This window comes from Maylandia zebra, linkage group LG17 (genome assembly GCF_041146795.1).
Source record: "Maylandia zebra isolate NMK-2024a linkage group LG17, Mzebra_GT3a, whole genome shotgun sequence".
Taxonomy (NCBI): Eukaryota; Metazoa; Chordata; class Actinopteri; order Cichliformes; family Cichlidae; genus Maylandia; species Maylandia zebra.
Genome location: NC_135183.1, coordinates 37,317,333 through 37,438,885, shown reverse-complemented (window position 1 = coordinate 37,438,885; position 121,553 = coordinate 37,317,333). Strand labels below are relative to the sequence as shown.

Sequence of the window (121,553 nt, the reverse complement as noted above, 5' to 3'; positions counted from 1 at the left end):
GCGTGTTGTGGGTTCCCCACATTTGTGTTATTGTTTTCAGCTTTAAAAATACCATTTTAAATGATCACCCATTCTTTGTGACGTTTACGTCAATAGCGGTAATCCGATTACTGTAACGCTACCAGCAGAGGTAGCGGATGCGCGCCGTGCGCTCTGGAGTCTCCATAAAAGTTAGTGCGCACGGAGCGGAGCTGTCAGACTGCGAGGAGACGCGGCTGAGCAAAGACTGTGGGCTGAAGTGACTAATGGGATCCACCTCACTCCATCTGAAGAGTGCGAGCTGATATCACGGGTGATTATCACCCGTCTAATGCGCACAACAGGACCCATTTGAACCTAATAAGACAGCTGTGCAGGCTTTCGTCGGGTTTGTGGACTATCGGGATTAAAACAAAGGGTTTGGATTCAGGAGACTCACCTCTGTGGTGGATGAGGTGCCATCACCGCTCTTTTAAAAAGACGAATAATCGAAAGCAATAAGCCTGTTCGAGTTCATCCGGAGGGGCAAGACAAGCCACCACTCCCGTCTTTTTTCTTTTTTTTTTTTTTGGTTTGTTTTTTTTCCCCCAGGACGCAAATGTCTCCAGAGCACAGGGACGTCACTGGATTGTAACACCAGCAGCCTCGCCGATGGTTTAATAGGGCGTTAAAGTGCGGGAAGGGAGTGGGACAACTACAGGTAAGAGCCATGCAAGCCGTCATTCACGGCCCTGGGTGGGTGGCGGGAAGACTCGCCGATCAGCGCGTAAAAACCACTCAAGTGTCGCATTTGTCCAATCGAGCCTCTCCCCATTAAAAATAGTCATATTTGCATTGCCCCCCTAATAACCAGAAAATACATTTGGATCTATTTTTTGCTCTAATTGCAGTAACTCCTGAAAAAGAAAGTAGAAGAGTCGGGCTTTAGGAGGTGCAGTTTTCTCATTGCGAGTTTAGCGGCAGTGACTGACAATCAATTCAGTTAATTTCACTACCTCAAATCGATGCCGCCTCACTGGGAGTCCTGGATATACAGCAGTGTAGAGCAGGCAGAGGTGACAGTCTAGCTTCACTCAGTCAATAAACGGTAGTCTGCACTGGAGTCTGGAGCAGAGGATCCTGGACCTGGGGTCATGCTTGTGTGCTCTGATTTTAGTGCAAGTAAGAAACTTCGTATGTATATAAGACTACAGATGTGAGTGGACTCATTTTATCAGCTTGACCTCCTGTTCTGAGGCTAACGTGGTTTCACCAGAAGCAAATAAACCCTGTGATGATGAAATGGTGTGACACAGTGGCTGGAGGTTCACATGGGCTCCCCGTCTGCTGCTGCCACTAGACGTGAGGTTTTCATTTCCAAAGTGAAACAGGAAGCAGCTAGAGGAATAAAACCTGATGAGATGGAGTCTAAGCACACACTGGCCTGATGTAAAAACAACTTTTAGGAGCACGTTCTTAAAAAATAATTATCAGACAGCTTCCTTAAACAGCAGAATTTCACCTGTTTTTGTAACTGTATTTCCAAAATCATGTGCCACAATCCAACTCACTTTTTTTTTTATTGAAATGGTTTTAAAATGCTTCTAAAGGTTAAATAACTCCTCATGATGATCCAAGCTACCTTTAAATTAGTGTGGAGCCCTCTTTCAGTTGCTGTCTTCCTCGTCTTACCCTCCCCATCCCCTCGACCTTTATTTCGACATCACGTGTCCGGGTAACTTGCCACTCCACCTCTCTCTCGACCTTTATCCAATTACAACGTTTAGCTTTAAAAACGCTACATGAAACAACGCTAAAGCTCCAGTTACTGTCAGCAGCTTCATGTTTCCATATCTAATACCAGCCACTCTTCACAATCCCTGCTGGATAGGATTAATAGATTAAAAAATAAGCTACAGATCCACATAAAAGTACACCCTCCCTATCTGGAGGAGCGCTGCACCTAAGTTGGGAACCACTGATCTGAGCAAACACACAGTGTATGAAGTAGTTCAGTCTAAGTGGAACACGTAGAATAAATCTTCTGTCTCGTTTCCTTCCACTCGGAGCATTTGCTTGGAATATTTTTATGTGAGTGTACTGAATAAAGGGTCAGACTCCCTCTTCCACCACTGCTGTGTCTCAGCACAGGGCTGGAGCAAACCACACTATGACATCATCTGGCAACTAATAGCGACTTCTTTTTTTTTTTTTTTAGCAGCCAAACTCTTCTTCCCCTCAGAAAAAGAACTGGCAGCCCCAGCAGTCCGCAATTAGCTGGAAGCATTAGCAGCAGCTCCTCCGGCGTGAACGATGAGCTTTAATGGCTCTGAGCTCGCCTGGCTCAGGTCAAACCGGGCCCCCTCCCTCGGTCCAGCTGGGCGAACTGGTGCCGGATGCCTGGCCAGCACCGGCGGATCGGCCAATGTCACCTTTTAGGGGCAGGTCACACAACCTCGTCCTGGCTCTGCCTGGCCATTGATCCGAAGCAGTGACACTGAGGCTTCATGGTCCGCTGCTCCTCGCCAACCAGGCCGACCCAGCACTGCCGCCGAACAGCTGTGACGGGCAACACACAAGCATCAGCGGGAGGTGGGGGCTGTCTCTGAATTAGCCTGGAAACTTCTTTTTCTTTGGGGGTTTTAGTTAGAGAGTAAACAGGAACTGCACAAATCAAGTGCACCATGATGGAAGATGTCTTGATTTGAAGTCATACCAAAGTAATAAAATCCAAGCAGCACAAGATCCCTCGGGCCTCTTTCAGAGTGATGTGCTCCTGATTCATTCATTAAAATCATTTTTTTGACCCCATGCCTGCGAGGCACGCTATTGACCACCCTGTTAGACTCTTTCCAATGACTAGTTCTATAAAATAAAGACTTTCTCTTGTACAGAGACTCTTTTGAATGTCTTGGATGACACCTGTATACAAACTGCTCTGGGATTTATTTTTTTTAAATCCACCTCATCTCTCAAATGAAAGACCTCAGAGGAGGTCAGGTGCTCTGCTGCGGCTCCTTGATACGCGACTTTGCGCTCTCCTCAACAGAAATGATTGGAATTTGTGTAAAATATCGGCAGCTGATTGGCACCTGCTGTGCGGTTGTTTGATGTAAGTAGGAAGCGAGAGGCTTTTTCTCTCCCCCCTCCTCACTCCCTTTCTCATTCTATTTGATGTGCAGCTCTCTCTCCTCTCTCTCTGTTTCATCTGAACTAAAACAAATTCACCAGCCGCTGAATAAACAGGAGCTCTGCAGAAATGATACGAAAGCAGCTAAAGGTTCCGATATATTTCCTGCTCTGACCTCGGTCTTCTCCTTCTGATTAGATTCTTTTCTCACTTTGCTTCTTCCACATGCCTTTATTTCCCACATTTCCTTTCACAAGTTTGAAGATTCAGTGCTGGTTCAAAGCCTTCAGCGTAAATGTTAATTACACAGATTTGTCAGTGTTTTTTTTTTTTTTTCCTTTGTGTTTCTGAACAACAAGCATTCATTGGATGTTCACTGTGTTATAGAGTAGCAAGCTGGCCCAGTGTATGGTGACGAAGATCCATCTTGATCAGGTAGTAGCGTATAAGAAAAGTGATTCATTACCAGGAGCCGATCCCAGCTGAAATCCACCCTGAACAGGCTGCCTGTCAATCACGGGGCTGATTGATAGGCAGCCTAACCCGGATGCCTGACTGTAAGAGGAAAATCCACACATGTGCACTCCAAAAAAAATTGCCACAACTGGTTTAAACTGTTTAAAACCTCACTCTCGTGCTGCCATGTTTTACAGTGAAAATAAGGCAAAAAAGTTCAGCTTCTTGTGGGAAAGCATAAAGTAGAAAATGATAAATTGACAACATTTATTGTAATGAAGGCAGTGACTGAATTTAACCATTTAAAGAAACGCCTATACTCTTCTGTAACAACAACGGGCAATGTACTGTCACATTTTCCTCTTTTGTTATTTTATTTATTACAGTGTTGTCCATCCTTACTCTACTGCTGTGAGCATATTAACTGAATGAGCTTATTAATTACTATGCATTTTAAAAATGGCTCTATTTGTGTTCATCACACCTGTATTGTTTCCTATATCTATGTCATATATTTTGAAATGTCCTACTGGAATGAATCATTTTTTTCTTTTTCATGTAATAACATTAACCTGCTGCCAACTGGGCTGTTTTCCCCATCTGGGCTTCAAGTATCCGCCTAAAGGCTTCTGCAGCTGTAAACATTACAACCATTACAGGAACATAAAAAATGATTTTGGGTCTGGTATGTGATTCACTGCAAAGCATTACAATGTAGTGATAAGCAGTGGGGAAACTACACACCAGTGGAGCAATTTCTGTTAAAAACTATGGAAAGTTGTAAGAAAAGATGGATAAAATTTATGATAGGAGACTTTCTTACAATTAAAATCACAGAGGCACATATAAATATACAACTGGAGGTCATAAATGGTGACTTGAAGGTCAGTGATAAATAGATTCCTTATTCGACCACCTGTCATAAAAGCAAGAAAACACAAATATTTTAGAAATCTGTCAAAAACCTGTTTAAAACTAAAATAGATAATGTTATTTATTTAAATAGCAAACTCATTTCATGTTTTATACTCATATTGGAGCGAACTGGACTTCAATGTTAATGGTAAATGTAAAATTTCATGGATAAAAATAATAATAATGATATATTTACAATTTAAAATATCACAACTATTAAAGACTTGTGTATACTGGTGGATTCACCATTACAGATGCATAAAAAATATTTTGGAAATTACCTATTACATAAAAAAAAATTAAACTGTGATCAAAGCAAATAGAACCATTACAAAAAAGTATAACTACAGTTATAAATAAGCAAACTCAGTTATTATACTTAAAATAGCCGAGTGAGGATGTGCAAAACTATAAGAAAATGTCATGTAGATCCGTCTTTTTACTGATGTTTATCTGTAATCAGTGTAATTCAATACCTGGTTAAAAAAATACTGTAAATTTGGGGCAGCTGTGGCGAGGTCCTCACACTGGGTGGTGATCTAATAAGTTGTAAAGCACTGTGCTCTTTTTCAAAGTGTTGTGTGATATAAGGGAACGCTATCACCTCTTACTCTGCCATTAAGCAGTACTGTATTCCTCTTTTATTACTTTATTGTGAAAAAAATCTTTTTATTTAAGCAATGGATTTCTTATGATTTGACCTCACAAATATTTATTGAAATGAATGCGTTTTATGTTTAATGGAAAGCTTAACAGCAATGACAGAGGTATTTTTAATTTTTGGCAGTTTTACCAATAAGGTAAAACATGCAAATCAAGACCAGGAGAATCAGCAATGTTATAAATACTATTTTAATTTTTTAAATTTTCTAATCTTGTTAGGAATTTAAAACCTACCAGCAACTCTATTCCACATCATGTCTAAGTAATGGATTACCTCATCCCAGTCCCAGTTATTTCCTTCCACTCAAAGATACTTGGACAAAAAAAAAGGAAAAAAAAAGAGGGGAACATGTTTTTGTGATCATGTAATTTCCACATTTTCCTTAAATTTCCAGAACTTACAGCTCTCAAATGGTCATTAATTTTCAGTCCATCCTCCCTGAGCCGGTATTCGTTACTTTCCTCATCGCTCATAAATGCTGTGGGTACATGTAAACGATCTTAGTTCTTTATTTTTTGCTTCCTTGGTTTGACGCCGTCACAGTAGTTCTGACACAGTCCTTCCCCCAGTATTCCCTTAAAGGTATTCTATTCATTTTCATGCTTTTTCTGTGGATATGTGCACAGGAACCTGATTGTGGTGACACTAAATGAAGACATGTAACAGATTATTTAACTGACTGATAACTTTACTGTCGATTTCAGACAAGCCAAACAGAATAGCTACACTTTTAAGACAATCTTTACAACCTTTGCATGGCAAGGTTATATACACCACCTGCTCTCACTTTGAATGTTGGTCCTGGATTTATAAATTACAAAATGTGATATTCTCTGGTATGTCTGGAATTCCCTGAAGTGTAGGAAAAATAACCACAAGTCCAGGGTTCAAAAATACTTTCAATGTCCTAAAAAAACATTCCAAAATTGGGAATATGATGGAAAGTAACAGATCTGTTACAGCTGCTGACATTTAGTTTTTCCTGTACTTCCTCTGCATCATACGCTCTGAATATTTTTTTTCCCTCTCAATCCATCCCTGAGTGTCCCTTTGCTGGAAGAGCCATGTTTTCTTCGTTGCACGCTGTCCTCCTCCTCCTCCATATGAAAGAGTCCTCCAGTTAAATGTGATCCTATTTCATGCAGAGGAAGAAAAAAAGACGGAGAGACACAAGAAGGGTGAGAGCGACCGAAAAAGATGTTGAGGAAACGGGTATCCACTGGTCTGTGTCCAGGATTCCCCCCATGTGGCTGTTTTATCCCTTCAGCAGCGTCCTAGTGTTGCTTTCTGTGTGGCCCAGTGGCTTCTAAACACGCGCCCGTCACGCAGGATAACTCCAGCCTCCGAAAGCCTCCAAACAAACACACCAACTCGTATTTTGGACAGCAGAAAAACTTCTTGCCTCGCCCTTCTTCTCACATCTCCTCCACTCATCCCCTTCCCTCAGTTTCATTTCGATGGCTGATGGCGTGTGCAGAGCTGTGGGCCTCCAGTACTTTCATGATGTGAGCCAAAGCCCATCTGGGACTCAATATCCTGTTTGCCAGCTCTCAGCACTCTGAAAACCACAACAATACTGAGCTGAGGCAGAAAGTTCAGAACTCATTACAGTTTGTTCAGGTCGAGACCAAGGTCGAAGTCTTCTCCTCCTGCGTCAATCTGCTGCGTCGTCTACAGAGTGAAATCTGCTGCTTTCGCTTTTTCTCTTTGTCCAATCTATCCATGTTCTTATGTCTCACGCCTGTTTTTGAAGCCGATACGGGAATCCACAAGAGACCGCCGGCTTGAGAAACGTTGAGCTGCTGGTATTTGTTACAGCTTGTAGATGGATTTGAAACTTTATTGTAAAAATTAAATAAACCTGATGTGATGGGTATACTTCAAAAAGTTTGTTTGCTGTGAGCCTGCTGTCTTTAAAGTCTACCTCAGTTATTGATTTCTTATATTTACCTGAATGTGTTCCAACAGCAGGCTGCTCTGCGATTGTCTGTGAGGATTGTCTGATGATCTATACAACCAGTTAATTTAGATAATGGTTTGACTTTTTAAGGCTTTGCCAAACTGTACCAAATATAAGATTTCAAGCCCTTGAATTTCTTTTTAAATGAAACCAACAAGGTCACCTAGTAAATACATTGTTAAACAATACATGTACAGATATAATAGATTTAAGTGCTTGGCTTAAGTTAACGTCCCTCGCTAAAGGCTAAACAGATAGTAGTTAGTACAACTCTGCTAAGCTAGGCTAGTTAAATATTTAGCTGTAGCTTTTAGCATAATTGTTAATATTTGTATTATAATAAGATTTTAACTTTAGTTATGCTATGTTATCATTACCAGTGTTGGTCAAGTTACTTGAAAAAAGTAATCAGTAACTAATTACCGATTACTTCCCCAAAAAAGTAATCCTGTTACTTTACTGATTACTTATTTTCAAAAGTAATTAATTACTTAGTTACTTTTTAAAAACACGATTTACAACCTGAAGAGGTGATAAAGCGATAGATCTCTCAGCCCAATTATACTTTTTCTGCATAATCCATCATACAAAATGTAATCAGATGGAAAAGTCTCTTTTTAAAACTTGTTTTATTAGTTTTAATCTTTTAACTTTATGCATCAAGCAAAAATTAAATTATATGCAACATTCTCTGACTGGAATAAATTAGTTTAACATTTAAACCTATTTTCTGCACATTCCAGCACATAAAAAATATATTTTTTTTTTGTGTTACCACTCACTCTCTCAAATAGATGCAAGTAAAACACAGCAGAAAATAAATAACATCAACGACTCAGCGGTCCTGTTGCTCTATTTTCACCTGTAAAGCAGGAGCAGGGTAGGCGGAGGGTTACCCTGGTGCAGGTGTGCCGCGGTCAGTGGAAGAATCCGCGAGTTTCTCTGTGAGTTTCCCATTACGTCGTAGCTACTCGGTGCTTGCTCGGAAGTTTAGGGGTTTTTTCGCTGTAAAAAAAAGTTTTCTTCCCACGCACAGCAGACACTAATGTTTTTGTCACTTTTTATGGAATCAAACTCAAAGTAAGGTCAGTACTTCCACGCTGTAAACACTGCACGCTCATACTCTCTCTGCACTCGACATATGATCCATTGTTGATCTGCACACAGCTGTTGTCACGAACGGCGCACTCGCTTACGTCACTGTCATGAGACATTCTCGCAAAAAAATCACGGTTTTAGTAACGCAGTAACGCAGCGTTCCTACGGGAAAGTAACGTAATCTCATTACCGTTTTTGCAATAGTAATCCCTTACTTTACTCGTTACCTGAAAAAAGTACGCGTTACTGCCCATCTCTGATCATTACACATTAAAATGCAGCTACACTAGATTTAGCTGAAGTTTCACACATTTTAACAAATCTGTTTTTCAGTCTTTGTGCTAACTCTACAGTCGACGGTGAACATGTCCAGGCTTCACAGATGGATCATCACTCATGAACAAAAAACATCTTATTCTTTCTCTGCAATTACAAGTTATTACACTGTTAAGAACTACTGAACAACAGCAGCAGATTATTTTCATATATCTGTTTAAAAAAAAGAAAAAAAAAAGAATAATTATTCCTTCTAAAAATAAAGCAGCCAGACAATAATGAAAGAAAATGTAAACTGATCTATTTTTCAAAGTTTTTGGATATCAGTGTAACCGTGTTAAATGGCAAAACATTGTATGAACATTACAACACTGTGACGGCAGCAGTTTGTGTTCCAGTGTGTCATGTTTTGAAGGTATAGATACATTTTAGTACGCAGACACAATAATAAATAGAACAGACAGGAAAGGTTGAACTTCACAGCTGCCAGCTCATCCGTGACATTTATAGCTGAAGACATCTAACACGACCAGAGACCAGACTTTGTTTTATAATGTTAAATCAGTTTTGAATCCTTAAAGTGAGAATCTTTAGGTTTTATCGAGTTGTGGATTAAAAAAAAAAAAAGTACACAGCAATTCTCACACAATGACGAGAAAGCACTCAGAAACCACAAGCCCCATCTGTAAAAGATGTTTAAAGGCTCCACATATCAACAGAGAAACATAACCAATTTGCTAACAGACATGCCAATCTGTACAAAGAATTCAGAGACTGGAAGGTTAACTTAAATGACAGATAACATGTTACATCACAGAAGTGCTGTCAAAAATACTGTAAAAGACCGCAATTTATCTTGTTGCGAGCAGTTTTTAACTGTCAGATTTTGATGAAGCAGTCAGTTAAGAGCAACGATAACAGTATAATTTGGTTTGTCAGATATCTGTATATGCAAATGCTAATGTGTACCATTACTGGAAAAGTATTGGTAAGGCTAATTATGCAATGGAACATTGTATTACAATGCAGACCTACGACAAAGAGATGTAATGAGTCACTTTTAATAAGTGACAATTTGTGGGTGCAAATACAAAGTTAACTATTAAAAAATGACAAACTCAAATATACATGAAATGATACGATTATCAACTGCGTGCATGTACGAACTCGTCAAATAAAATCCAAGGGCCCAAAACAGTTAAGCAAATGAAAAAATGTAACATATTCTTCTTTCTTTTGCAGTATAAAATGAAAAAAACTTAAATTGAGCAGTGCCTGCGAGCTAGTTCAGGCTAGCAACTTCAACTGCCCATGCAGCACAACTTCCTTCCCTTACACCCTGTACCAAACACACCCTCGCAATTTGGTGGTCCATTTCAGCTGCAAGATTTCCCATTACTTCTCATGCATTCCTGCCTGCCAAAGCCTACACCACCCTGGCATCCACCTGTAGGACCTCTCTCCAAAATACAGAATATAGAAAAGGATTAATTCAAGTTATTGTTGCTAAAGGTGTTTCTACAAACTGTTGGCTTATGGGGTGCACTTAGTTTTGAAAAACTTTAATTTTCACATTTTTTGTGTGTTCCCTGTGGCAGAATTTCATGCCCTCTATACACACACACACACACACACACACACACACACACACACACACACACACACACACACACACAGAGAGAGAGAGAGAGAGCTCTACGCCTCATTTGGTTCACTCCGTGCCCTCGGGCTATTTAACCCGGGGGTTGTAACTTAAAGACGTGATACTGGCAGCCTGTGGCTTTCATATCTGACCGCTGTCCCCCACTTATCTGGCAAATAAGCCGTTTTAATTGCTTACACACAGAGTCCTATCAGGCCTTGTAGCGAGCATGGAGATAAGGGTTACACAGAGTCAGGCATTAGAAACAGGATGAGAAGACCGCAGAAAAACAGAGCTGCAGGGTCCCAAGAGGATGAAGAGTCAGGAAATAGCTATGGCCATCCTATTAATTTCAACCTCACAGAGCTGTTTCTGCACCTCACTGTAGGGCTCAGGAGAAGTATGCTGTTCACTGAAATCAAAGCAAATCTAAAATTAAGACTGCGTAATGACTTTATCACTGGATCGACCGTGAGGTCATTGTAGAAAACAACCTTTACAAGTTCAGCTTTTTGTGCATTTGTAGTATAATAAAACAGAAATCTGAATATATTTGCTGTCATTGCAGAATCTGCATTAATCTAGATGCCCACGGTAAGCCTTGTTTATTGGCATTTTTGTACTTTTTGTCAACATTCAATTATGTCACAGGCTCCAGGAACCTTACTTTCCAAAGGGGTTGAGATTGTTAAAGTTTCCTTGTGTATTGTTTTGACCCATGTGCCCCGCATGAAGAGCTAGTCAACACAGTAGCCGGGTAAATGTCAGCTGCACTAGGCTTCTAATGAGACCAGAGACTAAGGAGAGGGCTGACACCATCATAGGCTCTGTGCTGAGAGGCTCATTTACATTATACCAGGCGACAGCTGGAGATATGAGGGGAGAGAGGAGGAGATGGAAGCAGAGAGGCAGGGAAAGAGAGAGAGCTGGAGAAATGAGGCAGCAAGAAGAAAATGTTGGTTTTAGTTCTGCAGACACTTTTCAGAGGCAAAAGCCTACATGTATCAAGGTGGGATGAGACATGGAGGCTGTCTAATTAAAGCTGCGTTAGTCAACAGTTCAGCCCAATGCACCCAAAAAGTCCTCCTAGTGTTTTTGTGTCATTCAGCTAATTGTTTTGGACATAAGTTTGCAACATTGTTTCCAATAGCAACATGCGGTTGCTTTCTGCGCCAAACACTCCATAAATCAAATCTCCAGTGAGCACAGCTAAAAGAAAAGTAGATAATTCCGTCGTAGGTTGGTGGAGAACAAAACAGAGCTAAAATAAGGGAGAATATTGAATTTACATGCATTAAGTGGTGGAAGTATGATTTCAAATTAACACCAATGATTGGCCCTGCCTTCTGGATCTGTAAGAATGCATCTATTTGGTGATACATTCAACACTCCTGGATTTCTGTTGCATTATGTGTGTGTGTGTGTGTGTGTGTGTATATATATATATATATATATATATATATATATATATATATATATATATATATATATATATATATATATATACTGACCCAGCAGAAAAAGCAAGATTGTAGTCTAGCCTTAGATCAAGATCAAAGCCTTACTTTAAGAGGCAACTTTGGGCAATTTGCATTTTCATAACATCAAATTATTAGTTCCAAAGATTGCTGATCGCCTCATTAATAACTGTTCAGTATGTGAGAAAGTCTGCACTGAGGTAGGTACCTGCTGTAAATTAGAGATGTTATATAATATTATAATACACAGTAATTTCAGGGCTTCTGAGATGTAAGGCTGGGAAAAATCAGACCCAGAGTGGGGACGAACACTGCGTTCACACGTCTCACAGACTGCTGGATAGAGCTGAAATGCTGCTGACACTGATGTGCAAGTAAAGCTGTTGTGAGCAGGCGTATGGAAAATGAAGATACGGGCGTCTGCTAGGGTGCACAGTGCGCCTGTCAGAACTATCAGATGGAAAATGGGTTCACGTGTCTGTTGGTTTAAATTAAAAAACAGATTCAGTCCATCTGATTAACAGTTACTCATGTTATTATTATTATTGTCCATTATCCTCCAGTGACATTATGGTACTACCACTGTCTACCATTATGTTTTTCGAATTGACTTCCAATGACATTCTTGTTCATTATTATTGGAGGTTAAAAGAAATCATTCTTGTTTCCAAACATTAACTGGATCATTAAGTGAAACAAGCCTAGGAGGAAGTTAGAGAGCTAGCAAGAGGAAGCAATGTGTGATCAATTATACTGACTGTCTAACTGGTACATTTCCTTACACATTTATCATACTCGTCAGCAGTGTTGGTCAAGTTACTTGAAAAAAGTAATCAGTAACTAATTACTGATTACTCCCCCCAAAAAGTAATCCCGTTACTTTACTGATTACTTATTTTCAAAAGTAATTAATTACTTAGTTACTTAGTTACTTAGTTACTTTTTAAAAACACGATTTACAACCTGAAGAGGTGATAAAGTGATAGATCTTTCAGCCCAATTCTACTTTTTCTACATAATCCATCATACAAAATGTAATCAAATGGAAAAGTCTCTTTTTTTAACTTGTTTTATCAGTTTTAATCTTTTAACTTTATGCATCAAGCAAAACATTTAATTATATGCAACATTCTCTGACTTGAATAAATTAGTTTAACATTTAAACCTATTTTCTACACATTCCAGCACATAAAATAAAATATTTTTTGTGTTTTCACTCACTCTTTCAAACAGATGCAAGTAAAACACAGCAGAAAATAAATAAAGTCAAAGACTCAGCGGTCCTTTTGCTCTATTTTCACCTGTAAAGCAGGAGCAGGGTAGGCGGAGGGTTACCCTGGTGTAGGTGTGCTGCGGTCAGTTGAAGAATCCGCGCGAGTGTCTCTGTGAGTTTCCCATCACGTCGTAGCTACTCGGTGCTTGCTCGGAAGTTTAGGGGTTTTTTTCGCTGTAAAAAGAAGTTTTCTTCCCACGCACGATGGACGCTAATGTTTTTGTCACTTTGTATGGAATCAAACTCAAAGTAAGGTCAGTACTTCCACACTTTAAACACTGTACGCTCATACTCTCTCCCGCACTCGATATATTATCCATTGTTGATCTGCACACAGCTGTTGTCACCAACGTCGCACTTGCTTACGTCACTGTCATGAGACATTCTCGCAAAAAAAATCACGGTTTTAGTAACGCAGTAACGCAGCGTTCCTACGGGAAAGTAACGGTAATCTAATTACCGATTTTGCAATAGTAATCCCTTACTTTACTCGTTACTTGAAAAAAGTAACGCGTTACAAGTAACGCGTTACTGCCCATCTCTGCTCGTCAGTTGATTTGCTAAACATTAGAGTCACACTTTGACAAATGTAATGTTTGGGTGTATATATGGCTGTGCCAAATATTGAACTTCCTTTGTCCTAATGCTAAATATGAAGCTACGCTCCAGCAGCAGTAAAATCTGTCTACCAGCAGCTCCAAGGCTCAATAACTCAAGTCATGTCAGTCCTCATAAAATAAAACAGCCAACTGACAAATCGTCCAATAAATCAGCTGCTTTTTCTTGACTTTTTTCTTTATTTTTATCCTCGTGTGTTCAGTATATACATATATTTAATTGCAAATATTTTATAATTGTCTGTTACTGCCCATGTGGCAACCTCCGTGTAATAGGAAACACTGGTGGTTTCCTGGCGATTGCTCTGAACATTTTTACATTCGTTGCCGAATTGCGGCGATCACTTTTGATCACACGGCGATTGCACGGGTCGCCTGGTGGGAGGCAACCCATCTGTAAACAACTGAACAGTTGGACTGATTGATGAAAGCTTGCAGATAATTGCCAACATATTGCAATAAATTGGAGTCAATCTCACCGAGTCTCTTTGCGGTAGTGGACTTGACTTAACTGGTTGCTGCGCATGAAGACAGTTTTGCGATGTTTGCCAGATGATCGCAGTTAATCACAAACAGATTGCGAGGAATGGCCAAATTGACACAAACTTATAGGACTGATAGGAGACTGACTCCCTCTTATTGCACATTATTGCAGAGTCATTACCATGGTGATGCAACAAAATTGCTTTGAAGATGACTGGGAGTTGTGGCAGACCTGGTCTCCATGTTTGAAGAAACCATTTCATAGGCAATGAGACTGCAAGTTCATTTTACACAGTCGTAACGACTTTGTGCTGCGGTCTCCAGTCCCTGTTTTCACTGGTGTGACTGTAGCACTAGTGAAGTCCTATCATGAAACACTGAAACACATTTTGTTGTCACTAAATTGTTTGAGAGAGGTGTGGATCTGACTGTGAAACTGAGGTGTTCATGTTAACCAATAGGCATATCCTGGAAATTCTTCCTTTCTGACTCTAATAATGACTATAAACTTTATTTCTTTTTCATTAAGACTTGAAATGTTTGAACCCAAATCTCTGCAACGTGTCACAGAGAAAGGGAGCAGAGGATTTTTTTACAGAATTCTATAGATCTGGAAATCTTGTGGCCACAAGAGTCGCCCCCTGCTGGCCATTAAAAAGAATGTAGTTTTAAGGCACTTTCACATGACTTCGCTTTCTAGCTACATGCGTCTTTTATATTGTCTGGGTTTGCTACGCTAATGCTGAAAAAAAAAGACTTTTTGTTTTCACTTGCGTGTGGTTTATTTTGCGCTCCTACTTCATGATGGGAATATGTTTCTTTACTTTTTTCAATCCTGCTTCAGAGAAATCAGTGACAAATTATACCTAGTCTGCACCAGGCCAAATGTGCCCCTCTGAAGGCCTGTAGCGTTAAATTAAATGTCACATAGAATGTCTCCTCTATCTAAATGGGATCCTGTGGTCTTACATCAGCTGCCTTTTCTTTCATTCTGAAAGAGAAAAACCCTGAATTTCTGATGGTGCATAAGCAGCAGTAGAGGAGCTGATGAATAAACTCACGTCCTTGCCTCTGTACTTCCCCATCCACTCCGACTGAATGTCACTATACACTTGTGGGAGAGAGAGGAGAAGAAAGAGGGATGGAGCTGCACTGGCTTGGAAGTACAGTAACATGCCAAAGATGAGTAACGACAAGTCTCCAGACTGCAGAGGCCACTGAGCTCTGTCTCGGTGCTCGGGGATCTGTTGATTTGTTGATGTAGAAGCCAGATGTTCCAGGGGCCACATGGGATGGCTGCCAGTTTGTTATAGTTGTTGGGCAGATTTATGTCCAAATTATTTTATTAGCAATTTGTTTTGGGCTATAGATAGAACCAAATATAATGCAGGACGAGCAGGTGGCTTATTAATAGTTTACTGAAGTGAAATAAACAGTGAAAAACAAGCAACAGAGTCAGCTTTGAGACTCGAGAGCAGATCTCTATATGCACTGGCCTAAGGTCAAGGTGTTATATTGGTTATTTGGTTTAGACAAGAACCTTGTTTAACCCACAGAGTCACTTAAAATCACATTTAGTGAAATATATTTTGTATTAACAACAGTTTAGATATAAAAGTGAAAATAACTGAACAAAGTGCTGTTGAACTCTTCAGGTTTTAGAGTTTTTCAGCTCATTGTTCTTTTGTTTTATTATCTTTGAAACTTTTTCTTTAACAACACAAATTCAATTTTTTTGCAGCCACAGCTACAATGTTCAGTGTGTTTAGTTTTTTATATGGTGCTTTTCTACTTTACTTTCTCTCTATCTCACACATCTACTTCAGGATGGATCTGGAGGGAAATGTTCTGGAAAGAGAGGATAATGGAGAAAGAAGTCTTCTTCATTGGAGACACTGGAGACAATACAGTGTCTTCTTCTTCTTTATTCGCTGTCTCCTTTTAGGGGTTGTCATAGTCGATGATCTCCCTCAATCTCACCCTATCCCTAGCATCCTCTGTCACACCAACCCTCTGCATCTGTAAACGTTCTCTGAAGCCTTCCTCTTTTCCTCCTGCCTGGAAGCTCCATCTTCAACATCATTTCTCCAATATATCCACTATCCCTCTTCTGCACATATCCAAATCATCTCAGCCTACCATCTCGACCTTTGTCTCTCAACCTCATTTCGGCTTTTGTTCATCCCAGTCTAGCAGTTCGTAACAAAATGTGGAAATTTGGAAAATCTCAGCATCTTCAGTTCTTCTACCTCCAGCTTACCGTCCTGTCTTTTTGTCATTGCCACTGTCACCTAACCATACATCATAGCAGGTATCTTCCAGGAACCCATGATTTTGCTGGGACATTTCCTAACAGCATCAACAGTTTCCAAAGGGTTTTTAATATTCATTATCACTTTCTAATAATTCACTTGGCACAATATATGTCATCTATGGACATGCCTTGGCAATGCACTGTCACATTTCTCAGAAACAAATGAAAAGGAGTCCTGTATCTGACTCTATAGAAGGCTGGACAGGTGAAAGCTTCAGTTGTCTCTTCTTAGCCTGATGTTCTAATCGGTGGAGTACTGGTTGTGCTCCTCATGGCTCAAACATTGCGATGTACTGAATGTTTCAGTCACTCTGAAGGACACCGCGCACATCAACTTCACAAACAGACATCGTTAATTAATCCAATGCAGCATAGGAACCAATTACATTGTTAAGCTCCAGGTGCTGACAGCTAATTACAAAACCCGGAGTGAGGAAACACTTGGAATGAGAAGTCCATTTTACTCAGACAGCTGAGAGTCATTTATGGAAATAGAGCCGACTTATTAGGATAATATGTAACAGAGAAGACTACAGAGGCTCTGTAGAGCCATTAGATGATTTCTTTGTAAATACCAGTAACCACCAGATGCCACTGCCAAATAGCTTCTTGACATAAATGACAAAACTGTGGTGTAAATGTCTGACAAAATCAGGTGTTAGAAAGTGTAAGAAAATGGGAAGATCCAACCATGTTCTTCCATTTATTCAATTCAGGGTCAGTTATCGTCTTGCATCATCAGATGTACTCTGTTTATCACAGACCATCTATCCATGTGTATAATGTAACACCTACATTGAGTGTTAGTTAATTACACAGTCCAACAATCATGATGTTTGACTACACGAGCATACCAGGTTTAGATTACTAAAATGAGAAAGGAAGAAAAGACTAAAAGCTTTAATAAAATGAACATTTTCCCTGAGCCCCCACTTCATAAAAGCACACGCCAGCAATTTGCAGTTGCTTCCCGAGGTGTTGGTTTTCCTCACCAGGCTTTATTCAAATGTGTAAGATCTGATACATACTGAGAAGCATCTGCTCAGCATAGTGTCTCAAGACGGAAGGATACACACTAGTATACACATGAAGGTATTCGTTTCTATAATAAGAACACACTGGAAACCAAAAAGACATCATCAAACTATTGCAAACTACAGATACCTTTTGCTTTGTTTTTATTCTTTTCATCCTGGCTTGAATTTAAGACAATTTTCAACCCCACCCTCAAAAAACGAAACAGTTTATTTTTCTGGCATGTAAGTGATACTGTTTGCACTTTTAAAGCTACTAAGAGGATGTGATTGCAGAAAAGGTTTTTGAAAATATATATTGATACCTAATGAGCTCTCCATTTACTACAAGAAACACATTTAGTGAATATCACACATAAGAGGATGCTGTTATGGTGAATGGCTGTGATTTGGTTTTAGGCACACGTCCACAGTTTCAGAAGAGCCACAACAGACTATTATTTGTTTGCTTAGTTAATCACTCATTTGCCTTTGCCAACACAACTCAGATTGGACTGTTGCCAAGCAACACATTAAATGTTTTTCCTGCACACTAACCTCTTTGTGTAGGTCAACAGGTTACTGCTGTCCAGCAACTATATTATACACATTTATCTGTATGTTTTCATAATCTTTTCCAACAGTCTATTAGAAACGTGCTGGCGTATTGAGTTTAATGATAAAGTACAGATCTAACTATTTATTTGTCTATATTTCTCAATCTATATCTAAAATATATTTACAACCACACAAAACACAATGTTTAAAGGCTGTCTGGGGCTGCTGTCAAATTCAAATTCAATTCAAATTTTATTTGTCACGTACACAGTCATACACAGTACGATATGTAGTGAAATGCTTGGACAACTGCTCGTGACCTAAAGAAAACAAAAAAGGAAAAGGCTATGAATAAGATAGGAAATAAATATGAAAAATTAAAAAGGGTAAATTTAACTAGGAAGGAATAAAATATAAATTAAGGTTAAAAATGAAATAACTGTACAACACAAATTAGAATGAAGGGTAAATTTAACTGGGAAGAATAAGATAAAATATATAAATTAAAGTTGAAAATAAAATAACTGTACAACAAAATACACAATATAGAACTATATAAGAATGTATGAAGAAATCTAAATATAAATAAATATATACACAATAACAGCAGCTGTACAAGTATTAACCGGAAATGAAGAATATAGTGACCAGTGTTGTGCAAAACCAAAGTCCAGAAAGTCCAGTGTGTGTGTAAGAACCATATGTGTGGGTCAGTACTGTGTGGTGGTGTGATTGAGAGACCGTATCGCCTGCGGGAAGAAGCTCCTGCTCAGTCTCTCTGTGTTGGTCTTCAGGGAGCGGAATCGCTTTCCTGACCTCAACAGAGAGAACAGTCTGTTGTTGGGATGGCTGAGGTCCTTCACGATCTTCCTGGCCTTGGTCCAGCACCGCCTGCTGTAGATTGAGTGCAGGTCAGGGAGCACGGAGCGGATGGTGCGCTCAGCTGACCGCACAACCCTCTGTAGAGCTCGTCTGTCCTGCATGGTGCTGTTCCCGAACCAGGTTAAGATGTTTCCCGTCAGGATGCTCTCTATGGTGCACGAGTAAAAGTTCCTGAGCACCTTGGAGGGCAGTTGGAAGTCTCTCAAGCGTCTGAGGTGGTAGAGACGCTGTCGGGCCTTTTTCACCACGGTGTTGATGTGACAGGACCATGACAGGTCCTGCGTGATGTGAACTCCGAGGTATTTGAAGCTGTCCACTCTCTCCACTGGGCACTCGTTGATGACGGGGGTCTGGTAGTTCCTCTCCTGCTTAGTGCTGAAGTCCACTATCAGCTCCTTTGTCTTACTGACGTTTAGAGGGAGGTTGTTCCTCTGGCACCAGTTCTCCAGATTCCTAATCTCCTTCAGGTAGGCCGTCTCGTTGTTATCAGAGATCAGGCCCACCACGACGGTGTCGTCAGCAAACTTGATGATGGTGGTGGAGCTGGTAGTGGCCACACAGTCATATGTGTACAAAGAGTACAGCAGGGGGCTCAGAACACACCCCTGGGGGGCTCCAGTGCTGAGAGTGGTGGAGGCTGAGACATGTCCGCCCATCCTTACTGCCTGTGGTCTGCCAGTTAGGAAGTTGGAGATCCACAGACACATAGATGAGCTGAGTCCCAGATGCTCCAGCTTGGTGGTGAGTGTGGAGGGAATTATGGTGTTAAATGCAGAGCTGTAGTCTATGAAGAGCATTTTAACATAATTCCCCCTTCTAGTGTCCAAGTGAGTGAGTGATGTGTGGAGGAGATGAGAGATGGCATCGTCTGTGGAACGATTTGGACAGTAAGCGAACTGTAGTGGGTCCAGTGTGTCTGGTAGTGAAGAAATGATGAAGTCTCTGACCAGGCGTTCAAAGCACTTCATCACTACTGAGGTGAGGGCTACAGGGCGATAGTCATTGAGAGAAGCAGGGTGGGGTTTCTTCGGGACAGGAACAATGATGGACTCTTTGAAGCATGTGGGGATCACCGACTGAGATAAAGAGATGTTGAATATCTCAGTGAACACAGGAGCTAGCTGGTATGCGCAGTCTCTTAGGATACGACCTGGGATGCCGTCTGGTCCTGCTGCTTTCCTGGTGTTCACTCTCTTGAAGGCTCTCCTTACTTCATGCTCGGAGATGACGAGCACGTTTCCGGTGCTGGCAGTATCTTCCTGTCTGCAGCCGTTAGCGCCGCTAACACTAGCATTGTTGGAGACCTTAGCTGCAGCCTCGAAGCGAGCATAGAAAGTGTTCAGCTCGTCTGCCAGAGTCACGGCCGCGTTCGTCATACCGGTTGTTGGTGCTTTATAGTCCGTTATTGTCCTTAGTCCCCGCCACAGGCTCCTAGAGTCACTCTGTTGGAGTTGTGACTCTAGTTTCCTCCCGTAGCGCTGTTTCGCCTCTTTCACCGCCCTCCGCACGTTATATGACGCGGCTTTGTACGGGTCCATGTCCCCGTCATGAGTCCCGTGTTGTAGGCAGCGGTGCGGGATCTCAGAGCGTCGCGGATGGTTTTATCCACCCGCGGCTTCTGGTTGGGAAACGTTGTGATAGTCTTTGTCTCCACGGTATCATCCGCTAGTTTCCCGATGAATCCCACAACCGCTTCCGTAATGATGTAAAGTGATGTATCTCACACATATCCTTTATATAAAATATATTTGATAGGTAAGCAGTGCAGAAGGGCCTTAAATCTGCATTCTTCCTTTCATGTCCAGTGGGGCCAGCGCAGCCTGCAACAGTGAGTGTGGTTACACAAAACTCATTAGGCAAAAGACTCTTCAGCTTCATTAGTCTGTAACATTAATACAGCATGATGGAGTTTGGAACTGATGGTTTCTATTCAATTCAGTTGTATTTATACAGAGCCAAATCACAACAACAGTTGCCTCAAGGCGCTTTATATTGTAAGGTAGACCCTACAATAGTAGATACAGAGAAAACCCAACAATCATATGACCCCCTATGAGCAAGCACTTTGGCGACAGTGGAAACGAAAAACTCCCTTTTAACAGGAAGAAACCTCAGACAGAACCAGGTTCAGGGAGGGGCGGGGCCATCTGCTGCGACTGGTTGGGGTGAGAGAAGGAGGACAGGATAAAGACATGCTGTGGAAGAGAGACAGCGACTAATAACAAGTATGATTCAGTTCCAATGAAATGTTCCAATCAAAATTGACAATAAAGCACGGTTGGCTTAGGGCGGGACTACTTTGTGATTCATAAGTTGGTTCCACGTGTGCATGCATTGCCCCTCAGTTTTTCAGCGAGATCTGAACCTGACTACCTCTTTATCTGAGCCAGATGCCCACAGTAGATGCTGATGCAATAAGCTCTCGTTAGTTTTCCAGATCCACAAAGTCACCGCTAGAATGCACTTAACTTGGTTTTCTTTTATCAACTGAGATCAACATTCATTACCATTAAGGAGCAGTTGTGGCTCGGGAAGCAGAGCGGGTTATCTACCAATCAGAAGGTCGGTGGGTCGGGAGGTCGGCTACTCGAGTCTGCATGCTGAAGTATCCTCGGGCAAGACACTAAACCTCAAGTGGCCTCCATCAAAGTGCTTACATATAGAAAAAAGGGTTTTTATGAATGTGTGAGACTGGGTGAATAAGGCTTGTAGCACTTTGCTACTCTGTGTTCAGAGTAGAAAAGCACAATATGAGTACCAGTCCATTTACCAAATACAAAAATAAAGGAATGACCAATCAGATTGCAATCTGTAATCTTTTCACGGATCACCTGGATGTTCTTGGTCTTTCAGGTCTGCTTGCAAATATGCAGAACTGCTCTCTGATTCCAGGCTGTTTGAAGAAATCAAACCAGTTATCAAAAAAGCACGACTCAATAACAGGACACAATGCTGATGTTATAAGGGCACTGAGTAATTACCCGTCTGACTGACTGCTACAGGCAGCAGTAAGAGCTGCAATAACACTGATAAAGCTTATCTCTTCTAACAAAAGTCTGGGAAACACTGTGCCACTACCACAGCCGCTTCCCATTCCCTTTGGCTACAGTGACTGGACACTAAAACATCCTTTTATAATCCAGTAAGGTCTTTAAAACAAGGGTAAAATCATTGATCTGAGGGGATTGAGCATGGAAGTTTGTTTTTAAACTTAACTCAGAAGTCCACCTGATGGTTCACCTGACAAAGACTGAGCTCAAACCTCCATGCAAGTCGGAGCATTTGTAGCTTGTAGCATTCTTCTATTCCACAGGCATTCAGACTGATGGAAGAAAAACCCTCCAACAACCAAGTGACATATAAAAAAACTGTTTAACAAGCCTTTTTGAACTGACTCTGGTTTATAATGTCTCAGTGGCAACCCAACAACACCAACACAGTCTGTAGCAGTGATTTACTGACAACTATTTGCATCTAAATGGCTTAGTGGGTGGCGTTTTCATTGGTCAGTTAGACAGAAGGATAATAACATTTCACTTTCTTAGCAGAATAGTTTCTCTCATTTCTTTCCAATCTCTGTCTCTTTGGTCTAAGGAAGGAAAAAATACAGAAAACATTTCCAAAAGATACACAAACATGTCAGCAGATACTTCGTCTTAATGTCAGGGCAAAAGTCCTGCTTTAAACCTGTAATCGGCAGTTTATATACAGTTGATCTTTTCCTAATAGGACATGCCTTGCTATATGAGTGCATTTGCATAGATTTGAACCTCTGTGTCAAACTTTATGTATTTCAGGCTTACACCACATGGAGTGCAATCATTTACCCATCCAAACAGCACGTCAGCAAGTCGCAGAGTGACAGGCCCTTTAATGCCAGCATCTGCAGACATTTCATTTGCCGGTTTACCAAATGGGTAGAGTCATATGGGTATGTTTTTTTTAAAAGGGGAACTTCTGAGTGATAGTAATGAGCTCGAGGAGACAGCAGCACTGCGGTTGTAGTTGGCACGGTGCCCAATTATCTGCAAGCACCTGTCGAAGTCAGCCGTGGCTGTTCAGAGTGGTGCTTTCAAATGGCATATACGAAGTCCCTCCCTCTGCTATATCGTCCATGCTCCTATAATGAGAAGGGGGTTGCTATGGTAAGACCGCAGAGAATTGTCCATTTTGAGGGGAATAATTTTTACTTGTGGTTGTAGATGAACATCAGATTTGGACTTGGTCATGACCGGTTCTACTCACTGTGAAATTTGTGAAATACTTGGGAACAGGTTGACTTTCTTTGAATTAGAAAAGCTGCCGTTGGCTGAATAGTGATAGATCCACATGCAGAAAATTAAATGGTGATCAGAGCTTTTAAACAAACAAGTTTGAGCTTAAATGACTATTCAACTATTTGTTCTTCGTGGGATGCACTGTTAAATGCACAGAACTGAAATGCTTGGGTTGGTGTTCAATAGAAAAGTCATTTTCTTAATCATAGAAAAAAGAAACCCAGTTTGAAAATTAATTCTTGGCCATATTTATATGCTGCTTTGGACTTTCTGATGTCCGTACGTAGGAGTGGGTTTTGATAATCAATTTATCGATTAAAATTGATTCTGGCTTGGATAACGTGATATCGATTCATTAAAATCCTGAATCGATTTTTTAATATTAATTTATTTTGCCCGAAACGTCAGAATCTCAGGTTAAACCTCACAAAATTTCAAGAACCACCAAACATTTAAGACAGTAAATGAGAGCAGCTTCTGCACAAAGACGTAAACACAAAGCGCGGACCCGCAGATCAGAATCAGTGAGATGTCGCCTTTCTCACCCGACGGCACGGATGCGGTCGGGGCTGAAAGCCGACAGCTCGCTGATTCCGATGTTTTGGCGGGTCCGCGCTTTGTGTTTACGTCCTTTTTGTGCTGATTCTAAAGCTGTTAGTTTTATCTCTCTCCAAACAATATTGACTGAACCAGCAGCAAAAGAAGATCCAAACTAAGCTTCACATAAACATCGTCATGAATTCCCTCTGACTTTTACTGTTTTGCTTCCACCACACTTCATGCACATCTCTCTCTCTCTCTCTCACACACACACACAGTACACTTCAAGAACAGTTTCCAGTCCAAAAATCTGTTTTCTGCATTATTTGCTTGCTTGTTACGCACAAGTTGTTTACAGGCTGTCGGCCGATGTTTTTTTCCCTTTTACTTACTTCCGAAAAGAAAACCTAATTTCTGCCGTTCAACAGGCTTCTGAACAAATGTAAACTTTTTAAAATTATGCAAAATGCAAAACACTCAGCTGCGTCTCTAATAAAACCGAACAGAGGTAATGTTCATATGTTGATTAATGGTTTTCTTTCGTTTCTGATGTACTGCAGAATATTTTTATAAAATCCCAGGCCAGGAAAACCTTCATGTTTTTCTGTGTTTTATCTTCAGCTACTTTGACACAAAGGCATCTGCTGTGATGCTCACACCTTGGATAAAGTCTTGCGAGTGTCAGCTTCCTTTTTATAAATACAAAAATATGTAAATGTACTGATATGAATTATAATATTTCTGACTGTCTGAGGCAAAATTTCCCAGATTTAAATCGAATTGAATTGAATCGAATCGTGGATCGAATCGATTCGATTCGGGACCTTGTGAATCGGAATCAAATCGATTCTAGAAATCAATGACGATACCCAGCCCTATCCGTATGCTCGTCAGACACACGAATCTCAGGGTAATTTCTTTGAACTTTTTTCAGAGTGGAATGACACGATTTAATTACTCTAAAAACATAAGAATTGTTTGAATTCAATTAGGATTTTCTTTAATCCACACAAGGTGAAAGGTACACCTACAGGCACAAACATATAACTACTTAAATCTTTTAGTAAGTGGTGCTGAAGGTTCTACAATATCTTTTGACTAAAACCTCTAGTGCTGTCAGCGTTAATCTCGTTAAAATGACGTTAACGCCATAACCACATTAACGGTGCAGATCTCCGTTAGCGAGTTTGCGCAGATCATCATGCGTGGGGCTGCACGGTGCTAACGCTTTAACAAGCAAACCGCGCTTACGCATTGATGCCATGCAGCCCCACACATGCGGCGATCCGCGCAAACTCACTAATGGAGAATTGCCGCGTTAATGCAGCTATGGCGTTAACGTCATTTTAACGAGATTAACGCTGACGGCACTACTAACTTCTTGTTAGTGATCATGACTGACTACAACTGGCCACGTCTGTTTGCAAGCCTAAAATAGATTTCTTGGACAGCACTCATTGTACTGATCAGAATAATGGGAGAGTCCAAACAACTCAGCGAAGATCTAATGAAGACAATTGTGGATTTACACAAGTTGGGAAGGTTTGAAGACATTTCTAAACATTTGTAAATTTAATGATCATCTGAGTCTTCCTCAAAACTTTGGCAAACTGTCACCTTAACAAGACAGGAAAAGGGTTGGCACACAGAATTTTCCAGATGCAAAATTGCCCATGTAACATAATCACCAAACGCCTTTTGTTTTTGTGGAAAATTCATCGTCAGGAAACACACTGGGAAAATAAAAGAAGTTGCCCCATCAGTCGTAAAGTTGTATCCAAACATGTTTACCACTAGTTAAACAATCTTTATGTAATTATAAATGATAAGCTCATAAAAATCTTTTTAATCTATTTTATTCACTGAATTTTGTGCAGATGATTAACTTTAGTGTTAATTAGTGCAGAGCAATACAGCACATTATGGTATTGATCCGATACCAATGAAATTAAGCGCAGTATTTCAAATACCAAGACTGATACTTTTGACATATAAAGGGAGCTTATGTAGGGGAGAACAGTGTGTCAGGATTTATGAGCTGAATCATTTTACATTTGCCAAATTCTGAACACATTTGAATGAACACAGCAGTGCTGTGATTTTAACTACCCACAATAATTAGTTAACACATTTTAGTTAAAACAGTTTTGTTTATATTCATACTGTGTTTTGTTTTTTGTTTTCTTAGTGACCTGGAACATAAATGAACTTGTCTTTAAAGGACTTTGTGTCAGCCTCTGTTGCTTAAATGTGTAATAGCCTATAAAGCAGGGGTGTCAAACTCATTTTGGTTCATGAAGCTTAATTAGATGTCAAGTGTGCCAGAGCAGTACAATCATAACATAATTACCTATAAATAATAATAAAGCCATGTTTTTTTCCCTTTGTTTTCATGAAAAGAAGGACAGGTATATTAGAAAATCGCCATATTTAATCAAATATACTTTTACAAAACATATCAAAATATATAACAACCTCAGATTTCTTAAGCCAAGTGTTTGCACAGATACAAACAAAACTTTATGTCAAAGGCATTTGGAAGTAGTACTGCACTTTAACATTTATGGCATTGCAAGAACAGGATTCCACCAAACAAAACTCTTCTGCAGTCAAGCTGTTGACTAACCTGTTTCTGCAGCAAGAATTCATTTTCACAGAACTGTTTTCTTTAAGTGTAATCTGAAGCAACATTTTAAAGGAGTTAGGCGTTTCTGGACTACTTTAGTTTTGCTCCTGAAACTTGGCATCTTTTGGTCTGCACACGTGCATCAGTATCAGGTGTCATGTCCTGACTAGCAGCCAGTCTCAGAATGTTCCTATGTGTGAGCCTTGAGTGCAATGTTGTTTTACTAATGTTCATTACTGAGAAAACGTGTTCACAAGGGCAGGTCGTCCCAAACATGCACAAAATTTTTGTAGCCTGGGCTGTTAATTCGGTGTTACCTGATAAGAGATATTGACAAAATGTGTCCAACCTACTGAGACAAACTTGTCCTTCAAATCTGCATCACATTGCAAATCAATTATCTGTAGTTGGATGTTGACAGGCACATCAGAAGCTTTGAGTGTGAAGGGTGAGCGAAAGATTCTGTCCTGAGTTCACCAAAGAGCTGAAACTTTTTCTCAGACTCACACAGCAGTCCTGCAATCTGCTCTTTATACTGTTTCATGTCAGCATTAATACCTGTTGCACATACCTCTGTTAGGTAAGGGAAATGTGCAGGGTCACCACTAGACAGCTTTCTCCCATAAAGTCAGCCTAATTTGAAATCACGTATGCTGTCACGAAACTGTGACAACTTTTTTTTTGGCCTTGCATCATTTTAATCAGAATATTCAAGTGCTGTGTAATATCCACCAGAAATGCAAGATCCTTCATCCTTCCTTCAATGGATTTCCTTTTTTCTCCATGAATTGTCTGATTTCCTCACGTAGATCAAAGATACGCCTCAGCACAGCACCTCTGCTTAACCATCTTACTTCAGTGTGGTATGGCAGGGTAATAGTAAAGCGATTGTCACTGAGAAGGCAGTCAAACTGACGATGACTCAGTCCTCTGGCTCGGATGAAATTAACAGTTCGGACAACCACCTCCATGATGTGATCCATTTTTAACGACTTGTAATGCAATTCCTCCTGGTGCAGAATACAGTGAAATGTCCAGAAACCGTCTCCTCCATTAGCGGCTTGTACCTTCTCTCTGAACTTTGTCACAGCTCCTGCTTTTCTTCTGATCATTGATGGCGCATCATCTGTAGCCAGGCTAAAGGGGCGGGACCAGTCCACCCCGACTCTGTCCAGCGCGCCAACCATAATGTCCTCAGCTGTTTTGGTGTCGGTCACAAGCACCAACTCAAGGAACTCGTCAGTGCCGCTCAATGTCTCATCAACTCCACGAATAAATGTAGCCAGTTGAGCGACGTGTGTAATGTCAGCGCTCTCATCAACTGCAACATTAAATGCAAGAAATGACTTGTCTAAATCAGCGGATAGTTCCGATGTCCTCCCTGCCAAAGTATTTCTCATCAGACTAATGTTGGTAAATGCTCGTCTCTTCTCAGGACACACGAGTTCTGCAGCTTTCATCACGTGTCTTTTAACAAACTGACCGTTAATGCTATTTCGTTAACAATTACGTAGGTGGCTTTTACTGCTGCTTCACTGACCTCCCGGCTCCAGGTGAAAATTAAATGCTGTTTCCTCAGACCCCCAGCAATCCATTTATCTTCCCTCTCCTCAGTCGTCCTCACAAGATGTTGTATTTTCCACCATGATGAGTCTCAAAGCCGAATCTTCTATTTCTTGAGCACAGACACTTGATTACACACCACACAGGTTTCCTATTTATCTCTGTGAATAAATAGGAAGCGGCCAATTTCTCTTGGAAAACCCTACACTCGGTATCCACTTTTCTCTTTTTTGACAAAAACATTTTGGCTAATGAGGGTGTCAAGGTGAGTAGAGAAAAAAAGGAACCATGCCTACCTACACCATGATTAGCACAAGATGCATTGCTACCATCTGCTGTTCAGACTGAGTGGCCGAGTTGCTGCTTCTTTTACTCTAATTAAAAGAGTGTGCACCTGCACTTTGACTAAGACAGTGCGCCCCTCTCTTCTGACTAACACCCATGCGGACTATTTAGGAATTGCATTAATTACGAATTTCGAATTCCTGTCTTTTTTTACTTTCAAAATACATCCAGCAGGCCGGTTTTGGCCCACGGGCCATACGTTTAACACCCCTGCTATAAAGAATAGACGTGACGATATTCTTTCATTTAAAGAAAAAAAAATACAAATCCGGTTGTTCAGTCTGACGTCACTAGCCGTGTCTGGGCCTAAACTCCGCTGCAGGTCCATATATCAAACGATCACTATGGCATTACTGTGAGTTGAAAAACTGTCTAAAGTCTTTCATCTTTAATAAAATGATCAGCGTTCTGCTCTACCAGGTGTAACAATTGAGTTTAACATCGCATCCATGAAAACAGAATTTATTACATTTAATGGAGTTAGAAGTTAGCAGGGAGTTAGCTCGCTAGCTTCTATCTAAATACAATATAGCATGTCCTGACTGCCGGGTTTTGGAAACAAATTAAAACGTACAGCTCTGCTATCACTTCCAGCATAAATGAAGACAGAAAACTAAACAGCAGTGACGTTTGTAGGGTTACTGAAGTTGGGCTAGCTGGTATATAATGATGTGCTACGTGACCGCTAGCGACACAGCTATGTTAGCATAATATAAACAAGCTAACTTTTTTCCCACTCGATAAAAGTTAACGTGAGTGTTCTCGGTGGTCAGGAACAAATGTAATCGCATGGCAGGATGCCGTAAAAGGACCAAACTTCAGCCAGGAGAACAACTGAGATAATCCATCCACAATACGAGGTTAGTCATTCATATACTGCTGCATGGGCTGGGCTGTAGTTACATCCTAAGGTTTTAAAAACTGAGCTTAAATGAATGATTAGCAGTAATAAAAGCCGAGGGAGGTCAACAGTGATCACTGACTGTTTTTAGGAGCTTTTTGAGATCAAATAGAAGAAAATACATAACATTAAACATGTTAACAACACAAAAGCCATATTAAACGCAGACTACTTTAGGCCCGGAAGTAGGATTCGTCACGTCATCACTGAACAACCGGATATGTATTTAACACAGTTCAGTGGGATACAGTGGGGTTAGGTTACCTGGTGATGCTAAAGTGAATGATTAGCTGTCTATTTGTGTTAGCCCTGCCACAGTCTGGCGACCTGTCGCTGCAGCATTGTGGATGTATGAACAGACAGTGGGATACAAACTGGACTTTGAGGATAGAAACAAAGTGTCGATTCAGTTGCATTAGTGTCGATCTGATATTGATACCAGTGTTGGTATTGATACTATCAATATTTGGATCAGTCTGCCCATCTGTGGTCTTAATTGCAGTTTTTAAGTTTTCAGCAGTTATCAGTGAAAGAGGGTAGAACCCAGCTTTGCCTGTAATGTGTTGAAGCATCTGACTGAGAACATCAGGAGTTACTGGTGTAAAACGTCATCTTTATGACACTTTTTCTTCACTTTTTGTTTTTGTCAGTGACTGACGTGATTTTGTAGTAAATATATTTTGAAGGTCACCTACACACCTGGAGCTCCACTTTCGATCAACAGTCACATTGTCGTGTACTCCGTGTACAGCCTCTTCTTTGCTGTGGTACCATGGACACTATGAAAAAATCAACTCCAGAAGTGCCATTTTTCAGAAAGTCCACCAGCGGTATGGTACTCGTGGCGTAAAGACTTCTCGTCTTATAGAAGTTTATGCGAAAATGGCTTTGAGAAAACATTTAAGGGTCACGAAGTTATTCTGGGCCCGTTTTTTGTTTTAGGATTAGTGATAAAAAAAAAATGTGCATATTAATATATTTGAGTAAAAAAATGAAATATTTCTCAAATCATTACCTAGCCTATGTCACCTATGGCCACGAGCTGTGGGTAGTGACCGAAAGAACGAGATCGCGGATACAAGCGGCAGAAATGAGCTTCCTCCGAAGGGTGGCTGGCCTCTCCCTTAGAGATAGGGTGAGAAGTTCGGCCATCCGGGAGGGGCTCAGAGTAGAGCAGCTGCTGCTCCACATCGAAAGGAGCCAGCTGAGGTGGTTCGGGCATCTGACAAGGATTCCCCCTGGGCGCCTCTTGGGTGAGGTGTTCCAGGCATGTCCCACCGGGAGGAGGCCCCGGGGCAGACCCAGGACACGCTGGAGAGATTATATCTCTCGGCTGGCCTGGGAACGCCTTGGTATTCCCCCAGATAAGCTGGAGGAGGTGGCTGGGGAGAGGGAGGTCTGGGCCTCTTTGCTTAGGCTGCTGCCCCCGCGACCCGGCCCCGGATAAAGCGGATGAAGATGGATGGATGGATCATTACCTGGCAGTTTGAAACTAAATTTTGGACAAGGTCATCATTTCCTGTGAGATTTGCAACTTTGTAATTTGTACACTTGAGTCTTGGTTTCTCCAATAAATCTGATTGACACACACACACACACACACACACACACACACACACACACACACACACACACACACACACACACACACACACACACACGAGCCCTCTGGTGTCCCATTATTTGTTGATAGATTATGTAATAACTTTCGGTGTAATAAATTGTGCCTTTACGTGGCTTGAAAACGCAATAAAGTCTGGTCAGGCAATCAATTCTCAGATAACATAACATTACAGTATTACATTATCTGCTATCATATCTCCATGTGAGACATAACATAATGTTAAATGATGATCCAATAATATTAAAAGTAATAATAAGAGCCATTACTGTTATGGCTTGTGTTATTAAACTCCTCTCCTTACATGTCACATTTTATGCAGTATTACAATTACACCTTCACTCACAAGTGTGGGACGCACATTGACTTAATTAGCATCATTAATCAGGAATCACTTTTTTACAAAAAAAAAATCTGAAAAAAACTCACTTTTTATCTCCTTTACTGAAATAAATGATCATCGTGGCACAGAGCTGCCCGTGACATTCGTTTCACTTTTTACTAAACTTGAAATAAAAAGTCTGCTAATAAGACAAAACAACATTGTGCGATGTTGCAAGCGCATCTTCAAACTGGCGTGGTGTCGGGAAAACACTCGATCAATCAAAATGTGAAAAAACAAAACAAAAAAGATCTGCCCCGCTGTCCTGCAAGCCACGCCCCCTGGAGTCACATCTCTTCTATATACTATACCCCAAATTCTTTATAGAAGAATTTCATATTTTAGGCAAACATCCTCATATATTACATTTTCTCTGACAAAAGGGGAGCAGGGCGCCACCCTGTTCTTAATCACTTAAATCCACATTCAATCTGGCTCAGCCATCTTAGCTAGGGCCACGGATCCATTAGTCCCTTCTCATTTCAGGGGGGAGAGCTGCCAAGCCATTAGTTCTGCTATGCTCTGCTAGACTTCCATATCCTTCAATTTCAGCGTTTTCTGCAGGAAAATGGGAAAAGTTGCGGATTAATTCCAACTAATCCTCTATTTTTCTATTGCTTTTAATTACTTCTTCTGGCCTCTGACACTATGAATGGTCATCAGCATTAAGTTGACTTAGCGAGGGTCCCATCTTATTGTTTAAGAAAACAGCCCTGCGTCTGTGTTTAAGGGTAGATGTTGTGGATTTAGCTTGGCATCAACACACACCAAACACACACACAGGCTCGTTCTTTGATTTCTTTCTATTGAGCTGGATGTTTTGTCTCACAACTGAGCCATGTAACACCACTAGAGTCACCTCTTGTTCCCTTTTGATGGATTTGCACTCCTGCAGAAAACCTATTTTCTCATTCCACGGACCTTCAGCTCAGTTTAACCCCCAACACTCGTTATATTTAGACTAAACACTGAACACCTGAATGATCTCGGCTGGTTGGAAGTTTCCCTGCATAGCTCCGGTTTCTTACCTTTGGCTCTATTTCTCTCTATCTGCATTATGAAGATGGAGCACGACTGTGGAAATATGGCCTTTGAGAACTGCTGTGACTCCCCCCCCCCCACTGACCCAACCCCACAAACGCACACACACACACCTCTTCTTCCACCCCCTGCCCAAGCAGTCACACAACATACAAGTCAATATGACCGCTGAGGCACAGCAGCCCTTTCATACTGCTAACGTTCAAAGCAGGCCCAAACGACCCGATGAAAGCAATCTAATACCACAAATTAGCCTGTCACTTAGCCTGGATTATAAGCCTCATGAGTCCACAGCTAAAATAACTTGAGCCTCGTTCTGTGATGCAAAACAGCGGAGTGGAACAAAAAAAGAAAAGAAAACGAAAAAAAACTGATGCAATTTAAAGTAAAACCTTTTGGGCTCTACACAAAGCTTTGTGTACTTAAATTGATTTCTTCTTTACCCCTCCCTTTTACTCTTGGCCCGGCCATTCTGTCCCAGCAGCCCCCGCTGGCGTTCTGAGAAAGGAGAGGCCCTAATCAGAGATGGCGCGGGGCCGCCTCCGGCGCTTGGCGCTGTGCTTGCACTCTGGCACACGAGAGGCTGACACGAAAGAGCAGGAGATAAGATGGTGCAAGGAGCTGTTGATTAATGACTCGTGTCAGTGGAGCTTGTCATTCGAGGCGCGCTGTGACCGTCGTCGGTGTTGTACTGCAAAGAGCCTCGGAATGTAAATACAACCTGTGCAAGAGGGCTGGGCATCAGTTATGATAAGCTGGCTTTCTTCCTGCTTTGCTCCTTTCTCCTCACACACGCACACACACACACACACACACACACACACACACACACACACACACACACACACACACACACACACGCAGAATTATAGTTAGCCATTCATACACCTTTCTCTCACTCCGAGATTAAACATGACTACTGCTAAATCTCAAAATACACTTACTCTCTTGAAAGTGTTCAGTCTGCTTCACCTCTGACCATTCATCAGCTCTAACCATGCTATGCAACAGTGTATTGACAGTGAAGTGCAGTTTTACATTAATGCAATGATAGGTTAGAGGAGCTCAGGTTAACTTCTATAGACATTATGGTTATTAATAATCCGTTGGCTGTTAAGTGCACACAGGACTGTGAGTTATGTTGTACATCTTGAAGTGGGAGACCAGTATATGTACTGTACACCTGACCAGAGCATGACCAGTGTTGCCAACTCCTCAGTAAGGAAAATCGCTATTGGCTGTCCTAAAAGTCGCTAGAAGTCGCTAAATGACGTCATCGCCTAATTTGCATAATTGGTCACGCGCTTTCACGACCTTTTTTTTTTTTTTTTAGAAAAGGGTCTGAAAACTCGCTAAATATAGCGACAAAGTCGCTAAGTTGGCAACACTGTTTCCTTCTAATGCACAAAAACCTGCTCGACATGTTTAATAAAAAAAAAAAAAGTACCTTCAGTGGGATTTTCACGGTCTCTGTTTCTCTTTCACGTGAGATCATATTGATAAATGCTAATTGCATTTCTTAACTTTGATAGTCTCAACTTTTAGTTATTGTTAAACTGTGTATTAACAACCCCCCCCAGAACAAACAGAAAACGTGTGGGTAGGCTCTAACCCTGTGACATTGAACTGGATGAGAGATCAAGAACATAGAAGAGGATAGATCTATTGAATGGACTGATCGATGGAGGGATGACTATTTAAGTCTGAGAGAGCAGAAAATAAATAACAGTATGAATGGACTGGTTATAAACAAGCAGAAAGAATATCCAAGGAAACAAAGCTCTGCTGCCAGTGAACACAGCAAATACCAAGAGCTAAAATGACAACAACATCGACTGACTTCTTTCAGTTTGTACGCTTACATTTCAGTGAACTCTCTGACATTATTTATCACTCACACTTGAAAAGATATTTGCTGTTGAACCTTCACTTTCTCTAATGCATCACTCGTGCTTAAAGAGTTGCATTTTATTCAGTACGCTCATTCTGGAACTAGTTTGTTCTTCCTCTTTCTATTTCAGCTGTATCAGTAACTGTATTCTGACTGCCATGCCCCCCCCCCCCCCCCCCCCAGCTTTTAAAAATTTCAGGTTTGACAGTTATTTTTTTCTTCAGAGAATGTGTTTGCGTGGTTGTCATTCCATCAGTAAAATGACAAGAACTTGACAGCAACTATTTTCATGATCGATGAGTTTCCTTCCAGTCCACGCTCTATCGATACAATGATTTGGTGATTTTCTTTTTGCTACAGAAATACAGCAAAAAACAACAGTTTTCATTCTTTTAAACGATGAAAAGCTGTTTGTTGGACAAAACACAATATGTGAAGATGTCACTTTGGCTACTGGAAGTTTATTCTAGTATATTAGAAGTTATTATCGTTACTGTCATCCTTCCACACTTATAATAGAAAATATACACTTTTACCTCAATAAAGGTGTATAAATATCTATTTATAACTATTCATGCGGCGTTCAATGATCTTATATTCACAATAAAACACAAGCATTGCCTACACAGAGTCTTGTGAAGAGTAACTTAAAGGTGTATACATGTGTATGTGTGTGTTGCAGCTGCCCCGGCCCCTCACACCAAAGGGAAGGGATCCATCTTCTGGACTGGCAATACTATCATGATGAATGTATTAATCACACTGAAAATGAGAAATTATTAACTTATAGAATCACAACTCCTAAAACAGGACCAAAGACATACCCACTCACGGTGACTTGCACTGAAATATAAATGCTGTGTTGTAGCAGGTCCAGTCTAATAAGCGTGGCGATCAGGATACCCGCCTCGACACAAAATCTCAGGCCCGTGTGATATCCTACTTTGTGCTTTTGAGAGAAGTTGTGTGATGTTGTTGCAATCAGCTTGTGCCAGCAAGAGATTTCTAACTAGTACCTAATCAGAACTTTACCTGCCTTGTTACTGCAGTTCATGCTGGTATTATTCTGGGTCTGCAGATGTATAAAATTGGCCCGTGTGTTTCCTCTGCGGTGGAGTTCTCCCTGCAAAACTGTTGAGCGGAGGTGCAAAGTGCTGCTATAGAGACATACCGTTGTTCTTCACAGCTTATGTTTTAGATCAGTGAAACATTGGCACCCTTTCTGCTGCTGCTGAAAATATCTGGATGACATGTCTGGTGGCATTTTCCCAATTGGTATGGAAAGCTATCATATAGAGATGGAACTGTTAACGGGCTGGTACACACTCCAAGACTTCTGCACACATGTTGACAAGGACAGTATTGGGAGAGATGAACTCCATTTGTTCGTCTTTTGATGAGGTCTCCCTCCGGTCATTTCCCCCCTTTATTTAAGTGAAGGTGGAACCTGTGCCACTTTGTCATGAAGCAAATTCAGTCTATATTTCTTCCGCTCTTTGACATAAGGCCAGGGTAGCCGGGATCAAATACGGTCTTGAGTGATAATAATTGGCTAACAGATATACTGGAGCTTGGGAGCTAATTAAAGAGTATCATAATCGCCTGTCAACTTCTTCGCTGTTGTCGGTGCGGCACTGAGAAGTTTTATTAGACACCTAAAAATAGATTTCCCCTGTGCTCCGACACCTCACTCCTCACCTTTTCTTCTCATCAAAGCGTGCGAGAGCCAGCTCTATTCATGTTTCCCCCACGCTTATTGGCTGCAACTAATCCGAGGTGGGAATTTTTGGGTTTCCGATCACACACGCTGAAGGAAGTACACCGAGGCAGAGCGCACTGAGCCTGTCACCAAAGAAGCATTTATAGTTACAAGTGAGACGGAGTCGGGAAGGGGGGGCGTTTAAAAAAGCCTCTGGTTTTTGTTCTTCTCTTAAACATAGCTACAAAACTTCACATATCGGCCCATCGTCTGCTGTAATCTTCACAGTTATGCTGTTCTCGTCTGAATTCAGACAAACTCTGCTTGATCATATCTGCTCACTTTATTAGCCTATTTAGCTTCACAAAGAACGAGGCGGCTGCAGCCTTGACAGCTGTGTGCGTGAATATCACAGTATTTTGACTGGCACTCTGCTCTCTGCGCCTCTGTTGCTAAGTGTTTATATAATTTCCATTTCTCTCCATGTTGAATCTCAGCATAAATCCTGCTGCAAAAGCAAGGATTTAAAGCCAATTATAGCAATTTTTGACTCTTAACTGGAAACCTTATTATTATTATTCCAAACTTGGCAAAAGCTCCTGTAGGTGCTTTAACGTGTCACGGATGAAGGTTAAGGAGCAACACAGGGAGAGAAACTATCCGCACAGGTGCATGGCTCACTGGCTGTTCGGTTAATAATGATGATAAATGGCGGTCTACCTCAAAGTATAATGTATTCCTATTCTCCTGTGCGAGAAGTCGGCCCCGCTGTGAATTCGAAATGAATAGCGGTTATGCCGTTGAAGTGGCGATCGGTCCCTCCACGGTGCAGTCATGATTTAGCTGTAATGTGATTGTGTTCGGGTGCTTATGCATATGGAAAGACAACGTAAAGCTGCTGCGAAACAAAAACAATCCCAGCAGGTTTTTATCTATTTTTGAAAAAGAGCTTATTGATTAAAAAGAAAGACACAAAAATAAGACATAATTGGACAACCCAAAGATATTTTATTATGGGATAAATAACGTTAACAGCACTGTTACACAAGTGCATTAAAATCTCTTTCATTTTCATGTTTTAATCATCATTCTGTGTACGCACAATAGCAACATAGACACATTATAAGCCAACTGTAGGCAAATTCTGCTCATTAAACAAGCAAATTATGACAGTTTTCCAAATGTCTGCATCAGTGAGAAGTTGGCTGAAAGAATTGGGAATGTGTAAACAACTACATCAATTCATAAAATGTGATGGATCTAAATAGTCTAATTTTAGTTCTGAGATTTTTCGTGCCATCCACCTTTTTGCTGTCAGCCGTTTAATAACGCATACCTTAAAAATAACTAAAAAGACAACTCTGTTTCTGTTATCAACCTGGGGCAAAAGAAAATGGCATTTAATATTCTGATACATGTTAAATCAAAGCCTGTGGTTCTGCTCTGGCTTATCGTATAACTGGCAGCAGAGCCGAGGGACAGCGTAAAGGTTCAAACCCATGTTGCCATTATCCCCGCTTTTTATCCCTATAGGAACAATATCGCTTGGCAAGAATGCTGTGTAGTAGTAATCATTCTTTGTGTTGTTAGCAAGACAGCAGAAAAACAATACAGCCAATTGAATTTAATCAAATCAAACATCCTGACACATTAGAAACTGCAATAGCATGAAATTATGGCCCACAAAACTGAAATTAAATCAGACCGAGAGCTTCCTGCTGACTCCCACACACCTGACTGGCAGTCGGGGATAAATATAATTTTTCACCCATCATTTATTTATTATCCTCCATGTTGTTCTGCAGTCATTGAGCTGACACGCTCATCCACACTGACAGAGGGATTTGGCATCTTGCAAAAGGACACCCAGCTGTCACAAGGATCAAACCCGTGTCCTTCCAGTTACAGGGAGCAATCTGTAGCTGCAAGGACACAATGGCACCACAATGTGATATTAATAAACTCTTTTAAAGAGCTGACAAAAGTGTTGCTTCGTTATTTGACCTTCTGTGGACCTGGATGTCCTTTTTGCAGCTTGACTTCATTTCCCACATGTCCCTCCTCGACCTATAAAATCCTCCACTTTAGCAAATTCCACGCTCACATTTTTGAAGTTTACCTTTCATATTTAACATGGAAAACATCTACACATCATGTGGCATTTTTATTTCATTTAATAGTAAATCAGAATAAAATTACCACTACTGCCCTCTAAATTTCTTCAGTTTCAAAGATGGTTTAGTTTAACCTTCTGAAAACCTCAGAAATGGTTGACTAAACTTTTCACTTGTACAAAAGTGTAAAAGTAATATTTTTAAGGCTTATATTGGTCTTTACTTTAGGAAATAAACAATTAGCTAGCTTAGCTTATCACAGTGACCAGACAGTGGGGGAAGCAGCTCGCCTACATTCATTCATGGTTTTACTAGAACCTCGTAAACTGATAAAATTACGGTGGCCCTGAGAGGCCAAACGGACTGCAACTTAAGAAAACACAAACAATAAGAAAAAAGCTGCAAAAGCACACAAAACACAACAGAAACAGGAAAAAACGAAAACAGAAATACAAAATGCACAATTTAGTCCCTTTTTTCATTAATATAAATGTAGAGACAAATATGGTCATTACAACCCTTTGAAGCTGCTAGCAGACAATAGCTAGCGATTTCTCCTGTCTAACAGATATGCTAACCCAGCTAGCTGTTGCAACATGTAAGGCAAAAAAAAAGTGAGAGAGAGGAAATAAGCACAATATGTCCTTTACCAGGGGAGCATCCTTAAACAATTGAAATGCTAAAATGGTTTTTAGATTTTTAACAAACAGTAAGTATAACAGAAACCACCCCCCCTTTTTAAAGTTCTCTGCTTCTAAAAGTAAAGTTTCCATTAATTTTCTCCATTGAAGTGTAAGAAAATTCTTTAAAAAGAGAGATTTTTTTCTCTGGTGCATTCTCAAACATTTTCATAGAAACAGCAAACTTCCTCGTCGTTGTTTCAGTTTGGGATTGAACAGAAATAGATTATACTTTGCATAGCATTATGTTTTACCTCAGGACCTTCAGTGTTGAGCTTCGTAATACTTTTGCAGTAATTGCACAAGTATATTTACTACTGTACTTTATATTTAATGACTTTCTCTTAATTAATTTTAACCCACCAAAGTTTGCATTCACATTCTAAATTTAAAAAGCAATAAGCATCTAGACTGCAGTACAATTTAATCAAAAATGTCAAATAAAAAAAAGAGATTAAATGTCGAAACAATGAATCTGAAATTTGCGTACAATTTCTTAAGTACTCGGCTACATTCCACTACTGCTTTTCAACACCAGATATATATTTTTGAATGTGCTGTAAACACATTTTTGCTGTTTTTACTAAAATATTTAAGAGAACAAATATTAGACGGTTGTGTTATGAGATCTTAACTATAAAAAGAGAAAAGAGGAGACTGGTCGAGGTGCACTATGATCTGTGTAAATGCTTCTACCTGCTGCTGCTGCTGCAAGGCAACATTTGAGGGAGGGATGGACTGAAATAGCACACGGGATCAAGAGATGGTGATGCATAGACACTTTGATCAAAGGAAAACTAAGGTTGAGACCATTTGGCAGTTGCGGTTTTGATGAGCGCGGCCTCTCAGATAGCATCTCGATGTGTCGTTACGGAAGGTCGTTCTGGTGGTTAACTCTCTAAAAGGGCACTCAGCACCAGTGTCGGGTAACAATGCCAATATTCACACTGCTTTGGTGAAATTTGAAATCATGTTTCCCACTTAAATGTGACTCACAGATTACATTTTGTCATCAGGCTGAGCAGCAGAAAGCTCTGATTGGAAGCAGATGGAACTGGCTCGTTTGTATTTATTAAAATCCAAAGTAGATCTTGCATAATCATAATTTGTGAATCAAGTCAAACCATTAGATCAAAGAACTACTAGACAGTCATGTAAGGCAGCAAAGGGAAAAAACCAACAACAACAAGAACAAAGCTCGATTGGTGAATTGAGCTGATTAAGAAATCTTGGTGACAAAGACTCATCTGAACGGCAAAGATATATTTATCTCCATCACATGTGGATATTTCGCAGAGCTGTCATTCCTTGGATTCTGATATGGATTAGCTCGTGGATTTGATAAAAACAGCCATCCAGAAATAATCAGAAGAGCACACAAAGGCCCGAGGAGTAAACTGAACCACTTACAGGGCCACTGACCAAGGCCAGGAAGATCGTGAAGGACCTCAGCCATCCCAACAACAGACTGTTCTCTCTGTTGAGGTCAGGAAAGCGATTCCGCTCCCTGAAGACCAACACAGAGAGACTGAGGAGGAGCTTCTTCCCGCAGGCGATACGGTCTCTCAATCACACCACCACACAGTACTGACCCACACATACAGTTCTTACACACACACTGGACTTTCTGGACATTGTTTTTTTGCACAACACTGGTCACTATATTCTTCATTTCCAGTTAATACTTGTACAGCTGCTGTTATTGTGTATATATTTATTTATATTTAGATTTCTTCATACATTCTTATATAGTTCTATATTGTGTATTGTGTATTTTGTTGTACAGTTATTTTATTTTCAACTTTAATTTATATATTTATCTTTATCTTATTCTTCCCAGTTAAATTTACCCTTCATTCTAATTTGTGTTGTACAGTTATTTCATTTTTAACCTTAATTTATATTTTATTCCTTCCTAGTTAAATTTACCCTTTTTAATTTTTCATATTTATTTCCTATCTTATTCATAGCCTTTTCCTTTTTTGTTCTCTTTAGGTCACGAGCAGTTGTCCAAGCATTTCACTACATATCGTACTGTGTATGACTGTGTACGTGACAAATAAAATTTGAATTTGAATTTGAATTTGAATACAGTCTCTCATGACAGAACTCGGATTGTGAATCACACAGCGCAGTGGCTTTTCTCCGCTGGAGGCTGGTGGATAACGATTTGATTAGCAAGTCATCAGGACAATGTGCTAAAGCAAGGCTCCATTTATAGTCCTAAGTTCATATATCAACTTCCAACACGGCTTGTGACAGCTGTCTTGTCTTGTTTATGAAGTGAACTGAGCAGGATTTGAGACAGATGCTTCACAGAGTGCGTGACAAAGAATGGGCAAACTCCCTTGTTTGGCTTGACAGGGTTGAGAGCTACCCTCCTCAACTGTCAGAAGGGAACATCTGTGTTTTGGCGAATGAGCGATGTTTGTTCTGCGACGGAGCAATCGGCTCCCTGCAGCCATCCGAGGTGACAGTCTCTGTCACGGTCCAAGTAAAGAGCGAGATAGAGATGGAGGGGAATGGAATGGGATGAGTAAGCGAGGGGGGGGTAATCCCTGTATCGAATCCAGCTGCAGAAACAGCGAGGGGAAGTCCAGCTTTTTATGGTTTAGTAACATTCCCTCTGCCCGCCCTGCAATCTCTCTGATACTGTGGATTACACACTTGCCTCGTGCAGCTTACAACTGAGCAAAACTAAAAATTGAATCTTTCACTTTTAAAATGATTATTGCCATGAAAGTAATGCTAACATTTTTTGAATATTAAAGCTGCTTAAAAGCAAGATATTTATGTAAAAATACACCATGCTCGTGTTCCTTAAAGTGTTGGAAAAAAGTCCAGAAAATGAAACATTCGTGTCTGCCTTCGCTCATGAATGTGTTGCTTCATTAGATGTTTGACCTTCACGCTGCTGACGTTGATAGTGGAAGATTTTACATTTCTCATGGAGGAAAAGAATATTTGAAAACACATTATCGCCCGCTTTTAATGTGCAGGTGCTGTTACAGTATTAAGGTTTTGGGCGTAGAAGTCAAACTAAACCAAAAGCACAATCTTATATGATGTTTTTACACCATTGGAGAATATTTCTGTTTAACCACAACACAGATTTGATAATAATGTGATTTATTGTAGTGGTCAGGTTTGGTGCACAGGTAGAAAGGCATTTTTCATATTTATTTCATTTAGAATTTGTATCTACAGTTTCTTCAGTTTCAAGTTTCCAAAGTGAGTTTGCAAATTTCAGTTTGGTTTCAATTGAAAGTATTTGAAGTTTCATTAGTGTCAGTGCTACGTATGCGGTTGCAATTTTTAAGAAGAGCAACATTAAAGATTTTCAGTAGGTATCAAAGGGTACAAGCAGCGCTTCACATCACATAAACATCTTTGGCTACGTTCACACTGCAGGTCTTGATGCTCAATCCTGATTTTTTGATCAAATCCGATTTTTTTGTCTGCTTGTTCACACTACAAATAAAATGCGACAGCAAACGTGCTCTAGTGTGAACGCTCAAAGCGGCCCGCATGCGCAAAAGAAGACGTCACACACAACGCGCTGTTTAGACCCAGACCAAACAGTAGTGTTTGACTGATGGTCTTAATATAAAGACTTGTTTCGGACTTTACGTTTCCCAATTTTGCTTTAAGTTATAAAGTTATTTTGTTCTTTACATATGGCCTAGTAATTATCCTTATTGCTGTTTTAGAGGAGCGGTGCTTCAAAGGATAGCTGCAGATTTCTGTCAGAATCTGCAGATTATACAGTACAAATAAAACGTTCACGTTGTCTTCCCAACAGTTTCACTGACATCTACACTGGACGGCCAGGAAGCGTTCACGATGTTTTCTCCGGCGCTGATACTTGGCGTCTGTCTTGTGTCAGTGACATAAAACATGGATTTAGTGCGACATGACCATTCAAACAGCAGTCGCTTTCTAAAACATCAGATATGTATCGGATTCAGTACCACATACGAAAGTGACCTGGGTCGGATTTGAAAATATCGGATTTGTGCCGTTCACACTGTCATACTATGATCGGATATGGGTCGCATAGGGTCAAAAAAGTCAGATTTGATGTGCTTTCGCCTGCAGTGTGAACGTAGCCTAAGTCTCAGTTAATAGATCCACCAATGCCTCCTGATGCTTGATGGATTGACAAATTTCAGTACAGTGAAAGAGACTTATTTTTGTTTGGTAGGTTTCACTTAGTTTCCATCTTTTTTAAAAGTCTATACTGTGGCATTTCTTCCCGGTGGGATGGCGGGTGGATCGCGGCGGAGGAACAGTGGTACGGTCTCTAACACAGGTGGAATGTGAAAATCCTCATATCCCGGTGCCGGTCGGGACTGCTCTTCAACAGTGGCTCGGATATTTAGTGGCGATTGGAAGTCATAAAGTAGAAGAGTAGAGCCATTTTTGAAGAAAACAAATAAACAAAGCTAGCAAAAACAAAACCGGTAACAGCTAATTTGATTTAGTTTTTTTAGTTTACACTTTGTTAATTATAAAAACCTTGGGTATTATACATCAAACTGTTGCTGTTCACAGTGTCTTGTTTAAACAACTCTGTGCTTCAGGGAAACTATCTCATAGAATATTCAACATATTATTATTATTATTATTATTCAACTCTGGGACTACTTAAGGCAGGCTTGGCCAACTCCAGGCCTCGAGGACCGGTGACCTGCAGGTTTTAGATCTCACCCTGGGTCAACACATCTGAATCAAATGATAAGTTCATTACCAGGCCTCTGGAGAACTTCAAGACATGTTGAGGAGGTCATTTAGCCATTTAAATCTGCTGTGTTGGATCAAGGACACATCTAAAACCTGCAGGACACCGGCCCTCGAGGCCTGGGTTTGGACACCACTGACATAAGGCTCGTCTTATTTTATAACTAACTTTATAACTTATTTTATCTGTAACTCTTCCAGCTCAAGCACATTCCCCCTTTTGAAGAAAAAATCCATCACTGCTGTATGTTCCAAGAAAATTGATCTCCCTCTTTAATCTGAACAAGCCTACTTTTCTATTTGTTTATGTTCTGTTCACAGATGTTTCAGATATGTTCAGTTATTTACATTATTGACATTAACGTATTCAATTAAAGTATTACAAAAGTCATTATAGTGGATGGATACAGTTTTAAAACAATTGTACATACCGTTTATGTAAGTAGGAATTTTGTGTTTAAAACTCTTAGACATGCTTTCGTACACGTACATAGTTACAGAGTCTAAGGAGCTTGGAAAGAAAAGCGTCTGGACTCCTTTAAGCTGCTTGAAGACATCTCACCTCTCATCCGAGAAGCTTCTAGGGTCAAATGATGGAGAGTCCCAGATTTAAACCCTGTGGGAGTGTCTCCTCGAGAGGGACATGGACCCCCTATTGATCCTCTACCTAATCACACGAGCCAAGGTGTGAAAACAGGTGTAGGTCACAATCTGCCAGGGTTTCAGGTGAGCTCATTGTGAAACCTGGCCCCACCCTATCATGTGATTTCCTGAGGTCAGAAGGCCCAGGATGTGAGTGGGCGTTAAGGAGTCTGGGATCTGAAAACTGGATTATAGATGGCAGACAGGCAGTGTTGGGCAAGTTACTTTGAAAAAGTAATTAATTATAGTTACTAGTTACTTCTTCAAAAAAGTAACTGAGTTAGTAACTGAGTTACAATATTCTAAAAGTAATTAATTACTTGAAAAGTAACTATTGCGTTACTTTAAAAAAAAACAAAAAACGTTTAACCCTCTGGGGTCCAGGGTATAATTGGCCATTTTTAACTACTTTTGATTTTCCCTCCACATTTTACTTTTAAAAACTGTTTACTTTGCCTTGTTTGGTGTCATTCTTTTCAACACAACCTCGCGTGTCTGAATTTACAGTCATGTTTTCATTTTGATATACTGTATTAACACAATTGATCAAAAATCAGACAGAAAACATAAAATCCGAGTAGAAAAAGTTATATTTTTACTATAACAACCACAAACATGTTTAATGAATCATATTTCATAACTTTAAATGCAAATATAAATTGTCAATTTTAAAATCATATGCACAAGTTTTGCAAACAACAAAGTTATTTGCATCCATTTACCTTTTACTCTTTTTTTTTTTTAAATAACCATTTCAAACTATTTACAGAACAATCAGCTGTTCTGCATTAAATAAGATGCCACACAAATTATTTGTGCAACTCCAAAAAAATAATTTCTGTCCACTATAAAGGAGAACATCACAGCCTGATTCCTGCAGGTCTGACAGCAGCAGGTGTATCACTGATCCTGTTTCTACCTGGAGACAGCAGTCGCCTCATTGTTCTGACACACAACACAAAACCATCCACAACACTACACACTAACTACACAAGAAAACACATTAACTACACACTGCAAACACGCTAAACGTCACAAATCTCTCACATCTCAAAACTCGCTCTCTCTCTTTTTCTTTCTCTCTCTCTCTCGCCGTCACTCCTAAAACTTTCCCAGTTTTTAAATTTTTTGCTCATAAGCAGAGAGGTCTCGCTGCGCTGTCCTTAGACAGTAAACGTGACGAAGCTATTGAGGAAAAAACGCCGCGTATATCTTGTTTATCATGACTCTGGTTTTAAGTGGCCTATCAACACAATTTAAAAACTGGTACATATCACCTTGTTGCTTTGTCTTGAAGTGGTCATGTGATTGGCTTACCACGACCACTTTATTCTTCCTCAGTCAAACAGCAGCACTCATGCGATTGTTTTGCCCCCTGAGCTCCAGGTGTTGTGCTAGACAGTGATCGTGATTACCGTCCGCGGGAGCGCGCACAGCTACTTAAAGCTGTAGCGTCCAGATTACTTGCGTAGTCAGCTACTTCCGTGCAACTTCTATAAGATGCGGGAAGCTGAACACAGCTTCAACCGTCTGTTTGTTGAAAAATAGTAACGGACCGCATTTTCTTGTTAGTAACTAACGGCGTTGTAACAATAGGAATAGTAATTAGTTAGATTACTCGTTACTGAAAAAAGTAACGCCGTTACTTGTAACGCCGTTATTCCCATCACTGCAGACAGGACATGGTCGTTCACAGTGGACATAGATGCTTCTTTCACTCCTCTTTCAAACCATCTGCCTTCTCTGTCCAAGATGTGGACACTGGTGTCCTCGAAAGAGTGACCTTTGTCCTCTAGATGCAGATGGACTGCTGAGTCTTGTCCTGTGGAGGTGGCTCTTCTATGTTGAGCCATGCGTTTATGCACTTTCCAACCTCCTTAGACTATGATGACCTGGATGACTGAAAACCTTCACAGACATAGTTATACAGAGTCTGATGAGACTTTTTTTTTTATAGATGATACCTAAACAACACTAACTTTGTGTTATTTGGTTAGGTTATTTGTCAAAAAGTTAAACAGTCTTTCATCTTTTGTGTGTCCTTGCTTTTACCTTTTTGTGGAGCTTTAAAAACTGCTCTCACGTGGTTAACATGCCGTAGAATTGTTTAGCACTTCAAGTACAATCTCCCGAAGACTGCAGAGAACAGGTGAAGAATTAATTCAACGTTTTTTCCCCTACTTCCTTTGCAAATAACATTTGCTATTAATAGGCCAAGGTCAATCGAGTCCTTCACTTGCTAATGGAAAATATTGTAGCTTTGCACAAACCCATCAAGGTAGAAAAATAAATGACACAAATGGGACAACAATGGGAAAATAGGTCAGAATCTACCAGCAGTCCTCGTTTCACTAAAGTGCTGTTCCGCCAAATCAAATATGCTTCATAGTGAGTTTTGTTTTCCTATTTTAACACTATTCTTAACCGTGACTACATGAGATTATAGCAGCTTTCCGTCCCACAGTGAAGTTAGAAATACTAGGGATGTTGAATATATTGAAACTGTTCTTGTTGAAGAAGCATTTAAGCTCTCCCCTGTCTGTGCATACAAACACCGGATTTGTAGACATCAGAAATGTGCCACCAGCCAAGTGTATCCCAGTTATGGAAAAATCAGTGTGAAAATGCCAGTTGGTTAATTATGTTAGGAAGAGTAAATCTGCTTATTACGTGTTTTGTGGTGTATCTGTGAACAAGGCAGACCATGCAAGACAATTAGAGAATGTAAATCATACTTTTAAAGTAACCATCATAGTTCCTCACTGAAATACTTTTTGAGAGCTGAAGCTAGAAAAGCTATCTTTGGTGCATTGGTTGCTTCCATTTGTTTTGGTATTTGTCTGCACAGTAAAGGATTTTGAGCAACCTGTGTAGATTTGCTGTTCAAGTGTCCAAGAAAGTGTAAATAACGTCATCTCAGTCATTACAACATCATTCAGTAATTTTGCAGTCTGCAGTCTGAACCTTCATATTGGAATTTTGGTTGCTGCCAACACTGGTTAGCACTGGTTACAAACATAAATTGTATGGGTGCAATGGATAGGAGCACAAAATGGCTAATTAGTGCTAAGCAAGACTAATAAGATAATAATAAAAATAATAATGGATTGCATTTATATAGCGCTTTTCGAGACCCTCAAAGCGCTTTACAATTCCACTATTCATTCACTCTCACATTCACACACTGGTGGAGGCAGCTACAGTTGTAGCCACAGCTGCCCTGGGGCAGACTGACAGAAGCGAGGCTGCCATATCGCGCCATCGGCCCCTCTGGCCATCACCAGTAGGTGAAGTGTCTTGCCCAAGGACACAACGACCGAGACTGTCCGAGCCTGGGCTCGAACTGGCAACCTTCCGGTTACAAGACGAACTGCCAACTCTTGAGCCACGATCGCCCCAAAGACCACAATAACACGTATGACCAGATACATTAATCATAAGTGATCCACAGACTGGTCTGTATCACACACAGCAGCTATAATATTAGTTAAAGATTAAATGCACCAACACAACAAACAGGGAGGTTGTGATATTGGAGGCGCACAGCTAAAGAACCAACAACAGCAACAGTAACACACGGATTTGGCATTTAGTGTTTATATGAGTGTTTGGAGCGTTTATATGAATTTGTAGGTGAATGAGACATGCTGTATAACATCTGAAGGTTCTCAGTCATCCAGGTCATCGCAGTCTAAGCTTGGAAAGAAAAGCGTCTGGGCTTCTTTAAGATGTTTCACCTCTCATCCGAGAAGCTTCTTCAATTCTAGGGTCAAATGGTGGAGAATCTGGGACTCTCCACCATTTGACCCTAGAATTGAAAAAGCTTCTAGGCTGAGAGGTGAAACATCTTCAAGCCACTTAAAGAAGTCCAGACGCTTTTCTTTCCAAGCTCCTTAGACCATGCTGTATAACGCTTAAATAGAGCGTATAAGAAGCAGTCCATTTACTAAAGCCAGACTATATTAACATTCTAAGTAGACTACACTCGAGGAAACTGAAGACCACAATAACACGTATGACCAGAACAGTTAACAGTTTCAGGTATTTCAATGTTTTGTCATCCCAGGTTACTGGGATACTACTACTCTGACAATACTACTGCTCTGCTACACTAAAGCACAGTGAAGTTTGGCATCAGTAAATTATATAGTTGCAGTACACAATTTATACACTCAAAGTGCGTTCTTACTCTTTCCCACATACTTGTGCAAGAACCTTTTTCTATGCCTATGCATGTACACATGCAGACTAGCAGAGGCAGCTATTGAACCAGCAACCTCCTGAGCCGTAGCCAAAGCTTCCTCTATGCTTTTGCCCCAGATTAACAACAGTACCACAGGAGTCAAAATGCACATTTCCCTTCTTACTTAAAATGTCAATCCTGAATTTAGTGAAACTCGCATGATAAAAACAGAGAAAGGGATCCATGCATTTGTTCCTATTCTGCTATGCCAAATATGTGGATGGGTGTATAGTCTACATTACATAGGGTGGAATTGGAGGGACACATTGGTAAGCTCTAAATATTTTAGCAAAGATGCTAATGGTAAAAGGAAAGAGTCCCAGTATGGCTGCCAGGACCAGACGGGATCATAACCTGAACCTTTTGATGTATTGTTTAGCCTCACTGTCACAGCAGGGACAATAAATGATTGGGCAAAGTGTCAAGTTTTGGGGTTGTTCACTGTGTCTCCAGGCAACAGTACACCAAATGTTATTATTTCACCACTGACAGCAATAAACTGGAAGTAGACCCTGGGCAGCGCTGAACTCGGCTTGTCAAAACTTTTCAATTCATTTATTTTCCTTTCAAGCTGTTAAAAAAGCTCAGGTGAAAACAGGAACCTCCCAAGAATGTTAATTAAAGCAGCAGAACTCCAACTGTAAAAGAAATGCATTAACGCTGATATTTGAAAATGATATAGTCAAATCTGGATTGACATATTTTATTATTTTCGGGATGGCGACATGTGCAGTTCAGGGACCGCACAAGACAACAGAGAGATAATGTTGACAGCGTGACTGCAGGCGGGGACTTTGCTGTTAGTGTAAGAATCAAGTGTTTGTGACCAAGGCCGAGGCTCAAGTGAAGCCTTTCTTTAAAGCTGACTTGTGGCTCTGCTGCTTTCGGTGTTGTGAAGGGAGTGAACGAGCTAAATGTTCGGATTAATGCAACCACGCAAATCCAAGACAGCCAGCGAGGTGGCACTGCTCAAAAGAACATGCATTATTCTTCAATAAAAGACATCATTTGCATCATCCACAGTATATTGTGCTTGAGGTCTTGAGTGTCCTCAAGCATAGTGCACAATATACTGTGCTCAGTGGGTAGTTATACATTACACTTATGTTTCCATTTATTAGTATTTGTTTTGTTTTTATCATTTTTTTACCCTGCTAACTTCACTTCTGCATATATTATACATTTCTCTGCAGGCTTGTTCTGTGTTCTGTGGCAAAAGGCTCATACATTATACAAAAAATATTGTGAGGCTTACATGCTAATGAAACATTCCAACCACTATAGATACAGTCTAAGTTTGAGTTTGTTTTCTCTCAAAATGCCTATCTGAATCGTCATTACAAGCTGCAGTATAAATTCCCAAGGAGCACTGAAAGCTGCAGTAGTTGAACATGTATAAATAAAGGAATAAAACTGGAGGGCAGTCATTGCTAAGATAATGAGCTTTATTGTTCTTTATTGGCTCAGTCTAATGAAATTCCAGGTAATATTACAGGATGAAACTATGAAGCAAGAGCTGATCATGCTGAAATCAAGTAATTAATTCAATTCAATTTTATTTGTACAACAACAGTCGCCCCAAGGTGCTTTATATCGTAGGTAGACGCTACAATAATACATACAGAGAAAAACCCAACAATCATATGACCCCTATGAGCAAGCACTTTGGCGACAGTGGAAACAAAAAAACAGCGGCGGGGCGGGGGCCATCTGCCACGACCGGTTGTGGTCTTGTCTTTCAAAAAAATAAAACGTTGAACTGGAATAGCGTACAGAGCTGTCATATTTGGTCTGGCTTAGCTTAAAGAAGTGTGCCTCTAACGATGTTTTATTCACGTGTTGTCTCGTTTGTGTATCTGCCACACAAATGTAATGAGATTTTAGAAAAAGTGTCGAGAATTACGCGCTAAACCTACACTTTTATGGCATATAGTTAAAACATGACATTACATTTAGCAAGCTGAGGCAATTAGCTAAATTACACAAGAATAAGTTGAAATAAATTTAATTTAAATACATTTTATTTGTATAACACTGAAATGCTGTACTGTGCATACATGTGTATATAACATATGAAGCCATGTGTTATTGTGTTGACTAATGTTTACCGAATTACACATTACACTCCGGTTGGCATCAGGCAACACAGTCGTTTATGTGGTGTAGTGTCTTTGGTTTGGCCTACAGGAAGTTCTCAAGCTAACTGCTGAGATTGTTTGTCTGTTCAGGCCTCTGTCCAAATGTATCCTCTCTGACATGAAGCACACAACAGGAGATAGTTTGCCCTCGTCAGGCTCTCACTACAAGAAAGACTCCATAGCCACTCTTTCACTGTGAATTCACTGACGAGCATTGTTTTCACACGGATTTATCCGACCATCACACAGAAATTAAGCTAGAGAGCTGACAGGTTAAAGACCTTTTTATGAGCCAGCAATTTGCATCCTGACATTCAGGCCCGTCGGCTAATGTCTGGAAAAGTTCAGAGCTGCATGTGTAAAAAAACAGCTTCGCCCAAACAGATCCTGTCACTGAAAACAGCTGCTGCATCTAACAGCGAGTATTGTGACAGCAGTAAGTAAGTCAAACAGGTATTGTGAGCCGTAAAAACCAACAAAAGGTTGAGTTAAAAATGTTTTGTAGAGCATGTCAGGGCAACGTGGGTGATAATTTACCAGGTTTGTGTGTCAAAGTCATTTTATCTTTTCTTAACATAAACATAAATGTTTAGGATTTACATGATTATTTATTATTGTTTGTGTAGGTGTTTGTCTAACCTTGAAATAAACTAAGATCAACCTAAATGTGAATTATCTTTATTACATAAACAATGTTTTTCTTACCATCCGACCTCTCTGACTTGTCTTCCCAATGTGATGTTTGTGCAATGTATGTATGGATGGAAGGGGCCCCATTTCCCTGCAGGTAACATGTGCGTGTAACATTGCAATTAAAGGCTTAATCAATCAATCAATGTTACAATTTTAAAAGGTTGAGTAGAGTAATGAAACATGCAATCTTGCCGCAGGAAAAACATCTTTGGTTTGGCGCAATTTCATCAAGGCCTTCAAGGTCAACATAATGTTATTGGTCAAAAATTGACCCCAAAAAATCCTTATAACTTTAAAAGTACTATATGACTGTACTATAAAGATTTAAAGATTTAAAGTATCATGTCACATTTGACCTCTGTGATAATAGTTCCATATCGAGTCATTTAAAATGGCAAAAGGTTTTCAGACTGACAAGAACAAAGAGAATCTTTTTGAGTTTAGTCGATGAATTTTACTATGACTTTGTTTTGTACATAACAGTAACCGGTTCTAACTTTCAATAGACAATTTGAATACACTTCTGATAATCCTGAATAACTTTTTTTAATCAATATTCATTTCTAAACATTTAAACAAATTTTGCTAAACAGTGCAATGAATGCTACACATGTACAACAGCCACAGAAATAAAAATGTACGTATTTAAAACTATGCAAGTATATAAATAAGGTTTCATCAACCTCCACGTTTTAGTGCAATAACTGATGAAAAAGAATCCCAAAGAAAATGAAATTATTATCTACCAAATATAATACTGCTCCCTTAAACGTGACCTGCCACAGGTATTTGTTTCTGCCTCTCTGATTGGATAAAGAGAAATAAAGTGAATGCTGAATAATATAGAGTCAACCATGACAGTGCCACTAATTCATTTCACCTGAGTACTTAACAATAATTACACATAGATGCATTGTTATCATGAGTTGATATGTCTCCACGACTTATTGCAAAGACACAGTCGTCTCATCCGTCTTTACCAGATCAGCTTGTGAATGGTTCTTTTCAAGCAAGGGCAGGAAAACTGTCGTCTTGGCTCTTGTGGAATTCTTCTCTTGATAAAGATTAAGTATCGCTTGAGTACCACAGGTGTCTTTCAATAATGCAGCCAGGATCACAATGTCTATTTATATTAAATATAAGGATATTGTTGCAGAAATGCAAAAGACCTTCAAGCCAAGGTCAAGACGTAAACTGGCTTCAAAGCGTAACAAATCTCCAGGGGCTCGCTCTGCCGAGCACCAGTGACAACGCAGCACATTCAGGTGCAATGAGATGTCATTTATGGAATTGCACCTTTCGACAGCATCCAACAAATGATGCTGTAACGCTGCCCTGCTCTGCGGCACCAATGACCCTTTTTTCCCCCCACACACTTATTACTACGAATTGCACACCGACACCAACTGGCCACCATTTCAACCCAGCCTCCAATTCTCCGGCTAATCGGTGACCATAAATCTGTCTCTGGGAGGTGAACGTAAGCACACACTGTTCCAGTATAAGTATCTGGGCGTACAATCGAGGTCCATTTGAGAAAATGCAGACACTGGTGCATTACCTGGATATCACGCTCAACATTTCAGTGAATTTCCTTCCTCACAATCGCTCTGTAGCTACACTGAAAACACTGTTAAATGCCATGATACTGGCAATCGTGGCTTTAATAGTGGTGGAAAAAAATATTTTATGAAAATAAAGGATCACCTTGGGTCCATTTAGTGTTTGCGCTGCATTATCCCTCCTCTTGTGGATAAGTGGCTTAATGATATTTCTGGGATGCACAGCAAGTGTCCTGGGAAACAAAGGAGATCTAATTGAAGCAAGGCAAGATGGGAAATGACAATCCAAAAAACACACTTTATCACACAGATAGACCACTCTCCTCATAAACCACTCTCCTCATAAAATGATACCAGGGGTTGTTTGCACAAGCTGCTATTTGGACCTATAGTTATGTTAGATGGGAAGGAAGCTCTGCACCTGGATAAGCTAGAAGTTTCTAGTGGATGTGTTGGAATCCACACCATGATGTGCTTCTAAAGGCCCCTACACCCTGAAAGTGCTGAGAAAAAAATGACATTAAATGCCAAATTTTTGGATGCAAACCTTTTATGTAATGTATATATACACAAAATTTGTCTGTGAAATATTTTTAGTGCGCAAAATATTTGCACAAATTTTGCGTTTCTTTACCTTTTCTGTTGTCTTCTGTTACAGCTACCCTATAGGCAGGGGTGCACATAAGTGGTCCGCAGGTGCGCATTCGCTGTCAAAATAAAAGACCAGATAAGAAGTTGCAACGCACATTTGCGTACATATAAAAGGCAATGTTTTTGTCCTCTAGAGTGGGATTTTCACAGCATATTCTGCACCACATCTCTGTGTGTTCATCATTTGTTTGAAACCAGCTCACCTCCTGCAACCCCTTTTCCGAGAATACACGCTTCTTTTGCGGTTCGGACTCCTTCTGACATTTCTTTGGAGGTGGAGGAACACCAAAGTAATTGCTTAAAGGAGCTTCTTCGACATCTTTAAGAGTTCTAAACAAATGTCTGTCCTCCTCCAGAAAATCTTATGTATGCAAATGTTGCAACTTCTTATTTGGTGCGCGTCTTTTATTTTGACAGCGAATGCGCACCTGTGGACCACTTATGTGCACCCCTGCCTATAGGGCACAAGCCATTTTATTAAGGCCTGTGCTTCTGAAATGACTTTCTCATTCATTTTCTCTATTGACATTTCAGAAAATCCCTATATTCTTAAATAAAGAATATAGGGATTAGCTACAAGGTGGTTTATGAGCCAAATACTGATTCAAAGCCTGGATTTGGATCAGAAAATAAAGTCAGAGGTACAACAATGCATACATAATTACTCCTAAAATTAGAGGAACTACTCATAATAATAAACTGCTGAAAATTCCAGAATCTACAGCAAGTGACCTTTGGAACGTTTTGGAATTAGCTTAACTTAACATTTATGCTGTGAACAGCAGTATATTGGTCCGTGAGTCGTTTGGTACCGGGCCGCGAGAGTTGAGGCACAGGTGTGAAATGTATGGTTTTCAGGGTTTTTATCGGTTTTCAGCGTTATTTTGTCATCGTTTTTATCGTTAACTCGGTTTTCCTGGGTCTTTTCACGTGTGTTATGAATAAATCTTCTTTTTTTCGGTACCGGTACTAGTTTTATTTTGTTGTATTTATCCGTGACACCTTAAAGGCCGGTCCGTGAAAATATTGTCGGGCACAAACTGGTCCGTGGCGCAAAAACGGTTGGGGACCGCTGCATTAGATTATACATATATAATAATGTATAATGGTAGTTTGTGTGTAGCGTTTGTGCCTGCTCAAGCGGTTTCTAAAGTTTAGCACTGACTAAGAAACCTGACATTTCCATGGCGACAGCAACTTCCACCAGGGATAGCTCAGTAGGTAGAGTGGTGGCCCCATGATCGGAAGGTCGGGGGTTCGATTCCCCTGAACAGCTACCCTGAGGTACCCCTGAGCAAGGTACCGCCCCACACACTGCTCCCCGGGCGCCCAATGGCTGCCCACTGCTTCACTCAGTGAATGGGTTAAATGCAGAGAGGAATTTCCCCACGGGGATCAATAAAGTACACCTTCTTTCTTTCAATCAGACACTTTGCTGCCTTATGTTAGGACTGTGGGTAGAGTCATTCTTTTCTGTGACACTGTGAGTGAAACACGTTTTTGTTAAAGTAAGGTTGACATCACACAGACTTATGGTTTCTACAGGAGCTCATACCATCGTTTCACAGTGTCACAGCTACTTTTAGTGGTTACAACATTATGGTTCATGATCAGAATCCCTTTGAAGAATATGAATGAGCCCTGTAGCTGAGCGATTAGCCTTCTACACTTCTACTATCTCATTAAATGCCACATATCATTTTTTTCGAGTACTCGTGCCTGTATCTCACTAACGTTGGTTGTATCAGATTGTAGGAACAAGTGACCGCTTTGATCGTTAGTTTGAGGACTTGGGAATCAAAAGTCAAAGACCCACGCTTTATTGCGTCCACTGCATGCAACTGCTTGTCTCTTTGCTCTGTCACATCTCAGCTATGTGTGCGCTCGTTGCTTTGAGTCTTTCAGATTGAGTTATCTGGGTTATTTTAAGATTACTGGAATTATTCCCCCATCTTTGCTCTTTCCTGCCTCTTTCCTTTGTCGAGAGTTGGATGGTACTTACCATCTGAAATTCACAAATTAACATGATGCATCTTGTTTAATCCCTATAAAAACCTGAAAGGAATGACATAATCAAGCCGCGGCGCTTCAAATAACTTCTTCGCTCTCGGTGACCTCCTGTAGTCTCGCTGTCACTGTGATGGCTTTGGGTAGCAATTAGTATTTCCCAAAAATATTTAGCTTTTTTTTTAAAGCAGGGAAAATGTGATGTAGAAATTATTCATGACCTTTAAGTCAAATTTCATTAAATGAAGCCATGTCAAAATTAATAAATAAATAAATCTTCAGCGATTATTTAAGACTTCCCCTTCCATACACTGCTATCGCCTACATGTCCAGATAACAGGCAGCTATTTATATCTTTAAAGGGCACATTAAACATGTGAGTTCTGCCTGTTCTTTATTGCTGGAGCAACACAACTCAATACTAATTCCTGTGTGACACTGAGCGCTCTAACAAAACCTTGCTAAAAGGTCATGTTTGCTTTGCAAAAATAAACTTAATTACACAAATAATCTGAGATCCCCAATGAGGTTTAGCCAATCTATATGTCAATGCGGCAGCCAGATAAGAGGCGGGAGGTGGTAAATAAGGCATAAACGCAGCTTGTAACTTTGTCCCCTCCCGCCATACGATACTATGCCCCTTCCAGTAATTACCGAACCACTCCCGCATCCCCCTTTTGAAATTTGATCATTGTCTGTCGGTGATAACACACTGTGCCAGACGGTTTATGCAGTGTGGCCTTGGCTCCACCACACTTCATTAGGGAGAGGGAGTGCAGAGAAAAAGGCACTGCGGAGGGATGGAATAGCCACTGCGACCTGCCCGCTCTCCGCTCTGCTGTAGAGCCTACAGAGGCTTGCTGAAGCCTGTTGGGGCAGCAGAGAGCCTTCACCTCGTGTTCGGTTGAGCACGAGGGGAGCCGCAGGGGAAGAAAGAGAGAATTTGGAGATAGTGATCTGGGGGTGCATTCACAGCTGTAGTTTGTTTTGAGAAGCAAGGAGGAGGATAAGAGCCTCTATCCCTGCTTTATACGAGCAAACATGCATTCAGGCGAGCGAAGGGATGGAAAAAAAAGGAGGAGAGGCTGACACAGATGATAATAGATGCTTTTGTTTGGTAAATGCAAATAAACCGGGGGCTTAATGTGAGTTAATGATGTCTATCTAGCCATCTTTCATCCTTGGGGGAAATAATTATTTAATTTCCTGCTGAATTTATTAATCTGCTCACTTACAAAGAAATGTAGGGCCTCTAATTTTGATGGAGGTTTCAGCAGAATATCAGTCAAAACTCCAGAAAGTCCTACATTGATTTGTATGTCATTTGAACCCTGTGTACAACATGACCTAGTACTTGGTGGGTAGGTGCTTCTTTTATTTGGTTTGCTCACATCTCTTTGAACCACTCCTCTTTACAGAAACTCTCTAAATCCTTTTGATTTCTAGGCTGAAACTTGGCAGCTTCAGCTCCCTCCACAGATTTTCTGCAGGACTGAGGTCTGGTCGATCTTCCCCTCATTGCAGTGGAATTGTTACTTGGTCCTTAGCAGGAACACCACAGCATAATGTTGCCGCCTCCTTGTTTCACCGTGGGGATGGTGTTGCTTGGGTCATACTCATGATTTTGAAAGAGCTGGATTTTGGTTTCGTTTGGTCACAGCACCTTCTCCCAAGCTTTCTCTGAATCATTTAGATGTAAACTTTATCTCTGTATAGCTATAAATAGTGTTTCTGGTTTCACCTCAAATTGCTTCAAACTGCAGCTATCATAAATGAGTTATTTGTGGTAACACTCCTCTCCTCTCGCCTCTTTATTAAGGATGAGTGAGCCATACCCGCAGATTGGAAGCAAAGGAGCTCTACTTCTAATGGTGCTTGTCATGAGCGTCTGGGAGATGTCTGTACCAGCAGAAGCAACAACAGGTGAGGAAACAAAAGCAGCTTTTACTTTGCTTCTTAAGTTTTCAGTGGTGGGCTGTAGTGCTGAACTGCTTCTGGGTATCACTGGTCTGGACTTTGAAAACAATTATGACCCAGTCAGTAATATATTCTTTTTTAAAGAATATATTCATAAAAATCATATATTTTTACTGTTTCTTTCCTTCATAGTATTAAAGACTAAGGCTGCTCATTGACTGTCTGATTTAGTGCCACAGTGCAAACCAGCAAGCAAAAAGTATTTTCACCAACAATTTGAGATGAATGCAGAATAATCTGTTTAGAATAACACCAGCTGTGTAACATTGCTTTCTTATCATTGTCCCTCACTCAAAAAGCTAAACTCTATAAATATGGAAATATGTTGGACATGAGATTTCTATCACTTCACTGAAATCATTCTCAGTTTGTGTTTGTGACCTGGAGGCGTTAACTTTCTATGAACTGTATGAATTTTTAGGCTGATTAGACAGCGAGACCTTCCCTCTGTATATGAACGCCAGTGGCAGAAGTAGAAGATTCTGCTCATGAAGAAAGACTCATTTTGGACTGGAGTGGGAGCAAGCAATTGTAATATATATATATTAAAAAACACAAAAGCTAACTAATAAACTGAATTTGAGTAGCTTCCATGTTTAGCTCAGTGATTTACAAAATTATGATGTATGTGGCAGCACAACCAACAGGACCAGGGAGAGAGAGAGCAAGCAAACGCTCTGGTGTGGTGTTTATTTTCAATATAAATCTGGTCTGCTCCACCATGTAGCAATGCTGCCATTACTGTGGTGCAAGCCAGACCAGGAGTGTCCGCTGCAGCAGCAGCACGAATAACTGGACTGACCATTAGTAACTGATGCAGTTATGCATCTTAATAACATCTAAGCAAATTGTTAAGTTTGGGTTTTTTGACAGTAAGTCTTGAATAGTGGCAACACTGTGCTTTAAATTGCTTTCATCAGTGCTGTATGTCCTGAAGCAACAGGGCCAGTGGATTCTCTACCTCGGCTCTCAAACACTGATGTTCTGTAGGTTGTGTCGGCATTTTAAGCTGTCCTTTATGTTGATGCTTTTATCCTCTGGTTGTAAAAATGGAGGTGTATGAAGAGATAACAGGGCAAAGGCCGTGTCAGGAAACATGTTGATTACCAGTCGAGTAAGTCAAAAGATTATCAGCAAGGAGTCTGGTTTGTGTCCCAGTTGGTAACTTTGTGTTTTTGCTCAGTGATCTGTTTTGCTTACGTCACTGGATTCGCTGCTCAGGTTCAAGCTCTGAAACTATTTGGTTGGGTTTAGAAACAGATTGCCACAGCATGTTTGGGTTAAAACATGCTGCTATACCACAGTGGAAAAATGGCAGTGGGTTTATACCAATAATGCCAAGGGACTCACTGCAAGTGCTTATATATCAGCGAGCTATGAGTGACCCATCTCACTATTGCTATAACCTGTACAAAGAACACAATGTGTGCATCAGTGAGACAGCGGTAGCTCAGACAAAACAGCAGCATTCGACTGGAGAAGCAATCCAAGACGTGACCGTTTACATTCAGGTCTTACTTAATGCTCCAAAATGCAACCTTTTGATCTTCACACCTGCTCGAGTCCCGGTGTCCTTGGAGGTTCAAGGCACAAAGTTTTTTGTTCTTACAGCTTACAGCTCTAATACAAGTAATGTGTTACTGTAATCCGATTACTTTTGTCAAGTAACGGGTAAAGTAAGGGATTACTTACTCAAGGTAATTAGATTACTGTTACTTTCCCGTAAGCACGCTGCGTTACTAAACGGTGATTTTGTTTGTGAGAGTGTCTCATGAGTCATGACTGTGACGTAAGCACGTGCGACGTCTGTGGTAACAGACGTGTGCAGATATGGAGTGTGGGAGAGAGTACAACCGTGAAGCGTTTAAAGCTTGGAAATACTCACATTACTTTGATTCTGTAAAAGTGACAAAAACATTAGCGTCCGCTGTGCACTCTGTGTGGGAGGAAAACTTCTTTCTAAAGTGAAAAATTAGACTTCAAATCTGAGCGAGCAGCGAGCACGCTGCCACGGGAATGTGACATTCACAGAGAAACCCCTGGATCCCCCCACTGACATGACCACTGTGGGCAAACCTCCACCCGCCCCACTCCTGCTAAACAGGTGACAACAGATTTAAGAGCGACAGGACTCAGAGCTGCTGAATCTTTGATTTATTTTATTTTCTGCTGTGTTTTACGTGCATCTGTTTGAAAGAGTGTGAACACAAAAAATATTTTTTTAAATATGCTAGAATATGCAGAAAATTGGTTTAAATGTTCAACAATTTCTTTAAGTCAAAGACTGTTGCATATGATTTAATTTTTGCATAAAGTTAAAAGATTAAAAATAATGAAACAGGTTTTAAAAACAGACTTTTTCCATTTGATTCAGTTTTATGATGGATTATACAGAAAAAATAGAATTGGGCTGAAAGGTCTATTTCTTTATTATGTATTCAGGTTGTGTATCATGTTTTAAAAAGTAACGAAGTAACTAATTACTTTTGAAAATAACTAATCAGTAAAGTAACAGGATTACTTTTTTGGAGAAGTAATCAGTAACCAGGGGCGGAGCGTGGGGGTGGCTTACTGGGCTTAAGCCCGGGTTGTTTTATCAGAAGCCCGGGGTCTTTTGGAGTGTAATTTTTTCATAGTTAGATGTCTGGCTGACAACTGTATAAAACAAAAAGTCCCCCCTGATATTGGTATGATCCGAGCTCAGGCACTAAGCGACTGAGCGAGGGGGCGGGGCAGCTGCCGCCTGTGAGTGCGCTGTTGGAGAAACGGAGCCAGCCATACTAAGGAGAGCTTAAGTTTGACCAGGGCCCTATTTCAGGAAGCCGGTTTAGAAAACTCAGAGTGAAAAACGACACTCAGGGTTGAGTAACCCCGAACTGTCCAACTCGGAATATTCGGTTCCAGAAAGGCTGATAACAATTAGTTCAGTCAACGCGGAGTTGCTTTAACCCCAAGTTAAGCGCGCGCACGAGGATACATAAAGCCCTGATTAGTGGAGCACAGATTAAGCGAGTCACCATGGAGACGGAGGGAAAGAAGGCGCGGTCAATGTATTTCACAGCGCTTGAGGCCGAAATTCTGATGGCAGCATATGCCGATAACATGCAAATTTTGCGGAAAAAAAGTAACACAGGCTCAGCTGCAAAAGAAAGGGAGCATGCATGGCAAAACATAGCCGACAGAGTCAATGCGTGAGTGTTAATTTAAACATTGATCTAGGGATTTCCACCCATTTAACACGTTATTTTATTATCCATCCATCCATCCATCCATCCATTCGCTTCCGCTTATCCTTTTCAGGGTCGCGGGGGGCGCTGGAGCCTATCCCAGCTGTCATAGGGCGAAAGGCGGGGTACAACCTGGACAGGTCGCCAGTCTGTCGCAGGGCTAACACATAGGGACAGACAACCATTCACACCTAGTGGCAATTTGAATTATCCAATTAACCTATCCCCACAAGCTGCATGTCTTTGGACGGTGGGAGGAAGCCGGAGTATCCAGAGGGAACCCACGCAAACACGGGGAGAACATGCAAACTCCACACAGAAAGACCCCGGCCTGATGGTGGAATTGAACTCAGGACCTTCTTGCTGTGTGGCAACAGTGCTAACCACCGTGCCACCGTGCTGCCATTTTATTATATTATATTTTATTTTTTATTTTATAAATTTTATTTTGTGATGTGATGTGAGCGCAGGTGCAACCCAACAGGCCCCAAACGTTCCTGGCAGCAAGTAAAAATGAAATCTAAAAATATAGTCCAAACAGGTGAGGTGTAATTGTAGTATGAGCCATAGTGCTTGGTCTGTTTGTCCCATGTAAATCAATTGCAGTTAGAGGCTACATTAATTTTCTTTCTGTAAGCACTTATTGAAATTATCTGAGCACATTACAAGTACATATTTGCTTACTCTGTGTGCTCAAATGTGACCCGTTATAGCCAACAGAAAAAAAGCGGAGGCCCGAAAAACAGGTGGGGGTCCTCCACCACCACCACCACTCACAGAGGCTGAGCAGTTGGCTTCCACATTTGTGATAATGTTGGCAGCATCACATATGATCTTCACAGTGCAGAGAACACAAATTAGCATCCATTACTATAATGAAATAATTTGTTAGTTTGAAATGCTACAGGGAACTATGTACCTGTACATTAATGCTGTGGAAAGACTTCCTGTTCACATAGTCTCCTTCATTTACTGAAGGAGCAATGATTGGAATGTGAGTGCCATCTATACAGCCAATCACGCCTGGGAACCCTGAAAATAAATGTAAAATTTAAGTAGTAGTCCAAGTATCACCACATCATGTATTAAGTTTCGTTCATCCTGATACCTGCAATTTTGTGGCATCCCTCTTTGATAAATCTTGTGGGTCTATGACCGGGGAACACCACAAACGAGTACAGGAGACGTTTCAGTGCAACTGTAACATTCCTGACTGCCCGACAGACGGTAGCCTTGGAAACGTGCTCAGCGTCACCAATATTATACAGAAAGCTCCCGTTTGCAAAAAACCGAAGTGCAATACAAATAATATGTAATGAACTGAGAGGATGTCCGCGATGTGTCACATGCGTAATATATGGCCTGAGGATGTTATTAAAATAAATTATAGATTGTGCTGAAAAACGGTAACGTTCGCACAGAAAATCATCAGGAAATGATAAAATGTCCAAACGCGCTCTGATCACTCTCTCCCGGCGGAGAGCTCTGCGGAGAATTTGGGCTTCATGATCTACTGGCTCTTCAAGGAAGGAGCACGCCATGTCTGACACTTCCTACTGTCAGGTTTCCGACAAAGAGGCGGAGAAAGTTAGGGTTAGTTGAAGTAAACCTGCTAGGGGGCAGGTTAGCTTCACGGAGTGTGTCGTCATAGTAACTCACTCAGAATTAATCTAAACTCGCTTTGTGAAACCGACAACCCAGAGTTTTCGTTAACTCAGGGTATACTTACTCAGAGTTTGCACTAAACCGGCTTCCTGAAATAGGGCCCAGGGGCCCGTTCTTCGTACCTCACTAAGTAGGTTAGCTGGATTAGATTGTTGACGATTTTGCGTGATCCTGGATCAGTCGGTTCCCCGAAGCTCATCCGGGACTTGCTGCCATAGCAACAGAGCCATAAGCGTAAACCTGCTCGGGAGCAGGTTTACTTTATGTAAACAGGATTAGATCGCGGCCACGCAGGTATGTCCGCTTCATTTATACGAAAGCAACAGCGATATTCCACCACTGTTTCACCATAAATAAATAACATCAATGTAACTAAAGATAATGCAGCACCTGATCCTTCTATTGATTTCATACAGATACATACAGGTCATTTCCTAAAAAAGGGAAATGTACTATTAACATTCTATTACATGTATGTGATTATTACAGATGTAATTCATATTTCACAGTAGTAATTGCAAATTACTTCGTGTAATCAAGATGAGAGACCACGGCTATAAAAGCGAAGGTGGATTTGGGAAGCCTGTCGCAGCCATGTCCTGTCCGTATACGCGAGCCACCCATTGCGGAAGGTGCAAGATTGATAAGGAGAGTCCTCAGAATTCAGCGTATATTGCGGGACAGACAGGATCCTTTAGCTCAGCGCGACAGTGTGCTCATAGAGAGATATCGATTTTCCCGTGAGGGTATTATTTACTTAACCAACTTGTTGACGAGGGGGTGCAGGACCACCACCTGTCTTTTTTTTGCTCTGCCCTTTTCTTGGTTGCTGTTATGAACAAACAAACAGATTATTCCAGGGTCTCTTTCCAAGAGACAAAAAGCAATATAAGTGATAAATATTACCATTCTGTAGCATATTCTTATATTTCACTTTTACTTGTTCCCATGTTCTAGTGGGTCCTGTTGTGGCTCTAATGTGTAAGGGGATATAATATAACATAATATAATATAATGTAATATAATATTGGATAATATAGTGTAATATAATAAATCTACCCTACCGCCTACTGGTGTTGGCCAGAGGGGCCGATGGCGCAATATGGCAGCCTGGCTTCTGTCAGTCTGCCCCAGGGCAGCTGTGGCTACAACCGTAGCTGCCTCCACCAGTGTGTGAATGTGAGAGTGACTGAATAGTGGCATTGTAAAGCGCTTTGGGTGCCTTGAAAAGCGCTATACAAATCCACTCCATTATTATTGTTATTATTAAATTACTTACGAGTTTAATTTGTCAGCAACTTTCTGCCAGCCCTCTCTCCTTGCTTTTGCAGCCTTTGCAGTGTTCCCTTGCGTTCTGATTAAACTTTGAAACTCCTAAAATCCCTCACTCAAGAGTTCTTGCTCTGCTGCCGAAGAATACCGAGCGCGCTCCTTCGACATTTTCGCCTACCAATCAGAGGGTTGCCGATCAATGTTTCTACTATCGATGCGTAGCCCCTTTTACAACACCCAGTGATCTCACATTACTTCATCCAGCTGTACTGATCGCCAACAGCAGGTGTGTTCGGAGAACCGGATTAGCGAGCTCACGGTTAGCGCGATGGTTTGGTCTTGGATGTGTCATTTGATCTTGGTGTAGTAAGCGACGTACGAAGAACGGGCCCCTGGGTACCAAAGCAAATCATTCATACCGTACAAATAATGTAAATATGACGGTGCATCACGAAAGATTGATATCAAACTGATCACTTGACCAATATTACGTTACTTGCTCTTCAAGTGAATCAACATATTTTCAGTTCTTACCCTCCCCGACTAAATCGGTTTCAGTTATGTACTGAAACATAAGAATGGACATTAGAGGCTTCTTTCAAAGAAAAAACTCAGGTAAATGTTATTTATATATTATGCTTTGTATGTTGTTCAGTATATTTCTATGCAAAACAAGAGGGATTTCAGTACACAGCAGGATATTCACATTTGTAACCAGATATTTACACTTTAGGGAGAAAACATAAAACATTTTTACTGTAAAACATCAATTTAGAGTAAACTTTTGTTTTAGATAAATATTGAAATATCTTTTGAATTAGTTAAATGTCAGAATAAAGAGAGACAGAGCTTTCTGTTTTTTTATCACTTTGATCAAATTTAGGAGCACATATACACTAAGTTTGTTAATTAATAAGAAACTCCAGACAATTCCATTCTGAGCTGAAGAAGCTTCTGATAGGTTAGTAGAGTCCATGTGAGTAAATTGGTGGCACAGCTGTGGATGCATATAAGGCAAAACACAGAGCCTGTTTCTGTGACATGGGAAAATTAAAAGATATCAACCAAAACACCAGGAAAAGAACTGTGGAGCTCCATAAATGTGGCTCAAGTTTGAATACAATTTGGTGCCATTTGCAATTAAGAAATACAGACAGTTTCTCTCTTTACTCTTAAAGTTAACAAATATGTTTTTTATATTTATCTAAAAAATAAACATTTAGTCTGATTTGATCTTACAATTAAAAAAGTGTTTGTGTTTTGATCTGAAGAGTACATAAATATGTGGTTTCAACTGTATATTTGATGATTGTCAGCACAAAGAGGGAGAGAGAGGGAGATGGAGAATGAGGACAGAACAGAGATGAACAAGAGCAGGTGAGACACACATGTTAGTCAAATGGTTGTTTACCAAAAGTATCACCGTATCATAGGTACTCATGTATCTCGTACCTAGTGTTTCTTTTTAGGTATACTATTTTTCAAATTCTACATTTATTAAGTTATGCAGGCTTGTTTGCACAACAAGGCTAAATAATTATATAAACTTTTCTCAATCTAAATAGTGGACTTTGGTAGAATTAAAAAATTAAGTGTAGTGCAGGTCTATGATGATTTTTAGTGCTACTATCATCTAGTTCTGATTCTGGTTCTGTCTTGGTTAAGTCCTCAGTAGTCCTGATTTTGAACTCTTGTAGTCCTGTTTTAATTCTGGATCAGTTCTGGGTCTGGTTGAATTGGGGTTTAGTCCTCGTGTCTTGATACAGCCCGACTTTGTTCTGCTTTGCTGCTTAATTAAAAAACTAGTTTAAGGTGTCCTGCATATGTGATATATATTTTTCCCTATATGAAGTCATTCTTTTTTGAACAAAACTCAAAACAGAGCCTATTAATCTTTCAGTCATTTCTAACCCCCCCCCCCCCAAAAAAAAAATAAAAAATCCCACATGCATACTACCCTTTAGGGCTAAGCCCCGGGTGTCTCAAATGTCTGGCTCCGCCTCTGTCAGTAACTAATTACTTTTTTCAAGTAACTTGACCAAACAATGAAAACGTCATCAGGGCTGATCCGCGGCACAGAACACTGTACAAGTCTTCTAGTTCTGGGCTTCCTCTCTTTTAGCTGAAATATTAATATAAGAAACTAGCAGAATAACAAAGTCACTCATTTCATGTCCTTCTGGAGCAGGTTCAGCAAATGTCAGATCTGATGCAGAGACAGAGGTTTTTATTAGGTGTCTCAGTCACATCATGTGCTCTGTCTGATTAATCAAGTGGCCTAAAGAGGCTCAACATAATGCATCTCCCCATGCCAAGACATAAACAACTTTCCTCTCTCTATAAGTTTGGTTAGTGCCGTTCCATCCATTCACTCAGCTCTCTGGGAGCTACTGAGACCCGCGGAGGCTTGTGCGATTCTCCCAAAACAGAGTGACAAATGCAAAGCGGCACACAGAACAAATGCACTGAGGAGAGCTGCCACATAGGCTGCCACTTCTCATGCAAGATGTTACGAAAGGAATTTGTCACCATTCTGCATCACAAATAAAATTTCACAGTGGTAAACGGTGGAGTAATTGGATTGAAACGGCTACTTTGGTGGTATGAGTCAAACTCGTCTCCCATTGCCTAATTAAAAGTGTTGTTGAGTCGTCACCAGTAAACCCACAGAGATCAATTATGGCAACTCAGCAACATTACAAGCAAAGACCAACCCACATGTTTCATCACTGGGAGTCCCACTGACAATGCACAGCCTCAGGTAATTGGTGGTATGCAGGCAGTTCTGCTGCCAGACAGGATGTCCATTCGTGAGCATGACAGAAATTGCACACACCTCTCTCCTCTTTGTCCACCAATTACACTGGGAGTGCAGCGCTTTGATGTGAGTGGCTTTGATTGGCAGCCATCCCCCATTCAAGGCGCTCATCATTTCAGCAGGAAGAAGATCAGAATAATCTCGCACGTGCTCCATTTCACCCGGATAGCCACCGCCGCCCACTAATTTCCCCTGAGTGTTATTTGTATCGCTGTAAACCTGTTATCATTTAAGAGATAAAATGATGCCAGAACATGTCCAATAGAGACATGTTCTGGCTTCTGGAAGAAGGAGGGACCTAAGCTCACTTGCTGGCAAGAGGGACAAATTTATTTCATTTCAACAAGATGAAAAACTATTTTAATAATGCACAGACATGAGGTTTTGCTTCTTTAGATAACCAGTTTGTGTCAGCAAAGACAGGATCATGGCTGCGCCATCAAACGTGCTGCTCTCTGACAGTTATGCAAATTTGGTTTATTTTCTGCTCTGATTTCTTAAAAAGAAGGTTTGCCTTTGCACTCTCCTGTCAAGCCAGCTTGCTACAGAGGAGTCTGTCCTTTACAACAGTGGATGTTTACAACACAAACTTAATAAGTGTCTCTGGTCACTCCGTTCACCTTTGTGCTTGTGCCTTATTGAGCAGAGATAGGAGTCAGACAGGATGGCTTGGATCTAAAGTCATGGGGACATCTGATTTATTTTAAATAGCATCTACAATAATCGACTGTACATTGATTCTAAATGCGTTGCTATTTGTTTTTCCTCCTGTGCCTTTTGTGTCTTCTGATAGTAAATGTAAATATGTGTATGCATCAAAACAACCACAGAACTTGCAGTGATGCATCTTACGTTAAATAAAGGAGGTGCTTTGTATAAGTCTGAAGGGAGCTGTTAAAACTTTCCTGTCTGCATGGTATATAGGAAGCTAAGCCAATGGTGTGTTAGCTTTATACCATGGAGATGGCTTCCTGGTTTGGTCCAGAGGTCATTTCTTTTAAATTAAATGAAAACAAAACAGGGGTTGTCATTTTGGTAATTTCGTTAATAATCACATTGACAGTGCTCTGGGCCCATTATCTTCCTATTGTAAGAAAAAAAACCTCGATGGTTCCTTCAAACTATGTGGGCAGGTGACAGCAGTAGTCCAATCCAGCCTTTTTCATTTAAGACAGCTAGCTAAGGTAAAGCCATACCTTCCAGCTAATGTCTTTGAACGTGTTATTCATCTTTTTATTACTTGCAGACTGGACTGCTGCAATTCTTTGTACTTTACTCTTTATCGTCTGCAGCTGGTCCAAAATGCAGCTGCTCGTCTGCTAACTGGCACTAAACAGTAAGATCATATTACCCCAGTTTTAGCATCTCTACACTGGCTTCCTTACAGGATCCAATTTAAACTCTTACTCCTTGTTTTTAAGGCACTTAACGGCCGAGCCCCTTCGTACCCGTCTGAGCTCCTATTTATTTATGCTCTAGAGAAAACCATGAGGTCCAGTTCAAAACTAATGTTATCCATTCCACGGACTAAACTGAAGTCTTGTGGCGACAGGTCCCAGAGCAATAGTCTACCCTTAAATATTAGATCTGCACAAACACTTGATCACATTTTTATGGTCACACTTTGACCAAGTATTTTGGTTTTAACAGCCTTAGTTGTTTTTTTTAGTTGTTTTCCTTTAGTTATTTTATTTATTTATTTATTTTTCTATATTTTACTGCATTATTCTACATTGTTAAGCACTTTGTGCAGCATGGACTATTTGGAAATGGGCTATATAAATAAACTTGACCTATTTCCTGCACCTTATCGACACTGTGACCCCAGGAAGTGAATGTAGTTGAAAGACAAATAGGGTCCAAATTCATGGGCTGCATCCTCCTGAGGCCGCATTTGTAGGCAGAGACTCCTCCGAATGCAGCCGACAAATGCGTTCTCCTTTTCCCCGAATTTGAAGGATGGGTCGGGTGTGTCCTTTGTGGCCCACCATATCCCAGAATTCATAGCGTGGCCCAGCCAAACTCCAGTTTTTACTCTTCCTGGGTCACAAAATAAACTTTTAAGATATTTTCAGGTGAGAATGTAACGGTGTAAACTTCAAATATCTGCTCGATTTATCAAGACATCACATTTTTGCAAAAGTGCCCCGATGTTTTCGGTTTTATTTGTTCCTGAGTAAATTGGTTTTGCTGAGATTAAAGTTATAGTTTTCACACAGCTGAATAAATGTCAAATAGAAAACTGATTAAACAGAATTTACTCCAGTGTCCTGTTATATTTTCAATAGAAATGGGCAGATGGCCAAGTTTATGAAACTCTACCGAGACAGCTGTTGATGCAAAACTGAAGGCCCATTTCACAGCTGCTCACTTCCGGCCCACGTAGACTGTGAAGGTCTGGTCCTCAGGAGGATGCAGCCTATGATGTGGACGCCCCCATAGGCCTGGTCTCAGAGCTGAACCGGGCTAGCTAGGTTACGCTAACTTCCAGCCTCAGACAATCCAAGTTAACCAGTTCATGGAACAAACATGGAACTATTTGTTATAGCAGCGGTTGGTGAGGCGACTAAAGGACTGACCCCAAACAGCCACCAGTATTTGAAATATAATTCTTCTGTTATTTTTTCTTTCTTTTATTTGGCTTTTATTTATATCTTATGTAATTTTCTTTTTTGATTCCAATGTACAGCACTTTCTGTCAGCTGTGGTTGTTTTGCTTTATAAATAAAGGTGATTGATTGATTGATTGTTAGTACACTTCTGTGCACTACACTGTGCATATGCTACGCGAGTTATGTGGTGCATGAATTCCAACAGGTCAGTGTTTGTAACAATCACAGAGATGAGCTATCAAATGTAGGATACTGAAACTGGGCATTCAAGCAAAGTGAACTATGCAGGTAGACAAAAATGTCATGCAGGAAAAGAGCATCGAGGAACTGAAAAAAAGGGGCAGAACTGGAAGACTGCTAGGAACACCAGAAAGTGTGATGCTAAGCACTCAAAGATAATCTGGCCAGCATGAACACATTTATTTTAATTCTTTTAAAGTGAAGATTACACATGGACACAAAGTAAAGCCAAGCACATGTAATGTTGTTGCCTAAAAAAAAGACTCTCTTCTTGTTAGCTAGCTAGCTTGACAATGGAACTAGAATAGACACAAATCTTTCTACTACTTGGGTAAAACTAAATAACGGTCTTTCTGTTATGTGCGTTGCTAGACCACAGTCAGGGCTAAACATATCATGCTGTACAAGTTTTTTTTACCTGTTACAAAGGCTGGACATGTCTCCTTGATACAAGATGTTTGCATAAATAGAAGATTTTGTGTGTTGTTATGTTGATATGTAGATACTAACAGTAATAGATGATATGATAAACGTGTAATGTTTGAAGCAAAGACTAAAATTATAAAATTTTGCAAAACCTTTAAGAAACAGCTCAAGAAAAACATTCCACATACCATGTGCCACTAAGCATTCACAGACTATAACCTTGATGTACTAAGGCTTGCTTTGTAAGAGCTGCTCTTCAATAAAGCTTAAAACCTAATCAATCAGTTATGTGAAAAACAACTGTAGGACTTGAAGAGTTTTTACCAGAAAAGCAGTAGGAAGGCATCTCTACCTAATTTTTATATTGCATTGCCATCTCGGCAAACAGTGCTTGTGGTCACCCAAGTGGGTTGTAGAGAGCTTAAATTCTGACCTTCAAATTGTGCTGGCCTTGAATTTCAGTGTCTACAATGGGAAACCACTTAGCAAGAATCAAAGCACACAGGTCGGTAAGTAGAACTCGAACCTGAGAGGAGTGAAATATTTCTGAAGGTTTATACTCAGTATTTTTAGACGTTAGCAGCACTCAGGTAGCACTGAGCTGGTACAGGTGAAGATTCAGTTTGCAGTATAGCATCTGAGGTGCCTTCTGTATGTACTACTGTAAATGTTACACTGAGGTATGACCTCCATGTCTGGCTTCCATTCTGTGTTGTATGCATCAAAGATTGTTGCTTGCTCTGCACCTTGCACTTTCTGCTCTTTGTAATAAAAAAGATTTATATGTTGGATAACAAGCATCCTGCCAAGAAAGGAAAACATTCCTTGCACCCTTGAGAGAGCAGTAACTAACACTCGGAGACACTATTGGACCCCCATATTAAACATAACAAACAAACCATATTCTCATTTGCATCGAGTTCAGTGTCCTGAATCAGATTTGCGAACATGGTTGCAAGATTGTGCCTCATGTGAAAAAACCCGTCATGTGTCGCTGCTCAAAACAGCTACGAATAAAGCAATAAATAGAACGACACTTCCTCTTCTCATTATGAAGGTTTGCAAAGGGGGAATCGCACTCGGTGAGCTCATTGTTAAAGGTGTTTTCTCTCTACGTGAGGCGGTGTTTCTGGCTGCACACAATGCAGCATATAGAGCAAAGCAATGATTGCATTATCATTCACAACAGCTTCATGAATGATACAGAGCAGGGATGCATTTGCAGTTTCTCCGTCTCCAGAGACCAATGTATAAAAGCTTCTTAAGCAAAGTAATTTCAGTCGTGCACAGAGAGGGAAAAAATGCCCATCCCTCCACACGGAAACAGCTTTGGTTCAAAGGATCGTCTTAAAGGAGCGAATGCTTGGGCAGCATCAAAAGTTGGGAGATGGAGTAGGAGATGATCTTGTGATCGAAAGACCTGACTGCTCCGCCACAAGCAGAGACTGTTAGCTGCTACCGTCACAGTGACAGATTGTTTTTGTATTTTGTAAAATCAGTGTGAGTGTGGGAATTCCCTTCAGCGTAATTATTCAGCATATAGAGCAGCTCGATAGAGTTCGACAGGCGTGTCTTACGGTTTGAAATAGATGCAGTGAGACGGAGGATGTATAACCGTAGCAAACAAGGAAAATATTGGAAAAGTTTATTGTAGGTAAAGTTTTCCCTTCAGCGTGTTTTATGTTGCGAAATGGTGCGTTCTAACCCAGCGGTCCCCAACCTTTTTTGCGCTTGGACCGCTTTATGTCCGACAATATTTTTACGGACCGAACTTTAACATGTTGCAGATAAATACAACAAAATAAAACCAGTACCGGTACCAAAAAAGAACAATTATTCATAACACACGGGGAAAGACCCAGGGAAACAGAGTTAACGATAAAAATCCTGAAAACCATAAATTTCACACCCGAGCCTCAACTCTAGCGGCCCGGCACCAAACCGGTCCGTGGCCCGGGGGTTGGGGACCACTGTTTTCCCCTAAACCTTTGATGCCTAAACTTGAACTTCAGCTGGTCATCTTGACTGCGTCTATGAGCCTAAATACATATAAAGCTGGAACGGAGTACCCGCTAAGGTTGCTGTTGATGCTCACATCACTAACAAGGCGATGTGTTTTATAGTGAAAGGGTCAGTCAGCAGCAAGAATATCGCTCCACATGCAAATTGGCTTCTTTCTTTGGTTGACCACGAGAACATTGCATGATGTCATGTGGATAAATCAATGCTCAAAGGACTGGACACAAATAGAGGATCTCTGAGTAAGGCTTCAAAGCAGTGATTTTCAGAGGTCAGCCCTATGAACATGTTTCATGTTACGCATTATAAAGACTAAGGGCCAAGAATCAGAAAAGACGAGTCATGGGTTACATTCCTACTCGTGACTGTACTGTGATCAGTAAGAGAAGGGTGCTTTGAAAAAGAAATGACATAAAGTTTAAAGGACAGAGATAAGGTAGAGGTGAAAGACTGAAGGAGAAAGAAATACACCAAAGAAAATGTCTTAGTTCATTTCAAACATTTGATCTTTTTTTTTTTTAATAATTCATTGGAGTATTAAATTAGAGCTTTTGGATATGGGATGTGTTTAAATTCATGTCACTTAGATGACACCTAATAAGAAACATGTTAGTCACTGGTACTGATCTACATCCTTTGAACAATCATCAGAGAATAGAAATGAATGCCAAGAGGAAGGCTGTATATGAATAGCACATTATTAGGAGCCATTCAGAGGACAGCCTAACTGTATTTTATCTTAAGATGAAAAATCTACTAAGTGATACAGTTTAGGAAATTTAAATGTGTCAATTTTGACTATCACGTACAATTTTATGGTGCATTTAGAGCCTCGTATTCACTGTCAGCTGTGCAATTATTGATCAGTCTTACTGGCGTATACATACTATGGTGGGAGCAGCAGGGCAGAGAGCACATCTAGTTCTCACTGGGTTTCAGAGCTCAGAGTTGTGAGAGAATCATAAGAGAGCAACTATCAGCCTCTGGGCTTAAACACGCCAGATGTGAGGAATAATGTGTCATGCGACTCAGTTTTCGCAGTGGCATGCTGAGCATATTGTACCGAAGGTAAAAACGGTGAAGTGTTGGCTCATATGGATATCAGCAGACTCTCTGTATCATTTCCAGTCTGTGGATTCAGCGAAGGAAGCGCGGAAATTTTGTTCTACAACACTGCAAATTTCACTGAGGAAATGCATTCAAGTTTACTATAAAACAATATACAGTCAAATGCATTTCTTTACATTGTGTATATATTTTTGTTATAAATTCTTGATGAACGTTTTTACTTACATTGTTCCTTATTATTCATAATTCTTTTTCTTTTTAGCTTCAGAGTTTTTGTACCAGGGGGTCGTGTTTACCCCCACAGGCACAATTCACTAGCTTTGCAAAGCAGCAGACTGCTCACTCTGCCTCTGGAAATTTCCAGCAGGGTTCATATTTCTGGCTTTCTCTCACTAATATAGTTGGGGGGATTTATTTTCCAAAATTCCCTTTGGCTGATATTTTTTTTTTTTTGCTTTAAAATACTAAAATAAACCAAATCTTGTAAACCAAAATAACAATTGTGCTTCCCATCTTTACTGCACATAATCGTCTTGGTTTCCTGCAAGGTAATGTAAAATGCCAGAAGGCGTTTGTTTGTAACTGGATTTGCTCTGCATTAGATTATCCTCAAACACAAATGTAGTGAAATGGACTGGTACTAAACAGTCCGCTGGGGCAACATTACACATCTTTGTTAACAGTAACAGTGGTAGAAAGTTTGAAAAATGCTCTGTGGCATCCATAATATTACAAAATTGTATGATATGTAGATATTTCTGTGTTTTTTAAAACAGATTCTTCTTCCTCGTTATATTTTATGCAAAGGTGTAATTGTTGTGTTTTGTTTGGCAAGTAGGTAGTTTCATCATTTGCAGTTGTTTTTTTTGCCTGTTACGATCACATTGACAGTTCTACTTGCCCAGAGCGAGGCCTGTAATCCCAAAGGTGCTACGGAGGAAACAACCGGCTCTCAGTGCTGGAGCTGTTCCAGCGATTATCATGAGGAATGTGAGGTCCTTGGACAATAAGATGGACGAGCTTAGCGAGCTGATTAAGACCCAGAGGGAACACAGTGAGTGTGGTTTGATGTTTTTCATGGAGACACTCACGTTCCCCAGACTACAGTGTCACACTACCTGGCTTCGGGAGTTTTCATGCAGACAGGGACGTTAATCTAAGAGAGAAGAGGAAATGTGGAGGGACTGCACTGTGTGGGGATGAAACCCAGCGTAGTCCTGGATATTTTACCATAAAGAGATGTTTCTGTGGCCTGCATGTTGACCTGTTAGCTGTCGATCACACATCCATCTTAGTCGCAGAGAGAAACAGAAACGCTGCTGCTATTTGAATTCAGTTTAAATCAAGATCATATTCGCATTCGTCCATCCGCTGCCACAGAGGTCATCAGAATGACTGTGGGTGTGGTGAATGACTATGGATCATAACCATCCTGCCCATCTGTAGTTATTATTTTATTAAGCTCCCTGGTGTAATATCTTTAGGTTTTGGTTTATAGAGCCGTTCAATTTATTTGAACCTTTCTGAGCTATTTTTGGTACAGTGTACAAATTTACAGGAGAAGCTGTCTTTTATAGCCTGTTCTGGTTATAACAAATGTACCTGGGTTGATTTTCTTTTAATTACCTGCTTCATTTTGTTAGGACGTGCATTATAGTTTGCTATAGCCGTGGTTGCATTGACAGGCAGGTCAAATGGGCTCTCAGCCGTCTGCTAGGTGTCATCTCAGCCACCTCATGCAGTGTTTGTTGTGTTTGTGCCTTTTGGGGAATTTTTTTCAATACAATTATCTGACAAATAATCTGGTTTGCTGTGTGGTTTACAGCCACATTAGCCCCTCCAGTTGGCCTATGTTCCATTTTTGAGTAAAATTGCATCTTATTTTTATGTTAATTAGCACATATTAGCAGGTACTATGTGTCTGTGGGATACTCCTGTTAAGAAAGTGAATGTTTCATATAATTAACAATTTTCACATCAGAAAAATTCATGTAAGAACATTTGCATAGGTTCAGTAATAATAATAATAATACTGTTTTTTATTTTTATCTGTACTTGTTCAGTTGATATTTTTCCATTTAGAAAATCACTGCTTTCCATTAAAAAAAATAAAATAAAATAGTTCTTCTAATATGTAACTATAAATGTGGCTAAATATGGTTGTGGTGGAGGTGTGGTCAGCTGCAGGGGAGGAGTGGCGCAGTGAGCTCAAGGGGGCGGAGCCAAGGCTGGAGGGACAGGTGGAGATGATTTGCCTAATGAGGTTTTTCTCTTTTTATATAGTAAAGCCGGAGACCAGAGAGGGGGGGGAGTGTGTGTGTGTGTGCGCGTGTGTGTGTGTGTGTGTGTGTGTGTGTGTGTGTGTGTGTGTGTGTGTGTGTGTGCGCGTGTGTGTGTGTGCGTGCGTGCGTGCGTGTGTGCAGACGACTAACTGGAAAGTTAGCGAACATGGTGCCGAACCATAAAAACGTGTGATGCTTCAATAAACAGTCCTCAAGTGTACATCGTGACGATGTGTTGGTTCGATCTTTACAGTGGTTAAATAATATACAGTAATTATAAGGTATTGTCTGAATTATAGACAATGCAGGCTCTTATCTATTGGTTCATCATTCTGGACACGATTTTTATTGTCTTGTCCTGTTTCTGAATTAGTTTCGCATCCCAGAACACAATCCAGCACCAGCCCCAGCTCGTTTGTAGTATTTCATGTTGGAAAAAATGAATATTTTCCACTTTGGCGATTGGAGTTGCAGTTGCTGGAGAATCATCTCAATTCAACTAAAACACATCACAGATTTTTAACTGTCATTTTTTAAAAATATGTTGTTTATTCAAAATGTATCAACTGGTTAGATTTAGGCATTAAAAATGACTTCATTATGTTAAAAAAAAATAAATCAGGGATTTGGTTGAAATGCAGTGATTTTCTTAGTTTATAGCTGTTTCTGGGTGACTACGTCACATTTTACTAAACTATAAGCATTAAAGTAGACAGTTTGGTGTGGTTAGGTCCAAAGCCTCCTCATTCTTGGTCTTACCTTGCTCGCCATAACTTAAAAAAACCTGGAAATATTCCTGCTGTTAGTATAACCTAACTTTATTTCTCTTTATGCTGTAATTGGAACACCAACATTCTCTTGCATCTCTCACTTATCTCAATTCCAACAATGTGTCTGCTAGAGGCGGGCAGATTGATCGAGGTATTGATATCAAGGCTGGTATTGGTATCATATTGATACTAGTGTGACAAGATCAATACTTTGTTTCTGTTCCCCAAGTTCAGGATGTAGCCAAATGAATTATGTTAAATTATTGTTGTTGTTTGGAAATGAAAAATGTGCTACTCTCCCCTGCATACGCTGCCTTTAGAGGATAAGAGTCTGTGTCAGTATCACAGTATATACTTGGTATTTGACTGATACCAAAATATGCAGTATCACACACCACTAATGTCTTCACAGAAGAAGTACTACCTACTCTATAAGTAGTTATGAGTACTCACTCATAAATATTTATAGTTTCCAGCGTCCTTCTCAAAAAGGCTTGTCTAGTTTTTCATGCATGGCTGTTTTCATTTTTGCCATTTTTGGATAGAACCACAGTTGAGATGCAGACAGGACATATAGGACAAGAGAAAAGGCTACAACAAGCAACAAAAGTCCCCAGCCAGAGTCAGACTGGGGACGATGCAGTTACATGACATGCTTAGCCATCAGGGAGTCCCTGCATCCTGTTATTTAAATTTCATGGCATGATGCTGGTGCTATAAAATTTTGAAGGACGAATCTAAAAACATAACCGCGGCAGCAGCAGCTGTGGTGTATCCGGAGCCAGAGGGATCCTCTCTGTCAAAGCGGAGCACAGCAGGCTAAAAGATGGACTCTGTGTGAGGAGGACTGAATGATTCCTGAGTGAAATGCTTTTCTCTGTATCTGCTGGCAGTGTGCGCTGAGCAGGCATCCAAAAAGAACTCTAAATCCAGTCAGAAACACCATTGCTTCTCAGTATGTAGCCGCTGGCAGCACAAAGACCTAAAGCAGCTCAGCTTACTGTGTGTTTGTCTTTCATATCTTTTTTTCTTATTTGCAGTAAGCATCCCGCTACTTTTGGATGGCTACCTACCTGGTGATTTGAGAAAGGATGGTGAGGATAGAGCAGACACGCATAATCAAAAACAGGACGTCCCCTTGCTCTTCCTGTGTTGTTGTTTCTTTGCTTTTTGTATTTTAAGTATTGTGGGTTTTTTTGCCCGATGATAACATGTATAATATGTGTGAAATATTTGATCCTATCACTTTGTAGAGATTAGATAACCAAAAACATGGAGCAGCAAATATCAGAGCCTCAGTAAAAGTCATATTTTCTGAACTCAAATAAGATAACAGATGCTTTTGTGTTGTCAGATTTAATATCATTCGGTCTCAGAAAAGCAGCTGATTCTATCACCTTTAGAGCTGCTTGTTACAGCAGCCAAACTGTTGCTGTCCACAGACGTAACACGCTGAAGTGAAAATGAAATTAACCAGGCTTAGTTGAGTTGCTCGAGTACAGACTGTTAGGACCAGTTTCATGCAGTCGTTTCAGATTTACTGTTTACCGCAGCGGCAGCAGTGTGTATCTCAGCAGAAGGACACCTCATGAAAATGTCACATGCAATTAAAAGAGGATGGAGCAGCTCAGGCTCTAAATAATTCAGACAATAGAGCGTGATCTGGAAATTGGCTCCACATACTGCAGTGCTGCACTTTTGCCTTCACAGACCTGATTTTGTTTGTTTGTTTGTTTGCTTTTTGTTTCGACAGAATGCTGCTTGCTGGGATAAATCTAGAACAGCATCATACTTGAGTAATTCTTCATATACACAGTGCCATTTTCTATTTTTACATAGACATATTTACGATTATATTTATTGTGCAAATGATGCCAGAGGCTGACTGGTCACCATATTATCCTCTGTAAAGAGCTGGATTACAGTTTCAGCAATCAGACTTCAGAGCCAAACTTAAGTAAGTAATGATCTTAAAGGGACTCTGACCATCAGGGCTATCTAAGGACTTTTCATGAAAACAAAACAAAGGCTATTTTTTTTAGTGTTTCATAATCATAACATATTGAGTGACTTTCCCACATGGAAAACTTCTCAGATATACACAATTATTATCAGTCATTTGTATGTATTACACGACATATGCCTCATGCTCTGTATAAAAGTGCAGCCTTCTGCATTTTACCTGTAAAAGATGATTTGATGATTCACGTACAAGTTGTGTAAAAAAGAAATTGAGCTGAAACTGACTGTTTTCATTGATATTGTTCACATTCAGCCTTAAAACAAAAGAAATCCTTTCTCTGTGACTTAGGGTTGGACATGCAACTGGCACACTATTCTGTGGGCTGATCATACTTAGAAGCTTTGTGGGTCCCGGTGAACTCAGAAGCGAGTATGGCAGATTGTTGTAGTCACGACACCTTTTGCATTAAAGCCAGCAGCCTTACAACCCACCAATCGAAAACAATACCCTTCTACCTTGCAAAATCAAGACAGGCCTGGCTTTGATGTCTTCCTTAGGCCCAGAAAGCGCTGCCTGCTTCTTGGACAAGTTCACAGACTAACAGGATGGCACTTTTTAAGTTTTTATTGTTAAAAGTATCCTCAGCTGATAGGGCTGAACAAATTTCTCGAGTCTTGTATACTAATTTACATTGCAGAATCATGGCCCACACATCCTGCAGCCAGGGCAGTACCTGTACCTATTTGTTCATCAGATTTAAAGTGCAAAGTATCCATTTTAGTGTCACAAAAAATTGAGAGTGTTATTAAATGCCAGCTTAGACTGCAGAGCAGCGGGAGCCACACAAAGAACATTGATGGGGTTCCAGGTGCCGTTATTTCAACTTCACCTCTGCAACTCCAACTCTTTCTTAAACTGGAAATCCCTATCACACTCCTCCCTCTTCAGCTGGAAGCATGCTAGACAACATCAACCTAGCATTAGCCATAGCCAAGTGAAGACTGCAGAAAGTGAGTCAAAGTGGAGGCGTGTCATCGGCCTGTTCTCAGTTAGTACCTGTACAACAGGTGCAGAAGCAGGCGGTACTATAGTCTACCCTGACAATAGGGAAACACGTCTAGTATAGCCACCACGTCAGCCCCTGCCAAGCTAGGATATTTGATAAATGCTAGCAAGTTAACAATCCCCTTCTCTACTAAACCAGACACCGGGGCTGCCAGTGATTCACTCGGAGCTGTTGAAAAACTGACACCAAAGAAAGATGCCACCTCATTAAAATACTTTTTCCTAGAAACTGGTTGAGTGAATAGAAGAAGCAACAGCCAAATCTACATACAGGTCAGCAAACCAGCTAATACCCTGCTGGTTAGCCAATCTGAAAAACACAGCAGTAAAGAGAACAATAACAATTTTAGTGGTCTTCTAAGATCTTAAATCATATATATATATATATATATATATATATGAGTTGAAATGTAACTGTTTAACTGGAGCCTAACACATTAGGGTTACTTCACAAAGCAGAAAGCCTGCCTTAGAAAGCTGAATCTGGGGTCACTATATGATATGCAAATTATATAGCATATGTTGGCCTTTGTTTCTTGTTAAAGCTGTCACTTGTGAATCATACAAATTTATAGACTGGTACTGTTCACATAACGAGAGAAGCCTGTGATAAATGAGCTCTTTTAAGGAAATTAGTGGCCTTTTTGCTTTCAGGCTAATCGTTCCCACAGATGAAAGACCAAAGAGAGATATTATCTTGGGATTCAATCCAAGGCCAGCAGTGCAGCTTCAAATGAGTGTTCAAACTACAGTGAATCATTCAATGAGCACTGACTTTTTCTATCATTTCCCCAGCAGCCCACCATGTTCGAACTGGCACCTGCGAGGTGGTGGCGTTGCACCGCTGCTGCAACAAGAACAAAATTGAGGAGCGGTCGCAAACTGTGAAGTGCTCCTGCTTTCCCGGACAAGTGGCAGGCACCACCAGAGCTGCCCCATCGTGCGTAGATGGTATGTTCCAGTAACCCAATATTTCATTGGCAGTGTTAACTTTTTTTTTTTTTTTTTTTTGCTGATACTCCATCCCACAGATTTTGAGGGAGACTTGCTGAGGTCAGTGATAAATGCCAGTACATACAGTACCAAGTCTACTATTGAAGGAATATGCTAAAAGAGTACAATTTCTTATCAGTCACAGCACAGAGAAATGAACCAACACATATCCCCTTTTTTCAATACGTTTTAGACATTGTTCTGTTTTTGTAGTCCATTTATAAAATGAAGAAAACAGACACACAGTTATATCAGCTTCCCAACGCCTAAGATGGCATAGTTATGACTCGTTTTATTCAACTAAAGCTCAAAATCCTCAAAACACTTTGTAACTGCTTCTGTGCTTGATACATCCTGTGGAATACACAATGAACGTGTAATTAAAACTCATTGAAATATTCTCACAGTTTGATGGAACCCCAGGGCTTTGCAGAGACTCTCCTGAAGGGTTTTTAAAGTGACTGATAAATGAATGTGACGCTGTCCAATGCAGACTGTAAAGTCGATGACCCAGAAGGTCTCTTAGCATGCTAATGTGTCAGCTGAAGTGGCTGCTTCTCTTTGGTTTGAAAAGCACGGATTTCTGGCTAAACTCTGGACCCAGTCGTGTTTGACCTATTCCTTGACATTTTAGTATTGACATTTTCTGCAAATTAGAGCTGTGAGCCACTGGCCTCAGTTTAAAGCTCCATGGGTGATCTCAGAGAAGAATGATCAGCACTTAACCTTTTAATTATTCTTTCTTCCTCAACCAGGGATTACCTTTAGCTGCACTCAGTGTGAGACAATCTCCACTTTATATGAAGATAAATGAACCTGCAGACATCTGAGAAAACTTGAAGAGATCTGAAGGTGTAATTTTAGAGAGGCAGCTACAAAAGATACCCGAAAACTTTACTGAATGGATTTTGTACTACCATATTGTTGTATAGCCACTTAACAAAACAGGCTTTTACATCTTTGCCTTGATAATCTGATAATGGGCGATTATCAAGGCTTTGCAGTGTCTGCAGTGCTTGCTGGTGTTCACTGTGTTGCCAGTTTTGGACCCAGATTACTCCGCGAGGCTCCTGACTATGGTAGCCGTAGTGCTCCGACAATCCATCAAGCGGTGCAGCTTCGTATCTTACCAAAGTCATACTAAAACATTTTTTGACAGATTTTGAGCGCCGTGTACATCATAAAAGCAGTTCGAGATCAGTAATCACATCCAGAATTCCTACAAAAGACGCACCGGATTATAAGGTGCACTCGATTTTTGTGAAAATTAAAGGATTTGAAGTCAGATCTGCGTGTCTCCAGTGTGATCATTTATGAGTATAAACCCAAGGTCAGTGCATTGATTCAAAGGCATTTTTATGGCTACTCTAAAACAATCAAGGAAAAATAAAGCATAACTTTAATTCTTTTTCCCAGATGTTTTCACTCTGAGCTGCCCTCGTGCCTTCACGGCATCATTACCTGTTAAGTGAGATGTATCCCATACACTTTTGGTATGTTTGTTCATCAATACTCCCATTTCATTTCACGAGAAACCTTTGTGGCTTTTTAATAGCTGCTGTTACACAACCACCATCTGCTTGCAGTTGACCTGATGCACTTTTTACACCACACTGCTGCCATAACCCCAGCTGTGTAATTCAAATTGATTCCCTCATGTCATAACTTCTCCATTCTCTGTAATTTAATGGAGTGAGGCTCCAGCGGTATATGTGGATTATAATACCCATTCTCTTCATTAGGAAGTACACTAACAGCAGTGAAGGGGGTTGTGGAACGTGGATAATGACCTCTGTAATAAGCCAAATTTAAATAATGTCTTGTAGAACTCAGCATTAGCGGTTTAATGCTCACTGTTGCAGAGGCAGATGAGTTGGTGTTCTCAATGCAACTCAGTGATTTCCATTTACATGACTGAAGTCACATCTGTTCGTAGTTCCTGTCCCACCCTTACACGTGGATCAGATTTGTCACAAGATTGTTTGAATACCTGAAATAGAGGTGAGTGTTGCCAGTCAAAAAGCAAATCTTACATCATTTAAGACAGCTGTCGGAAGGTGACATGGCTTGCTGAGAGACAGGTATGATGATTTGATTTATATCCGATGGGAAGCTTCATCTCAGGCTCATAACGTTGTGTGGAAATGTTCTTGAGACCTAAACAAAAACGGTGTCGAAATGAAATTGCAAAATAAAATGCAAATGACTTTTAATATAAAAACAAAACATTTATGAATTCTAAATGTGTGATGGTAAACATGGTTTTCTTCTTTATTAGTTAGCAATATTCAACAAAGAATCACCTACTTTAGGTTTTTGAGTACATTGTGGCAGACATGTTTGTGACACGGCTGCAGGAGAAGCCGATGCAGCTCATCACACCGCCCTGCATAAATAGTACTGGGTCCTGAGTGTGTGGTTGTTGTGGGTGATGTGTGCAGCTGGCAGCGGGAGAGCTGCAGCTGAGTGTGTGAAATAATAATAAAGTATGCTGAAAATGATGGAAATGTGGCGAGTCTGCCGTGGATTTATTACAAGCATTTTTTTTTTTTTACCTTATTTTGACATGTTAAACCAACTGTCTGACTAATCAACAAAACCACTGCGAGCTAGTGGTTGACAAATGGCCCAACAGGTCTGTGTGTGACTGAGGTCTTTGTCAACAGAAAGATAACCAACCATGAACATCTGAAGAGTGTGTGCAGTGGCAAATCTTTATAAATGCAAAATAAATTAAGAGAAGAGTTTGCCTTACACTCATAATCCATTACAGCCATCTTGTTCCTGGTTATTTGTTACCTGTTTGTGTTTGACTTTTAGTGGGATTGTTGATTATATCCATCTATAAATATATTAACTACTCTTTTTTAAAACAGTATGTTAAGTTAGCAAATCTGCAGGGACACAATGTCAGTGAAATGTGAAATGAGCTCTGGATTAGCAGCTAAACCAACTTTATCATTCAAAAGTGAAAAAAAGAAATAAGCACGACAGTCTAGTCCTTTATCAGTATTTCCTAACCATAATACTGTGAACAAAGAGATTTCCACCTATTTGTTCTTTGACCTTTATGTCTTTTTGTTAGCGTCAATAGTGGAACAGAAGTGGTGGTGTCAGATGCATCCGTGCCTTGATGGGGAGGAATGCAAAGTTCTTCCTGATCTGAAAGGTTGGAGCTGTGCTACAGGAAACAAGATCAAAACCACTAAGGTAAGGTTAACCCACAAGTCTTCACTGGTGCCACATCCAAACCTGTTGAATCTGACCTAACCCACTTCAGCTCTACAAGGTCAACAGGCTGCGGCTTCTATTACCGTCGTCTCTTCTGCCTTTACCTAAAAACTGATGTTTGCAGTCGGTGCTTGGACCCCCTGGGGCCTGTAATCAATGGGCTGCCATGTCTCCTTAGCACTTTCAGGCCACTTCAAGCACCCAAACTGGCCAATTACTCACTCCAATTACCTGCTTTTAACGTTGTAACGTGATGCCCGTATCCTTCACTGTGTTATGATGACCCGTAGACTTCAGTTCTGCCTCTCTCCATGTACTTAATTATTTAAACTGCCTGCACCACACCTGCCGGGAGCCGGGAGCCTGGAGCCTGGGGCTATTGATTAAGGGATTTGTCGAGACCTCAAAATGGGATTATTTTATATTATATATATATACATACATCTTTGTAATCATTTTTTGCTTTTAGTGGTCCAGGCTTCTGAGATGAGTGATATCTGGGAACAGATTGAGGTAATTATCACGTGGTGACTGTATTTTCTTTTGTTGTTTGACAGATTTCTGCTGACAGAGACCAGCTTTGGTAACGTCAGATGCTTCACAGCGGCGTCCAGGTGATAAATCTGTTATTGTTCTCCTTATTATATTTGATGTTTCAAACATTTACTTGTCTCAATTCATTAGAATCCTCACTTTCATTTTGAACATAAAGAATTTTCAAAGATGGCTCATTTTTACGTTATAGTCAAATTATGGTCGTGTCCAAATTCATGGGCTACATTCTCCCGAGGACCCGACCTTCGCGGTCTACGTGGGCCGGGTCCTCAGAAGATCGGGTAGGCCGGAAGTAAACGGCCGTGAAATTGGACGGTCTAGCCTTCTGATTAGCGTCACCGCTGTCTCGGTGGAGTTTAATAAACTCAGCCGTCTGCTCCTTGCTGTCTAAAATATAACAGGACACTGGAGTAAACTCTCGGCCATCTCACACTTCTGTTTAATCAGTTTTCTGTTTGACGTTTAGTCAGCTGTGTAAAAACCAAGGAGGAACCCACCCGGGGGATTAATAAAGTTTTATTTTATCTAATCTAATAACTTTAATCTCAGCCAAACCGATTTACTCACGAACAAACAAAACACTGAAAAAAAGCCCAACAATAACATTTTTAGGTTGTCTAAGTGACTTATATATTACGTTTGTCACGGCCGGGCGGGTTACACACAGTAATTCGGCGTGCCCGTGTGGCGTGTTGGCTAGACCCAAGCGCGGCGAAGGCTAGCGGTGGGTTTGGAGCAGGCACGCAGTTATTCTAGTAACGATCAGTGCACGAAGCGTGGCTTCGGAACGGTCGTTACCGACAGAGAGCGAGCGGAGCCGGGAAGAGAAAAAGGATTGAAGGGATAATCACTCACGGTTGCTGAATCAGGCGGAGACTGACGTCGGCAGAGTTTCGGAGCTCCTGACACGAAGAGAATGATGTCTGGCGTCTCTCTTTTAACCCCGGCCCCGTGATCAGCTGATCACAGCTGATCACCGGCTGACAACGTTTAACCCGAGCAGCGAAAGTCCGCGGTGATCTGAAAATGATGTGCCGGGAGTTGTGCCATTCTCGGCCGCATCAGTAACCCTCGAGCTCCCGGCTAGCTATCGAGCTGGTGGGTAGCAGACGTCTCCGAAAACGTCGAAGCACTTTAGCAAAGATGCGATATCTTGATAAACCGAGCAGATATTTGATGTTTACACAGCTACTTTCTCGCCTGAAAATATGTTAAAAGTTTATTTTGTGACCCAGAAAGATTAATAAGAGTAATTTTAAAACTTAGTAGCGGCCGCCATTAGCCGGAAACTGGAGCTTGGCTGGGCCGCGCTATGAATTCTGGGATATGGTGGGCCACGAAGGACACACCCGACCCATCCTTCAAATTCGGAAAAAGGAGCACGCATTTGTCGGCTGCATTCGGAGGGGTCTACGAATTTGGACAGCCTTCGGCGCGTCGCTGTGACGTAATCGGTCTACAAATGCGGCCTCAGGAGAATGCAGCCCATGAATTTGGACACGACATATATTATTAAGTACATCTCTCCCAGTAACGTAACCACACTAGAGAGTTGAATGAGAAGAGGTTTATGATCCAAACACACAACAACAACCTGTTCAAAGCATCAGCATTTCCCAGCGGATTTATCTTGCACACCTTTGAACTCAGTCAGAGAAACAAGTTTCTTAAGTTTCAGATCTTTCTGCAGGCTGCTTAAAGCAGCGGGGGGTCACGCTTTCTTCTTCACCTTTGCTTAGCTTTTCGGGAAAACAGCACAACATAAACTAGGAACTCAGCTATTCTGACCTGTATGGTTGTATCATAAATGCATCGAATGCACCCAGAAGCACCTCGAGAGTTCAAAATATAAACCACGCAGCGACGGGCTACCACAAAGCTCGGAACCCAGTGGGGAATAGAGTCGGTTTGGAGCACGTCTCAGCAAGAAAAACAGTGTCTGACATGTAAATATGCTGAGACGCAACAATGACTTTTGCACATTTAGAGCCCCAAATGGCAGCAAGAGGTAACAGTTTAAACTGTATCTTTTATACAGATAAACACAGACATCCTCAAAGGTGACAGCAGTAACCTGCGCTGCCTGCGATGCGTTATACCGCAGGGATGAGAGGGAAAAAAAAACTCTAATGTGGGCTAGTGCCGCTTTTTTATTACACTGTTTATAGTTCTCTTATAATTTTATATTTTTAAACCTCTGCTCATCCTCCACATACTCGATTCACGATTCAATTTGAACAGATGAAAAAGTCTACAGCATCTCACGCTGAGGAGAATCATTACTCTGGGAGATTTGTGTTTTGTTCTTGAAGTCGTTGTAGGACTTTTGTCATGTAATCTACCAAATGACACTGATTGTAAGTTATTGTAGAAAAATGGCAGAGAAAGTAAAAGAAAGAGAAATAAACACCTTCTGGATTGCTCCTAGGATATGCTCAGGCAAATGTTATTGTACAGTACTTTTAGACTCCTTTATTTGTTCATCTATCATCCGTCTGCTTATGATCACTCATTTATGGATTGAGTTAATGGTAATTCACTTCTCTTCTTAAGGTATAGACTACATTACTTTCAGCTCAGGGTAGAAGTAGGACACCATCTCTTTGCTCTGTTGTTCAGTGGATGTGCGTATGGAGAATAGTTCCATGTTACCTGCAGGATTTGATAAAGTTGGGGGGAAAAAGTCCACCTTTACTGCTTCCATAGGAATTAAGAGTACAAGTACCAGCCAGGTGATGTTAATTAAATGCACTTGATTAATTGATCATCTGCAAGTGTGAGGACCTCTATAACAGAACCATATTTGGTACCTTGTTGGTCTATTAACGTGGATGTGAATGCTCCAATCGTCCGAGGAGTGGACACACCAGCAAATTCACACCAAGGTCAGACTGTGCAGTGTTTAGAGAAACAGCAACATCTCAGACTCTGAGTTAGCATATTAAAGGTTTATTTAATGACAGTACAATTAGGAAAAGACTTAATGAGCATGGCTTGTTTGGAAGTGTTGCCAGGAGAAAGCCTCTTGTCTCTAAAAAGAACATGGCAGCACAGCTTATGTTTGAACAAACCACAAGACCTCTGCATCAATGTCCTTTGAACAGACGAGACCAAAGTGCAGCTGTTTGCCCATAATGCACAGCGGCACATCTGGTGTAAACCAAACACTGCATATCAGCACAAACACCTCATTTGAACTATCGAGCACGGTGGTGGTGCTGTTATGATTTGTGCTCGTTGTCTTGGACAGCTTGCTGTGATTTAATGGGCCATGTTCTGCTCTGTATACCAAAATATTTTAGAGCAAAATGTGAGTAAAGCTTGGCTAAAACTGACTGAAATGCTGTGGTGGAACCTTCAGAGAGTTGTACATAAATGAATGGATGCAAACCTCAATGAAATGAAGCAACACTGTAAAGAAGAGCCTCCCACAATGATGTGAGAGGCTCATGAAACCATACAGGAAACAGTTACTTCAAGCTAAAGGTGGTTCTACAAGCTGCTAAATGATAGGGAGGACTTAGTTTTTTACAGGACTGCACACAGTCATGTGAAAACTTTCTTTTTCACGACTCGACATAGTCATTTGCACTGGAAAGAGCTTTTTCTGGTATAATAAAAGCACCCTTTGCCTTGCATTCTTCTGGGAGAAACTCATGGCACTAAACTGCTCTTTTAATTGGAAGAAATTAAAAGTGGGAATATATCAGCTAGCTCACCTTTATCATCAGGAAATAACTAATGCTCCCATACAGAGAGAGGCAGAGACATTTCTTTAAACTGATCACTCAGCATTGCCCTCGATCTCTCACAGTCACCATCTTTGGGTCTCAGCTGCTGGTGCTAAAAAGCTGCATGCTTTGAAGTAGACTACACTACAATACATCACATGACCTTAATAGAAAGCAGAAGGTCTGTAGTTTTGATGGTATTTCAAATGATTTGGGGATTTCTAAATATCCTGATATACCAGGCATATACCATAATATTGTCAGAGTGCTTGAGCCTATTTGTTTTTTCCTGTGGATCTGACTATGATAAAGAGTAAAACACAGTGAATCGTTATATGCTGATATTTCCATTGCTATGCTGCCACTGAGATAAAGTGATGTTTTTTTTAAGTGAAACTTCGAGGCCTGCTTAGATTTCAGAGCCATTACATTTCAGAGCGTGAAAAATTGCTATGACAGTCATGAACGTCACCCCGAGTCCTTGAAATCTTAAAACCCTGAGCTACATCATTGTGTAAGGAATGATAATAATAACTAGCGGGACCAATAACTACAAAGCAAACAATGTAACTGTGAGAGCTGAGCTGCAGATCAATACTTGTTTTCACTCACTGATCTTTGGTTAGCTGCAAACACTGTTTTGAAAAGAGCTCATCATTTCTGTGCTCTAACACTTTTAACTATGTGACTTTTTTTTCAGCTGTGGCTGAAAATGCAAGCCATTCCTAACCCTTTTTTGTTTTTTAAATATTGCTGCTTCAAAATTTAAATGTAAATTTTTAAGAGGACAACAAGATTTTTAAAGACATCAGCTGCACAGAGTTGGATACAAACGGAGCCCACCCTGAGGTACAATCCTCCCCCCCCTGATAAGAGCCTGTTTTTTCCTTACCGTTGCAATCCAGGTTTTAATATCATTAACGCCTTGAAAAGTGAATACTGAAAGTTTTCTCCTTCTCCCACCCTGCTACATCCTTGATACTAATCTGCTATGCTTCTACCATTTAAATAAGCGCAGAGTAGCACCACACCTATAAATTTCCCAGAAGAACAGTGACTACGAGTTTTGATTTGTGGCAGAAATTGCCCAATAGTCCAGAGCGTGAAACTTAATTTGGAGAAAGGTGGCTCTGTGGTGCCACCACTTTCAGTTTCTGCTGATTTTACAGGCTGATTCACACATTAAAATCACTCCCTGTTCATCTTTAAAATGGCCATCCTGCGAAAACCCCGGTCATGGTAGTTAGAACACAAAACATATTGCAGGAAAGGACACTGCAGTGTTCCAATTACACAGCTAAATGACACAAACATGAGCCCTGTACCTGCTGTGTTAAGACTTTGAGCCAGCCTTTCTTCATGAGCTGAATAGAAATGAAGCTTTTGCCAGTTAAATTAGCACTTGCCAGCCACCAATTAAATTAACACAATACTCAGGGAAGACTTGGTTTTTCCTCTTAGGATTTTCGGCGGTGTTTGAGACACTCAAATCCTGGTAATGATCCACCTCCTGAGTTGAAACGCAGCGTAGATCCATCTCTGAAGACAGTTTCTCTCCTGACAAGAAATGACTTTGCTCTTTGTCATTTCAGCCTGAAATTATTCTCAAATTAGTACCACATTAATCACAATGACAGCCCTGAATATAAATGGCTCTATAAAAAAGAGGGAAGAATTTATCTCAAGCTTGTTCAGCGACCAGCAAAGTGGTGCAACCACCTGAACTTATGGAAACTCTTCACTCTCTGCTTGATGTGATTATGCTGGTTTTCTTGTCAAGTGGTGGCCTGATGGTTCTTGGATTGTTTTCCTTTCCTGCATAATTGTGGATGATTAAAATAAAACTATGCATCGCCATGCTGCTCTGCCCAATTCTTCATCAAACAGACCATTTGTGAATTAATCTAACCAGGCTGTCAGAGCTGTCTGTTTCCTGTCAGAAGTTCAGCATCAATAATGGGGGCCTTACAAGTCCGCCAATGGCTTCCTTCAGTTCGTCAAACCTACGTGGCGCCTGACAGGCGGTTGGAATTGATAGGGGACGTCGTTATGAAGGTTGTTATGCTAGGCTCCTCGAGTCTTTTCCAGAATGTACTTTTAGAGGAGCAGAGGAGCTGCCAGTCAGCTGCCGAGCTTCATGACAGGCAATTTAATCTCAAGGAGAATGGAGGTCTTTGCAGTATGTCACAGCGGAGAACTCGGAAACAACCCACCAGCATCTTATTTCCTCATGTTGCACTGTATGTACAGCACTGTGATAACAATTTATGCAGATACAAAAGGCTGTTAGTTTTTAGGAACAGGAAGAAGACTAATCTGAAAGAGCTCCAGATGTGTTTCACATCAGCAGGAGTTGCTGCACAGAGTTTTGAACCACTGGCAGAAGTGGCTGCCAACTGCTACTAACAACTGCAGCAAGTATCCAGTATTTTTATATAACACTACATCTCATCCATCCATCCATCTGCTTCTCAGGGTTGCTGGAGCCTATCCCAGCTGTCATAGGGCAAGAGGCAGGGTACACCCTGCGCAGGTCACCAGTCTGTCGCAGGGCTAACACACAGAGACAGACAACCATTCACACTCACATTCACTCCTATGGGCAATTTGGATTAATCAATTAACCTATCCCCACAAACTGCATGTCTTTGGACGGTGGGAGGAAGCCGGAGTACCCGGAGGGAACCCACGCAAACACGGGGAGAACATGCAAACTCCACACAGAGAGACCCCGGCCTGATGGTGGAATTGAACTCAGGACCTTCTTGCTGCAACAGTGCTAACCACCATACTGCCCACTACACCACCACTACATCTAATGTTATGTTAAATGCTTGCTCTTCTTCATGAAAGGGGAATACCAGCCAACTTGGTCCAGTGTGCACTACACTCAGTTTGAATGTTGTGGTGATTATATTGTAGCTCTCATATAGCCTTGAAAATCTCTGGCTCTATACAGACCAGTTTTTTAGTCCTACCAGTTTAATCTTTCATTATATAGTAAATGCATAAAAAGCACACAGACCTTATGCTCATTTATTGTACAGGAATAATTTAAAGAGTTTTCACATTTCATAGCACAAGTAGGTAAAGGGGTTTTAGACCAAATGTTATTACCTCCACCAAGGAGGTTATGTTTTTGGTAGGATTTGCATGCCTGTCATTCTGTATGTAAACATGATAGCCTGAAAAATTTTGAATAAATTCTGAGGGGTGTAGAAGGGGGTCATGCTAGGCAAAACTACTACTAAATTTTACCTTACATCCATCACGGTCTTCAAGGTCAACTTTAAGTGATGAAGCATGAACCCTGCTTCCGAGTCCAAATTACTCTGCGTTTATTAAGGCTGTTGTGCTTTTAACATTTTTAATGTTTTCTTTCTTAATCTATTCAATCTGAACAAGCCCCTAAAAACATTCAGTGATCACTGCCGGCCTCTCTCGCTTTTTATTACCACTGTTCATTTTAAAGCTCAGTTTTCAAAACCTTACCATGTAATTATGTAGCTGTACATGGTAGCTAGCCACCATGTAACACATCATTATATACCAGCTAGCCCGACTTCAGTAAACCTAGAAACGTCACTGCTGTTTAGTTTTCTGTCTTCACGTAGCAGAGCTGTACGATTGAATTTTTCAGAAATCTCTCCGTCAGAACATGCTATGTCATGTTTAGGTGGAAACTAGCGAGCTAACTTCCTGCTAACTTCTAACTCTGGATGTTAAACTTAATTGTTACACCTGGTAAAGCAGCAACGCTGATCATTTTATTACGGATGAAAGAATTTAGACAGTTTTTAACTCTCAGTGATGCTACAGTGTTCATTTGACTTTGGGACCTGAAGCGGAGTTTGACAAAAATTGACAAAAAGCCTTGAAAAAAGTCCATAGAAATACTTGTTGGGTTAATTGTTGGCTGTGAATTAGCTTTAGATGTGGATGTGAGAGGTTGGGGTCGTTTTGACCCACCTCTTGCGCTATAGCATGTGGAATAAGCTCCAAACCTGTGACCTAAGCACTAGATAGACTTAATATAATTCATTTATAGATGGTCCGACACTCCCCAGTTAACAGTTAGATAGTAGATAGCTATCACATGATTGCATTATTATTGTTTGACTACTGCTCAGCCTAAGCAGTGGTAATATTTTAAAGATAATTTCTAATTTTTAATATAAGGCTACTGTTAAGCATTTTATTGGCCTATTTTTAAACTAATTACACAAAAAAAAAGCTAAAAAAAACTAACAAAGAAGTTAATAAAGGAAACAGGACTAAAAGAAAATGTAAATACTTAAAGCATTTTATCTGTTTAGCTGATATCTGTCCACTTATGCCCACTAATTAATTACCTTAAGCTGAATCATCCATTGCTATAGGTGAATGCAATTAAATGTGACTGTGTTCTCTAGCTGGAGGTGGAAGATAAACTCCCCACTCCTTTCTGTCTCACACACTGTGTTTTTACAGAAGTGAAGAGCGGCTACCTAATCCTTGGCACCTATTCTGTCTGTGACACACAATTAGAGCTATAGCAACGGGATGTCGCCATATTATTCAGCTGCAATGTTTCGCCCGACCTTGCTGATCTCAGTCACTGAGTCTCACAAGTTTTCTTGCAGAAACCCAGCTAGACGGTTAGCACATGGCAAAGATTAGCATCAACAACTTTCCAGTCTAGAAGAAACAATCCCACTCTCTGAAGCAGTGGAAAGCTACTGTTACCATTCTTACTTTGAAAACCAGGCATGATTTCTTTCTGAGGGTATCTACGTTGGTGGTAAGAGTTACTAGGTGCTTCAGCCACTGGTATCCACTCAATTCACTTGAGCACATGTCCATCCACATTTGCCTTTCGATGGCCATTTCAAAAGGACATAACATCATGCTGATAAACAATATTTACCGTTAGCTTAATTCTTTTTTCACCTTTTATGTCTCTTGTTGCAACCTTAATTGTACAGACCCCTGGATTATCCATGTGTTTATGGAGACATTCTTTTGTGCACTGGTGCACAGTCATGTTGGAACAGGAAGGGGCCATCCCCAAACTGTTCCTGAAGCATTAGGAGTTTGTTTCACTGGAACTAAAGGGCCGAGCCCAACTCCTGAAAAACAACCCCACACCATAATCCCCCTCCACCAAACTTTACACTTGGCACAATGCAGTCACACAACGGTCATTCGACTGGCAACCACCAAACCCAGACTCGTCCATCAGATTGCCAGACGGAGAAGCATGATTCGTCATAGAGAACACAGCCCTGCTGCTCTTGAGTCTAGATGCAGTTTGCATTGTGCTTGCTTGTTAAGCTTCCTGCTTTCTCTCTGTTTTGTTGCTATGTTAAAAAGCAGCTTCAGTCAGGTTTGAAAAAAATGTTTTGCTTGTGTCCATTTAGCAAGTTCAGCAATCATGATGATTGGGTCATTTTTAGAGCCTGCCTCAAGTGGCCAATGTAGGTACTACAATTTTTGGCACTTCCACCCTGGAGGCTGTTACTTGGATGGTGCTGAATGTGCCAGGGTTCTAGTCCTATAAATCATATAACAGGTTATGTCATAGCTACACAGCAATGTCTTGATGCATCTGGACGTAGCATTTCTCCAGATGAACAGAATCAACCTACACAGCGATGTTCTTGTGGGGCTTTCAGACCATTTTAAACATTTTTCTTGTGAAGATGAAATCTGTTTCCTCACAGTGTCAAACATCAAAAGTAAGCAGCAAGAATGGAAAAATCAGGGCTTCGAGATTTGAATAATGCATCTGATTCTGTTGTTGCTTTGCCAACATCTTTGACATGTCAATCAGCGTAGGCGGGAGCATTCGGTTGATAAAGTTTAGTTTTATAACTGGTGGCTATGCTTTTCAGTTCTGTGCAGTTCCATTTTTTTTCCTCTTGTGACCTCAGACAATTATATACTGTATGTCTATATATATAAAAAATAATGTTATGTTCTGTAACTCTTTCATAGGTGATGTTTTGATGATTCTGCAGCTGTCCTGGCTCTGACTTTGTTTCATTAGGTTTCTCTTCTGATTTAGGTTGAACCAACAGTTCTGGCCCGCGGGATCATCAAAGGAGAAGAGAGTAATGCAAAGGACCTTTCTGTAAATAGAGACATCCTTTCTTCTGGAGTGCAGTTAAACTTTGGAAAACTTTGAATGCTTCTTCCTGAACTCTATGGACATCAAAAAGAGGAGCAGATCCCATTAAAAGTACTGATCATTCAGCGTTCCTTTTCAAAGGACTCCGTATGACTAGCCTTACCGGACAACAGGATTTAATCTGACATTGTGCTGCTTGTAGTAGAATACAACGGTGAACTTTGCCTATATGTTATTTATAGAGTAATACCTCGTTCACAGGTTTTTTTGCATCACATGTTGTCCAGGGTGAACAGCAAGTCAGTATGTCGTATAAGCATTGCAAATATCGAACACAAAATGCATCGTGGCTTTCTTCTCTAACAGAGTGTACTTTGAAAAGTTTAATATGGGTTAAATATATTTAAATGGGGTGGTTTTCATAGAGATACACAGCCACAATCAAGAGGAATTCAACCCAAACGCTAAAACAAGGACATGTTACATGAAACCAGCACTTTAAAAAAAAATGGCACCAACTGGTCAAACCTACCAGCTGTTACCAGACAGCAAGAGGAAACCATGTGTGGCCTGAAGGTCCTCTGAAAATCATCCTGTCATTTCAAGCCACTTTTATCAGTTTAAAATATATTGTTTATTATTATCATTATTATTATTAGTATTAATCTTTTTTGGAATATGGCTCGGGAGTTCGAATTTTTGACAAGAGTTTAGTGTAAATTAAACAGCATCTGACAGCAGCGGTCCTGAAGCTGTTTTCAACTAGTTACTCAAGTATGATTTTCTGATCACCTTTTAGTAGGTATCGCTGACACTTCCATTGTCTGTGTAAGTGATGACATCAGTAATAAACTATGGTTGTGTAACTAAAGCCACGTGTCTTTGAACCATCTGTATGTGACAGTGACTGAAAGGCTCCACAGTGTAGTGGCTTACACATTCACCTATCAGGTCTCTGGGAAGAGACACAAAGCTCTTTGGGGTTGGATCATGAGGGGCACCTGGTGTTATGGCAGCTCCTTAAACATGGCAGTCCCCTTTCTGGACTTTGGAGATTTTATGATTTTTTTTTATATGATGTTTTCTAAAACTGTGTCCCTATCTCTTCTGAATAAACCGGCACAGAATTTCATACAAACATTCGTGGATCCCACAAAATGTTAAAGGTAAAGTGTGTTAAATGTCACCAGTAGAGGTCAGTAATTGCAGATTGCAGTCAACTCAATTCTGTTTTCTTACCCCTACTTATTCAAATGCACAATCCGAGCTACAGTGGCCGCTGTAGGACGAAACAACTTGGGTTCATGACAGCCTAGACTGAGTCTGCTGTTTACTTCACCTGTCAGGATCTGTCCACATCTATTGGACTGATGGCCTCCTGATGGCCTATGTAGATGAATCCGTAAAGCAAACGTCTGTCAGATGACAGTGAGGTGAATTGTTGGTGATAGCCTGAACTTTGCTTGTGTTGTTTGCTGTTAGCCGGCAACTTTCTTTGAAGTGGATTTAACAAGGTTGGACTCTTAGTTAATAAATTAATATGATATTAGAATCAAACTGTTTATCGGAGGCATAACATTAGCTGGCATAATATTAGCTTATAACCAGATGTTGTTGTTTAGCCAGCTGGTTGTCAGCTGTCCCGAAATGGGAGGGTTCCAACTTTAGCTCGATAGATAGATGTTGAATGGTCATATATAGTTTGAAATAACTTTTTGTGACCTCAGAATTAAAGCTAACATATAAGGTACACTAAATACAATTTACCAGTTAATTATTTATGTACTGCGTGCGACTGGTTTCTTAACATGTACATAAAACATGATTATGCAGAATGGAAATCCTCATCCTGGCTACTATATTCAACATGGCAGCTACTTCTATGTTTTTAAATTTATGAGAATGCATCAGTTGGTTGGAAGACCAGATTACATGATCAGTGTATATTTATGATTACAAAATTCTCATTTCTGTTAAACAACCTACATAAAAAATAATTTTTCACGTACCTTTAAAGATTTTTCTTCTAGTGTCACCATGATGTTACCATTTGTGTCTAGAGATGAAATGTTTTAACAACTGTTTGCTGTGGAAAAGTGGAATTCGGTGCAGACACTCACTATCTTTGCAGACTGCAGTGAAACCACTCTAGCTGAAGTGCAGAATTTTTGTGTGGAAGTTCCTGCAGACTCTTCTTTCAGCTTCTAAATTAAAATGGTAAAATGGCGTTTGCACTCATGATAATGTCAGGGGAAGTAGACCATTCACAGATGTCCTTTCTTACATTCACACACATACTACTAGAAGTACTCTGCTTTAGCTGAGGGAACCTCCTGGATAGAGTGCACAGGAAGCAGCACAGACAGATGAAGCCTACCTAACAGATAACTGTCTATGCTATTCTAACATTTGCACAATCGGACATAACACAGACTGTAAGAGGAAGCTGTCGGTTTAACACCATGTGTTGGACATTTGCATTTTCACACACAGCTCTGCCTAAAAAAGTTCGGTACTGCAGGGCACATGTGAAACTTACGTTAGTGTTATAACTGCCATGCTTGCAACAACATTTAGCTTAGTGCTCCACTTTGCCTCGAGTAAGTGAACTGGTAGTTCTATAGCACTTTTCTGCTCTAACTGAGCACTCAAAGCACTTTTCATTACAAGCCTCATTCAAGCCAATCAAGCACTCTGTGCAAGCATAAGAAACATTCATGCACTCACACACGGATACATGCATTGGGAAGAAGTTGAGGTTTGGTATCCTGCCCAAGGATGCTTTAACATGCAGACTGGAGGAGTACAGTAGGAGACAACCTGCTCTGCTTCCCAAACCACACTTTTAAAATACAGCTGCAGTGCTAGGGGTCATTTTAAAGTGCAAATGTATATGCCCAGAACAGTCCACAACCTCCTGATGAGGCTGCAAGTAATTTACGCAACACATTTCACTTGTAATTTGTAAAATTAGATATATTTAAGAGTAGCCACACAGCCAGAATTCTGACTGTTAGCCTCCTTTCATTGTATTAATGTTTCTTTAATCTTACACCAGCAATCGGAGGGAAACAGAGGAGCCACAGGGAAATCGGACAAAACTAAATATGTTCTGTAAGTTGTTTTTTTTATAATTGTTTTGATATGAAAGATAACATGAAGTCTCACAACACTTGTGTGAAAGTGAAATATAATAATAATAATAATAATAATAATAATAATAATAATAATCAATATTAAAATAATAATAAGGATAAGGATTTAAGGATAACGCCACACTCTTCTCGCTGACAATTCCAGGTCATCTATAATTTATTTTTTGCAAATAATAATAATAATAATAATAATAAAATCTCCTAGCATAACAGATACATTTAGAGAAGTGTAGGAAGGTCTCTTTCTCCTCTTATCTGCATCGTCTTCCCTGTTTGCGGTGGCAGCATTTTCCTATAGTAGCAACAACTCTGGAGCTCCTCCTGTCTGGTCGCCCTTCCCTTGCCCCCAACAAAAAACCGACTCTGAGCACAGGTGTATGTTGGGGTGGCGGTGGGGTTGAGAAAAAAAAAGAAGCAGTGGAATTGACACGTGATTGGAGATTCTGCAGCTCAACTCGAACACCAAAGCTGGGAGGTGGTGTTTGGAAGATGAGGCATGTTAGTGTTCATGACGAAGCACAGCTCACGTTGCCTGCCTGAACTAGCTCGCTGGATTTTTACAGTTTATTTTAGCCTTAAACTCAAAGCACTTTTTACACTTTTTAATGTAAATCTAATCCAGTACAACACTTCTGCTTTCATAATGTTTATTATATTCAAATTGTGTTGCAGCTGTTTTTGCTGATTCAGCTGCTCTGGGACTGTTGACAGAATTGATTTGCACAGGATGTGCAGTGGATTTTAAAACAAATGATCAACAACAACAACAAAAATTGTTACATTTACTGTTCAGGAATAACTGTCATTTTTATACAAAGTTCACCATTTTCAGAGGCTCAAAACTAATTGGACAGACTACCATGAGTTTCAGTGTAAGGACTGTTTTAAATACTTGGATGAATATCTTTTCAATCAGACCCCATGGACATGACCGAATGCTGCATTTCCAAAATCGAGATGCTCTGCCAGGTCTTTACTACAGCCACCTTGTGTTGCTGCTTGTTTGTGGGTCTCTTTGCATTTGTTGAGACTGAGACATTGACAGAACATCTAATTTCTGAGTTTGAGCAGAATTGGAGATTTTATCCTGCTACTTCTGTCAGCAGTCACATCAACAATAAACACTAGTGATCCTGTTCTTCTTATGCAATAACACTGCCTCCACCATGCTAGACATATAATGTGGTTTGCTTTGGATCATGAACTGTTCCTCTCCTTTTCCATGATTTGATCTCATGATTGTAGACTTTGACAATAACACGCTTACCTCTCTGGCAGTGTTCATGACTTGTTTAGAAGTTGAGTTCTTTTTCTCAACCATGGAAGTAATTCAGTCATTAGTAGGCCGGTGCATTACTTCTTTTAATGATAGAAGCAGATTGTTACTATCCCTCTTTCCAGCCTGATGATGGCCCTTCTCACTTGCATGGATGTCATATTTAAAATTACAGTGAAAAGCTATAAAATACAAATTCAATGCTTTGAATAAACTTTATTACTCCTGCGTGGTCATTAAATTAAAAGGGAACAGGCCTCGTATGTCAATGCAACTGCTAGTCATTCAGTTGTCCAGTTACTTTTGAGCCTCTTAAAAATGGTTAATGCACATAAACACTGCAATAATGTAATTATCAAACCTGGAAGTCTGCACTTCCATTCCATACTGATTGATTTAAAATCCACTGTGGTAGTTTACAGGGTCAAAACTATGAAAAGTGTCTCTTTGTACAACAAATTGTGAATCTAGCTGTATTACATTGATTGTAAAAGCTTCTTAGATAAGACTTTTTCTGTCACATCCTAAAATATCTGTAAATAGACATCTCCCTGAATTGGAACATCTCTGTGGAGAACGCAGTTCAAGTCGAGCTTAATCAGTCGCTCTGCTGTCATTTAAGCTTCCATGTAGTGTCAATGGTCCTTTAAAAACGCATCGCCTCAGAGGGGTGTTGAAGTTATCAAATCAATAGCCAAAGTTCGTTTTCAGCACATCTGAAAAAGGCCTGCCATGACTCCTGCCATCACATTTGAGAAAATCACAGAGTGTAGACAGATGAGTCGTTTTTTGATGTAAATCAGCAGGAAAAGTGGTCGGTTGTTTTGAAATGCGCAGCTCTGCCACAGTATTACTCCTGCTTACTCCGTCTTTCTTTTTAATCTCACCTTGCCTTCCACAACAAGAATGCCATCTGTTATCATCATGTTGATCCATTCTGAGTATAATCTTTCTGCTTTGTAAAATGAAACAATCTTGTGAATAATGACTCTATTTGTGTGTTTGTCCTCTGAGGGTGAATTGGTGCAACTTGCTCCTCTTGAAAATGTTCTAAAATCACATATGGATGTTTCATCACAGCGACACACTGTGTTTTAGCAGCAATTTTCTATTGAGACAAGAGACACAAGAGCCATCAGGTTGTTTCCCCTGCTGTAGACACCCAAGTTGGATTCTAATTTAAAGCTGTTTTAATGAAAAATATACCACTAATATATAACTGCAATGGAAAGGTTGTCACTACAGTTAAACCAACTAAACACTTTGAACAGTTATTCAGTTTCTTTCAGCTTTACAATGAGTTTTTGCATCTTCCGGTTCATTGTTTTGGTGTTACAATTCTAATCATGTTACACAACCAGCCGAGTGACAAGCAAAGCACAAGGACAATTAACTGTTAAAAATAATACGCCGTTAGGTCATGTTGTGCCAGCTAGAGTTTCTACAGCCAGATGATACAATATAATAATGTAAAGATATTGTGTGAGTTGCAATTAGTGTGTTTGTTATTCATATATAATATACTCATCTCAAATAAATAACATAAACTGTATGTAAAAGACCTGTCAAAGCAACTGCACCCCTAACATCAGTGCTTAAAAGTATCCACATGAAGCCCCGCCCCAAAAAATAAACCCTGGGTAGTAACAAAGTTTATTTAGTTATTCTTTTTCCATCTTCTTCTATAATAATAATAATAATAATAATAATAATAATGATAACATTAAGGATGGCAATTAAGACACCAGTAATGAAGAAAAATTTCAGACAGAAAGAAAAGTGTATAATTTGGTGGTCTAGTCACTGGAATCAAGAACAGAGGAAAAGGAAGCAAAGGAGAAAAAGTAACCGAGACCATGAACTCTGTAAGTTTAGTTCAATTAGAAATCTAATATTGAGGGTCTATTATTGAGTTGCTATCCCAACCCAATATCAGACCCTCAAAAAGGGTGAGCTATTGCACCAGTGGTGTTCATTCAATCAGAGCAAGCAAGGACAGCAGTGCTTGCCCAGTGAAATCTAAAGATTTAAAATAAATTCTAACCATCGTCTGCCTTTCTGTAAACAGCACCACGTGCCACTCCATTATCCACGCAGGCATTTAGAAAACTGCAAACCCCCCCCCCCCCCCAAAAAAAATAGAAAACAAAATAAAAGCAGGGTTTAATGTCATTATTTGTAAGCTAGTTTTTCAATTGTGTATTAAATACACAATTAAGGGTGTATTAACAAAAATATAGAACTCTTTGAAATTGACTGTTTTATGCATGTATGCATTTAAAAAATAGATTTTAAAAAATTAATTTCTGTCTTGCCTTGTTAAAAATTTCATGTTATGATGCTTGACATGTTCTTGCATACATATAGTCTGTTTGCAAAATTCTCTTTGTAAGTGTCAGTTTATGGAAAAGAAAGGACATTTGCACTTTCATGTACGTTAGTTTGAGTCATTTTAAGAGGAAAGATGTGACAGTAACAACAGCAATGAACCTCGAGAGAATAAAGTTGGTTGTGTTACCGTCTTGCTGTGATGGATGATTACATAGGATTGTTTGCAGAGGAAGCGTAGCCTGTGTATCCCCCAATGACGGGCAAACAATATGTTTAGAAAGATTCTGCACCTAAACTGTCAAAGTCCTCTCCTAAATGATAAAAATGTTTTAAGACACCAACTACTTTTTGAGTATCATGCTGAATTCTGCTGTCTGTTAGTCGAGGACCCCAGTGAGAAATTAGCTTGCACTGCTCTGGGAAGCACACTTATTAAAAAACTTCATCCCTTTGTCATAAAGGGACCCACTAGCCACAGCCCAGCAGGTCAAGACACACTGCACTAGATTACTGGAAAGGTTTTTGTTTTTTTACGTTACTGACAGGGCCATAAAGCTCCGGGGGGTACAGCTGCTTAGAGACATTTGAGAAAAAACGAAAAGAAAAAAAGAGATGGAACTTGTTTTTTCAGGTTCCTAAATGGACCTCGATTTTCATTTTTCAACATGTTCTGTGCTTGCTTGCTGTTGTCTCTGGCTGTCAAACACAGTTACACTCAATGACTGCTTCCCAGCCTGCTATCCCTTTCCAAACAGAGTCTGTGAAATGTGTAGCGCCAAGAACAGAAGACAAGTGCCGCCCACAGCGACTTTCTCATGTTCTACGAGCAACTGAGTGCTTCCTTCAAACATCAAGCCTCATTCTTCATCACCAAAGGCATTCACACTTTTTTTTTTTTTTGGCAAAATGACAAACGGCCTCTGTGAATCAAAAGGCCGTGACACCAGCGGCCTCGGCATGTCAAAGCAGTTTGAAATTTCCTGGGTCAATCCTTGGCTGCCAGTGGTTGGCATCTGAGTCAGTTCAGAGGAGCATGAGTTGGGTGGGGTGAGCTGGGACTGCACAAAACAGAAAACCTCACTTTCAAAGCTTTGATTTCTTTCAAGAGATTCGCATGAAGCAAAAGGCAGGCAATTCTCTCTCCTTCTTCTATTTTTTTTCTTGCTGCAGTCATTACAAGAGCACATCAAAGCGATCTCCTCCTCTCACCATATGCTGTATAGTTTCATAATCTAATGAGGGTTTTGTAATTACACAGTCCACCAGGGGAATGGGCCTCATCGATTCTCTGGGAGAAGAAATTTCATTACACATACACACTGTAAACCGCCGATGCTATCGCCAGCTTTGTACTTTAATTTTATTTAATCGTTTTACAACAACAAAAGGACTTGTCAGAACTGTATGTTCGAGACAGAATTACAGATGTGAATATGAATCCCCTGATGGGGAATCTTTCAAAACGCTCCAGGCGAGAGGGGATATGTTGGAAAGTGGAGGCTTGCCAAGATATCGTTGCATATGGGGAATTTTTTCCATCCGATCATGTAATTTGTTTTCCCACAGCAACGTAGCAGTCTGCGTGACTTCTCTGTGCATATATACAAATAATGAGTGTTGCTTTTTAGAGCTGAGCCTCGCGCTCAGGCAATAGAGAATGCTCTGATGCATTCATCAAACAATCAAATGGCGGAGATGCTCGCTGTAGTGGAATTATTGATATGTTTCTGCGGGTGTAATAAAAAACTAAAGCTGTTAGAAGTGTGGATTCGCACTAGCCTTCTCTCTGCTCTGTAGAAATAGTTTTACGTGCAGCCTGGGAACACCAACTCCAACTTTGCTTTGTCTCAGCTGATTAACCTACAGTTACTCAAGCCGTGACCAGAATGCCAGCAAACAGAGGCTTACAGAATCTTATCTCAGTCTTTCTATTCTTATCATTTCTCTCATATATTCATCATATGAAAATCACACATACAACGCTATAGATCAGGACTCTTCTTTGCAACACCAGCTTTATTTAGCAGTCATATATTCAGTTCAGTTTTATTTATTTAGGGCTAAATGACAATAACAGTTGCCTCAAAGCACTTTATATTGAAAAGTAAAGACCCCACAATAATACAGAGAAAACAAAACCCCAACATTTGGTGACAGTGGGAAGGAAAAACTCCTTTTTAACAGGAAGAAACCTCCAGCAGAACCAGGCTCAGGGAGGAGCGACCATCTGGTGCAACCCAATGAGAGTTGTAGAAGACAGCCATAGATTAATAATAACTAATAATTAAATGCAGAGTGGTTTATAAACATAAAGAGTGAAAAACAATATAAGGTGAGCGAAGAAGAAACACTCAGTGCATCCTGCAGTAGCCTAGACCTACTGCAGCGTAACTATGGGGGGATTTAGGGTCACTTGATTCAGTCCTATGTGCTTATGTAAAAAAGGATAATTCCATCTTTTATATACAGTTTGTGTTCCCCACCAATTCCAGGTGGTTATATCCCATTCAACAACTCCTAAATGCCACACAAAGTTGAGAATCAACTGGTAAATTCTATTTCAGTCAAGCTACCAGTGAAAACATACTGTGGCTTGCAAAAGTATTCGGCCCCCTTGAACTTTTCCACATTTTGTAACATTACAGCCACAAACATGAATCAGTTTTATTGGAATTCCACGTGAAAGACATGGAACAAAAATCATAAATGATTCCAAACATTTTTTATGAATAAATAACTGACAAGTGGGGTGTGCGTAATTATTCAGCCCCCTGAGTCAATACTTTGTAGAACCACCTTTTGCTGCAATTCCAGCTGCCAGTCTTTTAGGGTCTGTCTCTACCAGCTTTGCACATCTACAGACTGAAATCCTTGCCCATTCTTTTTTGCAAAACAGCTCCACAACTGCCCTGTGACAGCCTGTTACGGCCCTAGCAGGGCCTCCTCCTGAAGGTGCCTGTGTGGGCGTGTCCTACTACCTCCTACCTGAGATGCCACCTTTCCCTCCTGTACAGCTGACTCCCATCAGCAATTAAAGGTATTTAAGCCCAGAGCAGGGTGAGCTCTGGGCCTGAGTGCCATGAGTGTGGTTACAGCTAGTGAGCTGTGTAGTGTGTTGTCCAGCTAGTGAGCTGTGTAGTGTGTTGTCCAGCTAGTGAGCTGCGCTTTCCTTTTGACTTTTTGCTTTATTTTGACCAACGCCTGAGTTTTGTTTGTGTTTTATGGTGATAACGGCTTGTCCGTCTCTTTTAGTTGAATTACTTCAATAAAACGGTTTTATTTAACTGTTTTGCCTCCCTGACTCCTTTTTCTGACCTGGTCACTTTTGTTGCTTCCCCCTTAACGCCTAGACCCCCCCCCCCAGGGGAACGTAACACGGCCTCAGACACTATTAAGTCCAAAGAACACACCAGACAGGTCAGGGATAAAGTTATTGAGAAATTTAAAGCAGCTTAGGCTACAAAAAGATTTCCCAAGCCTTGAACATCCCACGGAGCACTGTTCAAGTGATCATTCAGAAATGGAAGGAGTATGGCACAACTGTAAACCTACCAAGACAAGGCCGTCCACCTAAACTCACAGGCCGAACAAGGAGAGCGCTGATCAGAAATGCAGCCAAGAGGCCCATGGTGACTCTGGATGAGCTGCAGAGATCTACAGCTCAGGTGGGGAATCTGTCCATAGGACAACTATTAGTCATGCACTGCACAAAGTTGGCCTTCATGGAAGAGTGGCAAGAAGAAAGCCATTGTTAACAGAAAACCATAAGAAGTCCCGTTTGCAGTTTGCCACACGCCATGTGGGGGACACAGCAAACATGTGGAAGAAGCTGCTCTGGTCAGATGAGACCAAAATGGAACTTTTTGGCCAAAATGCAAAACGCTATGTGTGGCGGAAAACTAACACTGCACATCACTCTGAACACACCATCCCCACTGTCAAATATGGTGGTGGCAGCATCATGCTCTGGGGGTGCTTCTCTTCAGCAGGGACAGGGAAGCTGGTCAGAGTTGATGGGAAGATGGATGGAGCCAAATACAGAGCAATCTTGGAAGAAAACCTCTTGGAGTCTGCAAAAGACTTGAGGCTGGGGCGGAGGTTCACCTTCCAGCAGGACAACGACCCTAAACATAAAGCCAGGGCAACAATGGAACGGTTTAAAACAAAACATATCCATGTGTTAGAATGGCCCAGTCAAAGTCCAGATCTAAATCCAATCGAGAATCTGTGGCAAGATCTGAAAACTGCTGTTCACAAACGCTGTCCATCTAATCTGACTGAGCTGGAGCTGTTTTGCAAAGAAGAATGGGCAAAGATTTCAGTCTGTAGATGTGCGAAGCTGGTAGAGACAGACCCTAAAAGACTGGCAGCTGGAATTGCAGCAAAAGGTGGTTCTACAAAGTATTGACTCAGGGGGCTGAATAATTACGCACACCCCACTTTTCAGTTATTTATTTGTAAAAACTGTTTGGAATCACGTATGATTTTCATTCCACTTCTCACGTGTGCACCACTTTGTGTTGGTCTTTCACGTGGAATTCCAATAAAATAGAAAAAAAGAGAAAAGAAATAGTACTGCTTTTTGCTGCTTTGACTGGTGAATTTCAGTCTATATATGATAATATTAATGTGACATAACAGAAACCTATGACAGGACAGAGAAAAAGCAAAATCAGCACTATACTGATTATCCACGGTATCACATATCATACTGCAACGACGTCTAGCTGGGATGGATTTTATTGAAAAGTAAAATGTTTTGAATAAATTTGATGGATTGCTTTTTTCATCAACAGATGTTTTAACTGGCCCATACCTGCCGACTGCCATAAACAGCTGCATAAAGATAGCTTTTCATTGTGACTATTGGTAACTGCTGCACGAATGCTGAACTGCCCTGAGGACATTCTGTTATTAGAGGTGCTACAGTGATGCATCGCTGCTACACCCATTAATGCTGTTAAAATTGTCCTCATGGGTGTAATCGCTATATTTAGTTATTGGAAATTTGATGAGAAATAGATCCCCGAGCACGCATGCTGACCAGAGCTGACGTTATCCGGTCCTTCTCACGCCAATAAAAACCGAGATGTCTCTAATTAGCATGATGATGGATCGTGCCCGTTTGCCGCATTCCCCCCGAGCTCTGAAGTATCCCTCCAAGCGTGGGGTTGGATTACACATGGATGAGACAAAGGAAACGGCAGGGATTCATCCCAGTTATGCATGTAGCACTTTTCTTCCTGGGCCTTTGTGTGAAAGGAAATACATCACCCACCCTGCTCAGCAAGGCCACCACAGATCTTTAAGGCCTTGGGGGTGGGCAGGAAAGGATAAAGGTTAAACACGAGGCATATCGTTTGGTGCTCTCCTTTATAGCAAAGGAAGGGATAACGTGAGCGGTGTGGTAGAGCAATCACATTGCATAGCTCTGATTAAGGCAAACTGCCTACAGCACTTAAGATGAAACTAAAAGTGATCACACCTGAAGAGCAACAGTGTCAGCTGAGGTGAATGCTGAGTCCATGCTGTGTTGCACTTCTCTACTCCATGATCATAGCAATCATGACACGGCTAATTTTGCTGTGAACTATGTAACTTAGAGCACCATCAGTTTAATATTTGGAGCCATTAAAAAAGGCTTATTTTATAGTTAAGTAACTATTATTCATATGATTCTTCCAGCTACAAACCTACTGTGAGAGACTGGCATGGTAAAACACAAAGAAGAGAGGTAAGTTGTAAAACAAGGGGGATTCATTTTACCCCTAAAATTGAATTTTAAAAAAAAGGAGATCGAATGATGAGATTATCACTGATCATGTTCATCGCTTCATGACCACAGTGTACCCTGTCCCAAAGCTCAAGTCATCTGGTTTCTTGAACATGACGATGCGTTCACTGTCCTTAGGTGGCCTCATCAAATCTCAGTCCAATAGAGCAGTAGATGTGGCTCATGGGTGTGAAACCAACAAATGTGCAGCAACTGTGTGATGATTAAGAAGAATTAAGTTCTAAAGGCAAAAGGAGACAGGTGAGTGTACTCTGAGGCTAACAAAGATTTCAATGGGTACATGAAGTTGGAATCAAGAATTTTTCATAGCGAGTAACCCAAACCATATTAACCTAACGATACCAACCTTGTATCGTGGATGGATTATCGAAGTTGTTCTCCTGACGTAAGTTTGTCCTTTTACAGCATCTTTTTCCTGCCATGCGATTGCATTTGTCCCTAACCATCGGGAATCTTCACGCTAACTTTTATCGAGTGGAGAAAAGTTAGCGTTCATCCTTCAGCTTCACTGTGGTAATGTGCTTACATTATGCTAACCATAGCTGTGTAGCTAGCCAGCATGTAGCACACCATCATTGTCAGGGTGCCTGGGTCGTTGACCCAGAGTTTTCAGTGTTGCATTATTATTGAACTTTGATGTTGATATTATTGATCATTTCTAGCATTTTGGTTTCTTTGTTAGTGTTCTGCTTTCTGGTTTCTGTCTGTGTTCCATAGTCGTTGTATCCCCTTGTCAAGTCCGCGTCTCTGTGTTATGCTTCCTGTTTTACTTTGAAAGTCCGTGTCTCAGGTTATTGTATCAGGTTTTGCTTCCCCCGTCTCGTTAGCCCTGATTTGTCCCAGCTGCATTTCCCTTCTGTCTCATTCCCTGATTGCTTCCTCTGTGTATGTAAGCCCTGTGTTTTCCTCTGTCTGTGATCTACCCTCATCCCATGTGGTGAGTTCCATCTACCCACCCACCCACCTGCCAGTTTAGTTCCTGTATTCCCAGTTTAGCCAGTTTTCTGTTTTTGTCATTTAGTAATAAATCTGTTTTGAGTCTGCACTTTTGGGTCCATCATTCCTCCTATCCTACCTGCACATAGCTGACACATGACAATTGTATACCAGCTACTCCAGTTTCAGCAACCCAACAAACATCACTGCTGTTTAGTTTTCTGTCTTCATTTATATTGGAAGTGATAGCAGAGCTGTACGTTTGAATTTTTCAGAAATTTCTCAGAACATGGCATATGATCTTTAGATGGAAACTTGCGAGCTAACTTCAAAACTCCGTTAAACTTCACGAATCCTGTTTCTCATGAATGTTAAACTAATTGTTACACCTGGTAGAGCAGCCACACTGATCATTTTATTAAAGATGAAAGAATTTAGACAGTTTTTAACTGTCAGTGACGCCGCGGGCTCTTTGTGAACTAAAGAGGAGTTTGGACCTGGAAACAACTAATGACATCAGACTGAAACACTGGATAGTGAGTCTTCTGTTTATTTTGTTAAACCACATTTTCATATACCAGTGTTTACAAAGTTTCAATTACAAGTTGGTAATATTAATGATGACAAACATTGGTCACTTTATTGTAAAACTTTGCCAAACAAGTGTATCTGTATCTTCCTGCATCACCAGTATAATGTTGGTCCACGATCAACACTGTAACTGGCCAATGACGTTGTCTGAGCGTTCGGTTAGCATTAGCCCAGATAACAAGACTTTAAAGTAGCAACTGAAAACATAAACTCATCGGGAAACTGTTCACTGAGGCCACTGATCAAGTAAGCATAAGGTTGTTGTTTTTAAAGACTTCTATACAACTGAACCTTTTTTGCCACCTCACAGCTCTCCCCACGGTGACCATTATAAAAGCAGGTTTAAAAGCAATTCTCATTTATGTCCATGTTTTATATAAAGTCTATGAAAAAAAACAAAATACCAGATTAAAAGATCAATATCAGAACGCACATTATGATTCATCAATGCAGCAATTCTGGAAATTGAAAAAGGTTCACTAACTTTTTCTTTATTTTTTCTGCAACCAAGGCATCTTTAATGTTAATTTTGCCCCTGAATGTTTTATATCAGCACAAGCTCCAGTGGCAAAAAAAAAGAAAAAAAGCTGTCAAATCTTTTCTTTCAGAGGAATGAGCAGCGGCACCGCATTGTACTCCAGTGAGATTTAGCAACCAAATTAAAGAGACACAGATATAATGAACACCAAGGCATCTGGTGCCTCATAATGTCTGCAGAAATCATTTTTCCTCAAAGCTGTCTCTTCATTGTCTGCCACTGACACAAATTTCAGAACCTATTGTGGAGCTAAAATTGGCTGAAAACTGGTAAAAAGCGAGAGCAAATTAGATGCTGCTGAGCATTACATCGACTACAACAAAGCAGATAAATGGATGGCGCTGATGATTCGAGCGAGCCATCGGTGTCATCAAACTTACCTGCGTGCAGCGTGGAAAGGCAGACAGCTGCTGCATAAAGCGCAGCCTCTCACGGTGATTTGCTTTGCCATTGTGTTGCCTTTGCTGCTACGATTTTGTAATCTGCCATCCCGGGATAGATTCACTATCATTAAACTGGGCCTGCGACAACAATAGTTGCAGGGGAGATTGACAATAACCAAATAACATGTGAGTGAGAAAACACAGGCTTTTTGTCAAAGCGAGCCATTTCAATGACTGTCATATTTCTGGTGGCACATCAGAGCATTGCAAACGTGTCTTTTTGTGAGTTGTGTCAGCGTCTTTGTTTCCTGACAGCATCTTTATCTGATTGATCCAAACATGTCGTCTAGGTATGTCTTCGCATTCGAAGATCGGCCGTTTGCCTCGCTGCTCTAACTGCCAGGAGCTGGAGTCATAGAACGGTTCCTTTTTTCCCCCTACTCCTTCAAGAGGCTTTTATTATTTTGCTTATTTAATTACAAAGAATAAAATGTGGAATTAGTAATTTCCAGGGCCCCGTTCCCTCTGTGCAAGATCCATTTTATTCTGTACAATTGTCAAGCTTTGTGGAAAATTTCCGTCGCAGGTTAATTAATCAGGCAGAGACGGTGGGACTACCTTATCTCGAGACTAAAAGACCCATATTTAGCACAAAGAAAAACTTCACTCTGAGGTATCAGAAGAAGAAGAAAAGCAGCACCGGGAGCCTGGCCCTTTGTGTTCGGCGTCAGTGGTCCTTGTTTCATCTCTGGGCGGCTTTTAACGAGATAAATCCTCTACTGACAGTGACCTGAGATGAAAGGAGGAGACAAAGCTTGCGAGAGTTCAGGGAAAGTTCGTCAGCGCCCCGCCTTACCCACCCACTCACCCTGCCTAAACCTCTCTCAGCCCCCCCAGTTCTGGTGATGCTGAGAGACGGGAGGGATGTGGGTAGAGCAGCGAGTGTGGCGGAGTGTGGCGGTGGACTTGAAAAGTTCCTTCGCCTCTATTACAACTTTGTGGTTGATCCCACAAGGAGGCCCCGCTAGGAGCTAAAGATGGTGGGATTGACGGCTCTAATCTCGCAGACTTTCTGTCTCACTCAAACTTGGCCTCTTCTTTTGTTCTTTAAGCCCGGGATTCTCTTATTTCTACAACTCTATTTGGACGCAGGGCTGGTTTCTGCCGAGGGGAGGGGGAGAGGATGCTGCTGCTACACCAACTGCAAAAGTTGCTACCATGGTTGAAAGGCCGAGGTTCAGTATCCTCTGTAGGAACAGACTCTTACTTGTCATCCCGCGACCTATTTAAAGGGCATTTCAAACAGCTCCCAGGCCTGTAAAAGCAAAAAAAAAAAAAGACCTGCATAACTGTGCCCACTCTTCTTTACAGCATTGTTTTAGCTCTTTGAAGTTTAGGTACACAACCTTTCAGGGTTAAGGTCTGGAATTTGATTGGACAAATGCAAAATCTTTACTTTTACTTTCTTTTTCAGCCATTCTGTTATAGATTTGCTGCTTTGATTGCAATCATTTTCCTGTTGCAGAGCCAAGCTTTAGCTGTCAGACAGTTGGCCTCACATTTGACTTTTAAATATTTGGTAGCTACACAGTGGACCAATAGTTGACTCAATGCCTTCAAGATGTCCAGATCCTCGTGGTGCTGTGCAATATGACCAAACATCTTCACTGTGGTCTCGTCTGTCTAAACAACATTTTGATTTATGTCACACAACTATTGTATGTGACCAACATCAATTGTTATCTATGAACGCACATTTTGCTTTTGTTCATAATGTTATGTTTGCAGTAAGAGGTAGCCTTCAAAACAATACCTAAGAGCAAAAAACTGCACCGCAGTAGCTTAACTGGCTACATGGAGCTGTCTGAAAGCAGCTGATCCCCATATGCTCCCATCTTAACATGTAAAACACTCAGGTACAAAACAGTTTGATTGTCTGTAGCTAATTTAACCAATTATGAGAACTGTATAGAGATTGAATGTCTATATAGCTCAGCTAAAATTATAGTATTGATTAACGATATAGTTGTCCCTCATTTATCGCGTTGCGTTCTAAAAATAACCGGCGATAGGTGAAATCTGCCAAGTAGCCAGCTTTATTTTTTACAATTATTATAGATGTTTTAAGGCTGTAAAACCCCTCAGGAATGGAGCAGCTGCCAGAGAATTCAACATTAATTAATTAATGGTATGGAAGTAGAGGAAGCAAGAACAATGATTTAAGTAAAGTTTGACTTATCTGACTTTTTTATTTCGCTTAACGCATCGTATAATCCATAAAATACAGTAACTTCTACCTTCCTTAAGCATGTCCAGAAGTCCAACTTTTTGTGCGATGGCTAGCATCTTCCTCTGCCTTCTGGGAGCTACTGCAGCTGCCTTTGACGGTGCAAAACTTTCCATTGACATTGTTGTGTTTGTTGGGGAGAAAACTTACAAACGTACAGTGCAGCACTTCAGAATCACACTGCTAGCGATGGAAGATTTATGTAAAATTGACAAGCTGAACGCATTCTGTACAGGAGACACGGCACGGAGGAGATTGATTGACAATGGTCTACAGCCAATCAGGATGCAGAACACAATGTGCTGTAATCACTGGTCCACTGACCTGGTTCACTCACCCATATCGGTGGTGTGAGAGTATTTTTAAAGGATTTATTGAACAAATATTGGACTTCCTGTACATTCAGATGTTTTAACAACACTAACTGACTTAACAACTCCCACCCCGTAAACTGGATGATACCACAGGAATTTTGTCCATTTTTCATATACAGTGTTTGATTTGGAAAACTGTACGACAACTGGTTAGAAAGTGGTAGTTTATTTATTTGTTAGTGAATTACGCTGATGTTCCACTGGAAGATCTTTCCCATTAGTATAATTAACTCATTCACTGCCATTGACGTCTATAGCCGTCAATTGCAGTGAATGAGTCAATGGGTTTAACTCATTCACTGCCAATGGCTGGCAGTGAATGAGTTAAGAATACATTTGATATGATTCGGCTTGTTTGGCCTTTAATCAAATCTGTTCGATTTTTTTTCAATTTAAGACTTCACAAGTAATGTATTCACAGGAAACGACATATTTTTCATGAATAAGTCAATTAATTTGAAGAGTTGCACTGATGACAGAATCAAGACACACTCCAGCAAGAACATATTTACTATTAACTGTAGTGTGTAACACGGCGGCACCTCATTAGCTGTGTTTGAGTAGGATAAAGGGGTTGCTAATGAATATGTTCTCTGCTGTTCAAGCCAGCACGTGCAATGACAGTAAATCCTGACCCCCTCTTACTAACCCCTTGTTCACAATTCATGAGCCTGTGAAGCCCTGGGATTTATTAGAGGTACAGCTCTCCAGCACTTCCTCCAGCAGACAGTCTGTTTGTTTTACAAACAGAAACCCCGGCGAGCAATGGCACTCAAGTGGACACCAGGCTGCTAGGATGATACATTAATGACTGTTCATTTCCGCTGAGTGCTGAGAGCAGCCTCCCAATGAAGGCTGGGAGTGTTGTGTTGTAAGCACCTGTGAGCATCAGCCAAATGACAGGACATCCCGTCGCCCTCTCAAATACCAATACACACAGCAGCAATTCGGCTGAAGACGGAAAGCCAAACTCAGCCTCTGAAAGTGCCTTATTATGATTTAGCATTTTTTGCCAAAAGTCAAGCGCTCCAGCATATGTTCTACCTAGCCTGTGAAAATGACACCAATTTCCCAATAGACTTATTCTCCTATACTCAGCTGCATTTATTCTGGCAAGCTGTGCTCACTTCCTGAGCCAAGTGCTGCTTTTTTAGCTTAAAATGTTGGTCCTGATACAAGTCATCTGCATAACTGAAAGGTGACCTTGACATACTATAGATGGATGATGGTTTTATAGTAATTCGGGATGCATTGCTGGTGGTAATAAGGTCACTTTAACAAGTTGTGTCTGTCATCTCTGAGCTAATCTGACAGGCAAGGACGGTTGAAACATCTTTGTTTTCTGAGCATGTAGGACATGATTAAAGCAAAATGTTGGTTGTGTTTGTCTGTGAGCATGATGACTTAGTCAGTTGGTGCTATCAGCCGGTAGTGATGACAGAAAATATTTTGTATGAGGCAAATGAATGCTTTCCATCAGCTGAAGAATGCATGCAATACATGTACCTCCTACACTTGCTGCCCTTTGGCAATGATGCACACAATTTATGTAGCATATTTATATAGCACCATTTCACAACAAGTCACCTCAAGGTGTTTTATATCGTAAAGATTCTACAATAATACAGAGAAAACCCCAACAAAGCACTTGGTGACAGTGGGAAGGAAAAACTCCCTTTTAACAGGAAGTAATCAATGGCAGAACCAGGGTGAGGGACGGGTAGCCATCTGGTTGGGTTGAGGGGAGGAAGACAGGGCAGAGAGCCAGGGGTTAATATTAACTAAATGCAGATAGAGAATGAAAAGAGGTAATTGAAGAAGAAACACTCAGTGCATCATGGGAAGCCCCTACAATAAAGTCCTATTGCTGCACAACTAAGAGGGTTGAGGGTCACCTAATCCAGTCCTAACTATGTGCTTTATCAAAAAGGAAAGTTTTAAGCCTAATCTCCCAAATCCAAACTGGGCGCTTGTTCCACAGAAGAGGAGCCTGAAAGCTGAAGGCTCTGCCTCCCTTTCTGCAGTCTGAGAGTAGAATACAATAATCCTTTAATTGTCACACAAGGAGAAATATATAAACAAACAGTACACAAGACACAGAACAGAAACATACACAATTTTTACATATTTACATCAAGGACAACGGTTACCAAAAACACAGTACCGTACCGTCATTAAATTAATTAAATTAAATACAGATAAGAGGCAAACCCTGGTTATAGTGTGAATCGGTTGATAAAATAGTGCAAGTTACAGCGCTGATGTAAACATCTATGTTTGTTGGAGTGCTCAGCTGGGGTGATATGGTACTCTGAGGACTTTAGGCTAAGATAGGACCTGATTGTACAAGACCTTGTATGTGAGGAGCATGATTTGAAATTAGTTCTGGATGTAATGGGGAGCCAGTGAAGAGAAACCAGTGTAGCAGAATTATGCTCTCGCTTCCGCTGCAGCATTTTTGATCAACTGAAGTTAAGCCTAAAAGTAAGAAATGTGTGAACTAGTTTTTCAATGTCTCTGAGACGGGATGTTTCTAATTTTAGAGATATTACGCAAATGCAAGAAAGCAGTCTAAGGAAGGACATATGCTGGTTAAAAACAACTCTTGGAATGCTAAAGCTGGACCTCAGACAAGTGGAGACGAGGCTTGCTGGATGAAGAGTAATAAACAGCATACAGATAAGTGCAGTCATGGATCTCTGCCACACTCACCTCTGTGGTGACGTGCTGTTCCCCTCTACATGAATATCCAACTCTGTATATTTCTTTGCTTAGTCTGTCTTCAGTTTTTGGGATTCGTACATTTTTTGTGGCGGTGCAGTGGTTAGCATTGTTGCCTCAAAGACAGAAGGTTCTGGGCTCAAACACGCTGGCCAGTCAGATGGAGGCTTCTGTGTGGAGCTTGTGCATTCTCCTTGTGCCAATGTGGGTTCTCTCCAGCTTCTTCCCACAGTCCAAAAACATTCATGCTAGTTTAATTGGTGATTCTAAACTGACCACAGGTGTGGATATTACAGCATGAATGATTCTCTGTCTTCATCTGTTAGCCCTGCAGTAAACTGGCGACCTGTCCAGGGTGGACCCTGCCTCTCTAATCACCAGTTCAGACTGAGTGCAGCACCAGTCCTAATGACTACTGCTGGGGGTATGAAGATGTCTTTCCAACAGAATGGAAAAACAATGAACTGCTTTATTAAAATTTTCACGATGCTTAGTTAGAAAGCAGATGCCAGGGTACATCGAGAGCCTCTCTCATCTCTGCCGCGCTCTCAGTTAAAACCAGGAGGCACGCTCGGCCTTCCTCGCCTTAGCAGTTTGGACTGAGGCAGGAATGGGCTCCTGCTGTTGGCTGGGGGTGACAGCCGGATCTTGTCTGGAAGTGTTGGTGCAGAGGTGCTGTGTGTGTGTGTGTGTGTGTGTGTGTGTGTGTGTGTGTGTGTGTGTGTGTGTGTGTGTGTGTGTGTGTGTGTGCGCACCAGGAACCATCTGACAAAAGTCACAGATGGCGTTTGGAGCTACTGGCATTTTGCAGTCACAGAGGCTCTAACACAGTCTTTATTGTGGTTAAATGTAGAGGCAAACTTTAGCACTAACACACAGAATTACACAACAGCGGTCAAGTACTTTAAAGTAGCCTTTAATGAGGGTTATTTTTGCATCTTTTAACCAGCTATTTTGGCACTGTGGCTAACCAGATTAAGTCGAGTCAAATTAAAATACATAATAAGTTTTTTCTTTTATTTTCAGAGAAGGGGGAAGGTGTATTAAATTTAAATTAAAGCCACAAGCTGTGATTTAAACCAGTGGCTTAATTGTGTGTTATAGTATGAAGCAAGCATCTTAAATACACCACAAGCATTTATGATTAAAGGGAAATTCCCTTCAAGGTTTTAACATTATACTTATCACTCATCTTATTTCTGCATTCTGGATTAATTGTACACTTTCATCAATCGAACCAGGAGCTGGTGAGTATAACAGATCTCCTCTCTGCATTAGGGCAGCAAACTCCAGCGGTGAAAAGTGGAACCGAAAGGTAAAATGGCTTTGATTTTTAGCCTAAAGCTAATTTACCCCTTCACAACAACTATGCATGGGCTGAACTCCCTCTATTTATTTTTTTTTTTTCCCCGTTTGGCTCTTTTGCCATCAGAATTGTTGTCTAAAGGCAAAGAAAGATGCCCAACGGATTTACTTTACCAAACTGACCATCCCAGCCTTGCCGTAATGGTCCATTTGATTCACCTTTTATTGTTCATTTTATTTTCACTTACTGAATACGGGACAGACTTGACTGGGGGAAAGAAGGGGAGAAAGAAAGAGGGAAAGAGAAACAGCTGAGAAGAGGGACGGGGGAGAAGGGCAAAAGACAAAAACCAACAGAACGGGCAGAGGAAAAAAAAATGCATATATCAATCACCTGGGTCACCTGCTGAGAAAGAAAAAAGAAAACAAGCAGAAGAGAACAAGAGTAATAGAATAAACAACATCACAATGATATATGGGAATATGACAGTAAATACTAAATGTTAAACATTATTGTGCAGCACATAAGATCAACAGAACACAGTGTGCTTTGAGGTAGGAGCCAAAAAGGGTGTAGTTTGTGGGTGTGATCACCCGTGTGTACACCTGTGAGCATGGACGCGCTTGTTTTTTGTTTTTTTAAAAGGTTCCTTCATGTAATAATCTGCTAGAGGGTGTGGGGGGGCCACAGCCCCGTCCTCCAGGGCTTGAAGCAGGTGTGGAGGAGATCAAAACTCCAGACATCCAGAGGCCCCCAGAACACAAGAGACCAAGGAAGACCAACAGAGGGGCAGCCGCGCCACTGTCCCGGAAAGAGCTGAGGAGAGTCCCAGATGAGGGCTCACTCAGCAGCCGCGGAGCAGAAGCCAGGGGGAGTTGCAGTGACGCGCCCGTGAGCTCCGCCGGCAGCCAGCTGCGCCTGAGTGACCGAGCCCCAGGCCGAGAGGCCGGGGGCACCCCCCCTCCGAAGTGGCCCGAGCGAGCCCCAGGCTCCTGGCCCCGATAAGCGGCCGCCAAGGAGTGAGCCGGTGTGTACCTGGACGCCCATCCCCGGACACAAAGAACCACCAACGCACCGATGTCTGAGGGAGTCCGCCACTGGCAGGGGAAGTGGTGGTAGGGGGAGATAGGCCTCCAAACCTTGGAGGGCCTGAGATGTCCCCAGAGAGGTGGCGCCTGACACCCAACCTGACATATAGACACAGACATACAGGCACACACAGATACAAACATCCATTCCCACCCTCATGCTCTCATATGCACTTACTCCACACTCAACCAACGTGGAGACAGACATAAAGAGACGTTGTACACACGATCACACTCCCCAAGCGTACTCTACAAACCGGGTCTAGGTACCCTTGCCCCTGGAGGGGGGAACTGCACCCAGACCCAGGTGGTGTTTCCCTTTTCCCTGCGGTGGGGAGAGGCAGACCGCCCCGACTCCGCAGCAGCAGGAAGGCTCCACACTCCAGACCACAGTCGGACGGCCAACTCCTCCTCCTAGCCCCCCCGCTCCAGCAGGTCGCAGAGAACGGGGGTGAGAGAAGACTCCGAACCTCCCTCCACCCGCTCATTGTAATGTTGATGCATGTGTGTTCTAAGGTGCATTTAAAACCCAGGAGGGCTTGGAGCTACCTGCCAGAGAGCAGCAGGTAAGCGCATGGTCCCTCCTGCTAGCCCTCAATGTCTACGTGTATTTAAAATGAACTCCCTCTATTAAACTTTATGAAAGTTAGGAACGTGGCTGCTTTGACAGACTGTAGCTGGCAGCTGTCTGCTGCTGTTCACCTTCACTGATCTGAAGTGTATCCTTTGCTGTGTTTGCGATTTTGTTGGAGCATTTTTATGGAATTATCTGACACACAACAAAACTATCTGTCTTCCGGTTTCGGTGAGTGGAGTCTAGGATTTTAGTAGCGTGTTACTTAATGTGGCACTAATCAGACAGGATCTGACCATGTGACAAGCACCCTTAAAATCTATGGATGCAGATCAACAGCATTAGCTGATAACTCGGTGCTCCAGCCTCTTTAAATATGTTGCTCTAAAAGAAACAAGACAACATTCAGAAAGCTTGAAAAAACGAATAATCTTGAAAAATAATTTGATGATGTCAGCTGGCTATGACCTTCTTTTATGTACAGTACTGTGCCAGCATCCCTCATTTCTTTATCTTTGCTAGGAAAATAGGTCGTAGGTGCAATAATTTATTGAAACGCATGTAAACAAATGTGTTTCAAGTCAAAAAGAGTTTGGACAATTCTAACAGGCTTGAAAGTCAATAAAATTAAAGTTGACACATAATCAGTACAGGGAGCAACTGAAGGGTCAGATCTATGTCAGGTGTTTGCTGGATTCTTTCCCATTTCTTAAGGACATGAATTTCAGATTCTGTTCATCTGCTGCAGATTATTTTTCGGCCTGAAGCTTCATTTGTCCGACACATGCCCTGTTTTTGTTTTAAAGAAAAGGAAACAAATTGCGTATTTTTCAGACAGGCTGCTAGAAACAAAGTGCCTAAAGATGTAATTTAAAAATTGGCTAAATTGTCTGTTATGTGGATCCATCTTCCTGAGTGTTGTTTACGCTTTGCCTTACTATTTTCTATATGCTTTCCAGATGTTACTGCTCTAATTGCCTATGATTGACAAACTATTTTAAATCTTCGACCCTTGAATCATCAAACTACTGGAGCTGTCCGGTTCCCCCCGGACCCTCTGTGCGGTGGTGTATCGACCTCCGAAGCGCAACACGGATTTTATCCGTGAATTTGCTGATCTTTTAGGATTTATCTTTTTGAATTATGATCGTGTTCTTATTTGTGGTGATTTTAACATTCATATATGCTGTGAGGCGGACCTATTGGCTAAGGACTTTCTTGCCCTTATCGACTCTTTTAATATCACTCAGTGGGTGAGAAAATCAACCCGCACTAAAGGGCATATGCTGGACTTGGTATTGTCGTATGGACTGGATATTTGCATCACGGACATTAATGATGCTGGGATTTCGGACCATTTCCCAGTTATGTTTGATGTTCAGTTATGCTATATGGAACTGAACTCTGAGGGTCCACTGAGCCTATCGCGTCTGATTAATTCTGAGGCTGTTGCCCTTTTCTCTGCGGCCTTTGCTAACTCTGTCTGTTACGATGACAACAGTAATGCACCTCTCTCGGTTGATGGCGTAGTCAACTCTTTTATTTCTACATGTTCTTCTATTTTGGACACTGTGGCTCCAGTAAAGACTAAACGCCGCAAAACCTCTCGCCAACTCGGGCTAAATGAATCCACCCTCGCTCTTAGACGTGAATGTCGTCGAACTGAGAGGAGATGGAAAAAAGATCAACTTCAGGTGTCCCTTGACATCCTGCATATGAGCCGGTCTAAATTTCAGAAGGCTGCCAAAATGGCAAAAACTTCTTTTTTGTCCTCGAGTTCTGTTCAAAATCTTTAACTCAGTGGTTAATCGGTGCTCTGATGTTTCGATGGGTGCCTCCCCGGCCCTCTGCGAAAAATTTCTAAATTATTTTTTAGATAAAATCTCAGTGTTAAGGGCCCCACATTCTCTGGTAGTAAATCAAGCTCCAGTTTCCGAATGTTCAACGGTTTTTCAACAGTTTGAACCTGTGTCATTCTCGACTTTAAAGGAAATAATTAATTACCTGAGAAGTTCAAATTCTCTGCACGACATTATTCCTTCTCGTATCATTAAGGATGCACTGAATACAATCGGGTCCTGTATCTTATTTTTAATGAACTCATCACTGTCATCTGGCTGTGTTCCGACTGCCTTTAAACATGCAGCCGTGCCACCTGTTATCAAGAAAAGCAGCCTTGATCGTAACACTCTAGCAAATTACAGGCCGATTTCCAAACTCCCTTTCATGTCAAAAATTTTAGAGAAAATAGCGCTTCAGCACCCACTTAGAGAGAAATGGTATAAGTGATAAATTCCAGTCACAGCACCGAAACTGCCCTACTAAGAGTTTTCAATGACCTTCTTCTAATCGCCGACTCTGGGCGCTCTGCGGTCTTAGTTCTATTGGATTTGACTTCAGCCTTTGACACGGTTGACCATGATATCCTTTTGGCAAGGTTGGAACAAGTAGTAAGCCTTAAAGGAAATGTCCTATCATGGTTTAAATCATATTTTTCTGAGAGGTTGTTCTCTGTCATGATGGGAAAATATTCCTCTTCTTCTGCCCTTTTTCGCTGTGGTGTGCCCCAGGGCTCAGCATTGGGTCCTGTGTTGTTTTCTCTGTACATGCTGCCCTTGGGCTCCATTTTTGAAAAACATAATGTCTCTTTTCATTGCTGTGCTGATGATATTCAATTCTACCTCCACCTGACTGGGGATGTTTCATCTTCACTACATCCTCTGATTGTCTGAGGGATGTCAAAGACTGGTTATCACGTAACTTTCTTACTTTAAATGAAAAGAAGACAAAAATTCGTTTTTGATAGAAATATGCCTCTGGGACAACTGACTGGTACACTCGAGCCTGTTGCTAATCACCTCACTGATGCTGCTAGGAATCTTGGAGTTTTCATGGATAGTTCCTTAAAACTAGATAAACAGGTTTCTACTGTGGTAAAAACCAGCTTGTGTTTTAGTACCTCCCACAGGAGAAGTGAGTGGAGGAGGGAAGGAAGAGACCCAAGGTGAGAGGAGTGTTTGCCTTTAGTTTAAAAGCACGAGTGTGTTAAATATAGTGTGCGCATTGTCTATATGTTGTTACAGCCTCCTGCTGAATCTTATGATCTCAGATGACCATATGGGCGTAACATTGTGGCATGGTAACTTATACATTTACGTCTGCATTCAATGATTTGATCCCTGAATTGATCATGTTAAGTTATCTGTACATTACTTCTCCCACCCACTTTGTTTAAACCAACCTTGTGCCACACGTCTTCAATACGTCAGGGGTAAAAACACCTCTGGAAATCATACATCATGCATCCTGTCTTCTCCTTTCTCCATCCTCCAGTTGTACTTAGGCAGGAGGATTTAGGCATGATCTCGTGTGACACTGCTGTCTCCTCTAGTGTGCACTCCAAAGGATGCCACATAAATTGCAACTGTTAAAGAGACATCAAAGGACGAAAGCAAATCAAAAGCTTCAAATTTCAGGATGTTCTGGACATGCGAGTACATCTCTGCCCTTTTGCATGCATCATGATCTTCATGTCTTTAGGAGCTTTTTCTTCTTTATCATACGTGCAGGGACAAAGTCGAGAAGGTTCAATGAGGACTGTCAGACCTCACAAAAACCAATTATAGCCTTCATTTCTGTGCTGGAGCTTTGAATGGTTCTGATAGACCAGAATGAATTACCACAACCAAATGAGAAAGAGGGAGGGAGAGAGGGCGGAAGGAAGTGAAAGAGCAAGAGAGAAAGGGAAAATCCAGGAGGAATTCTTTGCCTTTCCTCCCTTGGGGCGTTCAGTGTGTTGGTGGAGTGCTGTATGTTTCTCTGGCAAGCGTATCTCCTGTCTTCCACCTACGCAAGTCTCTCAAGTCCCAGCGGAGGAGTTCCTTAATCCAGCCAAAGTGTGCGTGTTCCTATGTAGCACACACCTCCTCTTAATTAAACAATGGCAAGCAGTGAAAATGTTGTTTGACAGAAACTGTGGAAATTAACTTTGTCTGGGGAAGGCAAAAAAAGTTCACTTTTATCTTAGAGGATGGAGTTCATTAAGCAAAAAAAAAGTTGCTTTAAGTATTGCTTGGACCACATTTTAAACACCAGGTGTCATTTCATTAGACCATTTTTGTGCCATCCAGGATCCTCTTCATGTTTAAATACATGATTCTTCAAACAATCCAAAAAGTCCTCCATAAAAAGTAAGAATTCCCATTAATATCAGGACAATTTGTTTTTGTTTTTTTTGGGATTTCTGCCTTGGAGAGTAAATGGTGAGTGTTTGCAGAAAAATCAGTGTCTTCGATGCAAACTTTGGGCACCTGCAGCACTCAAAACGACCACAAGGAGGTTAGTGGTGCAGCACCCTCTTTGTGACGCATTTCTGCTGTTCAATACTGAACAAATTTAAACTTTTTAAAATTATGCAAAATTGCAAAATGCTTTTAGCTGTGTCTCTAATCAAACCTCTGTAACTTTGCTCTGCTTCACTTCGTTTTTGACTGCACAATATTTTTAAGGTCATCTGCTATAAAAACCCAGACCAGGAAAACCGCCTTCATGTTTTTCTGCGTTTTATCCTCAGTTACTTTGACACAAAGGCATCTGCTGTGATGCTCACACCTTTGATAAAGTCTCACAAGTGTCAGGTTTCTTTTTATAGACATAAAAATAAATAAACTGGACTGGTCATGCAACACAGAGTACCTGTATAAAAAAGCCCAAAGCCGACTGTACTTCCTCAGGAGGCTGAGGTCTTTTAACATCTGCAGGAAGCTCCTGAGGATGTTTTACCAGTCGGTGGTTGCTGGAGTACTTTTCTATGCTGTGGTGTGCTGGGGGAGCAGCACAGCAAAGAAGGACTCATCCAGGCTGGAGAAACTGATCAGGAGGGCTAGCTCTGTGGTCGGCATGAAGCTGGACACTCTGGTGACAGTGGCAGAGAAAAGGACATTAAAGAAACTGATGGACATTATGGACAATGCCAGGCATCCTCTGCACACGGCCATTAACAACCAGAAGAGTCTGTTCAGTGACAGGTTGCTTCTCCCAAAGACAAGAACTAACAGACTTAAAAACTCCTTTGTCCCACACGCCATCAGACTGTTTAACTCC

The 121,553-nt window shown here is 40.8% G+C and overlaps 1 protein-coding gene across 1 annotated transcript; it reads left to right on the top strand.

Annotated features, from left to right (window-relative positions):
- The first annotated feature begins 13,062 nt into the window (after nucleotides 1-13,062).
- tafa2 (TAFA chemokine like family member 2) lies at nucleotides 13,063-93,942 on the top strand. The gene is made up of 6 exons (XM_076875673.1): nucleotides 13,063-13,104; nucleotides 56,893-56,996; nucleotides 79,273-79,428; nucleotides 82,556-82,680; nucleotides 83,259-83,315; nucleotides 93,034-93,942. The coding sequence occupies exons 2-5, from the start codon at nucleotides 56,894-56,896 to the stop codon at nucleotides 83,286-83,288; spliced, it is 414 nt and encodes a 137-aa protein (XP_076731788.1). The 5' UTR covers nucleotides 13,063-13,104; nucleotide 56,893; the 3' UTR covers nucleotides 83,289-83,315; nucleotides 93,034-93,942.
- Nucleotides 93,943-121,553: the final 27,611 nt, after the last annotated feature.

What these genes read in the sequence shown, in the direction of transcription:
- tafa2 (XM_076875673.1), top strand. Translation starts at nt 56,894, where the DNA reads ATGAGTGAGCCATACCCGCAGATTGGAAGCAAAGGAGCTCTACTTCTA. An exon ending in TGCCCCATCGTGCGTAGATG is followed by an intron (nt 79,429 to 82,555) that starts GTATGTTCCAGT and finishes TCTTTTTGTTAG; the next exon opens with CGTCAATAGTGGAACAGAAG. An exon ending in ACAAGATCAAAACCACTAAG is followed by an intron (nt 82,681 to 83,258) that starts GTAAGGTTAACC and finishes GTTGTTTGACAG; the next exon opens with ATTTCTGCTGACAGAGACCA.